This window comes from Sander vitreus, chromosome 17 (genome assembly GCF_031162955.1).
Source record: "Sander vitreus isolate 19-12246 chromosome 17, sanVit1, whole genome shotgun sequence".
NCBI lineage: Eukaryota > Metazoa > Chordata > Actinopteri > Perciformes > Percidae > Sander > Sander vitreus.
Genome location: NC_135871.1, coordinates 1,894,273 through 2,038,451, shown reverse-complemented (window position 1 = coordinate 2,038,451; position 144,179 = coordinate 1,894,273). Strand labels below are relative to the sequence as shown.

At 42.6% G+C, this 144,179-nt stretch overlaps 4 protein-coding genes across 7 annotated transcripts; 1 reads left to right on the top strand and 3 right to left on the bottom strand.

Annotated features, from left to right (window-relative positions):
- Positions 1-13,196: 13,196 nt before the first annotated feature.
- On the bottom strand, positions 13,197-29,672 carry rnf166 (ring finger protein 166). 4 transcript variants are annotated; one of them, XM_078273437.1, is made up of 7 exons: positions 29,436-29,672; positions 29,107-29,309; positions 18,347-18,503; positions 17,786-17,898; positions 17,088-17,202; positions 14,122-14,229; positions 13,197-13,490 (listed from the first exon to the last, which is right to left on the bottom strand). In XM_078273437.1, the coding sequence occupies exons 2-7, from the start codon at positions 29,292-29,294 to the stop codon at positions 13,425-13,427; spliced, it is 747 nt and encodes a 248-aa protein (XP_078129563.1). In that variant the 5' UTR covers positions 29,295-29,309; positions 29,436-29,672; the 3' UTR covers positions 13,197-13,424. The 4 variants fall into 4 exon arrangements, with proteins under 4 accessions (XP_078129563.1, XP_078129566.1, XP_078129567.1 ...); XM_078273440.1 differs by lacking the exons at positions 29,107-29,309; positions 29,436-29,672 and adding an exon at positions 21,952-22,079; XM_078273441.1 differs by lacking the exons at positions 29,107-29,309; positions 29,436-29,672 and adding an exon at positions 19,414-19,538.
- A 1,858-nt stretch (positions 29,673-31,530) lies between these two features.
- On the top strand, positions 31,531-49,580 carry ctu2 (cytosolic thiouridylase subunit 2 homolog (S. pombe)). Its single transcript, XM_078272931.1, has 16 exons — positions 31,531-31,890; positions 33,457-33,531; positions 34,743-34,821; positions 34,978-35,037; positions 36,676-36,736; positions 36,865-36,974; positions 37,812-38,050; positions 39,078-39,213; positions 39,757-39,888; positions 42,942-43,033; positions 43,177-43,274; positions 45,168-45,266; positions 45,642-45,747; positions 46,872-46,938; positions 48,848-48,906; positions 49,192-49,580. The coding sequence occupies exons 1-16, from the start codon at positions 31,835-31,837 to the stop codon at positions 49,259-49,261; spliced, it is 1,539 nt and encodes a 512-aa protein (XP_078129057.1). The 5' UTR covers positions 31,531-31,834; the 3' UTR covers positions 49,262-49,580.
- A 2,000-nt stretch (positions 49,581-51,580) lies between these two features.
- On the bottom strand, positions 51,581-59,909 carry cdk1 (cyclin dependent kinase 1). The gene is made up of 8 exons (XM_078272932.1): positions 59,830-59,909; positions 59,069-59,111; positions 58,292-58,448; positions 56,926-57,049; positions 54,780-54,950; positions 54,463-54,626; positions 53,591-53,732; positions 51,581-51,848 (listed from the first exon to the last, which is right to left on the bottom strand). Exons 2-8 carry the CDS (start codon positions 59,103-59,105, stop codon positions 51,732-51,734), a joined length of 912 nt encoding a protein of 303 aa, XP_078129058.1. The 5' UTR covers positions 59,106-59,111; positions 59,830-59,909; the 3' UTR covers positions 51,581-51,731.
- Positions 59,910-63,560: 3,651 nt separating this feature from the next.
- Positions 63,561-126,116, bottom strand: LOC144532141 (heterogeneous nuclear ribonucleoprotein L-like). The gene is made up of 14 exons (XM_078272725.1): positions 125,642-126,116; positions 106,428-106,546; positions 101,596-101,705; positions 101,371-101,498; positions 94,588-94,673; positions 94,393-94,489; positions 85,980-86,052; positions 76,641-76,715; positions 73,615-73,832; positions 72,347-72,468; positions 70,886-71,087; positions 68,522-68,579; positions 68,194-68,292; positions 63,561-65,512 (listed from the first exon to the last, which is right to left on the bottom strand). Exons 1-14 carry the CDS (start codon positions 125,879-125,881, stop codon positions 65,457-65,459), a joined length of 1,683 nt encoding a protein of 560 aa, XP_078128851.1. The 5' UTR covers positions 125,882-126,116; the 3' UTR covers positions 63,561-65,456.
- Between the last annotated feature and the right edge of the window lie 18,063 nt (positions 126,117-144,179).

Below are 144,179 nucleotides of genomic sequence, written 5' to 3'. Positions count from 1 at the left end.
AAGTTTAACATTTCCCATTATGTCCTTAAAGGGCTAAAACACTTTATTTGAATGGTTTTTGTAGCTAAAAGTATGCATATGTTCAGTAGGTGTCCAAACAACAACAGAAGTAGAATAAGTCTAAATAATAATACAAGCATGAATAACAATGAATACAAAGCCCTGTTTATGCTTGTTTATCCATTTATGAATGTCCTCGAGACAATTCATAAGAGAGAAAAATTCATTGAAAGTATGAGGGTGAGGTAAACCTGGGAATCGTCTGCGTTAAAATGGATGTGTTATCTTGTGAGATGTCCTCATGGCAGCATGTAAATAGTAAACAGACAATGCGCCGTTTAAAAAAATGAAATGATCAAAGTTTTTCCACCAGCAGCAGAGATACACGACTTGCTGTCACAATGCTGCAAACACTTGCCCTGCCCTACACCTGTACTACGAATCTGAGCACCTGTTGCCCACCAGAATGGCTCTGTTATGATGTAATGGAATGCTATGAACAGTAACAGTCTGTGGAACACGGTCTAAATCTTCCCAACCACTCAGCCAGGTTCATTTTCAATACACACAGATGCTATTCTGACTCCCTGCAGGCCTATAAATACATGGAAAGCTGTTATATTAGGCATGAGGGCAGCTCTCATCTCTCAGTGTGTCAGTAATACAAGACAGCGATGCCGGATTTAGCTGCTGTCAAGACATGAGGACTATTTTAAGGCTACAATATTAGGCCAATGGATACAGTGTGTGTGTGTGTGTGTGTGTGTGGGTGATAGGTAAGGGAAGTAATAGACATGATGGCAATCAGATTATGTTGGTATGTTCCACAGTGGATGTGGGAGTGTTTCCATAAAGTCCCTCACCACAGGCCTCTGATGCCCTGCAAATGACACTTACACTTGTTACCAAGACATCTGCCAATGTGTGCAACAGGGTGGGTACTTGTGCTTGTGTGCGCTAATTAGGGTTGAAGGATGAAGAAGGTCAGATGCTGTGGTGAAGTCAGATGAGGGGAAGCAGGGGGAACATTTAAGGTCGTGTTTAAGGCTTTATGAATCACAGTGACACGAATGTTGACTTTTAAAATGACAATTCAGAATCAGAATCAGAATCAGAACAAATGTGGACATTTGCTTCTTGTACTTACAAGGCAGATTTCTTGTTAAGTACTTACTTGGCAATAAACCTGATTCTGATTCATTGCGTAGGCATAAAATGTTGTGGCTCGTGTATACAGGCAGGCGCCATCTTGGGAAAGCAGCCATGACCAGTCGAACGACGAACGCCGGGCAACCAGTAACCAGTAACATAGCTCAAGCACGGCGTTCGTCGTGACGGTTTTCCCAAGATGGCGCCTGCCTGTATACGTGAACGCTACTGTCTTTCTAAACTATCTTTATAATAAACTGTCTGTACAAGTTCTCAATGCTTCTGTTTACATGTAGGGACCCTCATTATGCTAACGTGGAAGTGTGGTTAGTGGTGTAGAAATAGCGTTTTCTTTTTACTTTACCAGTGCCCCGACGACTAGCATTATAAGCTAATTAGCTAATTAGCTTATAACGCTAGTCTAGTCTAGTTTTAGCACAAACCGCTAATTGCGCTAAAACTGGTCACATTCAATTAGCATGAAAACAAATCCCAGAGAACGGTCGACTCGGTACACGTTATTAACCCCTAGGTTCATTTTATAGGGGAAAGATTGTGTAAACAAGTCCTGTCCTCATGTACCTTTTCAATATTTAACTCAGACTATGTTTTTTTCCTAACCTTAACCAACAATAAGAATGTTTATCATGCTTCGGTTGCTACAGGCAGATATTGTGGGGAAAACTACTGAAATGTGACGTGCAGATGCGCTCAGTATGCACATTTTGCAATAATTTTACATTCATTGAAAATGTAATGCAGGTGGCATTGTTTTAAATCAAATGTGCATACATACATCTACTTGCCATAACCAAAAGAGTATCCAGTAAACAACCTTCAGTGTGTACTCCCAATAGTGCCGTCTTGGAAGCCTTCCTCTGCAAGGTAACCTCTAGTATAAATAATAAATGCCAGAAGTTCATCAGCCTAAAACGTGACCTGAAAACATGTAAACAGTTTTGCTGTGCTTATGAGCAGATTTTTGCTTCCGCAGAGTTAGAAAATATGGGTTAGGGTTAGTAGGGTATACCTTTTAATAGTCCAGGTACACACAAAATATGCAACGGTGATGCTCACGTGACAGCCATTTGACTTAGAATACATGTGGTAAAAACATAATATATCACAACATCTATTCCACATGGGGCACACTCAACAATGCCGTCATCAGCGTCATTTTTCTGTAGGTGAAGTGAGAGAAGAATGGGTGATTTATTATGGTGGTGTATCGACAGAGAGGAGAGATGGAGCTGGATATATCTGTGCACTCGCTGTGGAAAAGGAGCTCAGTGAGGTGCTAACATTTCCAACTATGCCAAACCAAGCCACTACACCCCCGCCTCTTTTTCCACCACAACTGGAAGAGTGTGTGTGTGTGTGTGTGTGTGTGTGTGTGTGTGTGTGTGTGTGTGTGTGTGTGTGTGTGTGTGTGTGTGTGTGTGTGTGTGTGTGTGAGAGTATGTGTGAGTGTGTGTGTGTGTGTGTGTGAGAGTATGTGTGTGTGTGTGTGTGTGAGTGTGTGTGAGTGTGTGTGTGTGTGTGTGTGTGTGTGTGTGTGTGTGTGTGTGTGTGTGTGTGTGTGTGTGTGTGTGTGTGTGTGTGTGTGTGTGTGTGTGTGTGTGTGTGTGTGTGTGTGTGTGTGTGTGTGTGTGTGTGTGTGTGTGTGTGTGAGTGTGTGTGTGTGTGTGTGTGTGTCTTTGCAGTCGTCATATCTCTGTACAGATTGCAGATAGTTTTAGTTTAGAGATATCTGTCTTTGAGATTTCTGCCTTCACTCCAACACAATGGAGGCGGATGGAATTCCATGTGTGGTGCTCACTATGAATAATCCACAAATTCTATTTCTGGGGACAGAAAACCCAACCTACCTGCATGCAGAGATACCACAAACCCAATAAAGCTGCATTATCGGATTTTTATTTACTTGGGGAAAACTGATTAAGCTCTAAACCCAACGTCTTTATAAAATCATTATGACAAAAGGAAAATTATTAAACAGTAAATGAATATTAAATTAGGAGAGTATTGAAGCTGTAGTGCGTAACTTTATGATATTAATTAACGTCCGTTCCATTCAAGCCATCGCCAAATGAGTTGCTACAAAGCTAATTAAGACTATCAGCTCCACACAACTCTCTCTGGATTTCTCAGTCTGACTATGTTCAGAAGATTGTGGCGTCCGGCGACTTTCCTGCTCAGAAACTGGAGTGAAGATAATGACCTCTTCTGAAGAGTCCATGTTTTTTTAATCCTCCGTGTCCTCCTTGGCTACTAGCAACTGCTTGGACTAGGGGTGAGGGCGGTGTGCGATCACGGAAGGCTTGTATCATGTGGACGCACCGACAGTTTTGTTGTCATTACTTAGAATTCCTCATGGGGGCGAAAGAAACTACGCACTATAGCTTTAATAATAATGTCTAATATCTGATTAAAGCTGCAGTAGGTAAGCCTTATAAAACTAACTTTCTGTCATATCTGCTGAAACTGACCCTATGTTCCAGTAGAACTACATGAAGCAGGTCATTTAAAAAAGAATCCGGCTCCTCTGGCTCCACCTACAGCCTGGAGTGAGATTTGCACACTCCCTGTTCAGATGCACCAATCGGGGGGGTGTCTAACTCCGTGTCAATCACTGCGAATGCACATGCATTCATTCTCCCTTGTGGGGGGAGGGGCTTTTGAGACAGTTTTGGGCTTTAGCAGAAAGGGGGGAGGGACTGAGAGGTTGTGGATGTTCACATTTTTTGGCTAAGTCCTGGATCTTCCCAATCCTACCTACAGCAACTTTAACTACAACCAGCTAATATAAAAATGACTATTCACAAATCTTACTTACATTTACTCCCCAACTACAATTTTGCCCAAACCATTTGACAAAGACTGTATAAGTGTATGACCCTAGTGTATGATACCATAAATAAAAATGAATTGAAATTGACCTTATTTTTGACCTCATACAACATTGAATTGCAGGTAGATGATTAATGTATCGACTTTTTTTTTTTTTTTTTAGATTATGTTTTAGCATTTTTGCCTTTATTGGACATTAAACAGGCAGACTGGAAACGGGGCAGGGTTAGAGGGGTATGACACGCAACCCAAACCCAACTGGCGACGTTGTGGTTATGTGGCATGCACTGTAACCATTTGGCTACCAAGGCGCTCCTGGTGCCCATTTCTAGACCACATAATAAAAATACAACTACTATATTTTCAGTGTTTTTTTAATTTTATTTAACGGGAAAAGAAAAGAAAATGCTACAAAACATCGTAATAATGTTTTGATAAAAACCTCAAGCAGTGCAACAGCTGGAAAGTCGGGACATTATTATCAGCTGCTTTTAATGTTTGATTAATGTGTGAATTTTAGGTTGTGAATTTTCGTAGTATGTGTATTTCCTTTTAAAAAGTGCCTTTGAGTGTTGCAAAAAAAAAAAAAAAATGCATTATAATTATTATTATTATTAATTCCAGCAGTAGTGTCACTGCAAGCACTTCTTATTTGTGTTATAACTATGTAAAGAAAGAAAGCATATTAAAGGTTAAGAAGGTTAAGAAGACCAGCAGGATAAAATCTTGGGTGGGGAAAGTGAAAGAGCAGCGCTTGTCCCACCCTCATTACCACCACTGAGGTGCCCTTGAGCAAGGCCCTTAACCTCCAACCTCTCCAGTGGAGCTGCCCAGTGGCCAGCAGGTCAGACTGTGGTTGTACTGGGCAGCTTCCAGGTATGAATGTGGAACTGTGTGACTGTGACAGGTCGTCATTGCAAATGAGAAATTGAAGAAGAAAAAGGTAAACAACGGCAGAACTGGCAGCAGCATTGCCGTCAATGCTTCGATTTGATTGGATGACCTACTTGGTGGGATCAAGCCTTTCATTCACCATAAAAGAACTCATCTTAACCCAGTAAGTTTACAAGAGAGACCTGCAGTCACTCTGAGAGTCCTGGCATCCGGTTGTCCTCGAACTCCTCCATGCTTCCTGTTTCCGCTTTGTCGTGCGCCGCTGAAAAAAATAAAGTGGTGCGCGACCTCTGGTAGTGTGCTATAAATCCTGGTGCGCCAGCGAGATCTACATCATTTCGACGTCACATTGGCCACCTCGGGTGCGGCTAGTATACCGCACGTTTCAGAGCGACTACTGAAAGCCCAAAAATCTGCATAGGGAGGTTGGTTGGGGTGGTGGATGGATCGAACAACACAGGACTTTCACCCAGGAGACTGGGGATCGTGTTCCGCGTGTCACGTTTCCTAAACCCAACCTTCCCGTTCTTCTTTACCTAAACCCAACCGTCCTGTTCTTGTCCCGCGTGTCATGGAAACGTAAGCCCACCCACGACCTTTTCCTTCCTTAACCTAACTGCGTCAAAAGTGACACCGATAGTCCCGACCAAACACGTTTAGATAAAGCGCGTTTAGATATGACGCTAAAGGAGACTTTTAGCGCCAATAACAACGCCACAGGCACCTGACCTAGCGTCCGTATTTTAAGTGATGGGAGTGAGAATGTGTTGCCCATACTCACAAAATGAAACTAAAACACATTAAAACTAAAACACATTAAATCCAGCCTTCCTGCCAACCTTGCCCAGCTCCAATATGCCTAGAGCACACCGATCAACAGAAGACCTTGACCAGAAGGGGACGTACGTTGGAATGCTTTTCATTGATTACAGCTCGGCTAGTCTCGCATTGCCACACCTTCCTCCACGGTGCCAGAACACCAAACAAACATGGACCCTAATGTCGTTTGATTCAATTTTAATGAACTGAAAAATGTAATTGCAATAATTTTAAAGAATATAAATCTATATTGTCAATGCAAAGTATTTTTAACCCTCACAAGACCAGCCTTGTCAGCATTCATCCCAATTTCATTTCTTTCACATGGCCTTAGTCCTTCACTGAATGTCAGCTCTGGCGTTGCATAAAGAGCATTCCCAGTCATTTCAAATGATTATGACCACAAAAACATCATTGAAATAAAAGAAATGGCACATGCTGCCCATTTAGATAAAGTACTCATTTAACAAATATTCAAATGTTTTTTCACACGCAAAAAAAGAAACTACTGTTACATTTTCTGTCTAATAACTTCAAACTCCTGTAACCTTTAACAATTCACAAGATCTTTTTTTCACAAAACACTCATTCTGCAAAGAAATTGAATTGCAAAAACATGAAACAAGAATTGAGATTACATAAATAAAATTCCAATTGTTATTAGAAGAAATGATGACTCATGGAACCCAGGTTCCCTCTTCTATTTTCTTCACAAGCTGCCTCCGTAGAGAGCATGACTTCCATATGTACTGTATGCGTGTTTCAGTATGGCTCTCAATGCTCTGCATATCTGGAGAAGGACTGCCATCTATTGGTTACACTGTGTGTGTGTGTGTGCGTGCGTGCGTGCGTGCGTGCGTGCGTGCGTGTGTGTGTGTGTGTGTGTGTTCTTGTTTAACTATATTAATGGGGTCCAAAAACCAGGAGTACAGTATACTTGTGGGGTCCGGACAGCTTTGTGGGTCCAAAATGCTGGACCCCACAAGGTTAAAGGTCTGTTTGAGGGTTAAGACTTGGTTTTAGGATTATGGTTAGAATGAGGTTCTGGTTAGGGTGAGGGTAAGGGTTAAGGTTAGGCATTTAGTTGTGATGGTTAAGGTTAGGGTAAGGGGCTAGGGAATGCATTATGTCAATGACGAGTCCCTACAAAGATATTGAAACGCACTGTGTGTGTGTGTGTGTGTGTGTGTGTGTGTGTGTGTGTGTGTGTGTGTGTGTGTGTGTGAGAGAGAGAGAGAGAGAGAGATCAGCAACTGAAGTTTGTAAATCAACTTCATCATCCCAGAAAGTTTGCAGACACATATCTGATGATCATGTGTGATTATAGTCCAATGTTTTGAAATGGAAACAATTTCCAAAATATATATCTTTTCATATTCCTCTATCTTGGCCGATGGATCATAAAAGTATTCCTTGTAGCAATAGCCCAAGAAGCAGATAGCAGTATCCAGCACTTCCATCTTTTCTGATTTTTTCCCCCAGCTATCTACAGATAGAAAGAAATGTTGATAAGCGCAATGTTCACATCAATACAAAATAGAAACTGTCTGACTTTTTCGTCATAAAATGACGAATGTTAGGACATGACAAATTCATTTGGTGCATTTTGATCTGTTGAAGCTGCTCGTGTGTCATCTCTTAAATGATAACTACCATTTTTTTTTCAACCTGGACCCTATGTTCCTATGTTTTTGTGTCTAAGTGACTGATGGGAACACCAATCTTTGACATTGGTTCAATATTAAGAGAGATCTCTGCAGTCGGCAGCGGAGAAACAAGCTACAATGTAAGTTAATAGGACAATCATTGTCCAGATTGTATTTGTATTGTCATTTTGCTGCTGACAGGCTCAGATTAATATTCTAAGTGTCTGACAACATTATAGAAAGGATTTCTAAGGAGGTCGACATATCTGTTAAAGAGTAAGATCCTTTTTTTAAACATAAAAACATCCGCGAAATTGCATTCGCTTAACCACCAGACTCCATGTAAATAAACATAAATTTCCACTAATCCAACCATCACAACTCTAGTTTTGGTTGAAATAAACATAGTTTACCGATTTACATGTGAAAATATGTTGGATCTATACGCGCTAAAAGTATTGTTTTTTTAAATGGAGTCTGGTGGGTTTAGTGCTAGCGACTTCAGAGCTGTTTCTGGTTAAACAGAAAGGTCTCAAAGAGGTTTTAAAGGTCTATCTCTGAAGGGATCCTTTCCATAATGTTGTCAGACACTTAGAATATTAATCTGAGTCTGTCAGCGGCAAAACGAGCACTTTTGTGAAGGTAAATACAAGCTGGACAATGATTGCCCTATTAACTTACATTGTAGCTTGTTTCGCCGCTGCCGACTGCAGAGATCTTACTTAACACTGGACCAATGTCAAAGATTGTTGTTCCCATCAGTCACTTAGACACAAAAACATAGGAAAATAGGGTCCAGGTTGAAAAAAACGGTAGTTACCCTTTAAGGTCTCTCCTCAGTACCACTGGGATGGACAGTGATAAACAAGCTATGGCTCATTTGTATCAGATGACGGCTTGGGAAGCCTCCGTTTGGTGTTGCCATGTCAGAATTATGACTGAAATACCAATTTATCATTTAAACATTTGGAACCAGTTCATCACGGTATTATAACTGGGGTGCTGAACTATAGCTGCCCACTGCTCCTAATTAGTTAGGATGGGTTACATGCAGAAGATACATTCCTTGTATGTGTAAATGTGTTTGGCATATTATTATTATTATATTACTATTAGTATATATTATATTATTATATACATTATTATATTGACATCATAGTAAACAGGACAGACTGCTGGCTGTTTGTCTCCATCAGCTCTTTTAACTTGCAAGCTGGTCAGGGATCCGATTAAAGGTCACAAACATATTTTCAGCTCCTGACGCCAACAAGAGACTGAAGTGCATTGAATGATGAATTCAATCTTTTCACAAGAGTAATGGGTTAGTATAAAAACCTGATTATTCTGCGAATGCTGCTCCCTTTGGAGTCTGGCAAGCTGCCGTTGACCGACTCCACTCACTTTAAGCTTTCATGGCTACATTTTGTGAGTGAGCCCTCAGGCAAAGCACGGCGATGACAATGAGCCAAGGAAACCAGGGGTTTAGGTGTGTGTGTGTGTGTGTGTGTGTGTGTGTGTGTGTGTGTGTGTGTGTGTGTGTGTGTGTGTGTGTGTGTGTGTGTGTGTGTGTGTGTGTGTGTGTGTGTGTGTATGCGTTTTGGTTATAGACAGTGCTAAGAGGCTAGGACAGGCTGAAGGGCCAGAAAACAAATGTGGATACGGTTCTATCTAGACCTATACTGGGTGTCTACATATAATAATAATAATAACTTTTATTTATATAACACCTTTCACAAAACCCTAGGAGACTTTACAGAATTACTGTGGCTAAGCTAAAGGAGGTTGTAGGCTGTGGTGAACAGCTGGTGTTTGAGGAGTTTTTTTTAAAGATGTCCAGGGAGGTAGTATTTCAGATATCTGCAGGGAGGGGGTTCCAGAGGGGTGGGGCTGCATCACTAAAGGCTCTGTCTCTGAAGGTACAGAGTCTGGTGTGGGGAACGGAGAGCAGGCCAGCGTCTGTGGACTGCAGGTTTCGGGGTGGGGGTGTATGGATGGAGGAGGTCGGAGAGGTACTGTGGGGCCAGGGCACGGAGGGATTTGTAGGTGAGAAGGAGGATTTGATATGTGATGAGGGACTTAATTGGGAGCCAGTGAAGGTGGGCGAGGGTTGGGGTGATGTGCTGCCAGGTCTTGGTGTGGGTGAGGGCCCTGGCGGCAGAGTTTTGGACCTCATCGGCCTACCTGGTAAAGGTTGAATATATACTAGAGCCTGTCTAGGGTTTTGCTGTGGACCCCAGACAGGACTCTACTGTGCAGGGTGTATACAGGGTGCGATTTGTGAAAAAAGCAGAGGGGGGGGTTTGATCATGCACGACAAAACAAAACATGCAAGAATTAAATCCCCATTCCAATACCATGGATTTAGCGCCACTCGGCCGTGCACGCCGAAACACTTACGCACTTCAATATTTAATGGAAAATAAAGTCAAACTGAAATAGCACAGCATGGTGTCAACATAAAACACAGCGCTTTCAAGCCAGGGAGCGGCAAAAACCCGGTTCTCGTTTCTCGGGAGTGATTTAATCCAAATCCGCATAACGCTCACTTTTTCTGGCTAAACTCCACAACCACGGCCCCTGAAAGGACCGTCATCTGGCGGTGTCTGTACCCGGCTCACAGTCACCTACTGGCGGCTAAACAACTGCCGCTGGTAGCCGGCGTCCTGGAGCTCTGTAGCAGCTAAATACAACCAGCAACTGCTGCTCAGCTTTGATCCTTCTATGCATAGACTATGAATATGTTACAGACCTTTACTTAAAAACACTTCTATTTTAAGTATATATGGTCTTGGCGATTGGTGAAGTAGCATTGATCACTTTGTGCGGGGTGGGGGTATGTTTGTCATGGGCATGGACGTGGGCAGAAGACACATCTCAGGGATGTGGAAAGTATAAATTGGGCTCAAGCCTGCCCTAAATATTTATGGAAATATATACGCTGATGCTCTTTTGTAATTTACTTTTTTTTTTTTTTTTTTTAATGCAGTAGCAAACATAAAATAAAGGTTATTTTGGAGAGGGAGGGAGCGAGATAGACTGCTGTGGGACGGGGGCCTTTAGTTTCACAGTGGTGTGGTGCAGCAGAATGTGCGAAGCTGGCAGTAATGGGACTGAAAAGGTTGAGCTCATTAAAAAATAGTGAGCCAGTTGGGGTCGTCCCTCTGCCAGCCATCTGAGCTACCAATATCATAAACCTTGGAGTACGTCACTGAGATCCATCAGCCTCCAGACAAACTCATACCTCCAGCTGACAGTTATTTAAGTCCATCATCTTAGAAATGTGTATTATTTTTCTTAAGTGGTTTATTTAACAAGTTCCATTTGTGTGTGCATACAAAATAACAATAGAATAAGATAAAATATATTGAAATATAAAATCTCTAACTTATAAGAATTCAAAGCCCTGAATAATATATTCCTGTTCATATGACGGGGTTTAGTAACTGAACACGGAGCTTAAAGATCTCTTTCAAAATACCGCTAGGATCTTTCTGTCAGTAGGTTTATACGTCAATCCATTTATCAAATGTCTCATATAATAACATGTAGGGATGTAACGATGCACTCAACTCACGATTCGATACAAATCACGACTTTAAGTTCAGGATTTCGCCGTTTTTTTACCGAATGAGCTATAGACAAATGAGTGAAAAATATTCCTTTATTTATATAAACTGAGCAAAACAGATGTGTCCTCTTATCAAAAGCGCAACTGAAATTGTATTTCATCCTAAACAACAAAAAATGATTACCGGTATGAGATATCTAAAACAAATCCCACGTCAAAATAACTAAATAAATAGAAAAGAAATATCTTCAAATACATAAACTAAGAAGACGTAGTGACGTCTGAAGTCAAAGAAGTAAAATCAAAAGTAGATCACGCCCTAGGCTGTTTAAAAATTGCATCGCAATTCTTTTTTTTTTTTTTTATCTGAACCGGTTGTAATTTTTACAAATTTATATTGATTTTGAGCGCCTGGGTAGCTCACCTGGTAGAGCGCGCGCCCATATGCTTATGCCCATGCATACTCTCCTCGGCACAGCGGCCTTCGACTCCGACCTGTGGCCCTTTGCTGCATGTCATTCCCCCTCTCTCTCCCCTTTCATGTCTTCAGCTGTCCTATAAAAATAAAGGCCTAAAAACATGTCCAAAAAAACTAAATATATATTGATTTTTAACCGATTCACGATGCATCGCTACATCCCTAGTGAATTACAATCTGTTGTTGCTACACAACATTGTATTAATGGGACAACTGTCAGTCTGTGCTACTGTGTTGTCAGGCAGAATATTCATGAAGTTCGAGGGAGCCAGCGTGGCAGTGTGCAGCAGCACAAACACCCAGGTTACCGCAGTGAAACTAGAAGGCCACATAATGGGAGGAGCATGATGCATTCAAAAATCCATGGACTTTTAACCTCTCCATGCACGATGTTCTGGCACCGTCCTCTAACCCAGTGGTTCTCAACCTTTCAGAGTCACGACCCCTCAATATAATGAAGTTGGTGTTCTTCTTCTCTACCCTGACCCACCTTCAGACCCTTATCTGTGTTCCAGGTACTAAACTCAGACAGAAATGTAAAAAACATTCCCCAGTCTAGAATGTTATTTCATTTTTTTTGTCTGGCGACCCCCAGAAATTTTCTTGCGACCCTCTTGGGGGTCCCAAAGGTTGTGAACCACTGCTCTAAACAACTGACCATGACCATTAGAAGATGCCATGGGCAGTACCGTTGCACACTTTGAGCAGCTCAGTCTTGAACTTACAGAGCTAAGCAGCAGGATGAACTCTTCTGTTGTGTATATGGTCAACAAACCTACGTTTCTGACTCCTATTATTTTGTTTTGTCTGTTAAGTGCAAAATACAACACACCAACTCTGAAGCAGTTGCATCCATTTGGGGAGATGACTAGAGGAGCTATTTATTCATTGTATTTTATTAATTGTACCTTTGCAAAATACTTCCTAATTAGCCCTTGTGTGCTAGCTACTGTATGTTAACTCATCAAAAAAAAAGTGCCTGTTCAAACTTGCACAATGCAGACTAATCTGTAGAATAAGTTATTCACAGTGAGTACCAGCAATAAGGAACTCCTAACAAGTGACTAGTGGCCACTGACGAGGGTTTAAGAGTCAGCAGGCTTCAGGATGTTTCACACTCACACACAAGACATTTGTTTAATGGAGGTAGCCCTTCATGCTGTGGTGGTCCAGATGATCTGAAGATGTGAGTGGACGGACTGTTTCCAAGCTGTAAAGTGGTATTTTAACGTAGTTTATGTTAAACACCCACTGGCAGTGTTGTAGTACTCAAGATCAGTCTTGGTCTCAAGACCGTTCTCGGATAAAGAGGACTCAGGATTTTATTTCAAGACCGGTCAAGACCACAACTGCTGGGATTTCGCTAAGTTGCCTGTGCCTTGTCTGATTTAGGCCTATGTGTTAAAACTTGCAAATGCAACCAATAACTTGACTTATATCTAATTTGAAATTGGTTACCGTAAACCCCCCCCTCTCCCTGCCCTCTTTACACACACTCCCAAGAAAGTGAATGTGGGAGACAGGAGAAGAAGCTCTGGCTGTCTAACACAAATCTCGTCTTGGTCTTGACTCGGTCTCGCCCGGCCTTGGTCTCGGTCTCGATACACTCTGGTCTTGGTGATGACTTGGTCTCGGTTTAGGTGGTCTCGACTACAAACCTGCCCACTGGATCCATTCCAAGCCCACAGAATGTTTTATCTTCAAATCATCAAATCAAATGAAGCAGTAAAGACACGTCCCAACTGCTTTTGTTCTGTAGCGTAGCAAACTGACTGTCCCGCTACCCGAGAGAGAGAAAAAAAAGGAAGTAAGCTTATCACCAAATCCAAACATGGCTGGACTTCTCTGCGATGTGGCTTTCTGTAGAGACTGTGTGAACCTGGCGGGGTCAGCTGTGTCTGTCAGCTGGATAATATCTTCTGAGACGTGAGGAACAGCAGCAGTGCAGAGGGACGAGAGGGGCAGCAGTCATGGTCGAGTTGGTTCTCACGGTGAGAAGATGGTTGTGGTGTGATTGTTGTCAGTTTTCAGCCAGTGACAGTGCCAGAGCTGCCTGCAGGGCTGCTTCTTCATCAATGCTGTAGTCCTGACAAAACACAAAAAGCAACAGCTACTAGTCACTGCAAACCACACAATGCAACCCTAATCGAACTTCCATTATTTAAAGCAGTGATTCCCAACCAGGAGTGCTTCTGCAGTTGCCAGGTAGTACGTGGAAAGATTGGAGAGTAGCTCAACTAATTCCATATTAACATGAAGTCGTCTGTAACACCTGAACACTGCATGTTGCAGTTGCGTAGTGTGTGTGAAAACTAGTTAACAAGCCAGCACAGAAGTTTAGGTAAAATTAATGAATAAATGGTCAAAATAACTAGCTAAAAGTTTAACTATACAGTTTGAATGATTAGCTAAAAGTAAGAGAAACAGTAAACATAGCTACAAGTTGAAATAGTTAGCTAACGGTTGGACTAGTTACCTAAAAGTACTGACAATAACGTTGAAATAGTTATAATGGTTGATAATAGATAAATGGTTGAAACATTCAGCTTCACTCTAAGTAGTAGTAGCCTAGAAGGTTAGTAGTAGTATGATTGCTGACCAAACCAACCTTAATATTGACTGTTTAATTGTATATAAAATTATTGTATGACTTCCTTGAAGTAGAAGTTACACATAATATTTAAAAAGACAAACCATCATGATAGCTATGGACTTACAACAAAGGTGTCATAAGAGAACTTGTGTCTGTGGAGGAGATGCTGGAGGAAGTTGGAGCTCTTATAGCTGGGGTCTCCCCACGGCATGGCTGAACACACCGGACACACCTGGAGATACAACCACACAGCCAAGTTTAGTTACTATGAAGATAAATAGTAGCCTGGTCCTACCAGACTCTGGTCCATTTCCTTTGTCCAGAGAGTCTGGCCTCTCTCCATTGAGAAGTGTTAACGTCCTTGAAGGTGGGTACTCTGTTGAAGTTTAAAACTATTGGATCTGCCCAGAGCCACTCTGGATCTGCCATAACCAATCGCTAACGTTTGGTGGTGACGTATGTTATGCACATGTGCAACAAGAGGGGAGACCATCAAGGCTATTAGCATTAGCAACGCTAGCGTTGGCCTTAGCCAACTCCTTCACCACTAACGGAGCGAGCTGGAAAATCAAACTGTTCCTGAACCCCGTGGGGAGGAGGGCCACAACATCATGGCCACCAACACAACTCAGCAAAGATTGTTCTTGCTCGGGCTTTAACTTCTGGATATTCGGCGGCGTTGCCACAATGGACCAAATGGCTTCGCTCGTATCTTTCTAGCGCACGTCCTCAGCGTCATCGTTCTCAGCCACTCCCTCTGTTCGCTGATTGGACCGGCAAAAATTTTGAAGGCGAAAACCCAAGAATATACCGCAAACCCAGACGGAGTACTGAAGGGAAATGAAAATTAAGTGTAAGTACGTAGGAGGGTGAAGCCAGGCTAGATAAACAGGGCTATGGTTAAAAATGCTAGAACTTGAAGAACCAAAATCTGAACTTGTATGTCATACTTTTTTTACTCATACAACATTTTCTGACACTCGTTTTCTGAATGTGAAGTCACAAATAAGTATTCACAAATATGTAGATTGTGTCGACGCACACACCAGCGCACAAGTATAAACATCAGGCCACTTAGGTAGGCTACGGAGAAAGCTCTGCGTGGAGCCTCCGCAGAACTGGAAAACAAGCTTAACACACAAACAAATCATCCTCCTGGAGACTTTTTTTTGTCAAAAGCGACTAGCGACAAATCTAGCGACTTTTACTGGTGTTATTGGAGACTTTTGTGGTGTTTGGAGACTTGAAAGCACGTATCACTCTGCAGTTACTGTGCTCAACGAGCAGCGGGTGCTGCCGTGAGCCCCTCCCCCGTCCAAAAGCCCTCACAGGCGGTCAGTCTCTCAGTAGCCTCGCGCAGCAGTCCCAGCCTGCAGTCAGAGCAGAGAGGAGACACACACCACTCCACGTCCAGACTGCGCACACGCACACATCGTTACATCATAGCCTAAACTTTATTGAAAACACAACTAATCCACATCCAAATTATTTCAAAACCAAACAAAAATGGAGAGATTTCTAGTGAGGACCAACAAGGCAACCGACGCACCACCAGCTGCAAAAAAGCTTGGAAGGTACGATGAAGCCTACCTGGCTCATGGCCCCCCATTAACATCGCCTACCTGCAAGCTTCTGTGAAAAATGCAGATGATATGCCTACTATTAGGCCTAGTAATAATAACAATAATAATAAAGCATAAATTCATATCAGAGGTCTGGTGCCAATTCCCAATTATAGCAATAGCCTAGTGATGATGCTGATGCTGATGATGATGATAATAATAATAATAATAATAATAATGCATGTAACCTCATATAATGATATAGCAATAGTCTAATTATATACTACTACTATACTACTACTACTAATACTAATAATCGTGTGGGCCTAAAAATAATAGCCTAGCCTAGGGCTATCTATCTATCTATCTATCTATCTATCTATGATGGTGTAGTGGGGGTGGCGCCGGGAAGGGGGGGGGCCAACTGCAATGAACCAGCTTTGGGGGGGCCCAGCTTGCAAAAGGTTGAGAACCCCTGGTTTAAAGGTTACGAGAACAAGAAGAGGAAGTTGCAGACAGAGGACCCAACCCTGGTGTGTGGTGTATGAAGATAGCAGTTTAAATTTTACAGTAAAGTTTTACTCATACTTAGTATTCTCTGACTTAAAAAAAGGTGTAGACTGAAGCCTGAGCTTATTGTGCATGTCGAAGTGTCTTTGGGCGAGACACTGAACCCTGAATGGCTCCCGATGCTGCGCCATCGGAGTGTAAATGTGTGTGTGAATGGTTATCTGATGAGCAGGTAGCACCTTGTATTGCAGCCTTGGCCACAGTGTATGAATGTGTGTGAATGTTGCCTGTACTATACTACTATACTATGTAAATCATTAAGACTAGAAAAGCGCTGTATAAATACAATACATTTACATTCATCTCATGGATCTATAACAACTACCATACAAGTATGCTGCTGATTATTTCACAAAGTCACAGTCTCATTGTTCACTGTCACTAGGGAACTGAACTGCATCCACAGAATAAGAGAGTTAAAGTGGACAGTGAGTGCAGAGGATGGTCAGGGGAGTTATAAATCAACATACTACACAATGGTAAGTTGTAATAGCCCTTTTCAAAGAAACAGTCACAAGAGATTAAAGTCAGGAACTGATGTGTGGACTTAATTTTCTCTCATTTTTTCACTCTTCCTTTTTCTCTCCACTTCGCAGTACATTTTTGTCATGTATGCCTTTTTTAGAGAGCAGACAGTGGACAGCAGTCAGGAAAAGAAGGGAGAGAGAGATGAGCATGACATGCAACAAAGGTCCTTGGCCACACTCAAACTGGTGTTCAGCACCTTTAACCCTAACGCCACCAGGGAAGCCTGCTACACACAGGTCAGCTACATGCTGTTGCTTAAACATCAATAACATTAGATTACAGTGTTGTAGTTTCGAAGAACCTCAAATGGTTCCTGGGTTTCTTAAAATGTTTATGCAGTAAACATTGGCTGGAAGCACTTCTGGTGATCTAGGATCAACCGAGTTATTCTAAACAATGTAATCTAGTATACGACAGAGTAGTCTCTTACCACTTTATTAGGGTCATTGCGGTGGCTGTCCATACAGTGCTTCACCAGCTCCTGCTGGTCCAGGTTTCTGGCCCCGCAGAACGGACACGCAAATGTTGACCGGTTTGGAATATTGCTGCATAGGGGACACGCATTACACATAAAGACATGAATTATGACAAGCTTGTAGTAACTAGTGTACACTGTGTACATGTGCAACATATCAAGTATGTTATATTACTATAATCATTACATTCTACTCCTACACTGGACATTAACATGTGAGCACCTTGTCTTTTTTTGATAATTTTGTGGGGCATTTTTGGCCTTTATTTTGACAGGACAGCTGAAGACATGAAAGGGGAGAGAGAGGGGGGGATGACATTCAGCAAAGGGCCACAGGTTGGAGTCAAACCGGGGCTTGCTGTATCGAGGAGTAAACCTCTACATATGGGCGCCCGCTCTACCAGCTGAGCTATCTGGGCGCCCACACCTTCACTTTTTAACAAAGAATAAGGGTTTGAAAGTGCTGTTATGAGCGGGACTCCTGGGAGCTATAGTTGTTAAGATTTGAGTTATTCTCAAAAATAGAGGCATTTAAGAGAGTGGCGAGAAATGTTAATGAAAATAATTCTAATGTGCACATACATTGTTTTGGCATGTAAACTGCATGTTCAGATTGAGTCAGCTCAGCATGGACGTGGCCAAAGTGTGTGTACCTTGGTATAGGTTGGGAGGTGGGGACCACAGGGACAAACTTAGGACAGTTGGCTATCTGCTCCTGTACTTTAGAACAGGAAGCAATGTGGGACCTCATCTTTACCAGAGCCACCTGAGAACACACACACAGTCTCATTAGTGTTACTTGCTGCCATATTCATAGAAGATCTAACTGATTGACCATCATCACTTGAAATATCTGGCTAGTAGCAGACACCAAAGCATAAATAACAACTGATCAAATGCATTCATCATTCAACCTCACCCTGTCTTTACCTTTGTACAACTCATGTACATTTTAATTGATGCAGTTACTTGGGATTATTTTCAAATAAATACATAAATAACTTTATTTTACTGTAAATGATGCAGAAATAAAATGTAAATTGTATATTCACATAAGTGTATATCAATTGTACTAGGCAGTCACAATATGATGATTTACTTATGTACCAAATAATAAACATACACTCATATTAGAAAGTTGAAAATTGAAAATGTTGCGGAATTCTGTGTCCGCAGATTCCATGTGGCCCTGGTAATGAATGGTCAATATCTACCTTCTTGTTACAGCCCCTGCAGGGTGCTTTGTATGAAGCCAGCTGCTTCTCCACACTGGAGGAGCGCTCCACTTTCTTGGGGTCAAAGGGCACACGACAGAGAGGGCAGAGGGGCGAGGTCACCTGAAGACATGGCTGTAGACACTCCCCACAGAACCTAGAACAGCAGACAGCAGGGGAGAAAAAGTTCTTGCTGAAATGAGGGATGGGCATCCCAGATATGTCCTGCTGGTCCAGGGAGCACTGATGACCAAAACCAAAACTTGCACATATTAAATTGGGAAGCGATGATCAGATTTGAAACCAAATCCTCCAAACTATTCCAATAAAGAAACTATTCTACTGGAATCGTAATTTTTGAAACAATTCCAAGTAGGAATCAGTTCTCGATGCCCAACCCTACTCCTTATCGCCTGGATTATTTCATTATAATAGAATAACTAACTACGGGTCCGATCTGCTTGGAATTTTGCATGTAGACTCTGTGGAACCTCATGACAAAATGTTATCAGCTCAAAATATAGAGGAACAACTTACTTGGGTCAGGGTTAGATGAGGCCATAAGTGGTGCTTTTTTTGCAAAATCATGACAAATGCTACAGTTCCTCTTCGTAACTACTCTTTTCTCAACATGCATCCTGTCCTCGAGCGTGCATGTCTGACTTGCGTCGCCTCCACGGACTGCCGGTGACGACTTGCACTGGGGGAGTGTTCATACCTGCTTGCCATAGCGGGGGTAGGGTTATTGGGGGGGTTACAACCCCCCCAATAATCAAAACTGGCCAGTGCAACCCCCCTCCAAAAAACCTTATATAATTTCCTTTACATAAAAGACATTTGCACCATAAATAGATGCAGAAACATTCACCAGAATGCAGAAAATGAAGTGTTTGATGCTCAAAATTTCAATTTTGCTCAAAAGTGAAGATCTCAAACCCCCCCCAATGTTGAACCCAAAGTTACGCCCTTCTATTATCAATTAATCTATCAATTATTATTTCACATGAATCAATCAGTCAGTCTAATGAATGTCAAAAGTAATGACACAATTTTCATCACAAACTTACCAGAGCCTAAACTGGTCTTTATATTGCTTCTCCAGTCCGACCACAGATAACGAAATCCAGACATTAAATTGAAAAACAAAACAAAAATAACAACTTTCACATTTTGTAAGCTGTGTTTTTTTATTAATTAGTTGTAAAAATCATCATAAATATTCTTGCAGTTGACTAATGAGTTTAGTATTAGTATTTTGGCACTAAACTATGATATAGGGTTATGCAGTGTAGTATTTACCGCTGCCACATACTGCCTCTAGGTGACTGACTTTGGTGATTGGTCCATCTGGTTCGCTGGTCTTGGTCTTTACACGCAACTGGCAAGAAGCCCATGCTAATCTGGCATCCACTGAATTACCTTGCCACATTAGTTTCTTGGTGCAGTTTCATCCACAATCAAAACAATGTCGCCAGGCAAGTTTCTTGGCAATCCTGGCATATTTGGAGATCTAGCAAATACTCTCTCACCCAACATCCCAGAAGAGGTCTGCCATATTCTGCCTCCACCTACAGCGTTCATAGAGGTCAGTAGGTCTGCCATCTGTTGTTGTCCAACAACACTATGTAGTCAGCAACACTCAAGGCACTTGGACAGAACTCTTCTGATTGTTGCACTAGCACTGGGAATCCAGTATTTCAGACGCAGCTTGGACAGCACATGATTGTGCCCTCTGTGACCTACTGTACTTCTTGGATCTCCCAAAGCATGAGCTCTGACACCTGAAGGTCCTTAGCCATAACAGCAGGTTGTTTGGACAACAACAGGACAATTTTAACAATTTTCGCCATCTTATTCATCACTAATTTCACTTCTGACAACGTTTTAGGCGAGATATTAACTGTTCAGATTTCGAATATAGGCAGTTTTGCGAAGATTGGTGCAGAATTGACAATTTGCTTCAAAGTTTTCGGAGTTGAGAAGCTCCATGAAGTGAGGCGACAGCCAGCAGGCGACAGCCAGCAGGCGCCTGCCCCGACCGCTAGCTCGTCGCTGGGCCAGTCCTGCTCAGAGACCCCGCTGTGAGCTGGAGGTCTCTCAGACCGCTCTCGTAAATAAGAGGCTTTTATTTTGCCGTTGACGGTTCGTTTGTTTAAATATCACAACACATGTCCATCAGAAGATTAACGGAACCTGTGGTTAACTGTCTTTTCGGAATTAAACTCCACAAGCGTGTCCTGTGGCTTGCCGGCCGTCACACACACGTCCACAGCGCAGCAAGCAGGGGAGAGAGCGCGATACCCGTTCTCTTCGGGAGACTTGTTTAAATTATGACAAATATGCTATAATATAGATTTTAACGCTATAAAGACCGTTGCCGTGCTTACATCACTCCATTACCCCTCCTACCAGTCCCTATGGCCACTTCGCCAGTGCGAATGCAATTGGAAAAAACGGTTTTGGGGGAGAGTAGTTAGTAGATCTGTTTAGAAGTGGACTGTTCCTAGAACTACGTTCCTGTAACTACTTGGTCGGAAAGCGGCTTATGTCATCGCAGCTGAGCCTACAGAGCTCTTGGAAGATTGGTTTTGCAGGTAGCCAAGATTTCCAATGGAAAATAAATGGAACTCGCCATGGAGAGCATGTTACTTCAGTTGGGAGGTTTGTCTTGAGCCGATTTAACACCAAACGACTTTATAAACAGTGGAATCAAAGTCGCAGACTAATTAACAAAATCAGAATGAAATCATGAGTCTTGGTAGAGTTGGGGCGTGCTCCCGTCATGTCAATCGTTGGTGTAAGGTGGTCATAAAACTTAGTCAATCTTTTTCTCCTCTTCACTTTCCGTTTTAAGTCTTGGTAGTGAAGTTAAATCATGTGAACATTGTCAAAAACCAACGGACGCGCTCCCTCCAGCACCAAACAGGAAACAGCAAACAGCTTGAGTCAGTGTTGTTTATGGTTGCTATGGATATGCATAGGGGTGGAGGATGCCATTATCTATCTTTTACACAGATCATTGTCACACCTGGAGAACACTGGGAGCACTGTGAGAGTCATATTTTTGTATTTCTCCAGTGCTTTCAATACAATTCATCCATCACTGTTGGTTGCTGGGGGAAGCTATTGGGAGCTGGAGCTGACCGTCACCTGTCTGCATGGACCATCAACTTCCTCACTGACAGACCACAGTATGTGAGCACCACAGGGTACAGCAGCGGACTTCAGGTACAACACAAGCAGCTGTCACATGCAGAAGTTCTCTGATGATAGTGCCATTGTCGGGCGGGTAGAGGAGAACAACCAGGAATACCATTAGGTCATCTGGGATTTTGGCAACTGGTGTGAGTCAAACCGCTTTCACATCAACGCCAGCAAGACAAAGGAGATGGTTGTCGACTTTCGCAGGACGCCGCCCCGTACTACATCAGTGAACATCCAGGGTGTCAACATCGAAAGGGTGGAGACACACAAATACCTGAGTGTTCACCTCAACAATAAACTGGATTGGTCCAAAAACACAAACGTTGTCACGATTTGCTGAGGGATAGACTGAGCTTGGACCCAAATGCAGATTAGAAGGAATTTATTGAACAAAAACTTACACAAAAAGTGTCCAGAGGTTGGCAGGCAGGAACACAACAATAATCCAAACAGGCATGAAGACCAGGAAGCAAAACACAGATGACTAGCCACGACGACAGCAAACAACTTGACATGAAGCAACACGGAACAGAAGTAATGCTCCCACAAGACGCAAAGGAAAACACAGAGACTAAACACACAGAGTAAATGAGGAAACAAGCAACAGGTGACACTAGGGCTGGGAAACAGGTGAAACACATTAGGGCTGGGCAGAACAATCAAAAAAGGCGGGAAAACACAAGACAGGAAGTAAAACCAGACAAGACAGAAAACCAGACTATCAAAATAAAAACAGGAAACAGAGCAAAACAGAAAAACCAGACTACCACAATAAGACAAAACACGGAAAAAAATACCAAAACCATGACAGTACTCCCCCTCCCCCAAGGGATGGATCCCAGAAAAAACAAACCCAGGGAGGGCAGAGGGGGACCGGAGGAGGGACGGACGGATGAACAAAAAGTCAAACGGGGCTAGGAAACTGAGGATAGTGGGAACTGGGAACCATGGGCTCTCAGGAACTGGGGACCATGGCCACTCGGGGACTGGGGACAGAGCTGCTTAGGCCAGCAGGGCTGCTGGCAGCAGTGAAGGGGGAACCCCTCTGGTGGCCGAACAGGCCATCAAGGATTCTCAGGGGGCCAGCGGCGAAGGCGAAACCCCTCTGGCGGCCGGACAGGACAACGAAGGTAGAGCCCCTCAGGCGGCCAGGCAGGATGTCGAGGACTCTTAGACGGCCGTCGGCGAAGGCAAAACCCCACCGGCAGCCAAGCAGGAAATCGAGAACCCTCTGGAGATCGAGCAGGATGGCGAAAGCAGAGAACCTCTAGAGACCAAACCCGACGGTGAAGGCAGAACCACTCACGGCAAAACCCTTCTGAAGGCCAGTGGCGAAGACAAATCCCCTCTGAAGGCCGGGGACAAAGGCGAAACCCCTCTGAAGGCCGGCGGCGAAGGCAAATCCCCTCTGAACGGCGACGGCGAAGGCGAAACCCCTCTGAAGGCCGGCAGTGAAGGCAAACCCCACTGAAGACCGGCGGCGAAGGCGAGACCCCTCTGAAGGCCGGCGGGTCTATATATGTCCGACGGGTCAGCTGGGCAGGAGCAAGGCAACGGGTCAGCTGGACTGGAGTCAGGCCCCTGCCCAGCTGGACTGGAGTCAGGCAACGGGTCAGCTGGGCTGGGGCCAGGCAACGGGTCAGCTGGACTGGAGTCAGGCGACGGGTCAGCTGGACTGGAGTCAGGCGGCGGGTCAGCGGGAACAGAGGTTGACTGGGGTGCCGACAGGACACGAGGGGCAGGAGTAGGTCGGAGCGCCGACAGGACACGAGGGGCAGGAGTAGGGTCGGACCGCCGATAGGACACGAGGGGCAGGAGTGGGTCGGACCGCCGATAGGACACGAGGGGCAGGAGTCGGTTGGACCGCCGACAGGACACGAGGGGCAGGAATCGGTCGGACCGCCGACAACACACGGGGGGCAGGAGTCGGTCGGACCCACAACAAACGCAAAGTCTCTGGGGTGCCGGAGACCGGCAAAGTCTCAGGAATGGCCTCAGGGACGCCGGAGACCGGCAAAGTTTCAGGGACGGTCTCAGGGGCGCCAGAGATCGGCAAAGTTTCAGGGGCGGTCTCAGGGGCGCCGGAGACCGGCAAAGTCATTGGGGGAACGGTCATAGCAGGTTCAGGGCGGCTGGATGCCAGCCGGGATTCAGGGGAGCTGCTAGCCAGCCAGGATTCAGAGGAGCTGCTAGCCAGCCGGGATTCTGGGAGGCTGCTAGCCAGCCGGGATTTGGAGAGGCTGCTAACCAGCCGGAATTCTGGGAGGCTGCTAGCCATCCGGGATGCTGGGGGGCTGCTAGCCAGCAGGGGTTCAGGGCGGCTGCTAGCCAGCCGGGGTTCTGTCAGACAAGACAAGACAGAAAACCAGACTGTCAAAATAAAAACAGGAAACAGAGCAAAACAGAAAAACAAGACTACCACAATAAGACAAAACACGGAACAAAATACCAAAACCATGACAGACGTCCTGTCCAAAAAGGGCCAAAGCCATCTCCACCTGCTGAGGAGGCTGAGGTCCTTTGGTGTGTGCAGGATTCTGTTAAACACCTTTTATGACTCTGTGGTTGCATCTGCAAACTCTTATGCAGTAGCCTGCTGGGGAGCTTGGAGCACAGAGAGGGACAGGAAAAGGCTGGTGAAGAGGGCTAGCTCTGTTCTGGTCTGCCCTCTTGACACCATAGAGGTGATGGGGGAGAGGAGGATGTTAGCCAAGCTGGCATCAATCATGGGCAACACCTCCCACCCCCTACATGAGACTGGGAGTTCCCTGAGCAGCTCCTTCAGCAGCAGACTGCTGCACCCTGTGCAAGAAGACAACATTGTAATGTAGCACTGCTAGCTGATGATGATGAGCCATCACTTGACAATATTCTGCACTATGCATATTTATTTATTTATGTATTACTCCGTGTCACCTCCTACTGTGTAATATGTCATTTCTATTCATCCGCACCTAAAGCCCAGTTCAGACCAAAGATTTGCGACGAGACAAAACCATTTTAGAACGTCGCAGAGAAAAGTTGCAGCGGTCTGAACCGGCCCATCTCAGCTCGACTCAAGCCAGCTGATGGTTTCGCTGCAACTCAGCTGGTCGAGTCGCAGAAGCTGGTTTTAGAGCGTAGGAGACGTCAGCTGTTTCAACAGCCAACAGAGAAGTCAGCTGGTAAAGTTTAGCCTGGGAAAACCCTGACGAACTTCTGGCAAATTTGAGATTTGCTCTGCAAGTCCGTCTGGCCCATTCAAGCCCATTTGCAATTTTTCCAAATCGAGACACAAATCACAATCGCTGAGGCGGGCTTTACACGATGACAATAGCGCAGCGGCGGCGAGCAGCTTTTTGTTTACATTCAACATGACAGCCACTGAGGCGCAGCAACCCGTTGATTCCGCTGTCGCTGCTACGTCACCCGGATCGTTGGTCTGATTGGTTGAAGGTCTTTCCAATTGCACCCAGAGGCATTTGAGCAGCGTCCGTTGGTGACGCCGCTTTGGAAATGGGCTGTGAATGAACCTTCCCCAGACCCACTCTCAGTTACAACTGAGAGTGGGTCTGGTGTCAACCAGGGTAGGTAAAGTCAGCTATAAACTATAGAAATAAAATGATCCATAATTCATTTTATTTTGATGTTACAAGCAGCTGCTCGAAATGGAGTTGTTGTCGAAGAGTTGTAGACGGAGCCTCAACGACCGCCCGAAAGCACGGTAACATTATATGGTCAAGCGAGATAGAGAGACTGAAGAGAGAGAAAGCCCTGCTTAGAAGAAAGCAGTGATTCTGAGAAATAAAACGTTTTTTCGCCGATTCATCACTAGAAATGTAATGCATCTTACTTACGTTATCCACATTCATATTTAGATGAAACAAATGATATATCCAGCTACAAAAAAAGCCTAAAAGTTGGAAGTTAGAACGGAACGCTGCAGACCGACTCATTGCAAGAAGTTGCAAGTTTCAACTCCTCTTGTCGCCCATCTTTGGTTTGAACTGGGCTTAATGTAGCACTGCTAGCTGATTCTGCAACATGAGCCCTCACTCGACAATATTCTACACTATGCATATTTATTTATTACTCCATGTCACCTCCTACTGTGCAATATGTAATTTCTATGCATCTGTATATCTGTGTACTGTAGAATTATGTAGTTCTGACACCTTAGGCTGCTCAGTCTACCTGAAGGCCTTATTTCCCTGGCTAAGCCCAGTTCATACCAAAGATTTGTGACGAGACAAGTTGAAACTTGCAACTACTTGGAACTACTTGCAACGTGCAGGTCTGCAACGTTCTAAAACCTGCCAGTTCACACCAACGTAATGCACTAGCAACGACTCTTTGTACTTCCGTTCTAACTTCAGACTTTTCAGGCTTTTTTTGTAGCTGGATATATCATTTGTTGTGTCTAAATATGAATGTGGCTTACATTAGTGATAGTGAGATGCTTGCTACAGTTGCATTTCTAGTGATCAATCGGCAAAAACGTTTAATTTATGTTATTCGCGGCTTTGTTCTACACCGCTCCCTCTCTTAAGTCACTCTCTAGCTCGCTCGACCACATTATCATGCTCAAGGGCTCGATGTAACACAGAAATAAAATGGATCCTGGATAATTGTATTTCCATAATTTGTAGCTGACTTCACAAACAGGTGACGTCCCTTACGTTCTAACACAAAACCAGCCTCTGGCTTGAGTCGAGCTGAGACGGGTCAGTTCAGACCGCTGCAACCTTTCCCTGAGACGTTCTAAAACAGTTTCGTCTCGTCGCAAATCTTTGGTCTGAACTGGGCTTTAGAGAGCATATGGCAGAGTACTTTGTTTAAAAGGCCCTTACTGTTAAACTGGTTAAGTCCCAACATACTGTATGTATTGGCCTAAGCATTAGTGTTAGTGTTTCCTGAAGTTTCATCCATCCCCATCAACAGCAGAGGAGTAAATATAGCTGCAGTTTCCTTTAACTAGAAATAGAACTGAGGCTACCTGAGGTCTGGTCTGCTCTTTGTTCTTTTTTTCAGCTCCAGACTGAGAAAGATAAAAAAAAACTCCTCTCTAATGTCATTGGATACAAAGTAAGAAGCTGATAGTGTCAGTATCCCATCAGTAGTCTCCGATTACCGGACCTATTTTCATTGCGCTGTTTCTGTGATGAAGTATGGTCAGGCTACACTGCCTATCTATTCTAGGACAGGGGAAAGAAAATGCTTTGGCTTGTTTGTGTTTCTTTAAACCAAGCTAAGCCTGATAGCAGAGATAGTGAGAGGGGAGGGACATCTGGCGCGTGAGAGACACAACGGATGTCAGGTTTTATTCCAGCAGTGATGTCCTCTTAAAAACATGCCTCTGCCTCTTAAAAACACATTTATATAAGTGTGCTTTCACAGGGTTTGTGGCCTGAATTCACTTTTATCTGTTAAGTCACACGCACAATACTGAGATCGGGCCAATACTCACTCACTCACTCATCAGGTATCAGTGAAAATGGTGCCCATCTATTCATTTCAATTCTTCATTATTATTAGTTATTTTAATTTTAAATAACAAGTCAGTACATTTATATCCATCGAATTTATTTGTTACATTAAGTTTTACAAAGTTAGGAAAACAATGTTTAAGTCAAGCCTGATATTGCCTTACACATAAAAGAATGATCTCAGTCACTTCCACACAGTGAGGCATTAAACACTGGTTTCAGATCAGTAATTGGTATTGGCAAATACCCAAAGCCCTGGGGACTGAAGAAGTCGGAACCTATTTCATTATAATAATAATACACTTTATTTATATAGCACCATTTGTACAATTAGTCTCAAACTAAGTGAGGACAAAACTAACAAAAACACGTAGTCAATAAGCAAAAAACAACAGGCAGCAAATATCAAGAACAGGTTTGCCAAGAACAATAGAATATGTGAAAGATCCAAATAAAACAAGGAAAAGCATAGTAACAATGCTACAAATGTAAACACTAGGACAATAAAATGACCGAAGAGCGACAGTTAAAGGCAGTGCTGAATAAATATGTTTTCAATTGTCATTTCAAAATAATCACGGAGCTTGCATCTCACAGCCTTCGGCAGGGAGTTCCATAGTTTTGGTGCATATAGTTAAAAAATATATATATTTTATATTTTTTTTATAAATAGCTCCTTTTGCTCAATGTTGTATAACATTTTAACTGTTTTTATCATTGTTTATCTAACATTTTTATTTTGTCTAATAAGGCAACTTGTAACATTGTTTTGAAAAGTGCTATATAAATTTAGAGTTAATTATTATTATTATTATTGTTATTATTATTAATATCATTAGAGTGTAAAGATGTGTCAGTGCTGTCTGACTCTTAACCCCCCCCCACACACACTTTGCACTAACCTTTCTACTTACCTTACTATACATCTGCACATGTAGCCTATTCTTTGCACATTCTGCACTCAACCCATTCAGCCTCTTGTTTCTTTTCTTATGCAACAGTTTTTTTTGTATGTATGTATTTGTTTTCTGTATTTATTGTTTATATCATATTCATGTTTAATATGTTTGTTTATGTTTTGCACCATTAACCGAGGCAACTTCCACGTTAAGCGTCAGGCTAGTTATTGTGGCAATACACCTTTTTATGATTCTGATGAACAAACCATGAAACTGGGACACTAACGTTCAGTGGCGATTTTAGACCCTTTTTAGGGGGGGCTTTCATCTCAGCCCCCTAAAAATTGTAATAAAAAAACAAATTGTTTAGTTTTTTTTAATCAATGTTAGTGCTTCAAGTCAGAGTTTGCGTCTGTTAGTGGCAGAGGACAAACAATGACAGGTTCAAAGAAAAAGGTTTAACATCCTGTGTCGCTGTTGCCGATGCTATGCACCTGTAACCCAGTCAAGGAAAGTTTTATTTTTTATTTATTTATTGTTTACACCTCATTATTATGTCATTTGATTCTGGTTGTCCATGAAGGGACTTTAGTAGTTTTTTTCATATGTTCAATATTTTGCATTTATCCTCCGTTATAATAGTAAATACATATATTAATTGTTATCCAGTGAAATTATTGATTTAGCAGGGGGAGTGAACACCTTTGCAAAGCACTGTATCTGTGTCACATTCTCATAAGGGGCTGAGCCCCCCTACAGGTCTGATCCTAGAATCGCCCCTGCTGACGTTGTAAAGTGATTAATGAGCATTGTCCCTGTTACATAAATAAATACATTAAAACGCTACTGATTCTAAACTAACGTTGCCTCAAATCTAGTTAGCCGTTTCTCGTGAACTGTTTTCATAAGCCCATAGTATTAGTGATGGATTGCGCATTAGTCAGAGGTGTATGACTGACAGATGTAGGCTATCATTGCCTGGTGAGGCTGCTGACAGATCATTTAAATACTGAGTGCTTCGGAAACAATTAGTATTAAGCCAAATGAACTCAGCTATAAACCGAAAACACATTCAGATGTCTGCTTCTATAAAAAAAAAGAAGAAAAAAAAGAAAAGAAGCGGTATTACATGTCGTTGAACTGTAAGTCCACACACAATAACATGCATCCAAACAAGAAGTAGCTACTTTACGTGTGAGAACAGCTGGCGATGCTGACGGGTTTATGGTAGACCTCCAGGCAGATGGGACAAGAGAACTGACTCTCGATGCCCTCCGCCGGGGCTGCCAGCGAGCCGGAGCCGCTGCTGGGCTGCTGCTGCTGCTGCTGCTGGCGGAGCTGGGTGCTCGCCGAGACAAAGCTCCGAAACATCGCCATCATGGAGCACGAGAGGATCTACAATTGTCGACAACAAGAGAGGAAGATGTCCTAACTACTGTAAGCTAGTGCATTAGCCGTACAAACATAGTGGCTTTCCAATTTACTCATCATAAAAATATCTTCAATAAACCAAAGCGTTACTTTTTCCTGTCTGGAAGAGACATGCTGGAGAAGTAAACATTGGGAGCAGAACCCGTTCACAAGTGTCTGCGCTGTGCTGAGTGCGATGATGACCTGAATAAAAAAAACCAAGCTATAAACTCATGGCGGGCATATCTATGCGTGGAGTGGATGTAATGCTGGATCCACTCGGTTGTCAGATTAGCGCTTTTGGAACAACGAGAGTGAACATCACGAGAGGCCACAACAGAAGCCTTCGGCGCGCTTTGCGTTGTGGAGGTTGGAGTCCTACAGCTCTGTCTGTAGAACTGTAGTCTCGCATTGACATACCTATTTTTTTTTAGAGAGCTTTATTAAAGTTTTACAAAAAACAAGTTATAACTAGACAAACAGTAGGCTACATATCATTAAAAAAAACAATAATAAACTTATTTTTTAAGGCTTTTCCGCCAGGACAGATAGGTGACAGAGAAAACATGCAGGAAATCGTCACAGGTTGGATTCGAACCCAAGACCTCTGCGTCGAGGCCGAAGTATATGTGCGCATGCGCTACCTACTAAGCCAACCCAGCCACTTAACGACCTGTGCTAATGAACAAACCGGTGCTAATGTGCAAAATGAGCTAATAAAGTGCATCCAGTGCATAGAGTCCTTCATAAGGATCTTGTGGCTGCAGATCACAAGATCAATATGTTCCAAGGAAGGAGCTGTTTGTGGTCTAAAGGTCTTCTTCTCCTGAGTTCAGTGAGCACCTGTTTGCACACTCCGTCACTGTTTACAACAGTCTGTTGTGAAATCATACAGCATCTCGTCTTCCATCATTTCAAACAAACAATACATATGATTATTTGTATCAATTCCTTGTGCTTATCTGATAATACATCATCTATGATACAGTATACATAACAGACTTATATGAAAGATCCAAATGTACACCATACAGACCTATTTCCACAGCGCTGCGGAGTAGAGGCCAGTTCTGAGGCATACAGCAGCAAATTGCATCCCCAAGGAAATACACATGGGAAAAAATGTAGGTCTATTTCTAAAGTAAGTTTAACAGATAAAATCACAACATACAAGATGATATTGAAAACACAGTGGCTACACAAGTACAATTACATATACATAAAGTGCAGACAGGTCAACCAAAGGACTGCCTAAAAAGTAGGTATTTTTTAAAGATTATTTTTTGGGGCTTTTCCCTTTATTTAAAAGTGGATAGCCATGAAAAGGGGAGAGAGATGGGGGATGACACACAGCGAAGGGCAGCAGGTTGGATTCAAACCCTGCACCGCTGCAGGACTCAGCCTACATGGGGCGAACAAAAGACTGTAAGGGTGGAGGCAGAGCACAGGGGCGTAGCGGGTTGGCTTCTGGGGCTTTAGCCCCAAATGTTTTCTTAAAAGCCCCCCGAATCTTTAAGGGTTTTAAAATACCTTCAACTTTGTGTAATTTCCCCTCAGTCTCTCTGACTGGACCGGCAAATCAATATTAAGATCTGGTCAGCATGTTTAACAGTGTCTCCAGAGGGCACCTGGATAGCTCAGTTGGTAGAGGGGGCACCGCATAGAGAGGTTTACTCCTCCATGCAGCGGGCCCCGGTTTGACTCCGACCTGCAGTCCTTTGCTGCATGTCATTCCCCCCCCCCCCTCTCTCTCCCCTTTCATGTCTTCAGCTGTTCAGGAGAAAAATCAGAATCAGCTTTATTGGTCAGGTTTGCGTAAACAAACATAGACAGAATAAAAACAGAAAGGACAGTAAGAAATATACAAAAAATACTGTGAAGTATGCAGTATAACAATACAATAGAATTTACAAATTTACAAAAAATATACAATAACATTTGAAGAGAGGGAAGGAATAGTGCAATATGAGTATCTACATTTATTTCAGAACATTTGTTTGACAGGACATGAGCAATGTGTCTTTATTATTGTTATTATTATTATTATTATTATTATTATTATTATTATTATTATTATTATTATTATTATTATTATGTTATCGGTTTTATTTAGTCTTATTTTGATATTAGAAGCCTTGACTCGACTTCCATACCAGCAGGTGGCAGTAACGCACCGTAAAGCATAAAGAAGAAGATTATCCACGTCATCAAAAAGTGCCATGTTTAGACCAGACACCGCCACACACGCGCACAGTTGTTACTGAAGTGAAGTGAATGTAAATATTGAGCAGCATTATATCGTAACATATAGCAGAAACGCGAGGCCGTAAGTATCCGTCCCGCCCACCCTCTCCCCCCCCAACGTGCAACCTGCTCCTCGTCAACACATTCGACTGTTCTACGAGTTCAAAACTAGACACAAGTCTCGCTGACATACCGTTGACGTTCCGCTGTATTCGGATAGCTTCAGCTACAGACGTCGGTAAGACTCAGTGACGTTAGCAGCAGCTATGTGCCAGGTGGATGAAGACTACCAGGAGCAGCTGCAGCAGGCGGAGGTACCCAGGTACGTTATCAGCGCACACTGGTTGAACAAGCTATTCTATTATATTGTAAATGTGCTGGCACGTGTCACAGGACAGTGTACAGGACAGTTTCTGACTGTCCTGGGACAGTCATGGAGTTACAGGACAGTGTCTGGGTATCACAGGACAGTGTACAGGACAGTTTCTGACTGTCCTGGGACAGTCATGGAGTCACAGGACAGTGTCTGGGTGTCACAGGACAGTGTACAGGACAGTGTCTGACTGTCCTGGGACAGTCATGGAGTCACAGGACAGTGTCTGGGTGTCACAGGACAGTGTACAGGACAGTGTCTGACTGTCCTGGGACAGTCATGGAGTCACAGGACAGTGGCTCAGGGAGTCACAGGACAGGTGTACAGGACAGTACTGGGTGTCACAGGACAGTGTACAGGACAGTGTCTGACTGTCCTGGGACAGTCATGGAGTCACAGGACAGTGTCTGGGTGTCACAGGACAGTGTACAGGACAGTGTCTGACTGTCCTGGGACAGTCATGGAGTCACAGGACAGTGTCTGGGTGTCACAGGACAGTCAGACACTGTCCTGTGACACTCCTCAGGACACTACTAACAGGACAGGAGAGTTTTTGCTGCCACTGCTTCTCAAGTCAGTCCCAGTTAGTGCATCCCATATAATAATCATGTTTACGTTTAAGACCGTTAAAAGAGTCGCATGTTATCAGCACTGCAAACATGTCTAACATAAAAGCACTTAACGATGGCGAATGTCTATCTGAAGTCTAGTATTTCAATAGGATTAAGAACGGCCGTATGTTGTCTTAAGGGATAGGTTTATAACTCATTATGTGCTAGTTATCTGGAGTCAACCAGACTAACTGTTAGCTGTCATTACAGCTGGATTACTGCCACAGGAACCAAAGTCATATGTTCACTGCATTGTCGATTGGCTTTGGTCATTTGATTAAATGCTACTTTTTTAGTTAATCATTGCACCACTCACATATCAACTAAAGCAGGTCCTGCATTGTTACAGCACATATTCCTAAATAAAGTAGTTCTTAACACAATACTCCACATGCCGTACCTATGCTGAAAGAGTTATTGCTTGTGAAGGATCACTTCATGGCCAATTGGAGAGAAACAATTACAGTGAGCGTCTACTTTTTCATGCGCTGGCTTGTGAGTGTTGAGATTTGATGTGTAATCAAATCACCACAAACTATCTGGGACAGCCAGATCGGTAGTATATTTTCCAGCTCAGCGGTACTGGTTTGCCCCTGGGCAAATAATGAAGCTGACATAGTCTGCTGTGTGCACTGGAGTTAATGGAAACTTGAAAGCAACACTATGTCCAGAGGAGGAGGGTGGTGGTGGTAGAGGGGGGGGTCAAAGCTGTTTCCCCATGATGAAAACATAACTTAAGACCCTCTGCATTACTGCTGTAGTGTAGCTATTGTGGCATTCTAGTACACCATCAACCTCCACAGTTTATGTAGACATGTTTGCAGTATAAATGACAGCCCATAAATGTGTCATAAAATATGAATCAATGCAAATCATTTTTGATTTTTGTTCCTACGTTTGTTAGTGTTTCTAAGAAGTGTGTGAAATGCAAAGAGGCGCCTGCAGCTGTGGTCATCAGAGCAGGAGATACGTTCTGCAGGTAAGACTGTTTTATTGCTTGCTATCTACTGGACAACTCAGGGCAGTCATTGAATGGGGCTAGATGCATACAACTGTTTAGATTAAGACCCATTAAAGCTATAGTGCGTAGTTTTAATGACAACCAAAACTGTCGGCGTGTCCACATGACAGCTTTATAAAGTCTCACTCGCACCTGGTTCTGTTTAATAGATCTCTGTAAGGAAGTGTTCCAAACAATGATAAAAAGTGAAGAGTAAATAAGAAAGGTAAATCGTGTATGAGAGGAGAAACTCAGCAGTAGACTGGTGAGTGTGAGGAGCAGATCAGGAAACACAATCTTCTCAAATGTTATTCTAAAAGCAGAGAAATCAATCTCCCTATCTCTAAATAAGCCAGTTGAGGTAAATAAAGGCCACTATTTTAGAACTAGGGCTGCACGATATGAGGAAAATATGCGATATCGATAACGTTGTTGATATCGTGAACGCAGCAGAACTGAGCACACTGTTTATTTAACAAATTTCTTGTTGAATTTAAAACAAGTGATATAAATAATTTCCAACATTCTTTCATTGAACAAATTGAACATTGAATTGAATATAAAAGGCACCACTAAAAAAGAATGACAGTTACATTTTAAAGTGCCGGTTGCTACTGACATTTTCTTTCAGCTAACACAAAAAAAATCTCTGAGTGTCTTTCACGATATGTTGCAGCCTTTTGCGATGTATATATTGCGCCAGCTGATATTGCGATGACGATAAAAAAAATGATGTATTGTGCATCCCTATTTAGAACGTACAGCCCTGACAGAATCTGACTTTTTAGTTGTGACCAGGCCATGTATCCAGCCTGTCCCATATCTGATTCTCAAAGGTCTTGTTCGTATTGCTGTTAGAGCTGGAGTTGTGGCTTAAAGAAATGAGTTCACAGGTGCCCAGATAGCTCAGTTGGTAAAGCGGGCGCCCATATATAGAGGTTTTCTCCTCCATGCAGCGGGCCCCGGGTTTGACTCTGACCTGCGGCCCTTTGCTGCATGTCATTCCCCTCTCTCTCTCTCTCTCTCTCTCTCTCTCTCTCTTCATGTCTTCAGCTGTCCTGTCAAAATAAAGGCCTAAAAATGCCCACAAATAATAATTTGAAAAAAAAGAAGAAGAAATGACTTCACAATGCAAATAAATAAATTGCATTTTACTGACTTTGCTCAAATCATTTCTCTGTCTGTGTTAGGGGCTGCTTCAAGGAATACTTCATTCATAAGTTCAGAGCCATGCTCGGCAAAAACAGGGTGATTTTCCCTGGAGAGAAGGTAATCTGCAGGCTTTATTTGTACACTTTATTCTCTAAATAAAAATCGTGTGTTTTCTTCTGACGCAGCATGACCCAATATACTGCAATTCATTTTCATCATTTATTATGCACACATAATAATTCAAATGAACTAAAAGGTCTTCTGTGGTTGTAGGTGCTGCTGGCTGTATCTGGAGGTCCTTCTTCCTGCTCGATGCTCAGTCAAGTCCAAGAGGTTTACCTGTTTCAGTTGAAATCATGTAAAAAACAAATGGTTGTGACTGGTGGGACTGATAACTCAGTTAGTGGGCATATGACTTCCGTGTCCTGCATGAACTAACGCGATGCTTAATTTAATTTTTAAAGCTACATTGTGTAAGAATTTCTCCCATCTAGCGGTGAAAATTGTATATGACAACCAACTGAATATTACTTTCTAGCCCCTCCTCCTACGGTGGCCGAACCCGAAATGATCTCTTAGTATCTCCGTCGTTTACACGCAGCTGTTCTAGCCACTCCAATATTAACTTTGGTCTCGTTGCTTTGCCTGTCCCGTTGTCGTTTTAATTCTCTTTTTCGCTTCCCTGGCGAGTAATCTCCCCCTGGCGTTCGTCACGGTGCCACTGAGTGTGAGAGGGCGAAATGCGGAGGTATGTCCCTCTTTGGCTAAGGTATTTTAAAGATGGAGGCGCTACATGGCTGCAGTCATTCGAGCGACTCGCCCGTATGTATTCTGAATGATTCTGAATGTCAGATTCTACGCTTACGAGAATACTTTGATTAGTTGGTGGAAGTAATTACACATGAATGAGCACATATTTGTGAAAGAACAAAATATAAGTTGAATAAGGGTTAGTTAGTAAGCTTTTGGTTGTCTGTTTTACCAGATGGTCAACAGAATAGCACGTTATGGTACGTGCAGCCACAATCAGTACATTTACATGCACACCAGTATTCCACTATTATTCCGAATATGACAATATTCCGAATTTGATACAGGTCATGTAAACAGCATATTTAGAATAAGGCCTTTTTCCGAACATACTGTAGCATTTTTCCGATTAAGACGTGGGATATTCCGGTATTCGAGTTTTAGAAGCATTCTTTGGACATGTATACAGCGCATTCGGAATATGTGTCTCAATCGGGGTTTTCACCGCAGGCTTATGGTCAGCTCTGTGCGTTGCTATGGTTACTGTACACAAACCAAGCAGCCAACAGTTTGCAAGGCTGGAGACCTGATAAGAGGGAGAAACACAGCTTTTTTTAAACATTATCAAAGACCTGGATGTCAACAGGTTTTTGGCTATGAGCCGACCTTTTCAAGAAGCTGGTTGAAGGAATGAAAGATGGACACTGTGTTCACACGCTCCAACAAGTCCGCCACTGCTGGTAAACTTTGAAAACATCGTATTTTGCATGGCTACATGTAAACGGGAATATTAGTGGGATATTCACTTTCATTAGCCATGTAAACAGCTTAGTCGGAATATCGTCTTTTTCAGAATTAGGGCGAAAACTGGAATATTATGTGCATGTAAACCTACTGACTGAGGTCTGAGACAAGCACATTATAAAACATCAGTGGATGTCAGCAGGAAAGTATCGTTCAGTACTAACATTTCAGCATGGAGCACAACAGCCAGTGACCTGCTGTATGTGGATCAATGGAGGATTTTCACTAATTAACTAATAACTACCAAAGTTCCCCGAACATTTAATGATGTAACAGATGGTGAAATGCTACTTATAAGTCCACGATACATTCCGTATACAGAGAGATTCTGTATGACCATATAGGTCCAATATAATCTTGTTTCCTTGTCTTTGTTTTTAAATATTAATGCAACTGCAAACCTTTTCTTCCTCCCAGGGTTTGAGCCAGAATGCTCACAAGAAGTTGAGATTCTTTCCCGGCATCGTCTTCATTGATGGTAAATGAAGTTGCGAGTCTAATCATTTTCATGTACACTATGTCTTTCACTAGGACTTTTTTTGTGATTAACAATTGTTTTATTTAAGTTTTTTTTTTTTTTTATTTTACGCGTGTGTGTGTTCCCAGAGGGGGGTGCTGTAGGTCAGTCTGTGGAGGAGAGACAGAGGACGCTGGCTGAGCTGCAGGCTGTGTTCAAAGCTACTGGTTTCCCCTTCCACATGGTGCCTCTGGAACAGGTCAGGACTGTCTGTTACAACACCTAAAATGAATAAAGTCTAAAACTCTGTCACACATGCATTTTGTTGCCCAATATGTGACTGAATTTTTACCTGTCAGTCTCATGACACGTTTACAATCTTATGAGGTTGGACATGTAGTGGTCTGAAATGAGTGCTGTCAAACTGACAAAAAGACTACATCAGATCAAATGTAGTCTATATCCAGGCGCCCAGATAGCTCAGTTGGTAGAGCGGGCGCTCATATATAGAGGTTTAGTCCTCGACGCAGCGGGCCCGGGTTCAACTCCGACCTGCAGCCGTTTGCTGCATGTCACTCCCCTCTCTCTCCCCTTTCATGTCTTCAGCTGTCCTGTCAAATAAAGGCCTAAATGCCCAAACAAATGTAGTCTATATCCTTGATGTTCCACTTCCCGTGATTGTTCCGGTGCCGCAGGAAATTCCCCCGGATGCATGTCTTTTCGCCGATGTCCGTCCCCTTCCTCTTTCTTTGTGTTGGCGTTCTAACCTCTGGTGGATTTGTGAGGACTATGGTTAACTGCTCCTCAGATCTCTGCAGGGTAAATCCAGACAGCTAGCTAGACTATCTGTCCAATCTGAGTTTTCTCTCGCACGACTAAAACTACTTTTGAACGTCCACATGTTCCACCAAAACAAGTTCCTTCCTGAGACTATTTTGCGGCGGAGCCCATGACAATTGTGATTGGTTTAAAGAAATGCCAATAAACCAGAGCACGTTTTTCATGCATGCTATGTGGACTAGCCAGACCCTCCTCCGCAGCACTTGTGGAAGAGGGTCAAATGGGATATTGAATGTGTCCTCCATCTGCTCTTTAGGTTCTGGAACTTCCCAGTTCAGTGTTGGTGACTGCCCCGGCACTTTCAGAGCGACCAGCCGGCGCCTATAAAGCAGCCGTTGATCATTTCATTCAGAGCGACAGCAGCAGTGTGCCACCACGGCAACAAGAGGAAACCTTACTACCTCATGTTCAGGAGTCCCACAGACAGTTACTGCAGCAGCTGATTGGCTCTGCTAAGACACTGACCGCCAGGGAAGACCTGCTAAACACATTAAGGTTAGATCGACACTACCTGCTGACTCCCATCTGTCTTGATGGTGCTTCTGTAGTTAGTCTGAGCTGTTGATGGTAATACACCATCTCTCCTCCATTGTTTTGACATGTATGATGAATTAACTGAAGATAAAACATGACTTTCATTCATTTAGTACTTACTGTACTTTATTTCCCAAGTGTTGTGTTCTTCCTACGGGAATTTGATTTGCTCCACATGGTCACTGTGGCTTAAAGCAAACCAAACTTGCAATGCCTTACCTCATTGTTTGTTACATATATCTGCTGCTTTTGTGATGTCCATCCATCCATCTTCGTTTGCTTATCCGGTATCGGGTCGCGGGGGGAGTATTTATGTGTTTTATCGTATTTTATTGTATTGTGTTCTGTAATAGGCCATTCATAATAGGGATGGGCAATATATCAATTTTATATCGATATCGTGATATGAGACTAGATATCGTCTTAGATTTTGGATATTGTAATATCGTAATATGATTGTCTTTCCTGGTTTTACAAGCTGCATTAGAGTAAAATTATGTTATTTTGTGAACTTACCAGACTGTTCTAGTTGTTATATTATTTGCCTTTACTCACGTACTCATTAAATCCATGTTACTCATGATTATATATCAAAAATCTAAATGTAAAAATATTTTGTTTAGCACCAAATTTCAACCCTACAATATCGTCGCAATATCGATATCGAGGTATTTTCTCCCTATCGCCCGGCCCTAATTCGTAATAAACTGCCCAGGGACAACAGATGAAAATGAGCTCATTAGTTAACTCTGGCACATTTACATTAAAGTGGAAACTGAAATGTAGATTATTGTGCACCGTCCATGGTAAATAAAAAATATAAATAAATTAAAAAAATGAGGATACAACTGGGAGGCCCAGAGAGAACATTCACTGGGGTGCAGAGAAAATATAGTATCATTTGCCTTGCCAATGACAATCATGATGTTGATTAAAACACAAAATGATGTTGAAAAAAACTCTGTATTTTTGTGTGGTCTCCTCAAAGGCAGCATCTGCTGGTGCACACAGCTCGGACTGAAGGCTACAGTAAACTGATGCTGGGAGACAACTGCACCAGACTGGCTGTAAAACTGCTCACCAGTATATCACTGGGCAGAGGAGCACAGCTGGCTCAGGACACGGTGCGTACAGTATGTGTGCAGGTGATAGGCAGGGAGGGATTTACTGTGACGTCCCATTCAGCCTACAGTGTTGTTTCCCTTTCCTTGTTTCAGATATTAGATGTGATGTCTGACTTAAACCAGTAATGTTAATTATGTATACAGATTTATAGTTTTTATGTCATTCAAGCATGTTGAAATCATGAAGGAACGCAATTTGTTACGCAGACTCAGCAATGTACCCAATAGATAACCATGTCCTAGTCCGTGTCCATAAAATAATAAATCTAATCTGAAACCTATACATACATAGAGCACAGTTAAAAACCGAGCAGCAGCAGTTAAAAGAATAGTGCATCAGTGCAAGTTCAGAGGAGCGACTTAAGTCTGAGTTCATAAGGCTCCCAGCCTCTGGGAAGAAGCTCCACTTTAGCCTCGTTGTTTTGGCTTTGAGGCCGCGCAGCCTTTTGCCTGAGGCGAGGGGGGGGTGAACAGTTTGTGTCCCGGATGGGTGGGATCCTTCATGATATTGGTGTATTTGTGTGTGTGTGTTTGTGCTAACAGGGTTTCTCAGACTCCAGATATGGTGACACAATATTAGTGAGGCCAATGAGGGACTACTCAGCTAAAGAGATAGCCTACTACAACCGCATGTTCAGCGTGCCCTCTGTTTTCCTACCAAGCCTGGACACAAAGGTAAGATCTGACAGTAACAGCCGGCCTGCACACTGCAAAGACAACCTCACAGTGATGTCTCAGTGAAACACAGTTGGGAAAAGGAAAGAACTTGCCAATTGTCAGTGTATGAAGGCTGATTTATGCTTCTGCGTCAAATCTACGGCGTATCCCCGCAGACCCCTCTGCGTTGCCGCGATCCCCCCTCCGAGCCCTCCGCCGCAGCTTGTTGTGCACCTCCAAAAGTTTGTAACTTTGTGTCTAGGCGACGCAGACCGCAAGCACTGTGATTGGTCAACTGGTCCTGTGTGTTGACAGTCGGTGTTTCAAGCAGCCTACTGTGGGGGGTAGCAACATGCTAGTTCACTGACATCAGCTCTGCAAATAAACTCAGACATATTTTGGTTACAATGACGGGGTTATCAGTTTGTAAAGTGTCTATATGTCAGTAACGTTTTGAAATTAGCACTTCGCCAGCAAGCAGTACTTTGTGGGCAGTTGTGCTAAAGTTAGCTTGCTAACATAACATAAACTGGCTGGCAGACACCTCGCAAATACCCTCAGCCTTATCGCCCCCTAGCGTTGTGGTGGTGAAATGCACCACGATGCAAAGCAACCCCCGACGCAGAACTCTGATGGGTCACGACGCCATAAGAGCGACGGCGTAGCTACGGCGTGGAGTTGACACAGAAGCATAAAACAGCCTAGAGAGAGAGCCTTCAGAACTCATTACCAGCTACATCTACACTACCACATCTTCATTTTTAAGCTGCCTTTTAAAAACCATCTCCATCCACACAAAAGTTTTAGCTCCAGTGGCAGAACTGATCTCCATCCATGTTAACACGTCTGACAACACATATCTCATGACCATTCACATACAGTACACTGGGCATGCGTGTGCCGCTGTAAACCGGAAGCAGTGTTGTAGTACTTGAGACCACTTTTTGAAGGTCTCGTCTCGAAATTGAGCACATTTTTTCGTTCTCGGATGAAGAGGACTCTGGATTTTATTTCAAGACCACAACGGCAGGTATATCACTGAATTGCCTGTGTGTTGTCTGATTTATGTATTAACATAATTACTGTGATTGGATGTAAAACTTCCTGCATCAAATGCAGCCAATTACTTGACTCATTTCTGGTTTGAAATGTGTTAAAGCAGTTACACACCGGGCCGATAGTCTGGCGAGGTCGGTGACTCGAGTCTGTTCGGTGTGTTCCGTGCAGTCATCCGTCGGAGGAGCTGTCGACCTTCATTTTGGCCGACCTGACATGCTGGGTCAGAGACAGAGAAGTCGCGACTCACCCGGAAATGACGAGCGGGATGAGCGTGACTAAGCCTCTCAAAATCTGACGAAAATCTTTTAAACTGACCTTTGTTGATCTGAAATGAAGACAGATTCAGCAACTGCACGGCCTATTTCTCTCTTAAAATGTTTTCAGAAACACGTTTCTGTTTCTATTTTAGTCCAATATGAGATCGTATTCTGAATGAGTCGCCAGTAATAGCTGTTCAAAAAATCCAAAATCCGGAAGCAGCAGCCAGATCCATGTGACGCGTTCGTCCAATCAGCTGCCGGTTTTCATTTTTTGGGCTACAATACAGATTAGCGCCGCCTGCTGTTATGGAGATGTATTACGTCTCGTCTCTTCGGTGTGTTCCGAGGCACTTTTTTGGACCAACTCGGGGAGACTGATCAGTCCAACTGGCTTTTCTGCCGACGTTTAGCCGTCTGGTTGGTGTGTAACTTCCTTTACTGTTAACCCCTGTTCCCCGCCCTCATTAACACACACTCCCAAAGTAAACGTAGGTGACAGGAGAAGAACCTCTGGCTGTCTGGGAGATGTAGGCCAAATCGTCAGTCATTTCAACATTTTATGTATTACATACAGAGAGACATTGGTCAGATTATTACTACGAAGGAAAAAAACATTTTGTATTGACTGATCTGATAAGAACCTCCTCAACAACTTAATATTGGTCCTCATCAGCAGTAACTTAGCACAACTCCTATAAGCAAACATGAAATGTAAAATAAAGCAGATATATTATAGAAACTAAACTTCAAACCGCAGAGATTCAGTTAGAAACTACGAACGTACTGAGAGCTGAACACACAGAGGCTTTTAAAAACGTCTGGCCACCGCCATCTTTATGTTGGAGCGCAGGCAGACTTTTTCATTAGTCATCACATGTTGCTAATGTGTGATTTATGTAACCGACAGGGGGAAGTGAGATCAGATCACAAGTGGTCACTCTGACACATTCTGCTGCCAGATGGAAATGGGGACTTCCACTTGTTATAAGATCACTCAGGACAGATGTTAAAGCCAGGTCAACAAAGGCCCTGTGTCTCCTGGTTTATTAAACAGATTTTCTTTGCAGATGAGGTGAAGATTGAGATAATACATTTATTATAGTGATCTGATCTCTCTCTCTCTCTCTCTCTCTCTCTCTCTCTCTCTCTCTCTCTCTATCTGACCTCACACACTGCATGTCAGGCTTTATTCTGGACATGTACTTCTGTTGATCCAGGCTATGTGAGACCTAAAACCCAAAGTTAATCCTAAAATGAACTGGCTAAAGCTTGTTTTACAGTTCTGCGGAGGCTCCACGCAGAGCTTTCGCCGTAGCCTACCTAAGTGGCCTGATGTTTATACTTGTGCACTGGTGTGTGTGTGTGTGTGTGTGTGTGAGATAGAGGGAGAAGTGAGAGAGTGACGGCGATTAGCTCCGGAGCGAGTAGCGACTCTAGAGTCATAGTGAGAGAAACAAAGTGTCTCCCCTGTGTCGCCGCGACGTGTAGTTACATTTTTCAAGAGGTGCACGTCAGGCTATGGCGTGCATTCGACGCACAACTATAAAAAGGCCTTAACTCTGATCCTGCTCTGTGACAGCTCTAAAAAGTGGCTTTAAAAATATGGAAATGTTGGTATCTTGTTGGACCCAATGGGCACCATGTTTTTGTAACTGTACAAAAATAAATACAGTATGTCTCTGGTATTGCATGATATGAATGAAGTCTACTGTGATTCCATACGGTTGCGTTAAGTTTGTGTCTGTCCCACAGACAACAGACAAGTCCAGCATCCAGCGTCTGACCGAGAGCTTTGTCACCAAGCTGCAGGCGGACTTCCCCTCTACAGTCAGCACCATCTACAGGTCAGCAGGAAACTACAAACATCATGGACATAAGCATGTTTTCTTTTAGTATGTTTTTTTTTCTAATTATAGGCAAGATACAATCAATCTAGAATTTGCCACACACAAATAAAGTAATTAAAGCTGCTGTGTGTGCGCTGCAGGACCAGTGAGAAGCTACAGACAGCATGTAGGAGCTCCTCCGCAGCTGACCACTGGGACAGATGTCTGCTCTGCATGTGCGCCCTCGACACTGCTGTTGGTAAGTGTTGTATAGACTGTTACCAGAAATTAGTTAAAGGACAAATCCGGCGCAAAATGAACCTAGGGGTTAATAACACATGTGTACCGAGTCGACCGTTCTCTGGGATATGTTTTCATGCTAATCGAATGTGACCAGTTTTAGCGCAAACCGCTAATTAGCTTGTAACGCTAGTCGTCGGGGCAGAGGGTAAAGTAAAAAGAAATCGCTATTTCTAAACGACTAGCAAGGCTCAAAATAGCACCACACTTCCACGGTAGCATAATGAGGGTCCCTACAAACCGAAGCATTGAGAACTTCAGTGTACAGACAGTTTATTATAAAGATAGTTTAGAAAGACCGTACCGTTCACGTATACAGGCAGCCGCCATCTTGGGAAAACAGTCACGACCAGTCGAACGACGAACGCTGTGCAACCAGTAAACGGTAACATAGCTCAGGCACAGCGTTCATCGTTCGACTGGCCAAAACTGGTCACATTCGATTAGCATGAAAACAAATCCCAGAGAACGGTCGACTCGGTACACGTTATTAACACCTAGGTTCGTTTTGCACCGGAATTGTCCTTTAACTTAATTGCCATTAAACTAAACATTGTCAGTCATTTCAGTCACTGAGCTCATAGCTTAGGAAAGACGGGACACCATTCACAACTGATGTGACACTGAACCATAGCTTCCCTTGAAAAGCCACCAAACACTGCGCCCCCATTTAGGGTTAGCAGAGATTATAGTGCCAAGTTATTCAGACTGACTTCCCTTCTTCCCCTGTCCTGAGGTCTGAGACCCAAACAAACTTTTACAGTTTTAAGTGTTTTTTTCTGCTTGGGGTGGGGATGTGTTAACAATTTCTATTTTTTATGTTTTTTAATCCGTTTAAAATCTGCGTAATTCTGAGACCGCAGATTCCGTGTGGACTCTCAAATAGTTTTTTTTTAAGTGTTATGTAAATACCCTGCCTACATTTGGATATCGTCCAAGGCAGAGAGATCAATGCTTAGCATTCACAAGGATGTAAAATAAAGATAATACAGCCATGTCATCACAGAAAATATAGAACTTGGATCAGACCTCTACAGATAACTCACTCAACCTCACAGTATCAGTTATTATTGGGCACCTAACAGGATGCAATATATACATCCAATAAAATGTCTGAGTAATGATACCAAAGACGCATGGATCACTAATGTACAGACAGTAAAACTAATACAGAGAAAACACATGAAATCAAAAGCAGGACTGGCGATTCCCACAGTATTTCTTTCTCCATCCCCATCTACTCGTGGACGTCCAGAGAAAAACAACAACAAAACACTGGCGACCCATTGTAGCCTACCGGCCGGTAGCATGCTGCTACAGACACACATTAGCTTACCAGTAGCCATCAGCTGCACTTTTCCAGATACCATCGCCACTGCCAGAGTCGGCGCTGACAAGAAAGAAAAAAACTCCTGCTTTCCTGAAGTCACTGGTGTGGTAGTCTATATCAACGACGTTTCCTTTCCTGGATTGTTCAGGTTCCTCTGGATGTCCCTCATTCCATTCAAGTGCACCTTGTTAACTTTGAGAAACTTACTTGTTGTAAAGTGCCCTTCTGCCATCTAGAGGCTCTTATTGTGGCATTGCCATCACTGCTGGATGTTTTTTATTTTTATTATTGAATCCAATCGTTACGTTTAAATCTAAAAAGGTCCAATCATGGATTTGGAAAATCTTAACTCCCCTACTTCACAGTACTATACATAATCGTTCTGTTTGTAAAATAGGCAGTGGGCACTGAACACTTATAGACGTAAATAGCAGATATAAGCATTCTTTACCCAACAAGAAAGAAGACCATAATGATTTAGTCTTTCCTTCTTCTCTGCCTTCGTCTCCCTCTTTCTTTCAGAGAAGGCTTCAGCCTTCAAGGCCACACTGATCTCAGAGCAGCTCTCCCAGACTAAATCTCCAGGAGCTAGCAGTGCTGAGATCCAAAGACAAAACCCAGGTACAGGAGTCAATGAATACATGTCACTTCCACTCATGCCTTGAAGATTTCTTGTAGCCATTGTGTCTCTGTGGTATTGTGTGCTCATTTGGAGTCCTTTTTCCAAAAGGATATGGAGAACGTTCAGAAATATGACTAAGACAGTTTAGCACTAAAGCTTCTTTAGAGTCTGTTATAAAATGTGAAATGAATTAGATACTCGTGTTGTATTTCAGTGCTGTATATAAACAGCTAAAACATTGGTATGTGGGCAGAAACCTTCTCAGGCTGAGGTCAGAGGAAAAGTCCAATGTACACCAGGCAGTACAGTAAAAGTCCACAATTGAGTTTCTACTTATTATGCGTTAATATCAGTTTCCTGTGTTTTCATTAAAGCTCCAGTGGAACTAGAATCAACTGCTCCCTCGGGAGATTGCTGCTCCTTTGGTGGAGAGAATTGTGTAAAAGCAGCAAGTGGTGGAGGCTGCTGTTCATCTATCAAGTAAGTGTTGAGTAATTTATTCATCTAATCTAACGAGCTCTCCCTCGTTACACCGGCACTTGACATGCAAAGTCATGTTAACAAGCAAATTTCAAACACATCATTCTAAATAGGACTGGGAGCCTTGAGTGTGTGACTGTCTTTATACATGACATTAAAATGGTTACCAGTGGGGTTGGGTACCTAAACTGCTTCCTAAATGACCGGTATCTACCAGACCAAATGACAACTTGATTTTGGTGCCTCATTTGGGTGACTCTTAAATGCCTGCGCTGCCCTCTAGTGCTCTGAAACGGACACTAAACAGTCTGAAGTCTGGCTGTTTTTCATCCGAAAGGATTCCAACACCGGGACATACAACAGTATGCAGCTAAAGACACATTGATCCTAGCTGCGCTTTGAGACACCGTGGTCACTGTCGGACTTGTCGGAGAAACGACACCGATGGGACTTAAGGGTGCCTTCGATTGCACCTCGTAAGCTCATGGTGCATTCAAGTGCAACTCGAGAAACTCAAGCTGTTGTTGTAAAGTACCCTTCTGCTATCTAGTGTTTCTCCTTTTTGTTGTTGAACAGCAGTTGACTGGTGAAAGAAGTTATTGTTATTACATTTGAAATAAATGATAAATTTGACCATAAAGCCTTAGCGATAAACAAGCCGTTCTTTATTGTTGCCGACTGCCGTTTTGTGCTCTTCTTTCTATATTTTTTAAGTATCTGTTCAGGCCCTATTTAGGCACAGGAAACCGCTTTAAATGGTTTTATCACCGATATTGGAAAAAACCCAAACGATACCCAACCCTAGTAAACAGTGTGAGCGCACGCCAACAAATGTGCTGTTGAAAGCAGAGGTCTTGGATGGCCAATCTCCCTCTGCTATCACTGACAAGGCTAGCATGCTCAGGTTTAGCAGGTATCATTTTCACGATGGTCACCATCTTAGTTTAGCCTGTTGGCATGCTAACAGTTGCCAATTAGCAGTTAACGCAAAGCACGGCTAATGTAGCAGGATCATAATCCCCTTCTGTTTGTTTCTTCTCTCTACGCCATTTAATTGTGTTTTTCAGGATGTAAATAATAAATGCTTCGTGTCAAAGCAGTCTACCTGTGTTGTTATATCACAGGGTACCAGAGACGAGCGATCTGAAGAGTCTGTTGTGTTACAGCTGTAAGCTGACCATCAAAGACATGGTGAGTGACATAACCCCAACAACACTCAATGATTTTCAAATGCAAGCTGAAGTTTGTCTTGGTTGTTAACCACCTAATCTAAAAGACAAACAAAATCTAAATATATCATTCATGACCTTAAAGAGTAACTAACCCCAGACTTTTGGCTGAAGTGCCTCTACCCTGGAAATATTCAAACAATATCTCAAGTGATGATTGACAGGTATTCTTTTTTTTAAAGTGCTCATATTATGCTTTTTGGCTTTTTCCCTTTCCTTTATTGTGTTATATATCTTTTTGTGCACGTTATAGGTTTACAAAGGGAAAAAGCCCAAAGTTCCCCCCCCCAAAGGGACTTACCATCTCCAACAGAAAACACTGTTCACAAACTGCTCCAAACAGCTCTATTGTAGTCCAGCCTTTACTTCAGAGACAAACGTGGTCACTTTGGAACACATGTTATAATGCTCGCCTAGCTGCTAGCATGGCACGCCCTCATACTTTGCTTCTGACTGGCTAGAATTCCATACCTAGGTACTGTCAGGGCACTCCCTCATACTTTGCTTCTGACTGGCTAGTATTCCTTACCTAGGTACTGTCAGGGCATTCCCTCATACTCTGCTTCTGACTGGCTAGTAGTCCTTACCTAGCTACTGTCAGGGCACGTCTTCATACTCTGCTTCTGACTGGCTAGTAGTCCTTACCTAGGTACTGTCAGGGCACGCCCTCATACTCTGCTTCTGACTGGCTAGTAGTCCTTACATAGGTACTGTCAGGGCATGCCCTCATACTCTACTTTTGACTGGCTAGTAGTCCTTACCTAGGTACTGCCATGGCACGCTCTCATACTCTGCTTCTGACTGGCTAGTAGTCCTTACCTAGCTAGTGTCAGGGCACGCCCTCATAATCTGCTTCTGACTGGCTAGTAGTCATAACCTAGGTACTGTCAGGACACGCCCTCATACTCTGCTTTTGACTGGCTAGTAGTCCTTACCTAGGTACTGTTAGGACACGCCCTCATACTCTTCTTTTGATTGGCTAGTAGTCCATACCTAGGTACTGTCAGGACACGCCCTCATACTCTTCTTTTGACTGGCTAGTAGTCCTTACCTAGGTACTGTCAGGGCATCCCCTCATACTCTGCTTCTGACTGGCTAGTAGTCCTTACCCAGGTACTGTCAGGGCACGCCCTCATACTCTGCTTCTGACTGGCTAGTAGTCCTTACCCAGGTACTGTCAGGGCACGCCCTCATACTCTGCTTCTGACTAGCTAGTAGTCCTTACCTAGGTACTGTCAGGACACGCCCTCATACTCTTCTTTTGACTGGCTAGTAGTCCTTACCCAGGTACTGTCAGGGCACGCCCTCATACTCTGCTTCTGACTGGCTAGTAGTCCTTACCTAGCTACTGTCAGGGCACGCCATCATACTCTGCTTCTGACTGGCTAGTAGTCATTACCTAGGTACTGTCAGGGCATGCCCTCATACTCTGCTTCTGACTGGCTAGTAGTCCTTACCTAGCTACTGAGCATGTGTGACTCCCAACAAAGATGAACAGAAGTGAGAGGTCTCACTCTGTAGCTAAAACAGAGAACTCAACACACAGGGTGAAAAGAGGAGCTGCAGCAATGTGCAGTACAACAAAAATATGGTGTTTTTTGAAAATTAAACCATGTAAACCTATTCTGATACAACCTCTAAATACAATTATGAACCTGAAAGTGAGCATAATATGAGCACTTTAAAGTCTGTACATTGTTTTTAGTAAAATACTGCATAATATACCTTTTTTATGTAGTTTTTGAAATCGGAAAAAAACCTGCTTTGTTTCATAGTATGTTGTCCCATGTTTGAAGTGAAATAAGAACATGCATGTGGGCATTTGATGTTTTACTGGTACTGATGTTCTTCTGTGTCCTCGTGGCGTCAAGTCGTCAGTGGAGCGTCTCCCGCAGTACATCCTGTCAGAGGCTCATAGGAGGCAGAGGAGGTGAGAAGATTTGGTTCATTTAAAGCATGTTTCCATTGTTGATTCCATGTACAAGAAACGCCTTCATGAAATCATGAAACTGTGCTCTTCTCATTTAATGAATGCATTTTTCAGATGTTCTAATGTCAGCCCAGTATGAATACCTAGACTCTGTGTGCCAAACAAACTGTTGTACTGGAACAACAACGAATCAACATTGTAACATCTAGACAAAATGTATACGTAGAAAATTGGAGCAGAAACCCAAATGATAGACTGTCAGGACTTAAGTGTTGCGTTCTGCAGGTCCCAGATGAGAGAGGAGATCAGTGACTTCCTGCTGGATGATGAAGATGATGGTGACCAAGGCGATTAGAGGGGAAGTTAAGCTGATTGTTCACCTCCAGCAGTCCACTCTGAAAAAATGAACACAAAATGTACAACCTGCAGGGAGTGGAGGACTTTGAAATATAAATGCCTAACAAATACAGTATATTATACTGTATTTTGTACAAAAGCAGTCATAATCTAAATCTGGTTATCCCGTGTGGACTGCGTTTTCTTCTAACATGGCATAATTCATATGTACACTCACACACACATGGTGGACTCAAACACCCAGCACGTGGACCAAGCGCACGTTGTTAGTTAACATCTCAGAAACTGAACATAATAAAGTATCTATTTTTACGGCTTTCCATGCAGTTTTCCACATTCATTCACATTGATTTGAATCTCATTTCTACATACATTTAGGCACTATGGTGATACAAAATCCAAGAAATGATGAAGTTGATCATAATGATGCATTCTGCCAGAAAGAATAGTACAGAATGTATAAGAAAAAGATATCTTACTTTATTTGTTTAATAAAAAAAACATTTTTATTTTAAAGTGCTCATATTATTCTCATTTTCAGGTTCATAATTAGGGGTCCAAGCCCAAGTCTGGAAGAACCGGCGGTAGCAGGAGCTACGCCGTTCTTACAGCAGGGCTGTGGAACCCTATTGTTTTTCTACTGATTAATCATACATTATTTCTTTCCATTAATCTTCTCCGCCTAAAACTCCGACTACAGGCTAAACCGTACATGGTGGGGGGGTTGCCATTTTCAGGACTGGTCCGGAACTCTGCAAGGACCTCAGGCGCAACGATTCACCCACTTCCACCACTAGGTGGCGCTATAGCAGAAAAAATGCGTTTGGCCCTATAACTCCTACACCGAACACCGGGCATTCAAAAACCATACATCCACGCGTTCCCTGGATCCAACTGAATCATATATTCATATTGAATGATATAGGCCACGCCCATTTCCGCCTAGACTTTTATGCGCAAAACCAACGTTGTCGAACTCGTCCTAGGCCGTGTCAGGCCGGATCAGCACGAAACCTGGTACGTAGCATCTCCAGATGGACGTGACCAAAAGTTGAGGTTAATAACTCAATGCATTTAAATGCCACAGTAAATGCAATCAACACGAAACCTGTGATGCTCTTTCAGCATGCCGCTCTGAGGCTCTGTACTAAATTTGGCAAAGATCGGCCATTAGGGGGCGCTATAATCAACGTAGACGTGTTTTGGCCCTTTTACTCAATGTTAATGACATATTTGCAATGGGATTGTACCACAGACCTTGCAGCTCACACTTCCCCGGGGCGTCGGGGGCGACTGGCGTGGGTGGCTTGGGCCCCGTCATAACTGCTTGCAGTTCTAGTTGTATTTAGAGGTTATATCAGAATAGGTTTACATGGTTTAATTTTCAAAAAACACATTTTTGTTGTACTGCACATTGCTGCAGCTCCTCTTTTCACCCTGTGTTCAGGTCTCTGTTTTAGCTACAGAGACCTCTCACTGCTGTTCCATCTTTGTTTTCTGTTAGAGATGGTAAGTCCCTTTGTGGTGGACTTTGGGCTTTGTAAACCTATAACTTTTAAATGTTTAAAAGGAAAAAGCAAAAAAGAATAATATGAGCACTTTAATATAGGGGCCGACAGCCAAGACTTGAGTCAAGTCAAAAATGTTAACCATTTTGTGTGTGAATAAAATTTAAATAATGTGAGATTCAATTTCCACTGCAGGCATGCAAACTGGTCAGGGGTTAAAAAAATATATATATTAAAAAAAAGGTGAGAAGGATAGTGTGGACCTCCAACCCCCCCTAGGGGGTTCCGAAAGAAAGTTTTGTACATTTTATAGTTAAATGTATCAATCCGGTGCACTTTGAGAGCAAAAATAAGAGGCTAGATCTATGAAGAATATGTGCTCTTGTGAACAATGGTGTGTGCTTCTTAGATATGTACCCATAAACCCATTGTGTGTATAGATATGGATGGTGATGGCACAGCACAAAGCATGGTAAATGAGACATGGTTCAGTTCAAAAATGGTCAAAACAAAATCACCTAGAGCATACATTTGCGTCAACGAAATATAGAAAAAGTGGTTACCACTGAACTGGTTTAATTTCTATCTATAACAGGTGGAGTACGTACGTTCCTACGTACTTCCGCTCAATTTTCATTTGAGTCTGGTAGGCCCAGGCTAGGAAAAATCTCTTAACACCAATGTTTCCAAACCTATAGATGAAGATATTTGTACAACTTGTATTTTCTGAGCCTATGTCCAGGATTGATCCAGGCTACACATGTTTTATAAGTTCAGACAGCACACAGAAAAATGACAAACATGAAGTATAACGTTTGGAGAATGACAGAAAGTGCCGTTTTATTGAAAAGACTGTTGAAAGGCAAAAACGTTACTAAAGGTCTACAACAAGTATCACACATAAGTATTTACAAAATGAGAATTCACAATGGTATGTATGTATGTATGTAGTTCTGTGTTTTAGATTTTGTTGAGGCTGGCAGCAGGCAGGGTGGATTTGTCCAAGTCATCAAAGTAGGGGTGAGTCATGGCCTCGCGTGCAGAGATCCTCTTGGGAGGATTGTAGGTCAACATTTTCTACAGCAGAGACACAAGACAGGGAAGAAAAGGAGACCGTGTCACTCAGGGAAGGTTATGTATAGTATTATTATTATTAAGTTACGTATGCATCTATGAAAATAAATCCCAAACCACAGTGGAACACACAGACCCCTCCAACATATTTATATGAAGTGATTCCTTGGATTAAATGAGTTAGTCTTATTATAAACACTGGAGTTATTGGAAATGTTTGGATCATCAGCTGTGCCAGAGAGTCGATGACATGGCGCTGCGTTTAAAAAAAAATAATATTTTTAAATTAAAAAATGCCTACACGTGAAGTTTGGACATAGTGGCTATGTAGTTCTATAGTTTGAGGTTGTTATTGCATTTCAGAAAATGTCTTTAAAAACAATGTAATATGGCACTTAAATGCACTTCATGTTTAGTTTTTTTGAGAGATGATATTGTAAGCAATGTAGGCAACACAAATGTTGCTTTTCTCCAAAAATTAAACCAAACTATTGTATATTATTGCTCTTGAATAAAACAAAAGTATTTCTTATCCGATTAAATCGATGGATTACTAAAACAATCGATAGCTGTAGCCCGACTTCTGAATGTTAGTAACAGAAGTGTACCGCTAACGTCAAATATGTTTTGTATTTATTATATCTGTACTGACTTTAATCTGACAGACCGGTTTGAAAAGGAAAGCCCTTGGAGGACCACCGTTAACCACACAAGGCAACCAGGAAGAGATTCCTCCAGTGTCCTAAATTCACTTTGACTCACCAGCCAAGTTGGCGGGTAGATGAAAAAAAGTCCAGCTGTTAGGGATGTTAATGATTAACCATTTACCGCCAACAGGAGTTTTGACCTATTAGCCTAATATTATCAGTTAAACCAATATTAAGAAAAAAAAAGTTTTTAAAAACCATCTTTGGCATGATAAAAATGTAAATAGGCTATTCAATCTATTTCTTAACTGCTAATTCATTTGCTAGTCCTAACTTTGAAGCAGCAAATCGTGTTTTAAGCTCTTTTTTTTCTGCTTGTGGAGAGCTACGTGACACATGAAACTAGATCGATGAGGACCGGCGAGTTAAATCGGCCGTCTGACAACCTGCAGGTGGAGGCGGGGGAGACTCGGACATACACGCCGCGGGCCGCTGTGGACTTGTGTCAGTCCCGCAAGGAAAGTGGCTGCATGTGTCCGACAACGCACAGAACATTAACGGTACGAGCCTGCAGCTGTCAGCGGACACGGAGAGGAAAGTGAGTCAGAGCCTCCCGGACGGTGACCTGAGACTCCGTTTCCTGCTTTGTCGGTCAACATTTAATTTCATTGCGCTCTCTTTTGGAAGGCTGGCTGCCAAAAATCACCACTTACTAGCTAATTAATTAGCCTGAGGTAAACGCTAGCTATCAGTAAACAGAAGTGGCGTGGTGGCTGGCGTCTGGTGTGCGCGCCAGTGTCTGTCTGTTCCGACATGCAGAGCAACAGAAGAAAGTAGCTGCACCTTCACCAAAATGAAGACTGGAAAACGGAACCATTTTGGTACAAACATTTACTCGCCACGTGGCAGACAGCCCTCGGATATTTACACGCCAAATGGAAAATGTAGCCGCATTTGGCGACTGAACTTCGGACCCTGGATTCCTTTTATCTGGTTCTTGTCATGTAGAGGAATGATACATAATATACCAATAATCATTATGCTTAGCTTAAGATACTTCAGACTGGCGTTGTTAAATGGGTCGGCCCTAGTCCTTACCGCCAGCAGGTCCAGGCCATTCTTATCCAGGTTTTTAACCATTGACGACAGGTTTCCAGACTTCCATTTAGGGAAGGTGTTTTTGTAGTCAGGTAGGCTCTCTACTTCAGGCCAAACGTCATTGTTTGGGGTTCCCAGAGTCCTGGAAAAAAAAAAAAAACAGAAACAGACAGAAGGATTCAAACAGGGAACTGCAGTTACACACCAGGTACTGCCCCAGGGGACCCAGAAAACACAGGGCTACCTGGAAATACTGTTTTATATCTATGGTTGTACGTCCTGCTGTTAGAATCCTCTCCAGTGAAATACAGTCACACCTTTACGCCGTTTAGCTGTCAGCATGTTAACCGTGTTTACTCCAGCTACTAGCTAACGGTAGGCTAACATCAACGTTACCTGCTGCCAAGTAGGGCTGGGCGATATGGAGAAAATCAAATACCACGATATTTTTTACCAAATACCTCGATATCGATACCGCAACGATATTGTAGCGTTGACTATCGGTGCTTTCACAAAATATTTACACAATGAGATTTTAGATAAATAATCATCAGTAATGTGGATATAATGACTAAGTGGGTAAAGCAAATAACAGTTACAACAGTCTGGAAAGTTCAGAAAATGACATCACTTTACTGTAACGCAGCCTCAAAAATATCATATTTGATTTTCTCCATATTGCCCAGCCCTAATCCATACGGATCAACTACGGTCCATTGGACCACTATCTGTTACACAGTGAATATTGAATTTTAGCTAGACGTTGGGGGGAAAAACAAAAATAATAATCGCAAATCGAGTCTTAATCACAATATCTGGCAGAATTATTAGGCGCAATTAGATACCCCTGCAGTTTGCTTTGGTGGGTCTACCTGAAGATCCTAAAGAGCTGGTCTATCTCGGAGTCTCCATGGAACAAAGGCTTCTTAGTGGCAAGTTCTGCAAAGATGGTCCCAGTGCTCCAAACATCGACGGGGGTTGAATATCGGGGTGAACCCAGAAGGACTTCTGGAGCCCGGTACCATAGAGTTACAACCTGGGAACACACACACACACACACACACACACACTTTAGAGGCTCGTTGGCGGTTAATCAAATATGCCCTGCACACCGTTGACTCAGTGTTGGTGATGCTCATGCTCTACCTCTGACCACATGTATCCCCATGGTGTGTGAATGGATTCTCACCTCATGGGTGTAGACCCTGACAGGAACACCAAAGGCCCGAGCCAGGCCAAAGTCTGCCAGTTTGATGACGCCCTTGTTGTCGATCAAAAGGTTCTGGGGTTTCAGGTCCCTGTGGAGGACTCGACGACAGTGACAGAAGTAAATGCCCTCCAAGATCTGGTAAAGGTAGCTCTAAAAAGGTAGTGAAGGGGGAGGGGAGGAGAACGGACATGGAAAAGGACACGTTTAGTGAAGCTGAACTAAACAAGACTAATCGGTTTTAAACCTGAGCACCCCTTCAGAGCTTCTTTCACCACATCTCCCTTTTCCTACAGAGGACTCTGTACTTTCTATTTTTGCTTTAAATTTGAATTAATTGAATCAGTATCTCTCCTTCAAATTATATCAAGTTGTTCAAAAAAGTCAGGAGCAACCCTGAATATTACAGAAATTCCCAATAACATCCACTCACCCCAAATTCATTCACTCATATCTAATTTACGATTTAAAGTAGAACGTCTTGGTTCTACTGCAATACATTTTATTTAATAGACTTGACCAGCATTTCAGAATCAGAAAAGGATGTAATGCCAAGTAAGGAACACCTACAAAGACTTTGCCTCAGTTGTTGGTGCACACATTAATACGAAATAAAAAACAAATATGTACATACAACATTAAGAAAATAGAGGCTGTATGGATTAGTGCAGGATGTGCAAAAATGTTGAGGAATGTGTTAAAGTTCAGGATATATACAATGTGCAAAGATACAGGTCAGGACAGGACAGGTATATTGTCCAGGATGCAGGAATAAGTGTCAATGTCAGTGGGGGGGTGTGGGGGTCTGGGGCCTTGTTAAAGAGGCTGACTGCAGAGGGGAAGAAACTGGTTTTGGTCCTGATGGACCGCAGCCTCCTGCCACAGTCACATCAGGCCTGCACGATATTGGAAAAAAAAAAAAAACAACTGACATTGCGATATTTTTTCCCCTTGCGAAGTGAAAAAAAGACAAGATGACATAAATAGCTCTATTTGGAAATAATAAATCATTCTCAACTACTGCGGTGATTTTGTAGGGGAGTGCATCTACATAGAAACTAAAAATGTGTCTACTCCTCTGAAGAGATTTTGGAGAGGGACATTAGGTAGTTAAATACACCGGTTGACTGACATGACACCATTGTATTCATATAATACTATCAATCCAGGCTAAAGTGAATGATAGTAATAATGCATGCACGTTGCTTCCTCTAAATTCCAGGTTGTGGTCGACTAGCGGGGCCAGCTTGTTCGTTTGATAAATTGATCAACATTGATTGTGATTGGTGGTTCTGTGTGCATGCAGAGCCTGGATGTCACACACTAGCAACAAACTGTGTATCCAAGAACGCTTAAGTACAAACCCCGTCACACACACACACTAAAGGGGAAGGGTTGCCTGGTAACGATCATGTAAAAGGTTATTTTTCTATCAAGCAGCAAAAAGGTTAGCGTCAACATCTCAACGTCCTGCGATGCGACTACTGCATGCGCACATCGCGATGTAGACGATTAAACAAAACGTCGTGCAGCCCTAGTATATAGTAGTTTACCAAGTAGAACTACGATGACATTAGAATGGAAAATACTTCTCTACGTGTTTGTGTGCAAAAGGGCAGAAATTTGTCTTTGGTACTGGTGGGCAAAATCTGCTATTCTGAATGGTGTATTATTAAAATAATAAATATTGAAAATGTACAGGAATTACAATTACAGTGTAAATCTTTTTCAAAAAGGTATAGTAAGCAATGTTAAATTATACACTTTGTCAAATCCAGCGTACATCTCCGTACGGTCACCTAGCTCTCCATTTGTGTGTGTGTGTGCGTTCAACACTGCAGAAACCTCCGTGATGTCAGAGGAATGAAAACTGATGAGGGCTCTCGTCGCTATGGACACGTGAGTAACAACATTAGCTTAGTGTTTCACTGTTTGACCTCAACAGGTCAGTTTAACCTCGTACATTTGCTAAAGTTTTCGTGACGGCTGCTCCCAACTGGCTAGCTTTACAGCAGTTGCTAATCCACAAGCTAACGTGGGCTAACATTGACTCTGCCACATTTTGTTCAGTCGGCAGAGATACTAACAGAAGTGGTTTTAAAGGTTTATGAATCACAAACACAGTTACCTTAACCAGCATAGGGTCCATGTACTGGCCAGAGGGGATGGAGTCCAAGTACTTCTTCAGGTCCATGGACAGGAACTCAAAGATGAGGTAGAGGCGAGACTCCTGCATCAGGACATCCAGGAGTCTGGCACACACACAAACACTGGGTAAGTCCGTACTGTATGTGTACATGTTCTCATAGGCTGTGACTCTCATAATCCCAATTTGCTCACATACTCCATGTAAAGGGTTGGGATGGATATTTTTACTATAGGCAGTGGTAATGAATAAATGTTGAAAACATCAACTATTAAATATATGTAATCTTTTCACTGGTACTTGTAGCGACATAGCATACTAGTGTTTTTAAACTACTATGTTGGTGTTTGCTAACAGCGGATAAAATCTACTACTTTTCACCAAATGGAAATATATAACGCAGCATGGTGATTTGTGGCATTATTTTGGAGACGTGGAGATCCAAAAGTGGTTGATGGTATGCAACTGTTGCTATGTCTAAAGTGGTTTGACACTTTAGACATTCTTGCTAGCGAGTTACTGTACATTAAAAAAAGTGTTGAGTAGTCTCTCTGCGATTCAATAACTAATGTGTGCCTGCCAAATGCACACGAGCGGAGTTGAGGGTCAAGAATTTCCACTCCCCCCCTCACCGAACTGTTCATTCCGCTCCTCGTTCAGCCGCCCACAAAAAGGTCAGGCAGAAAACGCCAGTGCTGTGGCCACTGGTAGCATGGAGGGAGGGCGGGCGCCTTCAGCTGCATGTATCCTCATGCTGTGAGCGGTACTTCAGCGAGAGACGAGGCGACGCTGTATCTGCTCTGTGCTTGAATGCAGACCAATATTCCTGCAAAGTCTGCTTTTTAATGACAAGACTGGAATAAAGGTAGACATTTAGACTATTTATGCTATAAAACGATCGACTACTACAAGAATGAATGCATCCGAAAAGTTTATTCAGGAACTATTTAATAACAGCTGGGATTAAAATATTTTTTGATGACAGTAACTGCAGCAGTTTGAATGACTTTACAAAATGTGTGTGGTATATATATATATATATATATCTCTATCTCAATACCGCGACAGCCATACCATCAGCTGTTGTTGTTTTGGGGCCGAGTAGGTCTGGACCACACTATAATTTACAGAGACCCAACAATTCTCTCAAGAGTAACTGCACCTAGTGTGACAGCGGTGAGGAAAAACTTCCTTTTAACAGGCAGAAACCTCGGAAGAAAACACGGCTCGAGGTGGGCAGCCATCTGCCTGGAATTACAGCCGCTGGTAAGTCTTACTTTTACAAACCCTTTAAGACAATACCCAATTCTGTAACACACATTCTAAACTCCACACCAAGCGAGCGTACCGTACAACGTTGGGATGCTTCAGCTCTTGAAGCAGAGAGACCTCTCTGACAGCGGTGCTGGGAACCCCCTCCTCCTCACTCTCCAGACGGATCTTCTTCATAGCCACGACCTGCCCTGTGTTCTTGTGCCTGCCCTTATACACCACCCCATAGGTACCTGCACAACAAGTCACCAACGTTTTTGTAATCGTATTAAGCACAGCCACACTTAGAACTTTATATTCATGACCATGTTGATTAAAGTACCAGTGGTGTAGTCTACGTGATACGCAGGTATACCCACTAAGAAAGCTCCAGGATTTCCATATACCCACTTAAAAATGCCCAATGACACATAACAACATACTATCCATTATATTTTTGATATATTTTGAATTCAAGTCATCTGTTATTTTCTTCTTCATTTAGGCTAAATAAAGGGATTTCCACCACAAATTGGTGCATAAAAGTGTATCAGAATGCAGAAAATGAAGTTGTTGATGCTCAAAACTTCCCTGGGGGAGGACACCCAGACCCCCCACTATGATATGCCCCCCCACCCCAAAAGGCAGATTCTGGCACACACAAAAATATATATAAACACACACACACACACACAGTACAGTATACCCACTACAATACATTAGACTACACCACTGTAAAGTACCTATAATGAAAATGGAAGGGTGCTGAGAATCAAGGCAATTAAACCCAAACCTGAAATAATTTCGGAAGCATAACATTTGTAGCAATATATTTGAATAATTGAGATTAAGACAAGAAAACAATTAGACCAACCTTCTCCAATTTTCTCTATCTTCAAGTAGTCTTCCATTATTGCCTGGGGGGGAAATACTGTCATGTCAAGAGTGCTATTTCAACAGCAATCATTACTTTCCAGTAGCTTCAGCTTATGCTTACCTTTCTATTTCGAATATTGATTGTATTAACTCACTGCCACTAAATAGCTTAGCTGTGTGTTACCGTTACTTACAATGTCAAATGTGGCCTAAAAACTAACAAGGCTGTGAAAGGCTGAATTTGGCTCGTCGTGTAACGTAACTTAGGATCGGAATGTGGAAATGTCCGTAACGTTAACCGTTAATTCAACAACTTACCACAATGCATCATGCACTTTTAAACTTAGAGATGAAGTTACTAAGTTGGCATTTCAAACTGTGACGTTAACGTTAATGCTGTAACATTAACGTTATAAAAACGATAACGTTAAACTAGGTTAATAGTGGCTCATAACATTGCCTTATTTTACACAGAATTTTAACATCAACAGTTCATTCGTGTTGTCGTTTCGACAGTAAGCCTTGAGAGATGAGAAGATATAAACGTGTTACAGCCCGTTTTCATGCTAAGTAACGTTAAGCAAGTTATGCTTAGCTAACATTAGTGCTAACACTAAATCGTCATGGCTAACGTTACCTTCTTTTGACTTTCTCGTGGTAGCTGACCCACTTTATGCTCAGACCGAATGGTACAAGTTAACCTGACAAATGATTTAAATCATATTTCAACATGTATCGTTATAAAATAGTTATAATTACCTGACTGTGCCTGGTTTGGTTGTATGTACTATCCGTGCACAGACTGCCGCTGAATGCTGACACTCTTTTGAAATGACCGCAGTAATGCAACGGTTCAAAACTAACCAATCAGGGAACGGGATGTGTTTCAAAACCAGCAATCAGGGAACGAGAAGCTGTCACGTGGGGTGAGCGGGAGAGAACGCGCCGACGTAGCGCGGAGATATTTATGTCCTGAGTTTAGTCTCCCAGGCAGGGACCACATTCCTCTCCCCTATCTACTGTATACTATCCTGTAATATTTACTGTAGTGGTTTAACTCATAGAATGTGTTGTGTAGAGAAAGTATGGCATGGAAGTATATATACATCCATAACACCTTTATTTAAATGATGTCCCATTCAGGGTTAGCCTACATTCAATGATCTCAATGTGAATGTCTCTCAGGCTCTCAGGCTAATTTGCTTGTGTTGTGTCTATTTGCGTGTGTTTTCTTAAGTTGCAGGGCGTTTGCCCCTGTCGGCCACCGTACAAATCTGGTACATAAATCGTCTCTGATAATACTCACTTCATATTCAAAGATACATGTGTATCTATGTACTACAAAATGTGGACACCTCATTATTGTATTCTAAATGATATGTAACTTGTTTTGTCTTGATGCAGTGCTTGAATGAATAACAAAATAACTTTGAAAACATACCAACATTATTTTTCATGTACATAGAAATATAATTTCAATTAAATCATGTTTTTAATAGCAGTACTTTGAGATGATCAATGCATCATTAAAATTCAAATTGAATAACCCAATAGCTCTTTTAACGTTTTTATTGATTTTATATGGCCATAAAAGTCTAGTATTAAAATAGTGGCACACTCCAGACTCCATAGAACAGCACCGAATTCACCAGAGAACATGTGATAAGTGAGGCCATTTGTGAAAGCTTCGTTCCACAGGCCGTCACTATGATGAACACTTATCTCCAGTCCATAGTGTCAGAAACAATCCCTGTGCAATAAACCTGTTAAACCAAGCATCCACTCTTCAAGTAAATTATATAGTTTTATAGTGTTAAATACATGTAAATATCTGTCAAACATACACTGTATATACTGTCATATCCACATACCGTATCTCATAAGCAACCACTCATATTTCTCATTATTTCAGCACAGTTTGCACACACTTTATACTCTTCATACTACTCACTGTGTATGTACATTAAGAGCAACATCAAAATGGCGTCAAATTCAGTCCTCCAGAAAAACGCGATTATGCGATCGCATAATTCAATGCATAATCAGCCAAAGTCCGCCTATTTATGCGGTGGGGGGGGGGGGCGCATTTTTTTCAAATCCGCTGTACTTTCTTCGCATAAATTGCAGATTTCCGCGCAAAATATGCGGGGCTTGCATGATTTCATAATCCCCGCATTTTTGTTACAAAAAAATTACATATCTTAGCAGAAAGTTGAAAAATGTTGCGTTTACTTCACACAAGAGCAGCCATTTTCCCCCTGTTGCCATGGGAACGTTATGAAGTGACGTAATTACGTGACGTGAACGTCATCGAAAAAGCTGCAAACCCCGCGATGAAGCCACGATGGAACCACAGTTTTTGCAAGTTCACGCAATTTCATCGCATAAATATCCCGCATATTCCATCACGTTTTTTAAGAAAATTATTTTTGCCCGCAACAATCACAAAAAAATGATTGTGATTTGCTCGCAGCACCTGAGAAGCACCGCCGTGAGGAGCAGAGAGTAACAACGGTGCTTTTCAGGTGTTGCGCTAATCACTCCGCCCAAGTAGCAGAAGTAGCAGTGCTTCGCCTTCTGAGAATATAGTTCCCAGTATGTATACGGTTAGAAGATGGCTGTGTGTCATGTGACCTTGTTATTTATACACGCTGTGACTATACAAATCACAACATGTAAATAGGAACATGTTGGCGTTATTTTGTCACTTATTGGGAGCAGTAGGCTAGATGGAGCCGGTTACCTCCAGGATCTGTGCTAAGCTAGGCTAGATGGAGCCGGTTACCTCCAGGATCTGTGCTAAGCTAGGCTAGATGGAGCCGGTTACCTCCAGGATCTGTGCTAAGCTAGGCTAGCGGTGGGGGGCGTCAGACAGAGTTACAACACGCACGGAGATGAGAAGGGTATGTATGGACTTATCTAACTCTGGGGGATACGGGGAATAAGACAAAGTCCCAATAAGTCGGCGTGTTCCTTTAAAGTGTCACTTTGATATAAAAGTAATTCTTTCTGTTGGTGAGTGCTGAAAAATGTGGTTCACACAAAACAACAAAGACCCCATGTTTGGCTGTAAATGAAGACAAGTGGGAAACAGCTGAGTTCAGCTGTGTTGACTTTACAGCTCTAAACTGAATTTATTCCATTTGAACATGTACATATAAGTTACAACCACAGATACTCTTAAATGAATGGAACACTATAGTTCTATTTGTCAGTGATTACAGACTATTAACAACATTAAACATTTACAGCCTTAAAGTTGTGAGAAACCGGCGGATCTGTCACATACCGTCAAGTCCTGTGATGAAAAACTCACATCAGCTTCAGAGTAACAACAGCCCTTATTTATCAAACCCCTTTAAAGGTGTAATATATGTAAACAGAAATAAATAAAACCTTCTTAGAAAGACAGTAAGATTCAAGTGCTGTAAGAGATCGTCCTACAGACAGCATCTAAATGAGCAATCATTTCACTGCAGACTAAGATTCATCCGTCAAAACCTTTTCACACATTTTTCTTATTTACATATTATGTACAAAAAGCATGCCTTGATGAACAAATGGTGGCTCCCGCAATAAAAATCTGCATGTCCTACATGACATACAGGATGGAACAGAGCCATTACTGTGCTTCACCAAACAACTGTGTCCAATCATCAACTCTGATTTAAGGTAGCCTATTTATTCACAAAGTGTGTGCAAAATACAGAATCAAAAATACACAAACAAAATCTTGTGTGAGCATTACGTTATAAAATTAAGATATCGCAAGAAAAATGAATATGCTGTTTAATATGACAAAGCGATATGTCATTTAATTTCAAAGAAAGAATTGATACATACTTAATTTGAAGGTAATATCAGCCCATTTCTACCATCCAAACTGGAGAGCTCCTTCCTAGTTCTAGACAAACTGCTCTAGTTGTGCACAATAATCAGTGCATATGTGTAATAGATATTTCAGGTGCATTTACCCCTCTTTTAAAAGGTTATACTGGACTTAGATAAAAGCTGTCTCGTGTTAGGTTGAACCATGGACTCAAATCACAGCAAGTAGGCTGATGAGTAAACTGTTAGCGTGTTTCTTGACAGGAATGATGGCCCAAATTACTAAAGAGCAGAAACTCAGAGATAGACCTTTAAAACCTCTCTGAGACCTTTCTGTTTAACCAGAAACAGCTCTGAAGTTCGCTAGCCCTAAACCCACCAGACTCCATTTAAAAAAACAATACTTTTAGTGTGTATAGAGCAAACATATTTTCACATGTAAATCAGTAAACTATGTGTTTATTTCAACCAAAACTAGAGTTGTAATGGTTGGAAAAGTGGAAAGATGACCCAAAACGGCTTTTCATAGTTTTCTTTTGTTTCAGTCGACTTTGAATGAAGTGTATTTTACGATGCTAAAATTACTGTTTATTTACATGTAGTTTGGTGGGTTTAGCGAACAAAAGGACCAGAGACAAGAGGAAATGACAGGAAGTTGCGGATGGAGTCCCATCAACATACATGTGCTATATATTTAATAAAAAGCCAACATCTAGCATGTACAACACAAATAGCTTAGCCTGGGAGCCAGATGAATCTCATAAAAGATAACATTGTATACATACAATACTGAGTGACAGAGCTATCACAAGTTTGAGCCTATTACATTTTTTTCCAAATATTAAAGTGACATTCTTTAAGTGAATTGTAAATATGTCACAGCAGGTCAGAGTAAAGTCAGAAAAGTATTCTAGATACATTACAATATTTGACAGTTTATTTTGTTCTACAGCATTCCATTATTTTTGACAATAATTGAAGATGTAATAATGAAATACTCGGATTAATGTGATTTATTTTGTCTGGAGGCTGATGAAACTTTACTTTTCTGAAATCATTACGTCAAGCGGCGATCAATGTTCATAGTGCATGGACTCCCTTCACGGCTCATTATTTCTAGTTAGCTCTACCTTCTCTGTTCAATCACTGACTTTACAAGGCTCTCTTTGGTGCTGCCAATAACATATAGTGCCTCTGTCGTCAAAATAAAAGCCTTATAGTCTGAAACCCTGCTCGCTGCCAATAAAGGCTGTAAGACGGAACAAAAAGCACAATAATAACTTTGCTATTCTTAGAGCCTCACCCAACATGTGGTTAAAAATGTAACATTTGTTCTGAGCGTGGTGCTAGAGAAAGAATAGAAGCATCATCTCTTTGGGAACATGAATGGGATTGGGCAACCTTCAGAGCAATGTCACAGATATTTTGTATGCAAAGTTGATATTTTGGTCAGAGGTGGCGATAAAGGGGAAGACGATGTCCAAAATGTAAAGAAGTGATCCTGTGCTCGGTAAGTGCCATGCCAATCTGCCCATTAGAGTTTGATATTTCTTACGTTTGGGTTAAAACATTTGGTGATGGTGGAACAGATGAAGGTAGGGCTAAAAGAAATAACAGTAGCATTATAAAAACATTAAAATTCATCCTTCTGGAAACATGTATAATCGTGGAAAAGTTCATGGAAATCCTGCCATGAGTTTTCCAGATACCATGTCAAGAAATCTGACCCCATGCTGGCGGGAGGGGAAAAGTGAGGTCAGAGGGGTCACCCAAACCGTTAGAGTCTTCCTCCGGAGACCGTGAATATCCACCTCAAACTTAACAACTGGTCAGGAGTTGAGATATCTCACTCCGGGCCAAGGCGGCCGGGCCAAACAGTGGAGTGACACCTCTGTCCTTATGCCTTGCTGCTGCCAGGGCACTAAAGAACCCTATATGACAACTTTTGTTAAAATATCTCCCACATTTACTGTATATGTTCAATGACAATTCAAAACAACACAGTGTATTCCACCACTGTGTAAACGTTCAAATATTATTTCAGTCACCATGTGCACAAATGATGTTTCACTGCCACTGAAGTGGACTTAAGTTTGTACAGTAGATTCCAGAGACTGTCCCTGTCTGTCTGTTTGTTTGTCTGTGTCTGTATGTCTGTCTGTCTGTCTGTCTGTCTGCCAGTCTAGGTCTACACTCAAAGACAAGTTCACCATGCAGTGAAGACTTTTGGGACAAACACATGAGCAGTGTCCTCCAGTCGGCCCACATGACAATAGGAAAACCTTATTCGAGTATTTTAGACAGTCACTAGTCTGTCAGCTTGTTGAGTTGTGATTGGATGGAAGGATGATGGTGTGCGTTTGGAGACAGTGACAGTGTCTACACTTTTCTTTCCATCTTTCTCCTTTTGAAGGCCACAGCTCTCTCTCTCTCTCGCTCTTCTTTTTTCATATAGCTCTCGTCCATTTGTCTGCGTGTCTGTCTCTCATGGTCCCTCTCTCAGGTTAGAGGTCAGCCATCATCTGCCTCAGCAGCCTCTCCTTGTGCTCTGAAACTTTTTATAGATGAGACGAGGTGGAGAAACACAGTTTCAGGGTGTATGGGTTGGACCCATCTGAAACCACACACACACACACACACACACACACAGCATTAGTTTAGAATACGTGTATTAGAGACCTTAGCTAGATATAAGGGAGAATTGAGTGTAGAAGGTGCAGTAAAGGAAATGAATACATAAAGATGAATCAGTGATCAGTGACAGCAGGTAACTGTGAGATATTATTTTAACCTTCAGGATACAGACACATCCTACTTTATTTAATGATGATCAAGTATAGACCCAATCACAATGTTTGCTTATATTACAGCGATTTCCGGGTAGAAAACATATTCTTTGTAAATCTTTACAATCCTCCCCCTGAAAGAACCAAGCAGGCCTGCCTTTACTGCATGATCCACATTTTCTTCAAAACGTTCCATTTCCAGCAGGTAGCTTGCCAGCTCGAAGGTTGTTGATGTTTCGTGAAGTGAACAGAGTTTGAGAACAGCAACACACAGAGAGCGGAGGGGAGGGGAGGGACATCTGGCGCTTGAGCCACATGTGTCAGGTAATTATCCTGGAAAAATGTACTTCTGTTGATCCAGACTACCTGCCTCGGGACTACGGATGTAAATTAGCATTCTTGCTTACTCCGGCATGGTTATATCTTGTATTTTATACAGATGTTTATTAACATGCTCTCTGACAGTGGTGGCCTAAAGGGAGAAGAGCTTGTGACCGGGGAGGTCGTCGGTTCAATCCCCAGATAAAATCTGGGTGGGGAAAGTGAAAGAGCAGCGCTTGTCCCTCCCTGATCACCACCGCTGAGGTGCCCTTGAGCAAGGCCCTTAACCTCCAACCTCTCCAGTGGAGCTGCCCAGTGGCCAGCAGGTCAGACTGTGGTTGTACTGGGCAGCTTCCAGGTATGAATGTGGAACTGTGTGACTGTGACAGGTCGTCGTTCTCAATCGACTTACCTGGATATATAAAGGTTAAAGACAATATGAGACTCTACAACTACTGTAGTTATGTGATTATATACTACTTACATCATCACAAAATGAAGTGAACCCCACACACACACACACACACACACACGTGTGTGTAAAATGAAATATACTGTACAGTAATACAATCTGTGGTTAATGACACTCGATTCAATGTGAGATGTTTTTGGCTTCCTTTGCATGTATTTATTTTGGAACGTTTTTTTTGGGGCATTTTTAGGCCTTTTTTTCACAGAACAGCTGAAGACATGAAAGGGGAGAGAGAGGGGGGGGAATGAGATGCAGCAAAGGGCCGCAGGTCGGAGTCAAACCTCCAGCCGCTGCGTCGAGGAGTAAACCTCTGTATACAGTATGTGCGCCTGCTCTACCAACTGAGCCAACCCGGCCACTGCATGTATTTATTTAGTTGGATTATTTTACAGTATGTATTTTACCGTGAAATATTAAATCTGAAAACAAAAAATTGCTTGTGCCCGGGTCCAAAAATACTAGGAAATAAGACATGTCAACCATCATTATGGACAGGGAGTAACAAAATGTTTACTGGATATACAGGTGTAAACTAGGGCTGTCAATCGATTAAAAAAAATTATCTAATTAATTACATACTCTGTGATAAATTCATCGCATACATAATGTTTGCCTTAACCGATACTTTTTAAGTTAAAAGAAAGGGGGAAAAAAAGAAGGGTAGGCTACTAAACAACAGTCTGCAACATTAAAGAACAGCTTGTTTACTGCTAAGGCCATATGGTCAAAATTAAATGATTTAATAATAATGTAATAACTATAACAATAACTTATTTCACTAGTAAATTGCTGTTGAATGAGAAAAACAACCACCAGATTGGAAAAGAGCCTTTAACAACAACTTTGAATGCACCACGAGGCTGTAAATTACCAGTTTCATTGAACGCACCGTCTGTGTTTTTCCGACAACAGCAGCTGCAGATTGTTACATCCTGGTGTTGAATCCTCTACAGTGAAATACAGTCACACTTTACACCATTTAGTGTTAGCTGTCAGCATTTTAACCGTGTTTAATCAGCTACTAGCTAGCGGTAGGCTAACGTTAGCTGCTGTCGAGTATAGTGTTAACTAGCTAGCGGTAGGCTAACGTTAGCTGCTGTCGAGTATAGTGTTAACTAGCTAGCGGTAGGCTAACGTTAGCTGCTGTCGAGTATAGTGTTAACTAGCTAGCGGTAGGCTAACGTTAGCTGCTGTTGAGTATAGTGTTAACTAGCTAGCGGTAGGCTAACGTTAGCTGCTGTTGAGTATAGTGTTAACTAGCGTCACGTGCAGCGATGTTTCTGTTTCCTGTAACGTCTGTTTCAGAGCATCAGAGAGAAGAGCAGACATATCAGTGGCACCAGAATGAGGCACCGAAATCCCCGTTGCTATTCGGTCTGGTAGATACAGGTCGTGAAGGCACCTGTGCCGTATTAGCACCAGATTTTGGTACCCGACCCTTCAGGAAGAAGATTTTTATAAGTAAATGTTCCAATTAATGATCCAGGCAGCACATTCTCGTCACATTCCCTCCTTCATTTTACAGTCCAATGGTGCTAGAACGGCTCCGGGGCAAAGTTCAAAATGGAATGGATTAATCTGCGTTATTTTTTCTCAGATTAATTAATCGAAATGAACGTGTTATTTTGACAGCCCTAGTGTAAACACAACCAAGCTGTATGCAATGTTGACAGAGTGGACATTGAGTATATGAAGGAGGTGTTCAGACAGACTTACTGGGTATCCTGATCTGGTAATGGTTGAGAACAGTAAGAACCTCCACAGCGTCCGTTTTGCTGTCAAACTCCAACAAGCCAGAGATGGTCTTAGAGGAGGCTGAGAGGGACACAATGTGAGATTATAAGAGAGGAGTAAAACAAGATGAGTAAAGATAGGATTGATGGGGAGTAATGTGTAAATAACAAAATTATATCACTTTCAAATTCCTCAGTTCACAGAGCAAAGTAAAAAAAAAAAAACACAGACTGACTACAAAAGGAGAACATGAACTTTATAAACTTTGACAAGAACCAAGTAAAAAATCTCACATTGAAGTTCTACTTACGTTTGGCATCAAACATCTTGAATTTGACGAAGCCGGGCACGTCATGCTCCGTACACAGCTGCCAAAAAACACACACACGGCTCATATATGAGTAAAGCTCCGTTAGACAAGACTTAACCTCAGTCACTTAACCTCTCTGCATCATGGAGTCTTACCTACAGGATCTTACTCTTTAACAAACGGTACGTATATCTCTTTAGGGATCATTTCCATAATGCTGTTAGAATAACAATCTGAGCTTGTCAGTGACAAAACTGAACTTTTAGTGGACGGAAATTGACAATGCACATTTGCCCTATTTGATTACATAGCAGCCAGGTTCGCGGCTACCCGTTACAGCGTTCTCGCTCAATACTGGACCAATTTCAAAGATTGTTGTTCATTAGTCACTTAGACACCAAGGCTGCTCAAACAAGTCCCTTAAGACTCTCCAGCTGATCCAGAATGCAGCAGCGTGTGTACTGACAAGAACTAAGAAAAGAGATCATATTTCTCCTGTATTAGCTTCTCTGCATTGGGGAGGGTGTATATACAGACACAACACCCCTCCTCCTTTCTGCTTCTCCGGAGTCCTTATGTTTACCGCCTCGCAGCTACGCCCTACTATGCCCCGCAACTCTCTGCTACGCTCCGCAACGCCCCGCTACGCCCTACTACGCCCTACTACGTATGCCCCGCAACACCCCGCGACACCCAGCTACGCCCTTAATCGCCCTGCTACGCCTTGAACTGCTACAACTATTATTTCTAGCCACTGTTCCTCATTCCAACTGCTATATGTTGAAAGGACGTTTTTCCTCACCACTCCAGGTTTCTGCCTAAAAGGAAGTTTTTCCTCGCCACTGTTGCACCAAATGCTTCCATCCATCTTCGTCCGCTTATCCGGTGTCGGGTCGTGGGGGTAGCAGCTCCAGCAGGGGACCCCAAACTTCCCTTTCCCGGGCCACATTAACCAGCTCCGACCGGGGGGATCCCGAGGCGTTCCCAGGCCAGGTTGGAGATATAATCCTTCCACCTAGTCTGGGGTCTTCCCCGAGGCCTCCTCCCAGCTGGACATGCCTGGAACACCTCCCTAGGGAGGCGCCCAGGGGGCATCCTTACCAGATGCCCGAACCATCTCAACTGGCTCTTTTCGACGCGAAGGAGCAGCGGCTCTATTCTGACCGGTAGATTGAGAGCTTTGCCTTCTGGCTCAGCTCTCTTTTCGTCACAACGGTGCGATATATTGAATGTAATACCGCACCTGCTGTGCCGATTCTCCGACCAATCTCCCGCTCCATTGTCCCCTCACTCGCGAACAAGACCCCAAGGTACTTGAACTCCTTCACTTGGGGTAAGGACTCATTCCCTACCTGGAGAAGGCACTCCATCGGTTTCCTGCTGAGAACCATGGCCTCCAATTTAGAGGTGCTGATCCTCATCCCAGCCGCTTCACACTCGGCTGCGAACCGATCCAGTGAGTGCTGAAGGTCACAGGCCGATGATGCCATCAGGACCACATCATCTGCAAAAAGCAGCGATGAGATCCCCAGCCCACCGAACTGCAACCCCTCTCCACCCCGACTACGCCTCGATATCCTGTCCATAAATACTACAAACAGGATTGGTGACAAAGCGCAGCCCTGGCGGAGGCCAACTCTCACCTGAAACGAGTCCGACTTACTGCTGAGAACCCGGACACAGCTCTCGCTTTGGTCGAACAGAGATTGGATGGCCCTGAGAAGGGACCCCCTCACCCCGTACTCCCGCAGCACCTCCCACAGTATCTCCCGGGGCACCCGGTCATACGCCTTCTCCAGATCCACAAAACACATGTAGACTGGTTGGGCATACTCCCAGGCTCCCTCCAGGATCCCTTGCGAGAGTAAAGATCTGGTCCGTTGTTCCACGACCAGGACGGAATCCGCATTGTTCCTCTTCAACCTGAGGTTCGACTATCAACCGAACCCTCCTTTCCAGCACCTTGGAGTAGACTTTACCGGGGAGGCTGAGAAGTGTGATACCCCTTTTGATACCAAATGCTTGCTCGTGGGAAATTGTTGGGTCTTTGTAAATTATAGAGTGTGGTCTAGACCTACTCTATCTGTAAAGTGTCTTGAGATAACTCTTGTTATGATTTGATACTAACTGAATTGCATGGGAAAGTAGGGTCTAGGTTAAAAAAAATCCTAAATTAGCCTTTAAGAGATGTCAGAAATCAAGCCCTGGATTGGCAAATAAATCAACACTCAGTGCAGTTGACAACCTCACATTGTAAAGCCTGAGCACTGTTCAAGTTTAGTACCAAAGACTGACAGAGACAGGCATCTTGGAAGGAAATACTTTGACTGTAAGTAAAACATTAGTCAGATAGAAGTAGCATACCCTCAATAATTGGTCCTGTGATATGCATGGAGGAACGTTGTAGTAGTGTAGCACTGCCGATGGAGGCTGGATGATGTTTTTGGAAGCCTGTCCGGCGCTGCTGAAACGGTTGTTCCTAGTCATGGCAAAGTCCTTATAGCTGCTGCTGCCGTCCTCTAACTCAAACACCTGACTGGGGATCACTGCATGCTGCTTGGAAACACTGCACACAACACAACACAACACCTGTGTTACCTGACCCAATCCATGCAAGTCAAAGGTTTACATCAGAGAGCTAAAATACTATAAAAACATCAGGTTTGTATGCAGTCACACCAGAACATTATTCAATAAGCGCCGACCAGAGCCCATGACCAGAGCCCATGACCAGGGATCATGACCAGGGACCATGACCAGGGACCATGACCAGGGATCATGACCAGGGACCATGACCAGGGATCATGACCAGGGACCATGACCAGGGGGAGCCTCATTTACTAAAGCAATATTCCAACAAAAGGCTGCAAACTCCCTCTCAATGTTTCAACAAACTTATACATATAATTAGTAATGAATACAGTTCATTAGCCTTACTGTGCATCTCTGATATATTTTTTTTCTTTCTCATGTTAAAATTATTTGTTCATTAAAGCTGAGTCAGGCACTTTGCTTTTGACATTGTTGGGCAACAATTCCATAATGATGTTTTAGCATATTGTAATTTATGTGGTCTGAGAGAAAACTAAACTTCTGCATCTCCTCTTGGCTCTGATTTCAGGCGTCAGAAAACCTAGCCCGTGACGGGAGACTTTGGCCAATCACAGGGAGATGCATGTGCATGTAACCCTGGCCAAAGGCTCAGGGCTGCAGCTAATTCAAGGCTAAACTATTAGAGACTGTATTGTCATCCATCATAAAGAAAAGAAAAGAATGAATCTGTGTATTCCAGTTTATTTTCCAGGGAGCTGACATTTGCTGTGAAAACAGTTAGGAGAGCAGGTCTGCTGTGGTTAGCCTTTAGCCTAGCAAGTACACTGGCTCGTTTGGCTCTACATACACTGAACCTAAGTGTTAACATGTTAAGTAATACTTGTTACAGTATCATGGTGTCTCTGTTGTATAACATTGTCCATTACAAATCTTTGGCTTTTGGACTGTTTACATTTACTATTTGTTTTTTACATTTTAAAGGCAAATGTTTTGAAATTGAAAAACTAACGAAGAGATTAATAAACCTATAAAACCACAGGTCCTCTTTGCCTGTATTAGACTTGTGGTGGTGCGTTAGTTCATTTGTCGTTGCTGTGAACTGGCCTTTTCAGTCTGCCAGATAATCGGTAACTCATCTCTATTACTAACACTAATTTAGACAGATATGAAACGTTTGGATGTATCATATACATGGTGACAGATATGCAACTTTAGAAGAAAAGAAAAAAATTGAATAATGTATGTATGTGTGTGTATTGATCTACTTCTCACCAGACATTGAGTCTCTTGCCAAACACCTTGATGCTGTTCAGGTGTGTGATGGCTCTGTCCACAGCATACTCATCTCCCATCTCAACCAGCGCTGTGCCAGGAACACTCTTCATAAACTTTACCTACAAGCACACAGGATCACACAATTGTTCAAGTCTGGCTTAAAACAATAGTTAGGTGCCCATATGGACAGTGAAACAGATTTGGCCTTTGTACTTCCTTGTGTGCTTCCAATGTGCTTAGGGCTGGGTATCGCCAATAATTTCCAGAATCGATTACATTTCCAATTCGATTCAATATCAATTAGGTTAGGGTCATTTCAGTTAAAATACCAATTTAGCTTGGACATAAAAGAGATTCTCAGAGAACTAATGCAGTAAACTGTACAAGCAAAAAGCAAGCTTCAGTGCGTCACTTTTTGATATTAATGAACGTCCGTTCCATTCAAGCCATTGCCAAATGAGTTGCTACAAAGCTAATTAAGACTATCAGCTCCACACAACTCTCTCTGGATTTCTCAGTGTGACTATGTTCAGAAGATTGTGGCGTCCGGTGACTTTCCCGCGCAGAAACTCAAGTGAAGAGTCCAGAATGTTTTTTCAATCCTCCGTGTCCTCCTTGGCTACTAGCAACTGTGTGGAGGAGGGGGGGGGGCTCGTGCGCGGTCACGGAAGGCTTGTATCATGTGGACACACCGACAGTGTTGTTGTCATTACTTAGAATTCCTCATGGGGGCGACACAAACTATGCACTATAGCTTTAAATATTTTTTAAAATGCAACCAGGTTAATGTTTACATTAAGAATGGATCCCCAAAAAGGGGGTCAATTCACCACATCCATGGTGAAAAGGTGTTAAAGATCAATGTCCATGTTTTTTTAATCATTATCAGAACAAAGATTGATTTTAATTGGAGCAACGGTTATTTTTAACCCAGCCCTAGATGTAAGTGAGTGGATAAAATCCTCAGTCCTCGTTCCCTGTAGACACACATTCCAAAGTTGATCTGGTTTTATGTTCTATGGTGCAGTACAGCATAGTGGGCTGAGGATGTCTCATTTGACAGCCTTGAGTAGTCCTCTCAGTGTAATGGCAGAGTGCAAGTGTATAGAGTCGTTTGATGATAATGTAAGGAAAATGATTATCAGAAGGGTGGGAGTCATTTGTGAGCAATTCCTGCACCCTAATGATCCAAACGAAACCACAGTTATAACTCTCTTTGTTTCTACAATAAACATGAAACTGCAAAAGCTTTCAAAGACACCCACCTTCTCAATGTTGCCATAGAGGCAGAAGAGGTTGAAGATGCGGGTGCAGTTCATCTTGGACGAATGGAGGCCACTCACCATGGCAACAGAGCTGGGGGCATGGCTAGAATATGAGGAGGATGATTGGGGCGCAGGGTAGGACACCATGTCTGGAACATCCACTGAGCTGAGCTTGTACCTGCTGTTGCCAGGCAGAGGCAGCAGGGGGCAGGGTTGACCTGAGGAGGCAGAGACTGGAATGAATTGAATGATAGAACAATCCTGCCTGGGTCTGATGTTAGTTTTTAGATGTGGCTGTGCTGTCTTCAGGAGGGTTCCCACTATTTGCAAAACAATCTTTTTTACCAGGAACCCCACTTCACCCTTGAGACCTAAACTAAGTGTTATATAAGCACTATAACTCTCATTAGATATATTATCTGAGTTTAAACGGCACATTTGACTCCAGTACAGCAGATATATAGCAATGATTAACTCCAACAATGAGCATTCATTCTTTACTTTCTCTCTCTCTATCTGGCTGAGGCATCATAAATGAATCGGATTACTAAGTTAAATTCCTCTGTGGATTCAAAAAGTCCCACATTGGCCTCTAGAGACCACCGAAAATGGAACCAATTTTGGCATGGCCTTATAATAAGTGTAGTGTTATGATGTTGTGCAAATTTTAATCTTTTTTATACAATGTTTCTCCTGGCTGAGGTGCAACAGAAAAAAGAAACAAAAAGAGGACATTTTAAACTTATCAGAACCCCCCCCCCCACCCCCTTGATTTGGATCATGAAGACAGCTGAGGCCTCACTTTAGCTTCAGCTGAATGAGGACTTTTCTTAAAGTGTAATCACACTAATTCTTCGAACATTTAACACACATATCACGCATGTGCGCTCACACACATGTACACATGTGACTGATTATTTCAGATCAGGGGATTGGTGGTCTGTTTCCTACACAGGGTGTTTACTTATTCATTTATCAATCAAATAGCTCATTTTATTTCTGTCTTTCCTGATCTAAGAAAGAGATCAAAATCCTGTTTCTGTATCAGCTCTTTGTTTTCCTCATCACAATTAAACAGCTATGTCCGTTTTGAGAAACACAATACACGTGACCCTTATTGAGATGAGGCTACTGATTGAGCGGTGTCTCTAGTATCATGTAGCTCTGATCAGTTTCCTTCAGCCCACAGACGGATCGGGAACATTTTCTCACAGTTGGATGGACATAAAGATTTTGAATTCCAGACTTAAAAGTATTAGGCCGCTTTTCTTTTCTTTTGGTCATCTCAGTGCTGCTACACTGAACACAGCTGATTTACTGTTAATTGGATCAAGAGACCCATAGCTGCGTTATGACAAACATTTCACATTAAAGGGTAATTTAGTTTTTTTTCCAACCCTGGACCCTATTTTCCCATGCACTAAGTAACTAATGTGAACACGCACAGAACAGACACCACGCGCCCGCGAGTGTCAGGTAAACTCTGATCTCGATATTGATTTCTGCTTGCTCGAATGAAACTGACTTTTGACACTTTGGGGGCGGAAACCAAGCAGGCACTGGCCCTCCTATTGGTCACTTTCAAGACGATCTCAAGCCCGGCTGAAACAGTGTTATTCTGTCTTTATTAACGATGTAGCACAAGACAGCACCGTAAATAATGCAATGTATAAGTGTGTCTCTTCCGTTCTGTTGTTGAGATATGTGAGATGCTTTTCAAATGTCTGTAAATCCCTTATCTCTAACATTAGAGCTAGCCTCAGCTAACATGGCTATCGTTTAGCCTGGCCAGCCAGTCTGATTAATCCATAACAGAAATTTAGAGCCAAATAACCACATACTTTTATTATTTTTGGCATGTCTAACTTAATAGTAGAACGCGATCACACATTAACTTTACATCCTACACCACGTCATGAAACATTATTTCTGTTTCTGGATCAATCAGACTGGCTGGCCAGGCTAACAACAGCCACATTAGCTAAGGCTAACGTTAGCTCTAATTTTAGAGGTAGGCTGTGTGGGTACATATATCGGCAAGGATTTTACGAACATTTCACAAGCATCGCACATATCCCAAGAACAGAACTGATGAGAGACACTTCTTTAGACAATCCTTTATTTATGGTGCTATCTTGTGCTAGCCTGGCTCCGCCCTCCTACGTACTCAATTTTCATTTCCCTTCAGCACTCCGTCTGGGCTCGCGGTATATTCTTGGGTTTTCTCCGGCCAAATATTTGGCGGTCCAATCAGCGAACAGAGGGAGTGGCTGAGAACGATGACGTTGAGGACGTACGCTAGAAAAGATATTTTGAAGACTCTTCTCACCCTCTATAGACTGTGTGTATGCATTTGCGTGCGTTTGTTTGTGCGTGCGTGTGTGTGACAGCTTAGAGGTGCTCTAAGTGATGTTGGGTGACGTTACTTCTTGTTGACGTTCTAAGTATTTTCAAAACAAAACGAGACTAGCTCGCCCCTCCCTCCTCCTCATCCCGTCCCCTCCCCCTCCCTTCCGTGTTTCCGAGCACTAACCCCTTCAACCACCACCCCCAAATCCTTCTCGTCGGTAATTGGCTGGGACATGTTGTGACTTGTTATGCTTCGTGGTGCAGGTTGGCGCAGATTGTTTTTGTTGCCGTTTTTGTTGCCGTTTGTGGAGCCTGGGCTGTCTACGGAGGCCGCGTTTTTTTTTTCCTGTTCAGGGGACAGGCAGCTGTGTGTGACAAAAAATGTTGTAGCCTAAAAAAACGCGTGACATCACTTCGAGCACCTTTAAATTAAAGAGTGTAATTGGCAGGGATCAATTTCCAAATGCAGGTGACGGTATACCTACTGCTGCAGACCATTACACATGACTGGCAGTCCACAACTATGCTGTGTGAATGTGTGTGCGCGTGTTTGTGTAGAAGAGTGTCAAGTTTCACCTCAGAGGTATGGGGACTGTCAATTAAGTAGCAGCCTGGTATAAGGCGGCAGATTCAGTTACCAGTTTAATTCTAAGTGTGGGTGTGTGTCTTCGTCTTACCGTAGCCGTTATCACTGCTGTAGGACGATGGGTGTTCTCCTAAAATGGCCTGTCTCTGCCTTCCCTTTCCACGGTCTGAAACACACACACACACACACACACACACACAGTAATTTACTACAAAACAATGGGTTTCTTTCACGATGTAGGCTTTGCGTCAGAAGACTCCACAGTAAAATGGGAAAAGGTATTTAATCCAGAACAAGGCCCATCAGTATCGGCTGTTTGACACTGCCTTTTAGAGGGCTCTTGAAACAAGCTAAAATGATTTCTGGGGCTCGATAATTACAATAGACAGTTTGTTCTCTTCTGTCTGATTGTCTGACTGCATGTGTTTCTTGACCCATCTTTGATGATGTTAATGTGTTCCCAGATCTCAGCAATTAACTTGGCTATTACAATATTCACGTTATTAATAAAAATAAATCCTTCAGAAATTCCAGTTTCACATTACTTTGGTCGTATTTTCATGGTTTTGTTATTTCTACCCATTCAGCCATCCATTTCCAGACTTTATCTAAGCAAAAGGCTAAACAAAGTAGTCCATTCGTCCTTCTCTCCCAGCCACATACTCCAGCTCCTCCATGGGATCCATAGACATCTCCATGTTCTACAGTAAGTGAAGCGCATGGCACAGCTGTGTTTAGGGCGTGTACAAATCCACGTTTGCTAGTTTGACGGCGGAAAAAAAGGGTCTGTGCGCCAGGCGCATGGTTCAAAAGGGTTGTACTTAGTGTCTTCATTAATCAGAGGTGCGTTTTGGGCGTAACATGCAATCAACCAATCAGAGATCATCTCCCATTCCCTTTAAAAGCCAGGCGCGTTTGGACCTTGGAGCATTGCTGTTATGATGGAGGATCTGCTAAGCAGGAATGAGATATTTTCAGGAGAAGAAACTGATCTGCTCGATAACACTATTTCACATTGTAATATTTTTTATTTTTAACCTTTTGTATGTTTGTGTGCTGCTTCGCGCTGTGCACGAGGCTAGGCGCATTTTACTAATTTGCTTTTAAAATAACAATGAAATGCTGCGTTATTGACTTTAGACCAGGTTTTTGTTGGTCAATGGTGCGATCACTTCCCACTGCCTCAAGATAGCAATACTACCAGAATGCACCAGCACGCCCAGAATGCACCTGAACACACCTCCCTGTGAGACCAGCACGCCCAGAATGCACCTGAACACACCTCCCTGTGAGACCAGCACGCCCATGGACGCACAGATGGGCGAGGGTGCATTTGCTATTTGAACGACGCGAGCGCTGGACGGGACATTGACAACTGTGTCGGTCTTAAACTAACAAAGACACTTGCGTTTGGCTTTGCTCTGCCGCCCCAGTAAATGGAAGTCACAGGTCGATGAAGCCAACATCATCTACAAAAAGTAGAGATGCATCTCTGAGGCGACCATACTGGACATTTCACCCCCAGCTGCACATTCTGTCTCTGAAACAGAAGGCAAGGCACAATCCTGGCAAAGCCCCAGTGGCCACTGTGAATGTTCTACTCACAGAGCTACTAGCTGAGATCTGAGACACAATAACTTGCCATACAGCATCCCAAAAATAGAACCCTTAGAGTGCACGAAACTGGAACCATTTTAAACATCGTACAAGAGTAAAGGGATGGAGAACAGAGGATGGTGCTACAGGAGTGGCTTTAGACTTTTGTATGGATGCTTTCATAATCTAGAACTTGTCACAATAAAAGCTGATCACAGCCAGTCTTCTCCATGGTGGAGAAAATGACATTTTTCAGGTAACATGTAGTCATGCATTTTGTTTGTTCTTGTTAAAAAAAGAAATACACACAATGAAGTTGAGCCCTGAAATACTGCCCTGACAAAGATGGGTTTATTTATTAACTAATCTAATGTACTGACAGTTAAAGAAAAAGATGGACGTGGTGTTATTTCTGCCTATGTGCTATTCTCTGGGCAGAAGGTAACCCTCCAAAGGAGTGTGAGGGCTGTGCACAGTCCTCCTACAAACCATACAGCTCGTCATTTTTTTTCTGTTGAAAGTGTGGGAGTTGATTTCAAATGACATTCATTTCTATAAACCACACTCATGAGTACTGATTCTACACCCCAGAAAAAATGAGAAAACGTCAATACACTTTATGTTAATGATGGAATAGAATAAATAAGAAATAAACAGCTTTAAGATGGCTTTATTCAGAGAGAGGCAGGTATACTGCTACAGAGAGGGGCATGTGAACAGAGATATGAAAGAGACAGTACCTGTGAGGCATCACGCTTTCTCTTTTTTCTCCCTCATCACGAAAGAACATCAACCTGCATTACATTATCATCATAATGATAAAAACATCACCATCATTACTGTGACTCATCCACAACACAGTGAAAGCATTACATACTGCAGTATATATACTACATACAAGCTATACACTTCATTGGAGTCACATTGAAATGACACTGACTTTTTGTCAGTTGATAGGAAGAGTATAGTAAAAAGTACCCCTCCCCCATCCTCCGGTCAACTGGTATGTGCTAATGCCGTGCTATATCGTGTCCTGAAGCACAAGCGCACGCACACACACACACACACACACACACACACACACACACACACACACACACACACACAGCCATTTCTACTTTGCTACATTGCTACAGCAGTGAAAAGTGAGAATGCCAGGAGATAATCCAGACAGCAGGATGGCAATCCACACTGACCTTCATGCACAACTGGCAGCACACGGCATGCATGCATATTTCTCTGGTACGTTCAGAGTGTCACAAAGGCAGCTGAGCTGAGCTACTGTGTGCATCCACCAAGACAAGACAAAACACTGCCATTAAAGGTTTCAACTCTTCAGTTACGGTAGGCTTATTTTGTTGAGAGCAACTGACATAATCAGGTGAACCACAACAGCTCTGTATTAACCACATTATGTCATATTTAGGGTTTGGAACAAACAGAGTGATGGATGGAAAAGAAGTGGACTGTGCTCTAGTATGGGTATGCAAAGGTTAAGGACATTTTGATACTTCTGTAAAACTTCTTGTAACTGTGGCAAAACCAAGTTGACCATGATGTCTACTTCCTTTGACTAGGGACGCAAACTAGCCACGCAGAGTAGTACTGCATTTCCGGGTAGGGATGTTTGAGCTGGTTCTGAACAACATTATAGAGAGTTTGCTCCTCCCCGGACCTTCAGTATTGGGGATGTTAAAGCTATAGTGCGTAGTTTCTGTCTCCCCCATGAGGAATTCTAAGTAATGACTACAACACTGTTGGCTTGTCCACATGACACAAGCCTTCCGTGACCGTACACAGCGCAGTTGCTAGTAGCCAAGGAGGACACGGAGGATTAAAAAAACATGATGGACTCTTCAGAAGAGGTTATTATCTTCACTCGAGTTTCTGTGCGGGAAAGTCACCGGACGCCACAATCTTCTGAACATAGTCATACTGAGAAATCCAGAGAGAGTTGTGTGGAGCTGATAGTCCATTCCATTCCATCATTAGCTTTGTAGCAACTCATTTGGCAATGTCTTGAATGGAACGGACATTCATTAATATCAAAAAGTTACGCACTAAAGCTTTCAGGAATCTTAAACATGCAAAAGCAGTCTGATTGGCTCATATGCGTGACATCATACCACAAAAAATGACTATGATGTCTAACTCCTTTGCACAAATCTGTGTTACGCCTTGTCTGAGGAAAAACAAACAGAGCTAGCTAAAACCCACATCAAAGCGGAGATATTTATGGTTAACTTCTACCTCCTTGGTAGCCTACCTTTCCGAGGTGGTACCAAAGCCGTTACCTACGTTCCATGGCAAAAGCACCGATATGTGCAGCAAGCCAGCCCAGGAGGGCCTATTGTGATCATAATCATTTATTAATACAAATATATTTAAATTGGAATGTGTCTATAACTTTCATCTAATCACAACATACCACCGTCGTGAGCTATTGCTTAAAAATAAAACGTGTTGCCACCTGTAACAGAGCCAGAATTTTAGGAATGCCACGGTACTGTAGTTCCATTATCTTTATTGTGACTATTATTGCCACTGTTCATCACACCCCCAACCGGCACCGTCAGACACCGCCTACCAAGAGCCTGGGTCTGTCCCAGGTTTCTCCCTAAAAGGGAGTTTTCCTCACCACTGTCGCACTAAATGCTTGCTCTTGGGGGAATTACTAGAATTGTTGGGTCTTTGTTAATTATAAAGTGCGGTCTAGACCTACTCTATCTGTAAAGTGTCTTGAAATAACTATTGTTATGAATTGATACTATAAATAATTATTCATTAATCCACAGCAATCCCACCCTTTGGTCCCGAAACGTCCCAGTTAGATAGCAAATGCTGTAAACATATTCTTTGTAAATCTTTACAATCATTCACTCAAAGAACCAAGCAGGCCTGCCTAATTGCACAATCCAAATTTTCTACAAAATTTGCCATTTTCAACGTGTGGCTTGCTAGCTCGAAGATTGTTGTTGTATTCTGTAGTGAAGGGATTGTGGGAAAGGCAACACACAGAGAGCGGGAGGGGCAAAGATGTCAGGCTTTATCCTGGATTTGTCCTTCCGTTGATCCAGACTAACAACTCAGTAATACAAGTCAATGAATTTCACCTACATTTCTTCCTGTTCAGTCCACCAACTATCACAAACACAAACAGCTACATTTGTGGCTTGTTGTGAAAGAGGTAGAGCCTTTCAGATACGTTGACTTCTACCTCTTTCACTCCAGGACGCTGAGGCCCCCACACTTTAATTCTAAAGCAGTCTTCTTAATAAACTCTGTGTGGCCAGTGATTCCCACTTAGAGACATCGTTCAGTAATGACTTATACCCTGTCTGTGTCCTTGCAATGTGCCTCCATTGAAAGCATATAATACTGTAGATATACATTTATTTGGTGAATATTTCATCTATAACATAGTTGGGCCCAGTTCACAATGCTATCAATCATTTCATGAATCATTTTGAAACAAGATAGTCTAAAGGCCCAGACATACAGAGCCGACTGTCAAAATGTCGGCAGAAAAGGCAGTTGGACTGATCAGTCTCCCAAAATTGGTCAAAAAATGCCTCGACACCAAAGCAACGAGACGTAATACGTCTCCATAACAGCAGACAGCGCTAATCTGTATTGTCGCCCAAAAATGAAAACCAGCAGCTGATTGGACGAACGCGTCACGTGGGTCTGGTTTCTCCGGAAATTCAAAGACAGACTGTCATGACGGCTTGCTCAAAATACGATCTCATATTGTACTAAAATAGTTCACCGAAACGTGTTTCTGAAAACATTTTAAGAGAGAAATAGGCCGTGCAGTTGCTGAATGTCTTCATTTCAGATCAACAAAGGTCAGTTTAAAAGATTTTCGCCAGATTTTGAGAGACTCTAGTCACGCTCATTCCGCTCCCCGATGGCACGGAACACACCGAACAGACTCGAGTCACCGACCTCGCCAGACTGTCCAACGGCCGATAATCGGCTCTGTGTTTCCGGGCCTTTAGGCTGAATTAGTGATCCCTACAGGCTCCAATGTTCATTATGCACCCAACACTAAACCCAGCCTTAAAGGTTCCCTGTGGAGTTTTAGACCTCTAGCAGTGCTATTCTGGTGATCAGTAGGAGATGGTAACACAACAAGATATGCTGCAATGTGCCAACATGAACTCAAACAATGTTGGATACTTAAAAATTATTTTATATTATATATAATGAGGAAGAGTATGCACTTGGCACGCTTGTTAGACCTCAATGATACACACAATGCATTTTGGTGAGTAAGACTGAACGTAAACATATTTGCCACCTTGAAAACTAAATAAGTTAAGTTTGTTCTGAGGGTGTAGCTAGAAAATGGTTACACTAGTAAAACCATAAATGTGACCACAAATTTCATGACAATCTGCTCATTAAATACAATTAGCAAAATCTGGCGAGAAGGTGGCGCTTGGTAAAAGGTCATTATAAATCATGGACATGACTATTCAGAGCAAATATAATGGTGATCTCGGCAGTAGCTATTACATATTTTGCTCTGGACCATCCTTGGCCTTACTGCTAGTGGAACAAAAATAGGAAGAAAAGACACCACAACATTTGTTGTATAACTACAGTTTTAAATATTTTGACTATTTTAGATTAAAAGTCAAATCTAATTTCCTGAATTGATTGAATTAAGAATGAACTGAGCCCAACATCAATCTCATCACAGTTTGAAAGAATTCTCAGCTACACACCACATAGTACAAAGAATGCTGCTGTACAGAGGACAGTGCATAGATAGCAACAAATGTAATCCGGCATATTATAGTATGAGTGCTGTTTGGCCCTGGTTTTAAATAAGGCACTGATACATTCCAAATTATCTATATATGAAAAATATAGAGCTACATTATGTGAAAAGCACATCAATGCACGTGTCTGAATGTACAGCTACTGTAATCAGGGGGTTCCGATTAGGGGTGTCACGATATTCTGGTTTTCCCCATTATCACAGTTATTACCAAAATATGAAGAATAATGTGCTATGTAATGATTTAGTCAAACAGTACAGTAAACAGGTGTAGTTTTTCAAACTTTTTCAAGCCAATTGATCTTTAATTTTTCTCAAAAATGGATCCCTCCACACGCACAGTTTACTCGATCATATTGCAGGGAGCAGCAGGGCATTAACTAGAAGTATGTGCAGTGAAAGTAAAGTCAATGCTGAAGTGCCATTGACCTGCATTCTATCTCATTTTCAGCAGGGGGCGACTCCACTTGTTGCTAAAGGAAGTAGGCTTGTGTTGAATTCTATGAGAAAATGATCCTACTTCTCACTTGATTTATTACCTCAGTAAACATTTTCACATTAATTTATATTTATGGTCTCAATCACTATTTTCAAGTCTTCTTCAATACAGCATGATGTTCATTTTGTAAATGATGGTCCCATTTGAAGTAAATTGACGATAAAGCAGGACATGCTTTAGGGCGTGGCTATCGTCAAACTGGCAATTATGAGAGAGGCTTAGCATGGCACTGTGGACATTAAAACAGACCTGAACTTGTCCACGTCTTAATCTTTGACCCTCTCACTGTGTTTTCACTTCATCAAAGTTAAGTGGAACATTTTGGTCGACTAAAAATGTTTTGTTCAGTATTATGCCAACCAAGCTAGCTAGCTACGGCTAGCGTTAGCTTGTAACTTAAGGGAAAGTTTGCTGATTTTCTGTACTGTCATACATGCAGCTGAATGGGCAATTGTGAATGTATTCTTTTGAAATCTTTGGCAATTTTTGCCCCCTCAATCACATTTTTTTTTAAACATTCTGAGATTTCTTGGGGCAGTTGGTGTCTTTGCCAACAGCATGTCAGTCGAGTAAATAACGATGTGAAAGGGATAAAAGTTTTACTCAATCATGTGTGAATAGTTTGAATTCTATGAAGGACAGTTTCCGCTTGTGTAATTCAGTTCATGGTATGTAGTTCTCTGACTAAATGTAAATGCTCTGCTCAACTCTTCTCATGTCAGAGCTACGTTATCACTGAAAGAGAATGTGGAGTCGGAGTTATGGTCATAGGAAACATCTCAACTCACAACTATTCCCTGCAGCCACAATCCTGCTGCATTCCAATTAGAGAATACACTTGTTTAATCATTACTTCATCCATTCAGTTTGCATTACATTAGTTTAGCAGAACATCTTTCCATTAAGTATCATTGACAAAAACAAGGACTTTTATAGGTCAGGTAAGACCTTATGAATGGAGTAAGGTGAACTGATCATTATTATACTATTAATAAAGGTATTAATAACTGATTAAGTCTTGCTTTTATGATTCTATTGTTTAATTCAATTAATTACATGTTGTATGTCCATGTTGGAAAAGGGTGGTTAGATTGGTGATCTTTGTAGACTCATAAATCAAATAACATTCTCACACTCACACAAACAAACACACACACACACACACACACACACACACACACACACACACACACACACACACACACACACACTTTGTTTTTCTACAGTTTGCACAAATGGATGTCCTTCTGAATGGCAATTAAATGTGGAATGACATTTTGAATATAATTGTATATTATTAAGTATTTTAATAATGGCTCTTTTTATTATTACTATTATTATAAATTGTTATTTAAAGTATGGCGATGTTATCATTATTGTGATATTTTAAAGGTCTAATGAAAACTTAATTTCGTGACATCCCTAATTCAGATGAAGTAAAGTGACAGAGAGCAAATATTATACCAGACTTTTATACTGTAGCCTCGCATAGCCAGACTTTTGACTGTCAACATGTCTGGTCCAAAATGTTGAGCTATCAACCAGATATATCTTCAGAATCAGATTTTGCAGTAAAAAAACAAAACAAATAAAGAAGGCAGTTTGGAACATATAGTAAATTTTCATTATTTGTTTGCTGGAAGACCTACATGATCATCACTGTTATATAATACTGTTATTAACTCTATTTTTGTGTAAATTTCATTCATTGTATTTCATAATTGTAATTGTGCTTTTGCAAAACATGTCAAAGGGCCAATACAGCCTATTGAATTAAATTAAACTTAACCAGAGAGTAAAATCTAGAATCTGGGCGCTCTGAAGAGCTTAACACAGTGTGTAGACCAGACAATTGGGCCATGCGAGACTACCTTTCCAGACAGAAGAAGAGATTAAAAACAGTGTGGAGCAGATAGATGGAGTCCTGCAGACAGAGGTGGGGCTGAGGTCTCCTGGGCATGTTGAAGCAGCAGCTGCATGGTGGTCAGCAGGAGTGAGATCCATCTCTTTCTCTTTTTTTGCTGGGTTGCAGAAGTGTAGATGGAAGAAAGCTGCAGTGCATGGTCAGCCTGACGTCCATCCCTCTTTCTCTGTTCTCTCTCTCTCCCTCAATGTTTCTCTCTCTCTTTCCTCATGGTAAGCGGAGGTGCAGGCTTGTGAGAGGCCGGTGATTTGCTGGTGTGAGAGTGTTTAGATTGGAGATGGAGAGACGGGAGGCGGAGAAGTCTTGGTGTGATGTAGGTCTACGGTCCAAACTGTTATGACTACACTCTCAATCCAGAATGACTGAAGATCTGGACACTGTTTCACAAATGACTGACCATTTTCATCTATTGGTGTAACGTGAATCAAGGATGGCTGCAGTGGAGGGAAATGTGCCACTACAGAGAATTCCGTCTAAAACAGAGTCCTACCTTACACATCCCAGTATTGCCCATATTGTGAAAAAGTAGGGTCATCCCAAACGGCCCAGTGGTCATGGTCTGACTTAAGTCTAAGTATGAAATAGAGACAAAAGAGAAAGAGGGAGACGGTGTATGGCTTACCTCGTCTGACCAGGTACGGTTTGGTGTAGTCCCAGCTCTCGTTGTCATTTTTAATCACGTTCAGGCGTGTAGGCTGTTTGACAGAAAGATGAAAGAATTAATCACGATCCAGTTAAATGTATCACAGATATACATGAACTGCATTCTTAGTAATTTTCGACAGTTTGCTCGTAGCGTTTAGTAAACCCTGCAAAACACTGTTTTTGACCGAAACATGTCGGCTGTCAGTATGTCAACGAGGCGTGTAGCAAAAAAAACACTACAGCAAGAAAGACATCAAAGACAGAAAAGAAGGAGAAAGGACTGGAAAGTCTGTCCTCCGGATCCCATACCAAGTCCAACGGTCTAGCGTAGCACATGGACCAGGAGATGGAGAGAGCTCTTCGCTGCTTTGTATCCCAGGACCCTTCTTCCTGGTACCAGCAGCTTGTTTAGGTGGAATACGCCCACAACACTTTCACCAGTTCTGCTACAGACCTGTCACCTTTTAAACGTGCCCATGGGAACCAGATTTTCCTCTTCCCAGGCTTGGAGAAGGAGATCTCCGGTCCACCTGTCCAGACCTTTATACGCCACTAAGGCAGAACATGGATACAAACCCGATCTTTGCTTCTCTACTCATCCGCTCTGTCAACTGCTAACTTTCGCTGTTCTCAAACAACACCCTACCTGGTTGGCCAGAAAGTGTGGCTGTCCCCCCGGGACCTTCCTCTGTGGGTCAATTCCAAAAAACTGGTGCCCCCATTCAGTGGCCCCTAGCCAATCAAAAGAATCATTAATCCAGTGGCGGTGAAAATCAAGTTACCCCGGTCCATGCTGGTCCATCAAACTTTCCTGTTAAGCCGTTCCTGGAGAGTCCATTGGTCGCGCCACTCCACACCTTCCATTGATTTGTTTCATTTACCTGACCTACTCAGTCCATATGCTCGTCCGCTCCCACTGTCGAGGGAAGGGACTCCAGTACCTGGTCAAATGGGAAGGGTATGGTCGAGAAGAGCGGTCCTGGATTCCTGCTTGACGCATCCTTGGCCCACACCTCATCATCTCTTTACAATGACTCCAAAAAATCTAAATCTTTAGTTTTAAGTCTTCTTCAATACACCATGATGTTCTTTTCATAAATAATGGTCCCATTTATTTAACAATCCTGACAGAGGACGTCTAAAACAACACTATTGTTTCTCATCTGCATCATTTTCTGCAATGCAAACAGAAATATGTAAAATTAACACTTGTTTCATGATATAATTAATTAGTTTAGTTTGTGGTTCCTTGGTTGAAAAGGAGCATCTGACTCAGGGGATTATCCCAATCTAATCAACATGTCGCAAAGTCAAGATGACAGAAAACCATTTTGAGTTTAGTTTTTCCCCCAGTTAGGGGCAAATGGCCCCTTTCATACAGAAGGCGTGTGCGTAACCTGTATTGACCCAGTTTGAACCTGTTGATATGACACAGCAGTTTAGATCCACACACTTCATGGATAAACCACAAAAATACACTCAATTGTTTCAGTTTTCAGCTAGCTTTTTGTCTCATCTGGGGTCTGATAAACAGTAAATCCATCAAATTAAGTGCCCATGATGCTATTTTCCATCTAATGTGGCTGTCATATTCCACGGGACACGTGTGAGCGCAGTCTCCATGGGAAATCAGCCGTTGAGGCTTTCGTCCCTGTTTGTCACTCTGCCTGTACTCGCACTGTTGTTTATTTGGTTGTCATGACTTTGTGATTGATGACGTCCTGTCACTGTTCTGGTTGCTCACCCTCGAAGGGAAGAGAGAGCGAACGACTGCTCGCTTGAGTTCAGTGAAGTCATGTAACTGCGACTTCATGACATTTCGTAATATTCTGAAGCAACGGTGGCAATAACTGTATTTACAAAATGTATATAGCAGAAACTCTGTGCTGTAGGGTTGGGTACCGTTCACATTTTTATCGGTACCGGTACCTGAAATTCGGTTCCAGTACCTTTTTTCCGTACTTTCGCTCTGTAATAACAAAAAAATTATTTAAGTTGTAAAAATAATTACGAACCTCCATCCATCCATCCATCTTCATCCGCTAATCCTGGGTCGGGTCGCGGGGGTAGCAGCTCCAGCAGGGGACCCCAAACTTCCCTTTCCCGGGCCACATTAACCAGCTCCGACTGGGGGATCCCGAGGCGTTCCCAGGCCAGGTTAGAGATATAATCCCTCCACCTAGTCCTGGGTCTTCCCCGAGGCCTCCTCCCAGCTGGACGTGCCTAGAACACCTCCCTAGGGAGGCGCCCAGGGGGCATCCTTACCAGATGCCCGAACCACCTCAACTGGCTCCTTTCGACGCAAAGGAGCAGCGGCTCTACTCCGAGCTCCTCACGGATAACTGAGCCTTTCACCCTATCTCTAAGGGAGATGCCAGCTACCCTCCTGAGGAAACCCATTTTGGCCGCTTTGCCTTCTGGCTCAGCTCTCTTTTCGTCACAACGGTGCGATAAATTGAATGTAATACCGCACCTGCTGTGCCGATTCTCCGACCAATCTCCCGCTCCATTGTCCCCTCACTCGCGAACAAGACCCCAAGGTACTTGAACTCCTTCACTTGGGGTAAGGACTCATTCCCTACCTGGAGAAGGCACTCCATCGGTTTCCTGCTGAGAACCATGGCCTCCAATTTAGAGGTGCTGATCCTCATCCCAGCCGCTTCACACTCGGCTGCGAACCGATCCAGTGAGTGCTGAAGGTCACAGGCCGATGATGCCATCAGGACCACATCATCTGCAAAAAGCAGCGACGAGATCCCCAGCCCACCGAACTGCAACCCCTCTCCACCCCGACTACGCCTCGATATCCTGTCCATAAATACTACAAACAGGATTGGTGACAAAGCGCAGCCCTGGCGGAGGCCAACTCTCACCTGAAACGAGTCCGACTTACTGCCGAGAACCCGGACACAGCTCTCGCTTTGGTCGTACAGAGTGGATGGCCCTGAGAAGGGACCACCTCACCCCGTACTCCCGCAGCACCTCCCACAGTATCTCCCGGGGCACCCGGTCATACGCCTTCTCCAGATCCACAAAACACATGTAGACTGGTTGGGCATACTCCCAGGCTCCCTCCAGGATCCTTGCAAGAGTAAAGATCTGGTCCGTTGTTCCACGACCAGGACGGAATCCGCATTGTTCCTCTTCAACCTGAGATTCGACTATCGACCGAATCCTCCTTTCCAGCACCTTGGAGTAGACTTTACCGGGGAGGCTGAGAAGTGTGATACCCCTGTAATTGGCACACACCCTCTGGTCTCCCTTTTTAAAAAGGGGAACCACCACCCCGGTCTGCCACTCCTTAGGCACCTTCCCAGACTTCCACGCAATGTTGTTTGTACGCGCCTATTAATTCTATTTACTTAGAACATGATGTTATCTATTTAGAATATTTTACACTCAAAATAAAATAAATAAAACCTTCCCTCTCCCTCTCCAAACCCGTCTCTATATTAAATCAAATAATGATTCATCTCTTACACAGCACTGTAACTTTTATTCTTGTATTTGTATATTATTCTATTTTAGCCCGTTTTATTTTCATCATGACTGTTTTTAATTGCTCGTTAATGTTTTATGTAAAGCACTTTGAATTGCCTTGTTGCTGAAAGGTGCTGTAGAAATAAAGTTGCCTTGCCTTACAACCTCAGCCTGTCAGTCAGTCCCCAGGGCATAGAAACCACTGTTGTGCCTGCTTGTCTCAGAGGAAGTGTAACGTCAACTGCACCGCGACCGCTTTCGGCTCGCCATTAACATCATATTGCAGCACACTTGCAACCGCTTTACCGGCATTGCCATGACTCAAAACTGCAGCGACGACGTATGGTATATTGCTTCTTCTGCTAGTGGTGTGGGATCCTGCAATATTTGGTATTGATTGTAAATACAGGGCCAGTATTGCCGATACCGATACCTTTAATAATTAAAGTGGATGCATCATCAAATTGCTAAATCTGAATGAATTTTCATGACCTTTAAGTGGTTTTGTGATTTGTCCTTTGGATTATTAATAAGTTAAAACCCAGGACAGACTTTTCATATGCTTGTATACATTTGTTGTGTTACCACTGTATCTTACAGCCTTTTTACAAATTATACAGCTTGTCGTCGTTTCATTTTCAGCCTGAAAATATAGCGATACGCCGCTCCTCTTCCTCTCTGCCATTCTTCTGCTGCGTCTCTGTCCTGCGTGTGTGTGTGTGTGTGTGTGTGCTGCTGGCCGCCGCCGAGCCTGGCTGCTTGCTTGTTTGCTGAGTCATGTGACGGTACAACGTCAAATCACAAGAGGGGGGAGGAGGAGCAAAGTGTGCCTGCTCCGCGCTGTAACAGGAGCGGCACTTACCCAGACACAGACAGCTAGGTCGCCTCTTTGATGAAACCGCAGCGGTGCATACTGGAGAGAAACTAAAAACTAAAGTATCGATCTCATTACACTGGTATTGATCAATATCAATAAGTTGGTATCGATATTGATATTTCGATCGATCCGCCCACCTGTGTGCGCGCGCGTGTGTGTGTGTGTGACGGAGCCCGGCTCTCTGTCAACATGCAGAGAGAACAGATAAGCTCACGCTTACTCGCTCTCAGGTACCGAAATTTCGCACAGTTTGATGTAGTGTGAATAGGTCCACGGTAGTACCGATGTCATTTGGTCAGTACCCAAAAAAAGTACAGAGTTCGGTACCCAACCCTAAGTGCTGTTGTTATAATTACTGTAATGCAGTGTTCACAGGCATTCTTAAGAACCTAGGATTTTATTGATGTGTTGTGTTGATGGAGGACGGAGCAAGATGGCCAGTGTGTTTGTCGGCTTGTCGTCAGCTCCTACCTGCCCGAGTGCTGCTGTGTCTGTCTGTTTTCCTCCTGTTGTCACTCTGGCACTGCACCGATGCCCTTAGGACTTATGATCGCGCTATACTGCTACATATCCAAAACTCTTTTGACCTACAATCTACTGGGCGCCTTGGCCCACACTCCAGATGTCACCCGACGTTCATCAATTCTCCCATGGACTGCGTTCGCCGGCTCTCCTGCTGCATTTCCCATCGCAAGAAGCGGTGCAGGAAGTGAGGAAATCGTGGTGGAGTGCGGATCAGGGGATATGCGACTGTCTCCCATGTGCAACTTTTATCTTGCCGGCCCTCCATCGACATTGCAGGAGCAGAGGCCTCTACCTGGCTTGCCGATCATGGGACCTGAGATACACTTGTCATCTTCCCATTTCTCCAGCTCTGTCATCGACACTCGATTGCCCTGCAGCTCCACCAAGACTGCGCATCCGAAGCGGCGGGGTAAACTTCCTGAACATTCGCCCACTGCAACGCTCTCAATCTCCACAGCCTTTGGATTACTTTGCAGCTAAAGCGGCGCTACTGAACTGCAGGTCCGTGTCAAACAAGACTTATCTTAAACGACTTTTTTACCAAACATGATCTGGATATGTTATTTTTAACGGAGACATGGATTGGCTCCGGTGCTGGTGAAACATCTGTTTTTGGCGAACTTTGCCCCACAAACTGTTCATTCATAAGCACTCCAAGGAGGTCGGGAAGAGGTGGAGGAGTGGCTTTGATTTTTAAAAATCGGCTTAAGGCACAAACACTCTCTGCTGAAAGCTTTTCTTCCTTTGAAGTACAATGTGTAAAAGTAGAATCTGCTACTACATCTTTGATGTGCGCACTTGTTTATAGGCCTCCCAAATCAGATAAACATTTCATAAAAGAATTTTCAGACTTTCTGTCTCATTATGCAACATCATATGACCGTTTGTTGATTTTGGGTGATTTTAATAGTCATGTCTGTTGCCCAGGTAAACCCCTGGTTAGTGAGTTTTGTCATGTAATGGAGTCATTCGGCCTCATCCAGCACATAAATCAGGCGACCCATGTTCAGGGGCACACTCTTGATCTGATTTTATCCCATGGGTTTTCCATTGATAACATAACACATTGAGGATGCATCCTTCTCTGACCATATGCCTATTATGTTCAATGTTAAACTATTTAACTCACTGTATACAGCCAGATCTTCTGGCCACTACTCTCGTCATATTAACTCTTCTACTGCAAATGAGTTCTCTGAATGTTATTTGGGAAATGTGATCACTGCCTCTATCACTGCCCCTGATCACCTCTTAAGCCCTGATGAGCTAATATCCTCCTTCAACGCATCTTGCTCAGCTATCCTTGATACTGTGGCCCCTCTTAAACTTAAACGCCCTAATTTTAAATCTCAACATTGGCTTGATGATTCCACCCGCCATCTCAGGCAGGTTTGTCGAAGAGCGGAGCGTAAGTGGAAAAAAGATCACCTCCTAGTCTCTTCAGAAATATTCAGAAATTCCCTGGCCAATCTCCAAGATGCAGCAAAAAAGGCCAGGGCTAAGCATTTCTCAGACATTATAACCAAACATTCCCATCGCCCTAGAATTTTATTTAATACCATAAACTCAATAGTTAACCCCCAAGTCTCTCCAGAGATCGAAGCATCCATCAATAGCTGTGAAGAGTTCTTAAAGTTTTTTACTGTGAAAATTGACCACATCAGAGCACAGTTCACTCCTGTTGTATCTGACACCCCACCACATTTCCCCAGAGCTACAGCTATGTTTGACCAATTCCAAGCAGTGTCCTACACGGAACTATGGGACATTGTGAAGCACATGAAACCATCAACAACCCCACATGATCCCATCCCCTCACAGATTATCAAAGATGCTTTTGATGCTGTTGGTCTCTCTATTCAATTTATTCTTAACTCCTGCCTTGCCACTGGCACCGTTCCTACATGTTTCAAGCATGCGGTTGTCCAGCCTATGATAAAGAAACTTAACCTAGATGCAAAATGTCATAATAATTTCCGGCCTATATCTAAATTGCTATTTATCTCAAAAATTTTGGAGAAGGTGGTGTTAAGGCAGCTGCTTTCATACCTCAATTCCACAGAGATCCTAGAGCCATTTCAATCTGGGTTCAAAGCCCGCCACAGCACTGAGACAGCCCTGTTAAAGGTGACAAATGACCTCTTAATCACTCTTGACTCAGGTGATAATGCCATTCTGGTCCTGCTGGATCTTAGCGCTGCATTTGACACTGTAGACCATGGTACACTACTAGAGCGTCTTGAACAGTGGGTTGGCATCAAGGGTACAGCTCTAAACTGGTTTCACTCCTACCTCCATCAAAGATCTTTTTCAGTATCCGTAGGCCAGTATTCTTCATCCCCTGCCCCTGTGTCTTATGGTGTCCCCCAGGGATCCATTCTGGGTCCAGTACTCTTCTGCCTTTACATGCTCCCCCTAGGTAACATCATCAGAAAATTTAATATCTCCATTTCCATTTCTATGCAGATGACTCCCAACTGTACATCCCACTTAAATCCAGCAACTCCATGCAGCCTCTTTTAGACTGTTTGGAAGAAATTAAATCTGAAGTTATTGTCTTTGGCCCCTCAAAATCCAAAACTGCCATCCCTGCTTACCTTGGTCCCCTTTCCCCCTATGTTAAATCCCATGCACGTAACTTGGGTGTTATTTTCGACTCCCATCTTAACCTGGAGAAACAAATATCATCTGTTGTAAAGACTAGTTTTTACCAATTAAGATAAATTATTAAGAATAATTTCCAAACTCAAGTCTGTTCTGTCATATAATGACCTGGAAAAAGTCATCCATGCCTTCATAACCTCCCACCTAGACTATTGTAACTCTCTCTACTTTGGTCTCCCTCTGACTCTGGTGGCACGGCTTCAGATGGTTCAAAATGCAGCAGCTAGGCTGCTCACGAACACAAAAAAGCGTGAACACATTAAACCTGTCCTAGCCTCCTTGCACTGGCTTCCAGTCAAGTCTAGGATACAATTTAAAATACTGCTGATGGTTTTTAAATCTCTTCACACCCTGGCCCCCAGCTACATAGCAGATATTCATCCCCACATAGCTCCCAGGTCCCTCAGATCCTCCAGCCAAGGCCTCCTCCTGCTGGCCCTCAGCTGTGGAACCGACTGCCACCTGACATCAGAAGTGCTCCTTCAATTGTGATATTCAAAGCCAGGCTCAAAACTCACCTTTTTACATTGGCCTTCCCGGCATCTTAATTTGTCTTATCCTGCTATGTTTGTAATTAAGTATTTGTCTTTTGATGTCGTTTTAGCCTAAATCACTGATTTGTAAGTGTATTTTATTTTATTTTATTACCCTGTGGCTAATGCGCTATGTACAGCACTTTGGTCAGCGCGAGCTGTTTTTAAATGCAGTGCTATAGAAATAAACTTTACTTACTTACTTACTTACTTATTGATTTCTGTGACTCACTGATGGAAACCACCGGTGCTTATACCAAGCTTACAGAATGACACCAGGCTTGTGACTGCTGATGCGTCTTGTCTCTTACCCTTGCATATTCAATCTTGAGTGTACAGCAACCAGCATAGATGTCAGCTCCGTTGAGAGCAGCTTTGGCCTTCTGAGCACACTGAACTGACTCAAACCTGAAAGAGTGGGGTTAAGGAGAGGATACGGTACATTCCAACACACAGATACAAATGGCATGTAAAGACACATACTCTCACGCTTTCAGTAAGGATACTCCACCATGGCCTGGATTCCATTTCGTTTAAATATGACGATCCTCAGCACACTGCCGATGGGGTTACATACTGTGTACAGAACATCCTGGAGCAAAATGAAAAGAAAAACAAAATCAAAATCTAAAAGTTTCTAACGCTGCAGTGTGTCTTAACCTGCATGAAGTACAGACCTCAGGGAATTATGCATTTTATGAATACCATAAAGATACTGGTAAGAGAGAAATATAACTCCATGCTGATCTTCAGGTCTTGTTTTAGGGATCTAGCCCATACTCCCATACATTATTTTTTTTTACCAAATCAGCCTTTTTTCATCTCGAAAACATCTCCTGACTCCGGCCATCACTCTCTGACTCCATGGTAGAAACCCTCATTCATGCTTTCATAACCTCCCGTTTGGACTACTGCAATGGAGTCCTGTCTGGGGTCTCCAGCAAAACCCTACACAGGCTCCAGTATGTCCAAAACTCTGCCGCCAGGGCCCTCACCCACACCAAGACCTGGCAGCACATCACCCCAACCCTCGCCCACCTTCACTGGCTCCCAATTAAGTCCCGCATCACATATCAAATCCTCCTTCTCACCTACAAATCCCTCCATGCCCTGGCCCCACAGTACCTCTCCGACCTCCTCCATCCATACACTCCCACCCCGAAACCTGCAGTCCACAGACGCTGGCCTGCTCTCCGTTCCCCACACCAGACTCTGTACCTTCGGAGACAGAGCCTTTAGTGTTGCAGCCCCATCCCTCTGGAACTTCTTTAAAAAAGAAGAACTTCTTTAAAAAAACTCCTCAAACACCACCTGCTCACCACCTCCTTTAGCTTAGCCACAGTAATTCGGTAAAGTGTCCTTGGGTTTCATGAAAGGCGCTATATAAATAAAAGTTATTGTTATTATTATTATTATTATTATTATTATATTAGTCAATTCTTTTTCAAGACTCAAAAACTCATTCTTTTGGTTCCAGCTCTTTGTTTGATATTACTAGTGCAGTGCCCGTTGAAAATGTGCCTGTTTGGAATGGGCTGATTACTTGGCCTGTGGTATTGCTGTTTGTAGAATTCATCAAAACCAAATTGTACCCCAAAATGACTTACAGAAGGAGCCCAAACCACTTCATATGCACCACCACTGTATACCCTACTACTAACTTACTGATTTTCCTGACAGAGAACGCTGCAGATTCAGAATGTAATCACAAAATATCACAATGACAATGTGGAGTAACCAGACATTAGCCTCATGGACTCATGGCAGTGTGCTACCCCACCTTGCCCGTTATGAGAGCTAATCAGCATATATCTGCGTTCATCAACCACCAGAACTGGTTTGAGTGTGTGTGTGTGCGCGCGTGCAGAGAGAGAGAGAGAGAGAGAGAGAGAGAGAGAGAGAGGGTGTTGTCTCGTGTCGTATGATCGTTAACGAATTTAACATTTCAGCAGAGGTGTTAATTTCCATACAGGTTTAGTGGCTTGACGGTTAACGGTGAAGAAGAGGATTTGATTCGCGGGGGTATTTTGGCGACAGTAATGTTATTAGTGTTGTAAGTTAGCAGTAGACTTAATTAACCCGACCCAGGGTGAGTCTGATGAAAAGTGCTGTGTCTGCCCGGTTCAGCTGAGATTTTCTTGCATTACAAAGCGCTCTGACGGAATAACTCTGAGATTACTTTATATTCTCTGTTTAGAAGTGAATGTAGGCTACAGCTCACAGCAACTTAATACTATATAGTGTCTGGCTTTTGTTTGATATTTAGTATTGGCAAATGGCTTTTTGTTGAGTTTCCTCTGAGCGAAAAATAGACACGGAAAAGCGTAGTGCCTTTTTTTCACCAACCTCATTCCACACAACAGTTGCGATGTTCCTTTCAGCTATCTGCTCGTGCTCCAGGAAAGTGAAGAAAAGTAAGTTTGGTGTATCCAGCAATCATGTAGCTAACGTTGGAAGCAGGAAAAGAGTCAAAGGCGGTAAGACCACAGACAGACAGACAGACAGACAGCCAGACAGATGTTCCTGCAATTTACAGATAGATATCAATGATCACTCTTCACTAGACAATGGACACACATTGAGTGTCAACACAAAGTTCTTTTGTGTTTTATTACTCTTGGTCCAAAAAGTACCCCAGACATTCCAACACTCCAGTCCAACAGTCATGCTTACAGAAAGGTTGAAAATTCCAATCAACAAAAACTTTACCACCACTTGTAGATGATTATGCTATAACAAGTCACCTTGTATTTTGGTCAATACCTTCTTGTGGAATGACAATTTCCAAAACATCGTGTCAAATGAAACATCATTTTGGATTTCCCCAAAAACACGCTGTCCTAAAGCACTGATCCAGAGTCCCATTGTTGAGTGAAAAACTGATAACTGTAGTGAGTGGTGAAAATGGCGGTATTTTGGATTGGTTGAATTTGCCTCAATTCTTGTTATCACAATGTAAACGGTATAAATAAAACCTGTTCAGGTTGATGGGTGAAAAAAATCTTTTGAAAGCTATGATGAGCCGTTCAAATTTGAGCACATCTTCTTTAAACTAGGCAGCAAAACGTACTTGTCAGCTGTATCCAGGGGCAATTTTTTTTAGGGGTGAAGCACCCATAAACTTGATCCCCGAAAAAATAATTGTAAAAAAACAAAGTCTGTGTTTGACGAGCTCCCGCAAGATCCGTTTTGAGCCACAGTGAAGATTCTGGTATCACCTGAAACTGCACATCCAGCTGAACAGGAAGGTGTCAACCACATTAAGCTAGCATGTTGGGAAGTGGTCGTAATATGCCTTCAAAGTCATTAAAGCTGTTTAAAGCCTAAAGGGGTATGACTATATTCAACAGGGTCCATTAAACTCTCACATCGAGATATCTGAATGAGCTTTGGTGAGAGTCATTTACAGCCATGTCTGACGCATGTCAGCTAGCTATAGCCTAGGTAAGTTAGGTTCAGAGTTCTGCATGAAGTGAAAAGAATAATGATTGAAATGGTGAAAATGTGTTAATTGTATCATCACCTTTTCCCCTTTCCGTGTTTCTGCATACTGTGGTAGCCTACCAAGTCTTGGCTTTGTAGAAATTGGATGTGGACTGTTCGTATAACTACGTTCCTGTAACTACTTGGTCGGAAAGAGGCTATTGTAAAACTAAATTCAGAATCTAGACGGCCAGATCATTCAGAAACAAATTCTGAGCTATTTTCAGAAAACAGTGCTTGTCAGCTATTAGTCAAAATCGCATAAATCTGTCATTTTCAAAAGTTATTTATACTGCATATTGGAAATGTCTTCTTTTCCATAGATGGATATTGGTGTCTTTCTAGTTACATAATTCAGTGTTTCCTCTACCATGATGGTCCAAAATGAAATTAAAATGCATGTGACGACCCTCTCCGCCATGTCTGCCTGTTACTTTGTTTGTGTGGCTGCTAGGACTGCAGGTGGGCGTGGCAGAGGGTGTCGTTAGTAGAGTGGAAGATCCTGGGCACGTTTGTTTCACTGGCAGCACCTGTGCACAATGAACTAGTGAACTTTTAAAAAGGCCCTTTGGATTAATTTGTGCTTCCTCTTCGCTGACACACCATCATCCTGGCCTTGGTTGCTTTTTGGTTTGTTTTGCTGCACCATACAACACTGCACATACATTGTTTTACTCAACACGGCACGTTCCCTGCAAACTCACGGTCCTCTCTCCCTGATTTACAGCCCCCCTCTTGTCTTTAAATAACTCACCGTTGTCGGCTACAGCCGCTGAACAGGCTACACGTTGTAAACAGCCGTGGTCGCTTGCCTGGTCCTCCAGTAACGTTAGCTAGCAGTTAGCAGAGTTAGCATGGCAGCGTTAGCCAGGACTCTTAATACATCCATGGCCAGGACCAGTCTGGATCACTTTACTGGCTGTACTTTACTTGGGTACTCTAGCTATATAATTCAATGTGAGTACACGAATGCTGAAATGACATAAAATGCCCGTCCCTTGTAGCCGTGATAAATTAGCCTGAAGCTAATGCTTAGCTACCTGTTCAAAAGGAAATTAGCCAACTCGGCATCTTTTGGGGCTCTAAGCTGTCTCCATATTTCAAATACATCTACAACATTTACCTGGGGTTTGTAACGTCTCTGGTCACGCAACTGTTAGAAACAGTTGTTGTTTCTGCACAGTACCTTTTGAAAAGATGCCTGGAAGTCTGGCATGTGTCTGGGGACACTAGTTATTGCACTATGACCATTCATTGGACTTTATTATGTTGTTCTATGCTCTATTGCACGTTTTGTATGTCTTGTCATGACATTTTGATATTTTTCAAATATTTTAATAAAGAAGTTTATGTTTCAAGTACACGCTGTACACAGAATCTTAGAATTTTTTATTATTTATTTATTTTACCGTGGTATCAAAATTGGCAATGGGAATCGTGTTATTTTACTGGTATTGGCACCAACTACTGAATGTTTGGTATCGTGACACCCCTAACTATTACATTTTACACTTTAATTGGCAGGCAAAAACGTCCTTGGCAGTCATTTGGACACAAAAATACAGCATGAGAGAGGCAGTATAAAAATGAATGAGAGATTAAGAAAAACTTCAAAAGAATGAGTCTAGACACACACCTTATTGCTTCTAAAGGAAGCTTAATAAATATAGTTTGGGAAGGAAGGGGATGAAAGCATACAGGATCATACTGCACCTTTCAGTCCAATTACAACCAATTTTTTAACTTTTCAATGTGTTTTTCTACATTCCAGACAGATAAGGGTGTCACGATTTTGATTTTAATTCGAAATCGACCGAAATTAAGTTACAATCGCGAACTTCAAATAAAAAAAAAATGGAAACGTCGATGCTGCCACGCCCCCATGTCACGTCCGGCCGGCTTGTCAAGCGGAAAAAAACACACGTGTTGAAGTGCTGCGAGTCAACCTCCTCTAACTTAACTACAGCCAGTCAAAAGATAGCATGGCAACTGCAGATGCAGGAGAGCCATCGACAGATCTTGAACCCCCTCCTCTTTCACTGAAGTCACCGGTGTGGAAGTATTTTGGATTTCTAGTGAGTGACAACGTTCGATAGCAGAGACAGCACCGTTTGGCTTAGTTATCAATGCCGTTAGCATCGTGGCTAACACTATTGTTAGTTTATGACAAATGGTTTCTGCTGTGCTTTCTAACCGTTAGCCTTTACAACAGAGCTGCTTCACTACACTTGTTAGATAATGTTTCATTAGAGAGTTCTCTGTTGATTTGTGTCCGTGTGCTCGTGGTGGGAAATTAATGTAAACAGAGAGCGGTGTGTCGGAAATGCAATGCGCCGTGACGTAGGTCCCCTTCAAGGCCAGGCTGATGTTAGAAGTCCCTCTAGTGGACAGAACGTGTAACAACAACCACATGTTTATAGAGCTCAACAGTCCAGCCCCTCCTCTGAGAGTAGTAGTAAATTTCCCATTCATTTCTCCCATTGACGTCTGGAAAAATCTGTGTATATATATATAGAGAGAGAGAGTTTTAGACCATGCCTTAGGCTAACCAGATGGTACGTGACTCATAAGCATACAACGTATCAATTCGAGTAAAGAAAACCGAACAGAAAATCCCAAAAAAGTAAAAGGTACAAGACTGTGTACATATCGTCATCTCAGAGCGAAGGAACTACTCATCCCATAAACCGCCGCGCACCACTGAATAAAGGAAGCTATGTTAGTTAAGCTAACAGCTAATTTGGCTAACCGCTAGCTGAGACAGCATGTAATAACTTTAAAAGACCCTCAAAATAAAACCTGAAAACAACTGTTAACATATATAACGGCTGTTACGTCAGCTGTAGGCGGCTTTACCCAGTGTTAAGTTTGAGTTAACGTTATTTTAGACTGAATCAAGCTGTCAGCTAGCGGTTAGCCAAATTAGCTGTTAGCTTAACTAACGTTAGCTTCCCGGCAGAGTCTAACCTCAGAAGCGTGGAACAGATTGTGATTTGTGTCGTAAATCCTTGTGATGGATCGTGCAGGCAGCAGAGATCGGGTACTGACACCCCCCCCTCCTCACCAGCATGAGTTCCACCAATCAGAGACATCACTGTGGGATTGTGGGATTGTTCAGGATTGTGGGTAATGAAGTACTTATCCAAGACATCGCGAATAAAAGACATTTATCTCAAAACAAGGGTAGTGCCCCATGATTTGTGGTGTCTATATGAGCTTATACAATCGCTGAGTCATGTCGGCATGCTGGTTTTAAGTCTGTCATCGACGGTTACGATTTTATGGTTTATACTCCCAATTTGTCAATGGAGAAATTGCATTGTATTTTTATTTCCGGAACCCGCTGTGGGCGGGACTGTTGAGCTCTATAGTGGCATTGACAACACATAAGTCTGAGTAGTGTAGTACATATTAATAACAGCCTGCATTTGAGCATTAAATCTTCAAATATTATTCGAATAATGGCATAGCAACCTGTGCTTTAATATTATTTTTTTTTGTAAAATCTGTGACCTTAGAATCAAAAATGTAATCGAATCGAGGATTTGGAGAATCGTGACACCCCTATAGACAGACATTGAAAATCAACTGGGAGGTACTTGAAACTGGCTTCACACTGTTTGTTTGAGTTACCTTCTCATTATGATGTTGTGCAACTTGACTTTTTTTATACATGCATTATAATTGTATTTATAATGAGTTTAAGAAAAAAAACCCACTAATGACGTGAGTCCACACAGATGCAAATGTGTGTGTGTGTGTGTGTGTGTGTGTGTGTGTGTGTGTGTGTGTGTGTGTGTGTTTACCGTGGTTATAGGGTAGAGGGGGTTCTGTATGGACAGCAGGAGGACCTTGTTGCCACTGTTGGGGTTGTCAGCGTTGGTTGGCCTGGTGATTCGCTTAGATGTCGAGTAATTAAAGTATGCCTGTTGGCCTGATGAACAGATGGATGAAAATATAAAGACATAGAGTATGCTACATAAAAGCAAGTGTAACTTAGCCATGGCATCCGGAAGTCTTGGGAATCAAACCTGCGATGTAAACAGGCTCCTTGGCTCCACAGGACACACAGCGGTCGGCGCTCTCCACTGCAGAGAACTCCACCAGGGCCTGACGCTTGAATGGCATCATCATCACATAACTGAGAACAAACAAGCAGACCTTGAGATAGGATATACAATTCATTCAAATCTTTTCCACCCAATGGCCTTTTATTTTCTGGACACATCACCTCCTCTGACAGCTATACTGCATGTCCTCCCCTCTTTGGCAACAACCTTTATTGGTGATTTTTCACGGTACAAAGTCCTGCTATATACTCCGTTGCAGTAGCTCCAGCTTCAACCAGTGAAACAACAGTGGAGGCAATAATGATATATTTGTTTGTGTGTGTGTGTGTGTGTGTGTGTGGCTGTTTTACCTGCAGCCCCTTTTAGGTGAATGAGATGTTAATGAATACTGCAACATGCAGGGAGTGTAAATAATGGAGAAGGAGATGTTTAGAGTGGAAACTGCAGTATCACAAAATGTTTCCTTCAATTATTCAGAATCTGTAACTATCTTTACACTAAAGCTACTGAAGCTCAATGCAGTAGTTTATTACACCAAATCATATGATATATGTGACTTCATGCCATTTAATTAATTTTACTTACTTAAATGTCCATATTGTTGGAGTGTTAACTACTCTTTAAAAAAAGCTTGTATATGCAGAACATTGAAATAATTATTGGTTATGGTGATGAGTGAGGTGCTTGTGGGAACTTGGAATTGTATCAAGTTCAAATGTATCATTTATCTTTAGTTTTGGATGTTTGACTTGGAGATTTTATTGATGATAATATAGGTATTTATTGCTGGTAGCACTCCTACTATTAATACTGTGGGAGGTGCTGCGGGAGTACGGGGTGAGGGGGTCCCTTCTCAGGGCCATCCAATCTCTGTACGACCAAAGCGAGAGCTGTGTCCGGGTTCTCGGCAGTAAGTCGGACTCGTTTCAGGTGAGAGTTGGCCTCCGCCAGGGCTGCGCTTTGTCACCAATCCTGTTTGTAGTATTTATGGACAGGATATCGAGGCGTAGTCGGGGTTGCAGTTCGGTGGGCTGGGGATCTCATCGCTGCTTTTTGCAGATGATGTGGTCCTGATGGCATCATCGGCCTGTGACCTTCAGATCGGTTCGCAGCCGAGTGTAAAGCGGCTTGGATGAGGATCAGCACCTCTAAATCGGAGGCCATGGTTCTCAGCAGGAGTGCCTTCTCCAGGTAGGGAATGAGTCCTTACCCCAAGTACCTTGGGGTCTTGTTCACGAGTGAGGGGACAATGGAGCAGGAGATTGGTCGGAGAATCGGCACAGCAGGTGCGGTATTACATTCAATTTATCGCACCGTTGGACGTAAAAGAGAGCTGAGCCAGAAGGCAAAGCTCTCAATCTACCGGTCAGTTTTTTGTTCCTACCCTCACCTATGGTCATGAAGGCTGGGTCATGACCGAAAGAACAAGATCCAGGGTACAAGCGGCCAAAATGGGTTTCCTCAGGAGGGTAGCTGGCGTCTCCCTTAGAGATAGGGTGAGAAGCTCAGTTATCCGTGAGGAGCTTGGAGTAGAGCCGCTGCTCCTTTGCGTCGAAAGGAGCCAGTTGAGGTGGTTCGGGCATCTGGTAAGGATGCCCCCTGGGCGCCTCCCTAGGGAGGTGTTCCAGGCACGTCCAGCTGGGAGGAGGCCTCGGGGGAGACCCAGGACTAGGTGGAGGGATTATATCTCTAACCTGGCCTGGGAACGCCTCGGGATCCCCCAGTCGGAGCTGGTTAATGTGGCCCGGGAAAGGGAAGTTTGGGGTCCCCTGCTGGAGCTGCTACCCCCGCGACCCGACCCCGGATAAGCGGATGAAGATGGATGGACTCCTACTATTACATAGACTTGGCAGGGTTTCTCCTGACTCAATATGAGAGGGAGGTGGTAACATCCTGATGATGTGCACACATGTGCATGTTTACCGTGCCTGAACCAAACACTGTTTTACAAGCAACATATTTTGGGAGATTACTAACATAACATCTTATTACTTTTTAAATGCCTGTAATAGTCAATGATGTCTCCAATGTGTTCACCTGCCCTCATGATTCTCCTCCTCACTAACTGTGAGCCATATCTGCAAAGCTGAAAACATTACACTGATGGGATGTAAGTTTAATTTATGAAACAGTGTCAGTGTCCAAGCTTAAATAGCGGACGAGGTCCAGTTAAGTTAGTGGTCTTAGTGTCGGTAGAACCAAGGTGTAGAAGATGAACTTCATGGCTATGAGGGCTTCACTTCAAAAAGGGGCAGTTTCTGCGTCAGTGAGAAGTATGCGTGCGATGGGAGAGATGCAAAGGGGCAGAAAAAGGCCGACTGCTGAAGATGTATCAACGAGGGAGGGGGAACCCAAGGAGGAAATTTAGATTGCAGTTAACCTAACTGAGGATAACCCAGACCATGTCAGAGAAGCTGTAGCATTGCCAGCCCTATCTCCACAGCGCTGCAAAGTAAGGTCTGGCAACTGGAGCATACACTCCTGAATAGGTGAAAAAACGGTCAGGGGTTGTTGTATTTGTTTAAAGCAATCACAATTGTCTTGGGTGCCGCTAAGTTCCTGACACAGCGAGCGTGGCATTGCAAAATGGTCTTTATGTGGAATATTTGCACCGTGCAAAAGAAAACGCCACATACAACAGTGTTCGCCATACATAGGTCCTACTTGGGCGCCCGCCTAGGTAGATAAAAACCGAATTTCATTAAGTTCCCCAATAAACAATGTCATTTTACAGTGCACTTTACAATGACCAGTGGCCTCAAACCCTCCCCCCTTCACTTTTGGAACGCTTCAGACTGAGAAAAGGTGTTTCTGAGGTGAGTTAACTTTTTTCTCACCTCAGTAAGTAGTGGTGTCTTTAGTCGGACTCATCTCTGATGGAGACGAGTCCACCTACAGGTGGGAGGCTGACCACCTGGTGACCTGATGCAATCAAAACAACCTAAAGCTCAATGTTCTAAAGACAGTGGAGATGGTTGTGGACTTCAGGAAGAACCCAGCCCCACCTGCCCCCATCACCCTCTGTGGCTCCACAATTGACACTGTGGAGTCTTTCCGCTTCCTGGGAACTACCATCTCCCAGGACCTCAAGTGGGAGCTGAACATCAGCTCCCTCGTCAAGAAAGCACAACAGAGGATGTACTTCCTGCGGCAGCTGAAGAAAGTCAACCTGCCAAAGACAATGATGGTGCACTTCTACACAGCCATCATTGAGTCCATCCTCACATCCTCCATCACCATCTGGTACGCTGCTGCCACAGCCAAGGACAAGGGCAGACTGCAGCGTGTCATTCGGTCTGCAGAGAAGGTGATTGGCTGTAATCTGCCGCCGCTCCAGGACCTGTACGCCACCAGGACTCTGAAGCGTGCTGGTAAGATTGTGGCCGACCCCTCCCACCCTGAACACAGACTCTTTGAGACACTCCCCTCTGGCAGGAGGCTGAGGTCCATCAGGACCAAAACCTCACGTCACATGAACAGCTTTTTCCCCTCCGCCACTAGCCTTATTAACAAGGCCCGGAAACCACCCTGACTCTCCATCCCTGGCTCTTCATGCCACTGTTCTCTCTCTGCTGTAATGCTCTTTAATCTTTATTTTTAATTTAATTTAATAAATACTGTGTACATATGCTTATATTGTTTATACCTATACTTATATTGTTTAATATTCCATCTAGAGAATGTGACGTGCACCAACAACACCTAAACAAATTCCTTGTATGTGTTAAAAATGTACTTGGCAATAAAACCCTTTCTGATTCTGGTGTTTTTAGTGGTTCTTTTAAGCCGAGAAGGTGTGTCTATCAGTCGGCTAGAGAAGACGACGAGGTGGTGGTGTTTTAGTGGGTGTTGCTGTAATTTTAAGCCGAGATAGGGTGGTTGTCAGTCGGGTACAGAGCTCCTCGCGTGCACAGGCTTGTATGACTGTCAATATAGCCAGCATCTAATGTTAGCTACTCTGCTGTGCTGTGGAGTAATGTCTGGCTATGTGAGACAAGCATCTAGCAACATTGTTAAATGCTGCGGTCTCAGCCTGGCAACCTCCGTGAACTTTGAGTCTGTTGAGGAGGGGCCGGGGGAGACGACTCTCTCCAGTATTTTGAATTTGGACTGCAGTAACTATTTTAAACACTAGCTGTCAGTATTACATATTGCACCTTTAAGACTGAGAATATGACAAAAAATATGGATACACTTGTAAAAGAATTTAATTCTGCTGGCAAAATATTCTTTACACAAAGGTAGGTCTTCTAACTTTGAAGCATTTAAAAAAAATCATTGTATGACAGTATCATTATTTATATAATTTACTTTATAAATAAGTTATTTTATTTCCTGGATGTGTCAGGCCTGTGGTTGACTGGTGACCTGTTCAAGGTGTACACCTCCTGTCATCTAATGCATGCTGGGGTACATGTAAGTTCGAGACCCCGGGGTAACACACACATATACAAAAACATGGGCCATTTGCATACAGCAGGTCTATTAATAATATTAAGCATATCCCTCCTTTCTCATGCGTATAAGTAACAGCGTCTTCACCATATATGGCAGCTGCCTATGATAGCAGACAGAGCACAGAACTTTTCTAGCCGTTTAGCTCTCTTTTTGGGCATACCAAGCTGATGAAGCCCTCTTACGACCAGCCTATGTGTGTGTCCTAAGCTGCCAAAGATGAAAACAAATCGTCGCCACCTATAGCCTAGCTCTGAGATGGTGTTTAGGAGTGGTTGGTAAAGCTTCCTCCATGCAACCTCTAAAACAAACAGCTCACTGAGTAGTTGCTGTCTCACCATATGGCTCCAAACTTCTCCAAGGCATCTATCAGGTCTGCTTCCACCACGGCCTCACACAGACCCCTGACATGGACCACAGGGCTGGGAGAGATACGATGGGAGTCCTCGCCATTATCCTGCAACACACACAGTCAACCACAGTTACACACAATGGCTGTATTCACATCAATCTTAGATAGATGGATAGATCTTTATTGTCATTGCATAGTTTACACAACAAAACTTTGTTGGAGCAATCCAATTTGCCGCATTAAAATACAAGATAAAATATAAAATATATGCACACACACATCAATACACCTCCCTGATGACCACTGACCACATAACAATCCTAGGAAATCCTGGGAAGCCCTTAAATCTTTATCCGCCCTCGTGGCCAGGTTGCTCAGTGGGTAGAGCAGGCGCACATGTACTGAGAGGTTTATTCCTCGACGCAGAGGTCCAGGGTTCGAATCCGACCTGTGATGATTTCCTGCATCTTCCCCCTTTCTCACCTAGCTGTCCTGTCAAATTAAAGGCGGAAAAGCCCAAAAAAATGATCTCGAAAAAGAATAAATAAATCATTATCCGCCCATAGTAACAGTAATGAGTTACGTCCTTGCATTGCCACAGATTCCAGCACTGTATTGGATACATTGTTGAATTGTTTTAATGAGCATTTTGTGTCCTGTGGCTCACTGGTCAATTTGTCTCCAACTTTGCATCTCCAAACATCACAGTTTGTGATAGAAACCAAAATGGCATAGTTAAACATAACGCCTTAGTCAAGCTCGATACTAAAAAAAACCTGTTGGTCCAGGCAACTCAGAACAGTTCTTCTTAAAGAAAGCTGTTGTATTAGAAAGGTGTACATTATAGAGTGGCCATTAGGTGTAAGCAGTGTAAAGACAGCTTTAGAAAACCGCTTTTTTCAGTCATATTGTTTGTGTACAGCCACTGCTTCTGTGGACCACCAGGCTGGGGCCAAACCCAGACCAGTTTGAAAGGGATGTAACTTATTTTGCCAGTCAGCTGAAAATGCTTAGCAGAACAATGGACTTCTGTCTGTAAGAAAACTTCAGTGGGAGTTCGAAGGAGTTCCAAATCTGCCAGTGTTTCAGCTTGAATAAATATAAGAGATTAATAACCAGCAGGAAATCAGTGGTCACTAAAGAGCAGCAGTGCTGGCTTTAGCCCATGTTGCAACACAGTAGGGCTTTTCTTCAGTGTCAGTTATATGTATTATTGAGGACTCAAAATCAGGAAATGATAACAAAGACAAGAGAGAGAGAAAAAGTTCCTGATTGTATTCAGTACTCTCTGTATTGAATCATTATTGAATTAATTTAAATTTGAACATTCTATTTAACGTGCCACTATATATGATCTATGTTTGTAATTAACTATTAATTCATTCTCCATCTATTAGTTTATGGAACATTCAGTGTCTGGCTTTTAAACTGAAGAGCACAGACCCAGAATTCATCTGGAGCATTAAAGGTCAAGAGATATTACAGCCATGCCTCAAACAGAAATGCATACAAAGAGGACTTAGACATCTCAACTAAAAAAAAAAAAAAAAGTAACAACACATAACAACGCTTACATTGTCAAAAATATTGCCAAATGTGATGATGATCTGTACATTTGTGCGGCCTACACTCCCTCATGTCACCATATTACGATGAAAATACTTTGAAAATCTCCATAGAGAAATGGGACATTTCAGGGCCCAGGGTAATGTCCTGTTGGGGGGAGATTTAAATGCCAGGATGGGAGCGTGACATTGTGGATCCTGTTGGCAACTGCCACATCTTTGGACAGTCCACTCTACACCTAATTAGTGCTGACTGATAGTTGCAAGTTGAGAGCATTAGTAAGCAAAGTAGTTTGGAAAGTAATTGTAGCATATTTTATGATTTAAAAAAAAACTGCCACCTAGTGGCCAATTGGCTCCATATACTAAAAGGCACAGGGGTACTTTACAACAATAGTTTCTCATAGTTTACTTAGAATGCACCATGAGTTTACGAGGTGCACCTAAATGCACCATGAAGTTCCATGGCTCCCACACGCTAATACTTGCCAACCTTGAGACCTCAAAAATAAGGAGAATTTCTAAACCAAAGGGAGAGGTCTGGGGGTCTCCCCCAAAAAATGGAGTTGCAGATGCTTTGTTTCCTGCATTCTAGTGACTTTTAAAGAATGCCAATTAAAGTACCAGGAACAGGTTGTGATAACGGAAAGGAAAAATCTGATCTGAAAATGTGTCATAAAGCGGGAGAAATACAGGAAAATTGTGACCCCGGGAGGAAACCGGGAGAGGGCAATGAAAAACAGGAGTTTCCCGGAAAGATCGGGAGGGTTGGCAAGTATGCACACACTTTTAAGGTTGCAATGCATCTGTGAAAGGGGCTAGAAAGAGAAACCTTCTTATTTCATATTGTTTATCAGATATTCTGTCTTCTAAACTTTAATCTCTTCCCTCTTTTACTCCCTCTATTATCCATCCCTTCCCCCATCTTCCCTCTTTTTGTCCTTCTCATTCACATGGGCATTCCTTTTAGTCTATTTTTAGAGGCAGAGGGCTCATCTGAGTGTTTGGAGAGGAAAATTGCATCAGACTAACTTTTCTGTGTCTGATGACCAGGCTGCTGGCTTCTCTGTTTCAGACATGTCAGCATGGCACGTCCATTGTGCAGGTTCGCATGCCATTTGTTTATCACAGTGTGTTCTGTCTATAACCATAGCTGTAAATTGAGTACTTTGATACACTTTCTGATACAGATGATCTGATATAGTGAATGGGACCTTTAAGCAATAGCTCCCGACAGGCCGTGATATAATCACAACATATCACAGACTGAAGTGAGCTGTTGCTTTTATAAAACGGTCATTAAAGCTATAGTGTGTAGTTTGTGTCGCCCCCATGAGGAATTCTAAGTAATGACAACAACACTGTTGGCGCATCCACATGATATAGGCCATCTGTGATCGCGCCACACCCCTCCTCCACACAGTTGCTAGTAGCATTTAACCCGTCAAATCAAGGAGGACAATTATCTTGTAATTGTTGTCCTCTTTGTCTCCAAAGCTGAATGCTGCTGTTGTCCTTTCTCAGGGGTGACGCGAACGCATCACTTGAGCTGCTGCACGCAAATATCTCCGGACTACACCATTTTGTTAACATAGCCATACTGACAAATACAGAGAGAGTTTCGTGGAGCTGGTAGGCTTAATTAGCTTTGTATCAACTCATTCGGCAATGGTTTGAATGGAACGGACATTCATTAATATAAAATATTTGTGTACTATAGCTTTAAGTATGGCAAAATGAAAGGTATAGTTACATTCCAATTTAGATAGATTTTTATTACTAAATAATATTCTTCACAATAAAATAGGCCCTCTTGGGCAGGCTGGCTGCCTGCACATACCGAAGCAGTTGCTATGGAACGTAGGTAATATTAGCCTACACTAGCAGCTAGCATGGGCTATTTCTTCAGCTAACACTAAAGAGTTAAAGCTGAAACCCTGCATCCTCCATAACTGCATATCTTTCACGATAAACCCGCCCAATGCTTTAGTTATGGATTGGACTGCCCTGTCTGAATCTGTATGGAGAGGCTGTTACTGGAACATTGCATGGGAATCTTAATTAAATCAAGGACCTACAGTGGTTTAAATTCATACCTTGCTGCAGTGAACTGCATGTGTGTTAGTACACAGTGACATCACTGTTGGGTGTGACTAAACCACCCAACCACAGCCACAGTGATCATCAAACTGACTTTTAACCAGAGTGCAGCAAAACACAGCCCGCTATTAAGTTACTATTTAAGGGAACCTCCAACAACAGCTTGTTGCATATATTTAAAATTGTGGATTAGCAACAGTATTGGGGAAATTACTTTTAAAAAGTAGTGTTTGCTCGTTACTTCTTAAAAAAGTAATCTGTTACTTTACTTAGTTACCCCCTATGGAAAGTAACTTCTTACTTTACTCATTACTTTAACGTTACTTTTACAAGAGGGGTTATTATACAAAAACTACCTCTGACCATAAAGCCAATCTCTGGTTTATCAGTGAGGTGTCTGAACTCCACTGCAGACTGGCTTCTCTCCTCACAGAGTGACGGCTGATTCATTATGAACGAGTACAGCGCGGGTTGAATGCACATCAGCAGGTCATCGGCGTTACACGGTGTTAGTGTATACTATGTAATGTCTGTATCGACTTGTACCGGTCGTGCAGCCACGATGGACCGTGCATTGTCGTAGACACATGCAGCCTCTTTTCTGGAAATCCTTGCGTGTCCGTGCAAAAGTCCACAGCGGTCCTGCTTGTGTATGTATGAGCCCGTCTCCACCGCATCCATCTGTGAGGTTGTCAGCTTTGTGTCTGCCTGGCTCAGAGCGCCATCCAGCAAAAAACCATGAAGCTTAAAACGCTCTCAAAAGTTAGCGTTGGCTGCTTCTCGCTTGCCATGATTCCTCTGCTACCAGCCTCTGTCACGTCCTGTGTGGAGCATGTGAGCGCGCAGCTGAGAAGGCAGTGTCGCTGTCAAATCTGTCTCTGGGAAAAGTAACGTTGCGCCGAATTGAAAAAGGAACTACGTTTCGTTACCAAATTTTCAGTAGTAGCGCGTTACACTACTTTTTACCCGAAAAAGTAGTTACGTTACTGTAGCGCGTTACACCCAACACTGATTAGCAATGTCTCTGTTGTGTGTCTAACGGTCTAATGCATCTGCTATAAATTATTGAGCAGGTTCCTTACACCTTCATGGATGTAATATCATCATCAGCTCTGAGTCTGAGTCTGAATTACATACTATGTTGTCCCTGTGTTTTCAGCGCTTGTGTTTTTATCTGAGTCTTTTTGTTCAAAGGTAGCAGTGCAGTCTGAAAATAGCACATCTCTGTGCTGCAGCCTGCGGAACACAAACTCGACAGCTGCCATCTTCTCACTGCTCTCAGACATAAAATCATGCTCTTAGTCATCCGCTCGCACACTACCTCTAATAGCTAACACTTTAATTCCCCTGGCAACAGGAATGAAAGTATTCCAGGTTTGGATTTAGAAGAGAGTTCAGACTTGAACGCCTGGATTCTCATTAATATAGGGATGCACCGATCTGATACTGATATGCTGAATCTGACTCAAATATCTGGATCGGGTATCGGTGACAATGCGGGTACATCTATTCAAATTAGCATGAGGACTGACGAAGGTGAAAAGAAGTTCTCCAACTATCTCCTTGATTTGGGGAGAGGCAAAATTAAACACAGGGAGAGTGAAGGTCAGCTCCGGATTCCTCCAGGGTACTTGATCTCAAGACTGACTGACCTTCCCAGAATGGATGTGGTGACAAAGACAACCTTCGAAAAGGCACTTTATACACTCCTGTGAACCAAAGGACAATGGAGCCATCAATGACATGTATTTGGCGGTGTTTCCTGGTGAAGAGTAGGATTGGGCATCGAGAACCGGTTCCAACTCCACCGTTTAAAAAAAATTACGATTCCAATGGAATCGTTTTTTTATTGGAAATGTTTGGAAAATTTGGTTTTGAATCCGATCGACGGTTCCAAGTCTAACACTCGCAAGTTTGGGTTTACGTGGCGGCCGCCGTACTTCCAGGCGCTTGTTGTGTTGCAGCCATGGGGCACAGTAAGCAGAGCTCTAAAGTGTGGCTTAATTTTACATTGAAAAAAGCCCTGTAAAACTGTAAATCACTATTGAATCTAAATAAAATGTTCCTCTTATCTGTGAAATAAGCATGTGACCCCTTTCAACTCAGAATCGGGAATCGATAAGAACCGGAATCGAAAGGAAGAATCGGAATTGGAATCCGAATTGTTCAAATCAAAATGCCCAACCCTAGAGAAGAGAGTCTACTTTTCAGCTGACTCAGTTCTGGAGTTCAATCACAAGGATTCACTGCCGTTCAAGTTTCTAAACTCACTGACACCCATTGACCTGATCAAGAAATAAAACTGACAGTAGGAGCTGCAACCATGCTGCTTAGGAACCTGCAGACAGGTCCTGACAGGACTCTAAAGAACAGCACCAGGTGGTGGACGTGTAGATAAGGGTTTGATTGCTGTAGGGACAAACAGAGGCAGTTTTCGAAACCGCATACGATACTATCAGTGCGTACTGTTTTGGCCAAAATGTAGCATGTAGTATGCACTCTGCAAACAAAAGCCCAAACTGCAGTATGCTAAAAATACCCGTATGTCGTACTGATTCGGAGAAAATCTCCAGTACGCCGCGGACCAGTCTATCTCGCCTACTGTGTCCCACAATGCAAAGCGCCGCAACAATCACAACAACCACGGCTTGCCATTGTGGCCAACAACTGGAAACGTTTTACAATGTTTGTCTGCTATTTCATCACTAAATTCACTTCTGAGACTTTTTTATGCGATAAATCAACAATGTAGAGCTCGAATATGGCCGGTTTTATGAAAATGTATGGATAAAAGCAAAGTTTGCTCTGACGGTGTCGGAGTTCAGAAGCTCCACGGTCTGACGTGACAGCCAGCGGAAGACTGTCGGGGTCGCTGGTTTGCCGGTCGGCCTGTCCACCTTCACAGACCCCGCTGTGAGGGTGTTGTATTTGCTTATTTCACATAAATAAAGATGTAAGAAATTAAGTTACAGTTTCTTCAATTTTCAGCATCTTAAACAAACAAAAGATGCAAAGCTCATTAAGTTATATTTTTCATTTCCAATAGTGGTGAGTTCTTTTTCTTTGCCCAGTGCTTTAAGAGCTTGTTCAAAGGCTTAGCATATTGCAGAATAAAACGATGTTTCATACTGCATACTACTGATGAATGCAGTATGCAGTATCTGTGTTAATATTGAATGTTGTCCAGAATAACCGTAAGGTACTGTATGCTAAAAAAATATACTGAAAGCAAATTAAAGGCAAACTCAAGCCCATCAAGCAACAACAGATGCGCATATTGACCTAAATCAGTGCTTGACATGTGAGCGTTTTTTATTTGCGGCTAAAAATAGATGTGTGCGAGCTGTAAAATACATTTAGGAACACGTGTGCGAATAACCTAACATTACGGTGTTGTCAGACTTGCCGTCTTTTGCAGATGCAGCATCCAGTAGCTCCCCTGTTTTTCGCTACATTTTTGTTTTAATTTGTTGTCTTTCTGTCTTTGTTATATATAGCGTGTCTCAGATGAAGTGTTACGAAACTGCAGCTGCTTTCAGCTCGTCATTATATTATATTGAAGCGAGCCTCCAACTGTAGCGAGCATTGTCTGCGTGACTGCTGCGCCCTGTTCACGTAAAGCCACCTACACATGATTAGGGTTGGGCATCGTTTGGATTTGAACGATTCTGATTCCAGTCCTGATTCTTCCTTTAGATTCCAGTTCTCATTGATTCTTGATTCTGATTCTTTGAGGGTGGAGTTGAAACGGGTCACATGCTTATTTCACGAATAAGAGGGAAGTTTGATTTTGATTGAATGGTGGGTTGCAGTTGTACAGCTTTTTCAACGTAAAATAAAGCCAGACTAGAGCGCTGCTTACTGTGCTCCAAGGATGTAACACAACAAGCGCCTGGTCGCTACGGAAACCAAAACTTGCGCATTTTAAATTTGGAACCCGTGATCAGATTTGAAACCAAATCCTCCAAACGATTCCAATAAAGAAACGATTCCACTGGAATCCTAATTTTTAGTAGGAATGGGTTCTCGATGCCCAACCCTACACATGATCTGCAGTAAAACAGCTCTGTGCTATTGTTTTCCTGTGGGGAGAGCGCTGGAGACAACTCGGAGGAAGTGCTACCCCTGGCGCCGTGCACCGCTCGGATTATTTCAATTGAACAGTTTAACAGCGGCATATGCAACATCACTGACTTTATTGATCTATAGAATGTATTTTAAAATAGAAAACATTAGGCCGACACTTCATAACGTTTTAGGCCTATGCATAACACGATTGTATTATTATTATTATTATAAAAATTTGCTACAAGTTAGGGCTGCACGATATGACAAAAATATGCGATATGCTGTAAAGTTGTTATTGATTGATTGTTGATATTACTTGCGTGTTCTCATTTTCTGCCGCTTTCAGTGTTCTGCTAAACTACTACAATTGCTTTTTGAATTTAAAACAAATGAAAGGAAATCACTTTCAACATTCTTTTATTGAGCAAATTAAACACTGAATTGAGTATAAAAGCCACCACTGAAAAAAAGAATGATTTAAAGGTCAGTTTTCTACTCATCTTTTTTGTCTTTCACAAGTGTCCTTCACGATATGTTGCAGCCTTTCGCAATATTTGTATTACGCCAATTGATATTGCGATGACGATAGAAAATTGTTTACCAATGATGCTCAAACTTAGTCAACCTTGACTGGCTAACGGTGGCCAACCTTGTACTGACAACTTGAAACTAATTTTGATCTGAACCAACCCGACCAGATTTAACAAAGCTCTGTAAGAGCTCTCAGCTCTGGGGGGGTCTTTGATGTAGGATCTAATAGCCATTGAAGAGATCATTAGATAGCCTTGTGTTTTAAATCATTTCTATTTATTCTGTTGTTTCTTTTTTTGTAATCTTGTTTTTAAGTTGTAAACTGCACACTTGTAAAAGAGAACTGTCACGAGTGTATTTTTCCGACTGTAAATAATGGTTAAAGGAACGAACATACCTAAGTAGCCCATCTATCTTCTTAATCACCCTCTAATGATCAGATGACACGTGTGTGTGCGTGTGTGCATGCATACCTGAGTATGTGTGGAAAGTAGACTACATGCATGTTGATTACACGGCAAAGTGATACCACCTTCACTCAGGACTCGTGCGTGCATGTGAGTGTGGGGTTGTATTGCTATCTTTGTGAGGACATTTGTGCATTGTGTGGACATTTGGCCGCTCCTCATTACTTTAAAGGACTGTCTGAAGGTTTAGACTTGGTTTTGAAGATACAGGTGAAAGGCTTAAAGTTAAGGAATGCATCCTGTCAATAGGGTCCTCACAAGTACAGCAAGAGAAATATATGTGTGTGTGTGTGTGTGTGTGTGTGTGTGTGTATGCGCGCGCTATTCTAGTACCCCTGCATCCTGTAACAGTGAGACAGTGAGAAAGGAAACGCAGAGAACTAACAGTGTGGTTGACTGATAGCTACACCTATACATTACAGCACATCCTTCCAGTGGAAGCAAACAACTCCTCACTTCTCTGTTTACTCTGTTGGTTAAGAATGAAGAACAAATCTTTTCAACCAACTCAGTTGGCATGTAAGTGGTAAAAGTAGTTGAAATGGCAGTTGAAGAGAAAGAGACGAATATAAATGTAAAACAGTCCCCATCCCTGTTGAGATAATGACATCTTGTTGAGCAAGGTTGGGCTGGGTTTTTAGTGATTTGCCTAATTACAAATGTCAGTAATTAGAATGAGCTTTCTTTCTTCTGTAACAGAAATAAAGTTCTGGTTTCACTTTGGCTATCTTGATTGATACTCATTCATCAGGTGAGAAAAACGACATTTTCAAAGTTGAGGTGTTGATTTAGTGTTAACCCTAACCCAGATACTGTATTTAGGAGTGGTGGGAGTCACAAAACTACAGTTGTCTACTGCAAATGATGTGATCACTGAAGCTGGAAAGCAAATACTTGAGTGGCAAAAGTTCAGGTGAACTACATCTGAATGTAAAGACCAACAAATCACCAAGATATCTAAGCAGGTCATAGGGAGAGAACGTAGTGTACTGTGTAGCCTGACTGTGGTTTTAATTACACACACACACACACACATACAATTACTCAACCAAACATAATGACAAAAACTACACCTACCACATGAGAAATCAAATCCTCATTTTTCACCCAATCAGATTTAAGTGTATTAAGTCACTTGACAGTTTATCAACTCACACATAAGTTCCCAAACAATGTATTCAGGGTTTCACTTCTCGGTCATCCGTCTCTGTTATTTTCACATTTTATGGGGCTCAACGTGAATGAGTATTCTTGAAATGACAGAGACATTCCGACAGAAAGTAGAGATTAATGATTAGGTAACACTTTACTTGAAGGTATCTACATAAGAGTGACATGACACTGTCATGAACACATGACACTGTCATGACACAGTCATGACACATGAACCATAACCCTAACCCTTAATAATGTTTATGACACGTCCATGACAGTGTCATGTCACTCTTATGTAGTAAGTAAAGTGTTACCAATGATTCAAATTAAATTGCATTACTGAATTTATCATATCATTTAAAAATGCATATCCATTATTGTGACTTCTTTTTCTCACTGGCCCTTCCCCTAGTCACACCGAAAACATGAAGTCATATTCAATGACAGCCCTCTGGTGACTATGCTGCTGGCCTATTTTTAACTCTGGCCACAGATGAAGCTGAGCAGCTAGAGACAGTGTGCTGACAATCAGAATAAATTCAGATGAGCTGATGATTTTCAAAACGGGCCTACCAGAAGAGTCATGTGACCCGCTGTTGTCAAAGGCAACACACAGGGCTCAAAAAACTTTTCTCTGTTCATGCTCTGGTGCACGTAACTTTTAAAAGTACATGCACTGAAATGTTTTTTGTCCTTTTTTCTCTCTCAGTCAGGTCTGACTCAAAAATCTACTTTTTAAACTTTAACCTCTCATGGAAAAGATGTTATGAGTTTAAAGGTACACTGTGTAGTGTTTAAAGTATTTTGTTAGCTAAAATCAAAGTCTTCATTCATAAATATGTCCTCATTGGTGTAAAATGACCTCTGCCAATGATCCTCGTAAGCAAAGAATTTCTTATCTGTATTTACATTGGACGGGCAAGTCCACGGAGGCTTCCATGTTGTTCCGCCATTTTGAAAAACTATAATGGCTGAGAGGGACATACAGCACTAGCCTACCTGTCTTAGCTAATCCACAACGCGTTCTCGTTCAGAGCCAGCGTCACGTGACTGAAACCAGCTGAGACGGAGAAGGAGATCAGTGAGAGGAGCTTGTCACTGCCCCGGCAAATTTGAAAGTCTGCACTGCACTTTAGTTCATAACGGAGGATCAGACTAATGCCGAGCCACAGGAGAAGGAATCCTCGTCACCAAAAAAGCAAAAATTGGAAGACATGTTGTCATAGCTTCTTGGTACATAACGGCTACCGTAGTTGCAACACGCATTTGAAAAAGCGAGGAGCTCTATTCGTTTGAATGTAAAATACAATGTCACCGCTAGATGGGAGAAATTCCTACACAGTGTACCTTTAAACATTAGGATATTTCATATGTGTTACTACGTGTTATGAGGTGATTTCCCTTTAAATAAAAACAAACAAAAAAACCTGTACAGTAAAATAACTGCCATGATCAGAACAATTTGACATGATCATAGTCTGGGTCATTCTCAACGCCATTTTAGCAAACCTGTGAAAGAAAGGATTTATTTATTTTATTTAGGAGAGTTTAAAAATGAGAACATTTCCAATGTGTTACAATATCATTTGAGCTGACTTTGCATGTACAGTAATGTGCATTGAAACTATTTAAAACTGGATAGGGTCATAGTCAGGGACTTTTTGAGCAGAAATCCATTGCACTTCCCTACAAACCTATTCTGGAATGAAATTAGGACTTTTTTATTTTATTTGGTACAAAGTGTGAGAAATTATTGCTCAGATTAGGGTCTTTCTTCGTCCTTTTTGGCTGCTCCAATTACCAGTCACGTAACAGCACAAATAGACGTGCATCAAAACACAAGTTCCGGCTGGCTTGACCCGGTTTACGCAAGCGATGGCTCACTCGACCGCAGTGATCTAGGGTGCTGCTGTTGCTCTGTGCTGCTCTGTCTTGTCTGTCCGTGCACTGTTGGTGTAATCTTTCCCGATGCAACATTGTCAATTATAAATTAGTTTTTCTATGCGTCACAAAACGGACAAGTGCATGTGAAAAGGGTCAATTGCAGAGGTCTAACAGTCGATGCTTGAGAGTTGGCAGCCCTGAACAATTAAGATGCCATCAGATGAGAAGAAATTTGCTCTACACTCACTGCAAGGCAGTGCAGCGCAGGTATATGTCATCAAAAAGTGGCTACGTCACATACAGCTGTTATCTTTTGGTTGGGTTTTTGAAAGGTCAGTGGCAACATAGGTCAAAGTTGAAATTAGGGCTGGGTGATATGGCTTTTAAATAATATTTAAAGTGTTTCATTTTTTACCTTCCCAATACCAATTCAGATACCTGGACTGGAGTATTGATCTGATTCCAGTGGGTTAGAATATATGTGTGTGTGTATGTATATATATATATATATATATATATATATATATATATATATATATATATATACACACACACACACACATGCTTGACACCTGCCAACCCGCCAAATGCAGGTAGATTTCGGCAATGGCAAGTAACACACTTACTCTCACTAGCCACTTTGGCGGGTGGCATGCCATTATATTCTAACATTGGGGGCTGGTGTATTGCGCCACTGTGCCGCCGCCCGACACAGGAACACAGCTGTGACCCGGTGTGCAGTGGCAGCCTACGGCCGGAAGTACGGTGCCCGTATGGCACATCAGACCAGCAAGCAGCACATTCCTTAAAATATCCCCCTTTTTTATTTTAAGTCTGCACAAAGAAACCAGGCATACATTTATTTATTTTTTTATCTAGTTAGCCAATGTTAGCCCTGCTAGTAATGGTCAATTAAAGTGATTTTACATCCCCTCTTTAAATAATAGTCTTTAATGATAGTTTTATTTATTAATTCATCTTATATGTAATGGACAACAATAGAATGGCCAGCTTTACCGCAGATCATCTGTAGGCGGTTTTAGGTGCTATTATTGGCTGTGGTTTAGCATCAGAAGCTTTTTTATTTATATAATGCACCCAATGGTCATACACTCCTCTTCTCTCCTCACATGCACTTTTGAAATATATTCTTCCACTCCTGCAAATCCTGAGCCACCTGCAGCGTCAGGTTGTCCTGTCCACTCGACCTCAGACAACCCCAGCAACGCAGCATCAGTTTTCGCTGTCCCCTCCACCTCAGCACATCACAAAGGGCTGCACCAATAGACCAGTGGTGTAGCCAGAAATATAGTTTTTTGGGTGGGCCAGTTCAACAGCTTTTTTTCCCCCAGAAAAAAAGCAACTTAAACTTAGAAGTAGAAAAAGGACAAACTGAATGAGTGAGTGACACTTTTACTTTGCAATATGCTGCATTACAAAGGCAATACCAGTAACACACTGTCTATACAACATGCTCAACCAACAAAGCTCAGTCTTTAAAGGCTGTACACAACAGTATAGAAATAACCTGTATCATAACCTATTCAGGCAAAAATATATTTGCCCTGGCAGAACCAGCAGCATCGGCTCTCCAGTGCACAGCATTTCACAATGTGGCAACAACAGCAGAAAAGGTGTCAACCAACTGCATGTTCTACATGAAGATGATTACTACATGTTAACACATCAGCAGTAAAAGAAAATCATAAAAGAAAACACCCAGCCAAGCATTGTCTGAATTAAAAAAGATATATTTGAAAGTATCCCGCACAGCTCCAGTTCTTAGGTAGTGATCGGCTGCACGGCACTGACAAGGATAAAAGAAGGACCCTGCACTCACAGGTAAGTCATCTTCTTATTTAATGTGGGCAACGCGTTTCAGCTAAAAGCCGTCGTCAGCATTCATGATTTCTTCTTAAATAAGATCATGAATATCAGTGAGTAGCGGAGGTTTGGTTTTCTTTGAATTAGGAAAGAACAACACACTGAACAAACCGCTCTCTCGCAAATGGGCTGTCAGCTCCACTGGGAAAATGTCATTTTACAGAAAAGCGCTTCCTTTTTCACATTGTATTCCAGCCAAGAAAACTGTCCTCACCACTTTGAAGGGACCGTAATCCTTTATATAACATTAAAGAACTTTGTTTTGCCATTACTGTGGCATCACTTTACAATTTAGCTGTCAGCTCAGAGAGTCTGCCTGTCGGAACCATAACAACCAATTATGTTTCGGAGTAGGGCTGCACGATATTTTATATATATATATATACACACACATGTGAATCACGCTCTCCTTGCCCCCTCAACTCATGCCCCTCCACTCCACACCAAAACAGTAACAGAAAGTTGAGAGAGAAAAAAAGAGTGACATGACCGAGTATCGTGTACTTTTGGTGGTATCGGTACGATTGTGACATCCCTAGGACAGACACCTTGTTTTTTTAGGCTAACTCAATTAGCTTTAGCCTGGCTGGTAGCCAGCTTTTAGTCTGGCAACTCTGCGGTGAAAAATGGCCGGGAGACGTCGTGACAACGTTGCATTGATCAGGTGCTTTATTTTGTCTTTGCAGCAAACACAAAGCAATGATTACTGTAGCTTCACTACCTATGAAAAAGCATGCACTTCACTGTGTCTGCCGCACCTGCCGCTTACGGGACTCCTCCACACACACACACACACACACACACACACACACACACACACACACACACACACACACACACACACACACACACACACACACACACCTCCCATAACAAACCCCACCAGACTAAGTCACATACACACGTTGCCCATATGGCCACCTGTCTTAAAGGAATACGCCACCATTTGTTGAAATATGGTTATTCACCGTCTCCTCTATATTTATATAAGTGGGCAAATGCATTTTTGTCTCAGTGCATGCATTGTCTAAAGGTGCGGACACACAGAGCCGATAATGGCGAGGTCGGTGACTTGAGTCTGTTCGGTGTGTTGCGTGTCATTGTCCGTCCAAGGGGCCGTCGTCCTTCATTTTAGGGCCTGAGCGCTGACAGCATGCAGGTTTTTTTTTTAATTAGCCAAGGGTAGTCGTCTGCTGTAGTTTTAATGGTCACCTTGCTATTTTGTAGTTGACGTGCGACTTTACATTCTCCTACGTGCTGATTTACTAGCCCCAGAGCCGTTGAAAGACTAGCCCCGTCTGACATGTTAGCTAACGTTAGCTAAAATTAGCTCGTGGTAGCTTAGACTGCGGTTACATTTTTGTAGTATGCAGTTCGGGACTACAAATACAAACGATCTATCTGCTTGTTCAGGTACACATTCAGCCAGTTGGAACAGAAGAACACACCAGAATAGGCCTGTTTAGTAAGCTGGATGTGATGGCCACATTCCTACACTTATAAAATGCAATTCAATGTGGAAGTAATCCAAGTATTCAGAATACGTTACTCAGATTGAGTAACGTAACGGAATAGGTTACAAATTACATTTTTGGGCATGTATTATGTATTCTGTAACGGAATACATTTTGAAAGTATCCTTCCCAACACTGTCTATCGCTGCTTGCAGCTTTAATTAGGTTTTGTTTTTGTTGTTGTTGGCTCACTTTTACTCACGACATGCTAACCGGCAACTAGGATTCCATTCACTACGCTAAGCTAAGCTAGCGGCGGCGCTGCTGGACTGAGACAATGCATGCACTGAGACAAAAATGCGTTTGCCCACCTATATAAATATAGAGGAGACGGTGAATAACCCTATTTCAACAAATGGTGGCATCTTCCTTTAACAGGGGAATGGTCAGCAGGTAACAGTCATGGTAAATGAGTAAACAGTGCAAGTTTTCCTTTTGTATCAAGCTAAAAGTTGTAGCATTGGGGGTCAGCCCAATGGTCCCACAGCCCAATGGTCCCACATTTCTAAGATTTTTCTTAAAATTAGGCCCTGTTCCCACAGCCCTATGTTAGGGTTAGGGTTAATGTGGGAACATAAAGCTGCTTACACACCAACCAGACGGCCAACCATTGGCAGAAAAGGTAGTTGGACTGATCAGTCATCAGTGATCATAAGATGTGCAGTTTTCTTTGTAAGTGTATGAACACAATCATTGGTGGGGGAATTGGCTGCGATGCAAGGGGCACCAGCTAAAATCCTGACTAGGGCACCAAATTGGTCAGGGCCGGCCCTGACTGGTAACTGCCAAGGGGGTAAGCGTCTGTCAACAACCCGTAGATCCTATGGCGCCATTTTGATGCTAACAAGCACTCACCCGCCGTTAGCATTCCATTGGCTGCCATTCATTTTGACGTCACTTTGACAGGGAATAACTTTACATCTGAAGCGTTTAGAGTTAAGACTTTATTTGTCCGTTGTTTATTTCTAAAGAAACACGTCAATGTATAAAAGGCTCCATTACCTTGTACCTCACGTTATGGCTCCGTAGCAGATGTTTTTGTAAAAATAGGCTAACGATTGTGTCATAACCACGAGACTTACTGTCGCATTGTAGAGGGATTACAGTACAGTACAGGAGAAGGCAGTTCCGACTTACATCAGCTGTTTAAGTTTAATTACTAATGTTAACTAGCATTTTAGTTAGCAATAATTAGCCTGTGTCTATGTTATCTCCTTACATATACAGTGGGGAGAACAAGTATTTGATACACTGCCGATTTTGCAGGTTTTTCCACTTTCAAAGCATGTAGAAGTCTGTAATTTTTATCATAGGTACACTTCAACTGTGAGTGACGGAATCAAAAATCCAGAAAATCGCATTGTATGATTTTTAAGTAATTAATTTGCCTTTTATTGCATGACATAAGTATATGATACATCAGAAAAGCAGAACTTAATATTTTGTACAGAAACCTTGGTTTGCAATTACAGAGATCATATGTTTCCTGTAGTTCTTGGCCAGGTTTGCACACACTGCAGCAGGGATTTTGGCCCAGTCCTCCATACAGACCTTCTCCAGATCCTTCAGGTTTCGGGGCTGTCGCTGGGCAATACGGACTTTCCGCTCCCTCCAAAGATTTTCTATTGGGTTCAGGTCTGGAGACCAGGACCTTGAGATGCTTCTTACGGAGCCACTCCTTAGTTGCCTTGGCTGTGTGTTTCGGGTCGTTGTCATGCTGGAAGACCCAGCCACGACCCATCTTCAATGCGCTTACTGAGGGAAGGAGGTTGTTGGCCAAGATCTCGCGATACATGGCCGCATCCATCCTCCCCTCAATACGGTGCAGTCGTCCTGTCCCCTTTGCAGAAAAGCATCCCCAAAGAATGATGTTTCCACCTCCATGCTTCACGGTTGGGATGGTCTTCTTGGGGTTGTACTCATCCTTACTCATGATCATTGATGCCCCACAAGGTGAGATCTTGCATGGAGCCCCAGACCGAGGGAGATTGACCGTCATCTTGAACTTCTTCCATTTTCTAATAATTGCGCCAACAGTTGTTGCCTTCTCACCAAGCTGCTTGCCTATTGTCCTGTAGCCCATCCCAGCCTTGTGCAGGTCTACAATTTTATCCCTGATGTCCTTACACAGCTCTCTGGTCTTGGCCATTGTGGAGGGGTTGGAGTCTGTTTGATTGAGTGTGTGGACAGGTGTCTTTTATACAGGTAACGAGTTCAAACAGGTGCAGTTAATACAGGTAATGAGTGGAGAACAGGAGGGCTTCTTAAAGAAAAACTAACAGGTCTGTGAGAGCCGGAATTCTTACTGGTTGGTAGGTGATCAAATACTTATGTCATGCAATAAAATGCAAATTAATTATTTAAATATCATACAATGTGATTTAATGGATTTTTGTTTTAGATTCCGTCTCTCACAGTTGAAGAGTACCTATGATAAAAATTACAGACCTCTACATGCTTTGTAAGTAGGAAAACCTGCAAAATCGGCAGTGTATCAAATACTTGTTCTCCCCACTGTACCTACACTCTCTGTCTCTGCAAGATTGGGAATGATTGAGATTTCTCTTGGCACAGCTACCAGAAGACTTACAACTTTCAGACAGGTTGCTCACGTCACATTTACTTCGTCTCTCTCAGTTGGAGGCTGCTCAGTAACGCGCAGCCATCACCGGAAAAATGCTTCTAATATCCTTCACTGGTCTCAGTCCAGAGCAACGGGATCTGTTGGTCCAGTTTATATACTGTCTATGGTAACTGCTAAGGGTGTCATGATTTCGATTTTAATTCAAAATCGACTGAAATTAAGTCACAATCTCGAACTTCGAATTAAAAAATGGAATCGTCGATGCTGCCACGCCTCCATGTCACGTCGAGTCGGTTTGCCAAGCGGAAAAAAAACACGTGTTGAAGTGGTGCAAGTCAACCTCCACAGGTGACCTCCATAGTTTGCAAGCTCTGCTATGTGCGTGTACCATATTCTTCCACTGGCAGCACGACTAACATGGCAGGGCAATCGCCGCAGGCACCACAAAAACATAAGATTTATCTCTTAAACCAACAACTGTAACACAAACTACTCTTCCGTCTTCATTTGGAATTTTCCAAAAAAGTTTCCAATTGACTGAAGATATAAGTTAGTGTTACATTATGTTGTTAATAAATGTTTTAAATTTGACAATGTAGCGTGGTACATTGCGAACAAAGGTCAGATATTATATTGCATAAAAGTCTAGTCTAAAAATGGCATACCAACCTGTGCTTTAAAAAAAAAGTAAAAATCAAGAATCGAACCGTGACCTTAGAATCGAAAATTTTATCGAGGATTTGGAGAATCGTGACACCCCTAGTAACTGCAGTGTAAGAAAATCATGGAGAGTAACTTTAACCCCAAATAATTGAGCTAAAACTTGACTAAATATATGTATATTTGGTAACACTTTACAATAAGGTGCACAAAAAAGTAGGTAGTTAATGATTAGTTACTGTTTTTGCAAAGAGTAACGAATGATTAGTTACTGTTTTTCAGAAGGGTAGTTACTCTTTCAAAAAACAGTAACTACCCTTCTGAAAAACAGTAACTAATCATTCGTTACTCTTTCAAAACCAGTAACTAATCATTAACTACCTATTTTTTGTGTACCTTATTGTAAAGTGTTACCGTATATTTGTATAGGCCTACTTGAGGGAAAAAAAATATATTTATATATTAAAGTAGGGTATAATACATAGTCCATAATTTTTCGCTTCTATATTTATCAGTGTATAAATAGTCTCATATTAGTTAATCGTTGAAGTTTAAATGAATTGTTGCATGTTACTTGCCGTTCTAAATTCTAGCCTGGATTGTCAGCCTACATTCTGTTAGTGGTGTTCATCACTGACATAAGTGACCTAGGTAGTGTGACAGGAGATGCTCACCCAATGACAGACTTACAGCCGCAGCAAACACACGGACGCACGCACGCACGCACGCGGATGTCTGTGATGCTGTCCTGCAGGGTAACGTTAGAACATATTTTTTGCCCTCCTTACCTTCCGTGCTGCTCCGTATTGGCTGGCGCTCCACCTGGCCCGGTTGTCCACCGCTGACTCTACGTTACCGGGCAGCGAGCCGGAGTCCGAATCCTCCCCCTCCTCCAATTCCTCTTCCCCCTCCTCTCTCTCCTCCGCGTCCGCCTCAGTCTCCCTCTCCCTCTCCTCCGTTTTTAGCCGCTTTGCCGCCCTTCCGTACTCCCCTTCCTCGCGCTGGCCGGCTCCTTCTGCCGTCGACATGCTTGCGGCTGCGGTGGACCTGTTAGAGAGCGGGTCTAGAGCTGGTCAGACTGACACGTTCATGTCAACAGTTACCCCGTAGTGGAACCTCGTTAAGCAGTCTCAGTGTATCTGTCTGTCTCCTTATATTTGTGCCCCTGTCCCCGTTTCGCGGATCCACTCTCGGTTCCTATCGGTCTCTTTATCACTCTTGAACACCAGTGATTTTCTGTGTGGAGGTGTGAGTGGTCTGGACACATCCCGCCCCGTGCTTTTCTCTTATTGGTCAGTCGGATCCTGCAACTTGGAGATACGGCGTGTGATTGGCCGGTGTCGATGCGTCAACAGACAGCTCGCCATGCTCTGCAGAGGAGTGCGCAGAGGAGCAAAGAGGGGAATGGTGGGCTAGATAAAAAACAGAAACGAAGACAGCCTCAAAAAATGCAGAGCGTAGGAAAAGAGAGAGAGAGAGAAAGAGAGAGAGAGAGAGAGAGAGTCAGTATGAGCGGATATTTGCTGCATCATTAAACAAGAAATCAATTGGCCGTATAGACACTAACCTTCCTGAAAGCTCTTTGAACATTGCAGACTACAACGTCCCCAACAAAGGTCAAGCCAAGTGTGTAAGGTACGATGGTGCTTTGATTGATCATATACAGCCATCTCTAAAAATTAGGGGAATTTGGCTATTTATCAATGTGAATTTCTAAGCTTACATTATTCGTATGATGTGGGGGAAAGTAAAGCAGAACAATAGCCATTTTGAACCAAAAAAATAGCCATTTTGAATTGTCCTCCCATAAATTGGGGGGATGTATGAACAATTAAAAATGCCAAAATGAAAGAAAATCAAACAAAACAAAGTGAAATACAATACACATTGTTATTATATGTTAAATGTATGCATTTACATACATGTATTGAATGTGTCAAAATGAAAACATATTCTAAAAGAACAATAATTATGTTTTTTGTCTTTAATAACTAAATAAATAGTTTTTTATTGTGACATGAATTTTTCATGCCACAGAGGTGCATTCAAGGCAGGCCGTAGCTAGGGTTAGGATTGGGCTCAGCCCACCCAAACATGCGTCTTATCCATCCAATCAAAAGTTAAGAAAATATGTTTATCCAACGGAAGAAATAGCACAGAAAATACCAGTAGTGTATCTTCTGAATGGGTGGGCAGCCTACAGCCGCCTTCAAAGTATTCATATTTCAAAGATCCAGAGTGTTTATTCCCCTTGCACTCTCTGGATCACTCAGTACGCCATTCAAAATCGGCTACTCAGTGGTGAGTTTCACCTCAGATACCTAAGGAAATTATGTGTATCCAGTCAAATACTAAGGAATTTCTACTCTTGCATCATCAAAAAGGTCCCGACGGGAACATCACTGCCTAGTACGGAAACAGCATTGAACAGGACCGCAAGGTCCTGCAAAGAATGGTTCCTTCGCCTGAACATACAATAGGCGTAGCCCTACCCTGCCTAAAGGATATTTACATCAGGTGCTGCAATACTAAGGCTAACGGTACTGATCCATTTGACCGTGCGACGCTTCTGTCGCGCCGCGCTCCACTCTAAGGCGCACGTCCAAAAACTGGCTGATGCCCATCTTTTAGTTGCCACTGCAATAAAATGTTCATTTTATAACAGTGTTGTGCAGAGCCAATGCTGCTGGTTCTGCCGGTGCTAATACATTTGAGCCTGAATAGGTTAAAATCGACAGGTTTTCGTCTATATTGTTTTTTGTCTTTTTAGACTGAGCTTTGTTGGTTGACCATGTTGTAGACAGTACTGCTATTGACGTTGTAATGCAGTATGTTGGAAAGGTAAAATTGTTGCTGTTTTTTCTTTTTGCTACTTCTACGTCTTTTTTAAAATGGACCACTTACTTTTGTACTGGCCCCCCCAAAATACTATTTCTGCCTACGCCACTGCTACTCAGGCTTATGCATTGTCAATGCCACTATAAACATGTGGTTGTTGTTACACATTCTGTCCACTAGAGGGACTTCTAACATCAGCCTGGCCTTGAAGGGGACCTACGTCACGGCGCATTGCATTTCTGACACACCGCTCTCTGTTTACTATCATTTTCCACCACAAGCACACAGCGACAAACACAAATCAACAGAGAACACTGTAATGAAACATGATCTAACAAGTGTATTGAAGCAGCTCTGTTGTAAAGGCTAATGGTGCTCGGTTAGCACAATGACATCATGTTAAAGCACAGCCGAAACCATTTGTCATAAACTAACAAGTGTAGTGTTAGCCACGATGCTAACGGCATTGATAACTAAGCCAAACGGTGATGTCACTACTATTTTAGTGCTTTATAAGCAACCTGTTTCTTGCAGATTGTCACGTTACTTAGAATACAGCTGTTAGAAGGTAATATATGAAGTCAAAGCTACTCCGACAGCTGTAGGGCAGCTAACATTAACTTTAGCTGTCTCCATGAAGGTCCTATAACTCGCAACGCAGTTAGGAAACCAGAACGAGTTAACTAATGTTAACATAAGCATTTTGGCTCATGGGGATGTCGATTTTAAAGTCATGTTAAAACTATTTCCCATCTTTCTTCCGATTTCCAGCCGCAGCCTGTCACTCCCCCCTGTACTAACGTTACTCGGTACGTAACGTTAGCTCACAATGCCTTGTGTTTCTCACTCCCTCTAACGTCATCAGACTTGACATGACAAAAGCATTTCGTTTTCACATGCGGGTAGGCCAAGGTGAGAAGAGGGAGATTAGCTAACGTTAGCCAACATATTTATAAAAAAAATCACATTCGAATAGTAATTTTTAAATTCGTTCCAACAGCCCTGCACCGCACAGACTACAGCCGAGGGCCAAGTACCACGTACTTTCTGCGCCTGCGTGAGAGGGAATAACTCTCCATACCAGCCGGCGGTGGTAATCTATTCCTCATTCAAAAGGAAAACCTTGTTGTTTCATGCTAGTACTACTTGTACTACTGTACAATAGCGTATTTTCATTAGACACTCCCTGACTCAGTAAATAAGAAGAAGAAGTCATTTATTTATCGCTATGGGTAAATTTTTTTTTTTTTTAACTCCATTGTTTTCTTCTACACACACACACACACACACACACACACACACACAGGATATATAGACAAGATGTCAGAGTGATAGGGTTGCCACATAGCACAGCTCAAGAGCTTCCTGTAGTGCCCAAGAGGTGAACTATGAAGTTTCTTTCAAACTTAATGTGTCCAGTTTGTAACTCAGGCTTTGCTGAGTGCCTTAAATGATGACACTTTTTAACTTCTCCTCTGCAACTTATTGCACATTTGTAGTTTTTATGATACATAGATATCTCTTATGTTACTTGGCCTATGTGTTTTTCAGGCTCGATGGTGTTTTAAGCCCCCAACGTCTCCTTCCAGGCAGCGCTGTGACCGTTGATTTCAAGGCACCTAACCCTAACCTTAACCCTAACCATAACCATAACCATAACTATAACCATAACCATTGCCTAATCGACTTCAAGGCAGCGCTGGTACCGTTGACTTCAAGGCACATAACCCTAACCCTAACCATAACCATTGCCTAATCCTAATGCCTTCCAGGCAGCGCTGCCTGGAAGGAGACGTTGGGGGCTTAAAACACAGATAAACGTTTTTCAGGGGTCAGTTCCTCTAGACAATAACAAAAAGCAGATGTTCTCACTTCCCTTCAGTGGTTTCTACTTTTGTCAATGTGTTTTTATATTAGATATCTGTCTCTGAGATGTATGCCTCCATTGGTGGCAGTGGGGATGGCGGGTCTTATGTCACGGTATGAATGTAGAAGTGATTCAACTAGTTTAAGGGACAAAAATGAACGTGATAACAGTTTAGTTTTACAGCACTGATCAAATCATGACATTATGTCAACAGTTGTGGTCAGTAGCTTCCTTCCTGTAGCTACATCAAGTCAGCAGCAGTTTCATGTTACTGTTCATCAGGCTGTAACTTTACATTTTAAAGTGCTCATATTATGCTCATTTTCAGGTTCATAATTGTATTTAGAGGTTGTATCAGAATAGGTTTACATGGTTTAATTTTCAAAAAAACACCATATTTTTGTCATACTGCACATTGCTGCAGCTCCTCTTTTCACCCTGTGCTCTCTGTTTTAGCTACAGAGTGAGACATTGCACTTCTGTTCAATCTTTGTTGGGAGTCACACATGCTCAGTAGCTAGATAAGGACTAGCCAGTCAGAAGCAGAGTATGAGGGCGTGCCCTGACAGTAGCTAGGTAAGGACTACTAGCCAGTCAGAAGCAGAGTATGAGGGCGTGTCCTGACAGTACCTAGGTAAGGACTACTAGCCAGTCAGAAGCAGAGTATGAGGGCGTGCCCTGACAGTACCTAGGTAAGGACTACTAGCCAGTCAGAAGCAGAGTATGAGGGTGTGCCCTGACAGTACCTAGGTAAGGACTACTAGCCAGTCAGAAGCAGAGTATGAGGGCGTGCCCTGACTAGGGTTGGTACGGTTCACAAAATCCACAATTCGGTTCGTATCACAGTTTTAGGGTCACGGTTTTCGGTTCTGTATATGTTAAAAACAAAATATGTGTCAAACCATTCTGAATTAAGTAATTCAGTATTGTTGTATTGCAGAGAAGTCACAGTCTACAAATCCTATCCTACAGAAAACATCTTTGTTTGGTACAGATCCTCGCAAAAATCACACTATAATTATTTACATTTTTTTAATTTTAAAATTTTTCAATGAAAATGAGAATAAGGATACAAAAATCATCATTCCCTCCAATATCGTGAATCATATCGCAATCGCATTATCAGTCAAAATAATCGCAATTAAATATTTTCCTCATATCGAGCAGCAGTATTGCAACAGAAATTTGTGAGGGGCCGGGTTCGGCCCGCGGGCCTTGAGTTTGACACATGCTCTATTCACCCTTTGCAAACACGTAACCACGACCACGTGACGACGCCATGACGGACGGCGGAAGCACAGGCTAAACAGTAGTAGACAAGCGGAAAGTTTCATAGTTTCAATCAGTTTGAAATACGAGGTTGAGGTAGGGCATCTGGTAGGTGCTCACAAAGAGCAGTATTTGGAGAAGTTGGAGATAGCAGGATTGGATACCGACCCCTAATTCTTTCTCCCTCTGTTTTCACGGACCTCATTAAATCACGAGTCTGCCACCGATCTGTACCACTATGTGGTAAACGGGGTATCCCCGTGACAACAACGGGACGGACCGCCACACGGGGATGCGGTCCCCGGGCGCAGGGACACGATCTGCGGTCTCTGTGGCCCGCAACAACGGGGACATGAAACGCCACAACAACGGGACGGTTGAGGTTAGGAAAAAAAGAACTGGGAAAGGAACCGTAAAAAAGAACTGGGAAAGGAACCATCACACACCGGACACGCCAACAACAACGGGACGGTTGTGGTTAGGAAGAAAATAACGCGGAAAGGAACTGCAACACGCAGGACGCGAACCCCGGTCTCCTGGGTGAAAGTCCTGTGTTGTTTGTTTGTAAAAAAGAACTGGGAAAGGAACCGTCACACACCGGACACGCCAACAACAACGGGACCGTTGTGGTTAGGAAGAAAATAACGCGGAAAGGAACTGCAACACGCAGGACGCGAACCCCGGTCTCCTGGGGTCTATCTGCGTCTTGTCTGAATTTTCCCCTTCTGTGGGCTCGTTCGGTTTGAATCGAGTTGGCGTCCATTTTTAGCTTTGTGGTGATCAGATCACGCACCTTGGTCTGAGTTTCGGCCCACAATTCCCTTGCATGATCTGATGTTATTCCATCAATTAGAATGTTGTTCCGTCGGCTTTGGTTCTCCAAATTGTCTAATTGTTCCAGGAGGATGTCAGACTGGCCTGTAGTAGAGTGGAGTTGTTTTATCCGTTTGTCATTTAAAGCATGTTTGTCCACTGCCAGAGTTCCTTTTACATGTCTTTTTGAGAGTACTTGAGACTGTTGCTAAAGTCCTGGAATTCTTTCATAATTCCATCAATCCTAGTGGAATCTAGGATCATTTGTATGAAGCACCTGAACGATGTCTCCTGTCTGTTTAATATCTCCTCATACAGAGTTTTTTGTTGTTCCAGCATTTCTCTGAGTGTGTCCATAGTTACAAACTCGGGTTAGGCCTCAGTTATATGCCTCAGATTTTTCTGTGTCGCCATGGTTGCCTCTGTAGGCTGGGCCTGGTGGTTGCTGCTGCTAGAAGCTGCTGGGCCTGGTGGTGGCTGCTGCTAGAAGCTGCTGGGCCTGGTGGTGGCTGCTGCTAGAAGCTGCTGGGCCTGGTGGTGGCTGCTGCTAGAAGCTGCTGGGCCTGGTGGTGGCTGCTGCTAGAAGCTGCTGGGCCTGGTGGTGGCTGCTGCTAGGATCTGCTGGTTGCTGCTGCTGCTAGGATCTGCTGGGTCTGGTTGTTGCTGCTGCTAGGATCTGCTGGGTCTGGTTGTTGCTGCTGCTAGGATCTGCTGGGCCTGGTTGTTGCTGCTGCTAGGATCTGCTGGGCCTGGTGGTGGCTGCTGATAGGATCTGCTGGGCCTGGTTGTTGCTGCTGATAGGATCTGCTGGGCCTGGTTGTTGCTGCTGATAGGATCTGCTGGGCCTGGTGGTGGCTGCTGCTAGGATCTGCTGGGCCTGGTGGTGGCTGCTGATAGGATCTGCTGGGCCTGGTGGTGGCTGCTGCTAGGAGCAGCTGGGCTTCAGTCTGTGGATCGAACGGTGCAGCAGAGTTTGCTGATCCGGACAGAAGGGGACTGGCCAGCTGGATGGACGGATGAACGGCTTTCTTTGACGTTACCGAAACAAACGCAGGTGTGTTAAGCACATGAAATAGCCATAATTCCTACTAATAAGTTACTAAACCCATTACTAACCTGTTCAAGAGTAAAGGCGACATCTGTGTCTGACCTCAGTCCCTTTTCTTTTTTTTAAGCACTCTCCAAATTGGAAAAGGCACACCAATCGTTATTCTTGTTTGTCTTCGCCGTCGATCACTTTCTTTTGGGGATTTTTGTTCTGCTGAATGTGTAGGTCTTTTCTTAAGCCCAGTTCAGACCAAAGATTCGCGACGAGACGATACCGTTTTAGAAAAGTTGCAGTGGTCTGAACCGGCTCGTCTCAGCTGGACTCAGCTGATGGTTTCGCTGCGACTCAGCTGGTCGAGTCTCCAGAGGCTGGTTTTAGAGCATAAGAGACGTCGCCTGTTTCAACAGCCAATAGAGAAGTCAGCTGGTAAAGTCATCTATAAAATGATCCACAATCCATTTTATTTTGATGTTACAAACCGCTGGTCGAGTTTTAGACGGAGCCTCATCGAGCAGCGTAACAACAAGGCAGTGAATCAGAGAAATAAAACGTGTTTTCGCCGATTCATAACTAGAAATGCAACTGTAGCGAGCATCTCACTATCACTAACGTTATCCACATTAATATTTAGACGTAACAAGTGATATATTCAGCTACAAAAAAGCCTAAACCGAAGTACAAAGAGGCGTTGTTATGGAGATGATACACCGTCTCGTCTCAGAATGCTTCCGAAGTTTCAACTCGTCTCGTCGCAAATCTTTGGTCTGAACTGGGCTTTAGCAGTACAATCACTGACTGAAACATTCCGTGGGTGCTTCTCAGCGCTTTTCAACCATGCCTTCACCTGTTGCGGCAGTCCTCTTCATCTCCAAAGCTGAGCGCTGCTATTGTTCTTCCTCAGCGGCGACGTAAAACGCATCACTCGAGCTGCTGCGCGCAAAATGTTGCCGGACTACACCATTTTGGAAACATAGCCGTATTGAGAAATACAGAGAGAGTTTTTAGAATTGAATGTAACGGACGTGCGTTAATATAAAATAGTCATGCACTATAGCTTTTAGGCAGGCTGAGTGGTACTAATCATGTCGAGTGAACTGATATGATTCATGAAAATTGGAGGGGTGCCCCTTTAAAAAACATCCAAACAAAACTTGATAGAACTCTTGCAAAATCTTGCAGGCTTACCATTTATTTGGTTACATTTTACTTGAAAGTATCTACATAAGAGTGACATGACACTGTCATGAACGTGTCATAAACATTATAAACAAGTCTTAAACGTTTATGACGTAATGCTTTTTTTAGTGTCATTCGGTTTTTGTCATGACAAGTTATGGTTAGGGCTAGAGTTAGAGTTAGGGTTCATGTGTCATGACTGTGTCATGAGAGTGTCATGTCACTCTTATGTAGATACCTTCAAGTGTTACCCTTTATTTGAAGGGGTGTGCATAAGAATGATATGACACTGTCATAACTATGACATGACAGAAATTTAGAGCTAACTAAATAATACTTACATTATGTTTGGCGTGTCAATATCAAGTTGTCATAACAAAGACATTGACAGGCTATATTGTTGCATAATATCTAGTTTTCATAACACAGAGATTGTCGTGATAACAAACATTTCAAACAACACTAACTTAGCATTAAAAGTGTCATAATTTACAGGATGACACTTAATGACAACAGTCATGAACATTCAAAAGACTCAATGTTCATGACAGGTGTCATGTTATAGTTATGATGGTGTAATGTCAGTCTTATGCACACCCCTTCAAATAAAGTGTTACCAAAATGGGCCAGTGCAATATTTCAACATGCTTAACATGCTCAAGTTAGTCAGTGGTTCAAATAACACTTTATTTTTTACTTTATTTGTCTGTCACAAGGACTTAGCCTTTGAACAAGCCAGTTGTGTTATGCATGCATCTATTTCTACATGCATGTGTGTATCTATGTCTGTGTGTGGCTGTGCTTGTGTGACCTGGGAGTGAACTCATAAACGAAATAATGCAATATGGCAGAGCCTTTTCCTGTTCCTCCTTGTCTAAGCCTGCAGACACACTTCATGTTCCTCCGTGTTTTCACACTAACGCTGTGATTGAGATCAGCTTTCAGGCAGCGCGGCCTGTTTGACAAGACTGCAGTTGAAAGATGAGACTGTTCAAATGATCCTTTCACTTAATACTTTCAAAACAGGTGTGATTCACACACACGTTACAATGGGTAGGGAGTGGAAAGGGTAATTATTCGTTATTATTGTCGTGATCATTATATCAGCTTACATTATACAAAGCTGAGAAGGTTTATTTAATGTTGTAATGAGTACTTGGCAGCACATCCAGCAGGTTCTAAGGGTGCTGGCCTTTGGGTTTCTCTATACAATGTGGGCATTGATCCAATATAGTGAAGGCACTGAAAATGAAAGCCTTCCTACTTTAAAGGTATGTTGCATAAAATATGAATTCTACACTTCCCAGGTCTGCAAACTCCAGTGAGATGAAAAAAGTGACCCCTGTAGGGGTGTCTGGGGATAGAAGAAAATGTTTCTGGTTTAAACTACTACTTACTCTAGAGCTGCAAAGATTAATCGATTAATCGATCAGTTGTCAACTATTAAAGTAATCAACTATTTTGATAAGTTAATAATCGGTAAAAAAATAAATCTGATTCCAGCTTCTTAGATGTGAATAATGTCTGGTTTATATACTCCTTTATGACAGTAAACTGAATATTTTTGAGTTGTGGACAAAACAAGACAGCTGCATTTGGAAAACACTGATGGTCATTTTTCTGAAAATAACGATAAATAAAGATTAATCATCAATGAAAATAATCGTTAGTTGCATTCCTAGTGTACTCTGAGATTAAAATAGAATTAAAAAGATAAGTGTATCATGTTTTCTAGTCTGTCTAGTAGTAGTAGTCTCTGTTTGGAAGAAATTGCAGCATTTGTTTACACTACTGTATGCAGTAATACACTGGGGGCTCAATTTTCAATATATCAAAAATCTGAATACTATTTTTGTGGAAGACAAGAGATAAGGTTTCTGAAGTTTGCATGGGACCATGGATTTCTTAGGAAGAATAATAATAATAATATGACAAAAACAATAGGGTCCACGCAGCTCGCTGCTCGGCCCCTAATACTAATAATAATAACGTTATTTATATAGCACCTTTAAAAACAGAGTGTACAGCTCAACAGTGGGGCCAAATAGTTGCAAGACAAAACTTGGTGAATAGAAACAAGAGGCAACACATGCAAAACATAGTAATAAGGAGACAAAACAAGCATATAGATATATAATAAATAACAATAGCAATAAAGGAAAAACAGATCAAAAGAAACAGTAAAATGAGACAGTGAAAAGAGAAAATGATCTAGGGAGCCAGTGTGAGAAGAATTTCAGCTCTTCTGAAGAATAGACGTTCTTCGAGACACTAGCAGTCTGCAGGATTTTCACTAAGAAACAAAGGTTCAGGTTTTTGATGCAGATGGTTATACCAAACAGCTGCAATGCCTTGATTTGCTAACATCCCATAGAAAAATGGGGGGAAATATGCTTTGCTTCACATTGTGGTCTCTTAGCTGTCACTGTGCTAAACAAAGCTAACATTAGCTCACGTCAACTTTGAATAGATTTGGACACAGTAACACTTTATTTCAGTAATTCATATACATGCTATTGTCATTTCTTAGCCTTTCACTCAGGCTACATTTACATTGCTACGTTTTGGTTTAAAAACGAATATCTTCTGCCAGAGGCTGAGTGGCAATCGGGAGAGTCGGGACTTTTCCCGGTGGGCCGGTAGTGTTTCGAGGCCGCGAGGGCCGGTCTGATAATAGTTATACTGTGGTGGAAGTTTTTCGATGCAGCAGGTGTAGATGTTTTAAAATAGGAAGGAAATGGAATTGTGAAACAAAAATAAAAGAACAGTTGATTTTTGATGTCAAAGAGATAGTCGTAGACTGAACCAAGTTAGGTTTTTGTATTTTATTAAATATATCTGCAAATATAGGAAGCACACGGTTTCACAAGAGGCACAGCAGCTCAGTGTGAAAAGTGTCTTCCATGAGTGAACAGAAACACTGAGCTTAAATACATCTTCAGAGTGACAGCACACACGCACTTGGCTTAACATGACTCTGCATTTCTAACAGGCAATCTGATACACAGAGAAACAATGTCAAACACAGGAGACACCTTGGAGCCATTTCGCCTCTCCCCCCCTGTACAACTTTCACCCCCTGGTTACATCTCCACTGGCATGGGAGAACTGAATCTGCACATAGAGATGGTGTACTGTGACCTTATCTAAACAAGGCCTGTACGCATTCGTCTCCAGACTTTGTGTACGCAATCTTCATGTGGGAATGAGATCAATTCCCTTCCAGCATTGTGAGAGAAACAGAGAAAGAAATGAAACAAGAATATTAAGAATCATGCTTAAATGTAAATGTGCCATTACAATACATTGCAAGTTCTTAGCAACACTCTCTCATTCCCCCCTCTCATTCCCCCTGCTCTGGTGTTTCCCCCTCTCATTCCCCCTGCTCTGGTGTTTCCCCCTCTCATTCCCCCTGCTCTGGTGTTTCCCCCTCTCATTCCCCCTGCTCTGGTGTTTCCCCCTCTCATTCCCCCTGCTCTGGTGTTTCTGAGCCTCTAAACCGAAGACATTTGGAAACACTTCTGACCCGTTTTGGTTTGGAGTCTGCGGGGTTGTGTTGCAGTCTTAACGGCCGCGAACGGAGACCTTTGGCAACGCTGACACTGACGGCAACGCTTCTCCTCCTGATCTGATGGGTCTTATCGGTCACGACGTCTCGTTCTCTGAGACTAAGCTACTAATGTTGCCATGGCAACTACCAGCAGCGGAAGGAGTCTCCACGCTGCCTCCTGTTTATGCCCAGTATACCAGAATGTTGATGAGATATGAGGTTTGGGTGTGTTAGTTCAGAGAGATTAGTTCTTCTACTGCACGGAGTTCACTTGTGGCTCAAAACTCTGCTTAAAAACCAAAATGTAGCGGTGTAAATGTAGCCTAAGAAATGACTAATTCCAGACACCCATCCACCAGGCCATAGTGTTGAGGTTCTTCATACTGTGCTTTGGGCCCCATGTTGATGCTGTGTGTAAAAAAGCACATCAGCATATGCCCTTTTATCATAAGCGTTTTAAGCACTCCTGTTTTGTGCTAATGTTCCCATCATCTTGTAGATGATCTCATTACTAGCTTCTCAAACTAGTGCAGGATGTTTATAATGAAGCCTTGCTTCTATCAATCTTTGAAAACATGTACTACATTAAAGGTCCCATGGCGTTAAAAATGTCACTTTATGAGGTTTTTTTAACATTAATATGAGTTCCCCCAGCCTGCCTATGGTCCCCCAGTGGCTAGAAATGGTGATAGGTGTAAACCGAGCCCTGGGTATCCTGCTCTGTCTCTGAGAAAATGAAAGCTCAGATGGGCCAATCAGGAATCTCCTCCTTATGATGTCATAAGGGGAAAGGTTACCTCCCCTTTCTCTGCTTTGCCCGCCCAGAGAATTTGGCCCACCCATGAGAAAGAGAGAGACATCATGACATCAAACGAGCAAAGTGGCAGTTGGTCAAGGCCACACCCCCACCCTCCACCTTGCCCCCCCTCTCTCCACCTCAATAGCATTTAAAGCTACAGACACAGAAATGGCACATCCTAAGGAAAGCTCATTGTGGGACTGGCTCTAGTGGCTGTAATTCTGCACCAAGGCTGAATTTCGGGAAAGAGACTTCAGATACAGTATTAGGGGACCACTAAGGTCTATATAAAAGAGACTTCAGATACAGTATTAGGGGACCACTAAGGTCTATATAAAAGAGACTTCAGATACAGTATTAGGAGACCACTAAGGCCTATATAAAAGAGACTTCAGATACAGTATTAGGGGACCACTAAGGCCTATATAAAAGAGACTTCAGATACAGTATTAGGGACCACTAAGGCCTATATAAAAGAGACTTCAGATACAGTATTAGGGGGACCACTAAGGCCTATATAAAAGAGACTTCAGATACAGTATTAGGGGACCACTAAGGCCTATATAAAAGAGACTTCAGATACAGTATTAGGGGGACCACTAAGGCCTATATAAAAGAGACTTCAGATACAGTATTAGAGGGACCACTAAGGTCTATATAAAAGAGACTTCAGATACAGTATTAGGGGACCACTAAGGTCTATATAAAAGAGACTTCAGATACAGTATTAGGGGACCACTAAGGTATATATAAAAGAGACTTCAGATACAGTATTAGCGGACCACTAAGGCCTATATAAAAGAGACTTCAGATACAGTATTAGGGGACCACTAAGACTAAGACCACTAAGGTCCATAAATATTGGGACATCGACACAATTCTAATCTTTTTGGCTCTATACACCACCACAATGGAGTTGAAATGAAACGAACAAGATGTGCTTTAACTGCAGACTTTCAGCTTTAATTTGAGGGTATTTACATACAAATCAGGTGAACGGTGTAGGAATTACAACAGTTTGTATATGTGCCTCACACTTTTTAAGGGACCAAAAGTAATGGGACAGATTAACAATCATAAATCAAACTTTCACTTTTTAATACTTGGTTGCAAATCCTTTGCATTCAATTACAGCCTGAAGTCTGGAAGGCATAGACATCACCAGACGCTGGGTTTCATCCCTGGTGATGCTCTGCCAGGCCTCTACTGCAACTGTCTTCAGTTCCTGCTTGTTCTTGGGGCATTTTCCCTTCAGTTTTGTCTTCAGCAAGTGAAATGCATGCTCAATCGGATTCAGGTCAGGTGATTGACTTGGCCATTGCATAACATTCCACTTCTTTCCCTTAAAAGACTCTTTGGTTGCTTTCGCAGTATGCTTCGGGTCATTGTCCATCTGCACTGTGAAGCGCCGTCCAATGAGTTCTGAAGCATTTGGCTGAATATGAGCAGATAATATTGCCCGAAACACTTCAGAATTCATCCTGCTGCTTTTGTCAGCAGTCACATCATCAATAAATACAAGAGAACCAGTTCCATTGGCAGCCATACATGCCCACGCCATGACACTACCACCACCATACTTCACTGATGAGGTGGTATGCTTTGGATCATGAGCAGTTCCTTTCCTTCTCCATACTCTTCTCTTCCCATCACTCTGGTACAAGTTGATCTTTGTCTCATCTGTCCATAGGATGTTGTTCCAGAAATGTGAAGGCTTTTTTAGATGTTGTTTGGCAAACTCTAATCTGGCCTTCCTGTTTTTGAGGCTCACCAATGGTTTACATCTTGTAGTGAACCCTCTGTATTCACTCTGGTGAAGTCTTCTCTTGATTGTTGACTTTGACACACATACACCTACCTCCTGGAGAGTGTTCTTGATCTGGCCAACTGTTGTGAAGGGTGTTTTCTTCACCAGGGAAAGTATTCTTCGGTCATCCACCACAGTTGTTTTCCGTGGTCTTCTGGGTCTTTTGGTGTTGCTGAGCTCACCGGTGCGTTCTTTCTTTTTAAGAATGTTCCCAACAGTTGATTTGGCCACACCTAATGTTTTTGCTATCTCTCTGATGGGTTTGTTTAGATTTTTCAGCCTAATGATGGCTTGCTTCACTGATAGTGACAGCTCTTTGGATCTCATATTGAGAGTTGACAGCAACAGATTCCAAATGTAAATAGCACACTTGAAATGAACTCTGGACCTTTTATCTGCTCCTTGTAAATGGGATAATGAGGGAATAACACACACCTGGCCATGGAACAGCTGAGCAGCCAGTTGTCCCATTACTTTTGGTCCCTTAAAAAGTGTGAGGCACATATACAAACTGTTGTAATTCCTACACCGTTCACCTGATTTGGATGTAAATACCCTCAAATTAAAGCTGAAAGTCTGCAGTTAAAGCACATCTTGTTCGTTTCATTTCAACTCCATTGTGGTGGTGTATAGAGCCAAAAAGATTAGAATTGTGTCGATGTCCCAATATTTATGGACCTGACTGTATGTGACCTGTCAGTGCACATGATTGCCAGTTTAGTTGCAAAAAGCTAGTTTGAACAGGGAATAAAGCAGAACTGGTCTGGACCAACTGAACTAAACTACAGGGGTCTGTTTCAGAAAGCAGGTTTAGTGAAAACTCTGAGTTTGTTAACCCTGAGATGAGAGAAACTCTGGGTTTTCTGTTCCAGAAAGGAAGGTTAATCAAACCTGAGAGAGAGGGGGGTAACTCCAGGCCGTTTCAGAAAGAGAGGTAACTTCACCTCAGAGTCAGTTACTATGGTAACTGAGTCTGTGAACCTAACCTGGTTGGGGCAGGTTTTCTCCATCTGACACAGCACTCTTTCATTTCCTCATTCATTCATTCAGTCTGTATCAGGCGCATTTTAGACCATTTGTTATCTGCATGAATAAAACAACGTGTTGGTTTATTAACTGTGTTAGGCAGACTATAAAAGGTTTTTTTTCTCTAACCTGGCATGTCCTTGTGTCGACGAGCCCGTTGATGAAGAAGCTGGATTACTTCATTAGTTAAACATACGTCTGAGATGATATTGAGGACCGACTATAGATGCATTTTCATTTCCAGATAACTACCTATTTGAGCGGTATGGTTTTTCTTCCCAGTCTATCAGTTATGTATCCTCCATAACCTCATCCGTCCTCATATCACTAACGTCACCCATCGTGGACATGCTCTACATCCCAGCACATTCTTTGTGTCTCATTATGTTTTTTGTTAAGGCCACTGTATAGCAAAGCGCCGTCAGAGAAACGTTTTTTAAACGTTTTTGTAGTGTTCCCTGGACACAAACCAGTAAGAGCCATTAAAAAGGAGTTCCACAGGATTGCAGGTGAATGATGTAAACCCTTTGAAATAAAAGATTATGAATTATAATTCTGTTAATGATGGAGCTGCAGCCTCAGAATGGGATTAGTAGGACTGGGGCGGCCTCTAGCTCACCCAGTAAGAGCGTTCGTCCCATGTCGGCTGAGTCCTGCAGCGGCGCAGGGTTTGACTCCGACCTGTTGCCCTTTGCTGTGTGTCATCCCCCGTCTCTCTCCCCTTTCATATCTATCCACTTTCAAATAAAGGGAAAAGCCCCAAAAAATAATCTTAAAAAAGGAGGGGACTTATTCACCCACAGGATTGCACCTAAATGAACTAGATTATAGGTTGATTGCCATTTCACCAGAAATATTATCCTTATGATTAAATATGATATTAATTCACTCTATTAGATCTTATGTATTTACTCTAGCAGCAATTTTCTCCCACGCAAATTCCCTCTCTTTTGCAGCAGCTGCTGTTTTTTTTTTTTTTTTTAACTAAATGCATGTTCAAACTCGCTGTATGTGCGCATGAGTATTTCCGCCAACCAGTTTGTTTGTGGTTGTTGCCATGGTGAATCGTAGTATCATGACTCCATTCCTACTGCCTTTTTATAGTGGGTGAGTGAGTGAACCTACTCTGAGTTGATTGAACCAACTCAAATCAGCTGTTCTGGAACCGAAAACTCAGTTTCTCCATCTCAGGGTAAATCTACTCAGAGTTCAGGGTTAGACTCAGAGTTTGTTAATCCTCCTTCCTGAAACGGACCCCAGGTGGTAACCAGGGCCAAACATGGTTTCTGTCATTGTTATTACGCTGATATTTGTGTGTTCATCATTTAATTACACTCACTTAAACCGCAGGTGGCTTTGCTCCCCAGTCCCATCGTCTCTGTGGACGTTCTCTCCTCTCTTGCTGCTCAGTCACACGCTCATTTTGAAATGGTCTGTTTCACTCATTCCCAGGTGGCTCACATCGGTGCTAATTGGCACCGGGGGGGGGGGGACTGCGTTAAAACTCCAAAGACCACGGCTACTAAAGGTTAGCCTAGCCGGTGACAAACCTCCTTTTCCCTACGTGTTGCGTTCAACGTGAGTGTGAGACTAACCAGCGTGGGAGATGGGTTTGCTTGGTGTCACTGACTCACCTCAGACTCTGATAGTTCGTGTTCACAAACTTCTTACTCTAAGGTAACAAAACTGGTCACAATAATGGTTTGATTTTGGCATTCAAATTCATTATTCAGCCAGTAGTAATTAAAACCTTTGTGCGGTCTTCCCGTCAACCTTTTCGACGTTTTTGACGTCATTTCATTTGTTTTTGCTTTTTCCAACGCTTTAAATTGTAAAATTTTTCTTCTTTACGTTTTCAGCGCTAATTTCTACGTCCTATATTTTATAATATATATATATAAAACAAAAAACGAGAATGGGTCAGTTTGACCCTAAGTCAACACAAGGGTTAAAAACTAACAGAATGAGTTACAAAATGCCTTATTGTACATGCATGAAGATTTTTATCTAATGCAGTGCCCACTCAAAATGTGCCTGTTTGGAACAGGCTACTGTTGGTTCGGGAGACTAATTTAGAGCCATCTTTAATCAGAATAACTCATTGTTTATTTAAACCTGAGGATATCTTTATGCTTGCATGCAATTGCAATTTATGAATGAATTTCTTTAGTTATCTTATCAATGAATCAAGTGGAGAGGACAGGTGTAGTCACACATGTGCGCGCGCTGTGTGAGAATCTGCCAGGTGCAAGGTAGCAGTGAGAACGTGGTATGAAGTTTCATTGATTTTAGCATTTTCACAATAAGCAAGTGGAATGAATTTGATAATGAAGCATTGACATAGTGCTCTGACGAGTTCAGACTGAAAACTCACCTGTTCAGACTGAAAACTCACCTGTTCAGACTGAAAACTCACCTGTTCAAACTGAAAACTCACCTGTTCAGACTGAAGACTCACCTGTTCAAACTGAAAACTCACCTGTTCAGACTGAAGCTCACCTGTTCAGACTGAAGCTCACCTGTTCAGACTGAAGCTCACCTGTTCAGACTGAAGCTCACCTGTTCAAACTGAAAACTCACCTGTTCAAACTGAAAACTCACCTGTTCAGACTGAAGCTCACCTGTTCAGACTGAAGCTCACCTGTTCAAACTGAAAACTCACCTGTTCAGACTGAAGCTCACCTGTTCAGACTGAAAACTCACCTGTTCAGACTGAAAACTCACCTGTTCAGACTGAAGCTCACCTGTTCAGACTGAAGCTCACCTGTTCAAACTGAAAACTCACCTGTTCAGACTGAAGCTCACCTGTTCAGACTGAAGCTCACCTGTTCAAACTGAAAACTCACCTGTTCAAACTGAAAACTCTCCTGTTCTGACTGAAGACTCACCTGTTCAGACTGAAAACTCACCTGTTCAGACTGAAGCTCACCTGTTCAGACTGAAGCTCACCTGTTCAAACTGAAAACTCACCTGTTCAGACTGAAGCTCACCTGTTCAGACTGAAGCTCACCTGTTCAAACTGAAAACTCACCTGTTCAGACTGAAACTCACCTGTTCAGACTGAAGCTCACCTGTTCAAACTGAAAACTCACCTGTTCAGACTGAAAACTCACCTGTTCAGACTGAAAACTCA

Coding starts and splice junctions, on each gene's coding strand:
- LOC144532141 (XM_078272725.1), bottom strand. CDS start 125,881: ATGTCGACGGCAGAAGGAGCCGGCCAGCGCGAGGAAGGGGAGTACGGA. Junction 94,490..94,587: donor GGAATCCAGGCCATGGTGGA/GTATCCTTACTG, acceptor CCACTCTTTCAG/GTTTGAGTCAGTTCAGTGTG. Junction 65,513..68,193: donor TTACCAGATCAGGATACCCA/GTAAGTCTGTCT, acceptor GTGTGGTTTCAG/ATGGGTCCAACCCATACACC.
- rnf166 (XM_078273437.1), bottom strand. CDS start 29,294: ATGATGGCGATGTTTCGGAGCTTTGTCTCGGCGAGCACCCAGCTCCGC. Junction 17,203..17,785: donor ACCTCCCAACCTATACCAAG/GTACACACACTT, acceptor TCCCCTATGCAG/CAATATTCCAAACCGGTCAA. Junction 14,230..17,087: donor GCAATGACCCTAATAAAGTG/GTAAGAGACTAC, acceptor TTGTATCTCCAG/GTGTGTCCGGTGTGTTCAGC.
- ctu2 (XM_078272931.1), top strand. CDS start 31,835: ATGTGCCAGGTGGATGAAGACTACCAGGAGCAGCTGCAGCAGGCGGAG. Junction 33,532..34,742: donor GCAGGAGATACGTTCTGCAG/GTAAGACTGTTT, acceptor TGTCTGTGTTAG/GGGCTGCTTCAAGGAATACT. Junction 35,038..36,675: donor TGCTCAGTCAAGTCCAAGAG/GTTTACCTGTTT, acceptor TCTTCCTCCCAG/GGTTTGAGCCAGAATGCTCA.
- cdk1 (XM_078272932.1), bottom strand. CDS start 59,105: ATGGAAGACTACTTGAAGATAGAGAAAATTGGAGAAG. Junction 57,050..58,291: donor AAGCATCCCAACGTTGTACG/GTACGCTCGCTT, acceptor TGTGTGTGCCAG/ACTCCTGGATGTCCTGATGC. Junction 54,627..54,779: donor TCAGGGTCTACACCCATGAG/GTGAGAATCCAT, acceptor GTGTGTTCCCAG/GTTGTAACTCTATGGTACCG.